The following is a 121,896-nucleotide window of genomic DNA, read 5'->3' as shown; positions in this document are numbered from 1 at the left end:
TCAGAACATAAATATGTTGTGCTCCCTAGTGACATTGTTGGAAAGTGTTTATTACTTGAGTTCAGTGACAAAATGTATATATGTACATTTCCTAATAATCATGAAAAGGACTGATTGTTTCAAAATCCAAAAACCCAGTGTGTGCTCTACTTTGACAGTCTTTAGACCTCACAAGTTTCATATGTTATCGCAGTGTTATCACACTGTCTAGTGTGACTAATGGGAAGGACACATTATTTGATAGAACCGTTTTATTGATATGATTTATTTCAAACAGCAGAGGGCAATATTGTAATACTAATAATTCATACTCCCACAAAGAGTGCAGTCAGTCAGGCATTCATGTTGTGTACTATTCACATATATTTTGTGATGCCTTTGGTGTTTAGTCGTGAGATAAGTCAAGTATAAATGAGACTGCAGTGTGGAAGACTTTTTTGGTTAGTGTGGCAAATCAAGGTGAATAATTTCAATGCTGATTGGTTGTCTTTGCTCCTTCAAAGCAATCATCCACCCAAATATCACACTCATCTTTAAAAAGATAACACCAGAGCCTGTTCCACTTGGAATCCACTGTTTAATGTTCATCCGGTCAGAATAAGGTGCGTGCTTGCTTTTTTGAATTCGAAAAGAGACCCCCAACCCACAAAAAATCCAGTACAAAAAGGAGTTGTGCTATTTCCCCATCTTTGTTTCATCTCCACATCATAACTTAAGTATTCATTTAAATAGAAGGATTTTAATTCTCATGGGCACTTTAGGAGAGATGAAACAAACAAAAACTATTTGGGACTACTAAATGTGTCAGTGGTTTTTGAGGTGGTAATTCTTTACACAAGCTTTGAACAGCTCTCCCAGCGGAACGAGTCATTCCGGAGCACTTTGGCCAATTTCTCATTGAATGGCGTGTAAAAGTCCCTCAGGATCTCCTTGGTGATGGGCAGCATGGGTCCCAGGTTCTTGTCGGCTGGTCTCCTGGTGTTTGACGCTGGGCTTCTGGTGATCTCTGCCTCCTTCTGCTCCGTCAATGGTCCTGTGACATGCATGCCCACACATATGTTAGAGAGAGAAAGAGATAGAGAAAAACAGAGAGACAGCGACAGAAAGAGATGTTAAAAAAAAGTTTGCTCAGGACGGTCCGTACCCATCCTTACCCCACCATCTATTTTTCCTCCTAGATGAGGTCTCCGTAGACACCTTCAATTATCAGGGCTGCTAAGTGGCCTGTTGTGCCAACAGCTTTTGGTACAACAACAGTCAATTACCTCTGCACTTGGAAACTACTCTGCTAGTTCACCACATAGCTTAGCGCAGCATTATACAGACTTAACCCTTGTGTTATCTTCGGGTCATTCTGACCCATCAGTCATTGTGACCCACCATCGTATTGCGACAACTTTACCGCATACAAAAACAAAGTGAAGCATTTTCTTTTAACCATTGGGCTGTCTCAGACCCCCCACATTGCAAATGTTACAAAATAAAAAAATAAAAAATGTTTTTGTATTGGGTAACATTGGGTAAACACAACAATAGTTCGTTATGAACCTTTGGGTCATGTGACCCGAAGGCAGCACAAGGGTTAATACTTTGTGGAGCCAATCACACCATTGCTGGTGCCGGCATCCCTTTTAAGAGTGGAGGCAGAGATTTGGGGCAATTAGAGCTTGGGTTGAGCAGGTGTGACAGGAGGGCCGCAAGCGTGCACACCACATGCACACACCTCCCCAATTAAGAGTGAAACCTTGACTGCTGAGTGTGAGCAGGTCAGGTGATGGAAACCAGGGATTTTGTTCTTCTTGTGGACAGGATAATTGTTAGTCTGTTGCTAGGCAGGTTTGATGCTAGACTAGAACTGACCGCTTCCTGACGGTATACTGTAGAAACATAACAATACACTGTATGCCGTGCATTGTGGGTTGCAAGATTATAGTAACCTTCATAAGGGGGGTACTAACATATACAACATATACTGTGTGTCTCTAGTAGCTTTGTTCCTTAATTGGCATCTTTACACAGACTATTGTTGAACTGAACTTACCCAAGTTGAGAAAATTAAAGACTTTGTGCATTGTGTATTTCCGATTGGAGGCATGGTCTTCCAGGCGCAGGACCAAAATCTGATTTTTGCTGAAGACCGTCAGCCAGTCTAATATGTACACAATGTACAGACCAACCTGCAACCTGACCTGTGGACACACATCAGAGACAGAGTCTGAAAGACTTCTCCCAGTCCAAGCAATTTCCTGTTCAGCATAGAAATACAACTGACAAAGGAACACAGGCGCGTTACAAAGTCTTGGGAGGGTAAGGGAACTGGAGGAGAGAGTGAGGGGCTAGAGGAGATTATTGACATTTGATTGTTTTATAGCTAATCTGGGCCGGATTGAAGCTGAAAAATAAAAGTGTAATTGTCAAAGTAGAATACCAAAAATGGTTTTCATCTTTAAACACATTCTTCTCACATCTTTTCCAGGCTAAATGGCCACTCAAACTGGAGGTTCATCAGACAGCATATGATTCTCCTCGGTTGTTGTTGTTGATTCCTCTTTAAATTCCTTGCTCAGCTGTCTGTTCTCAAGCCTTTATCAAATATGTCACAAGCACAACAGCTCCCCACAATGCAGCTCACATGGTCTAATAACTCAGAGAGATATCAGCCAATGCACAATTAGGCCCGGAGAAGAGAATGTGCCAGCTCCTAAAGGGGAAAATAAAAGCTTCTCAAGCCAGCAGAGAGGGATGGCGGGTTGGGTGGAGGCCAAAAAGGGATGAAGGGGAGAGTTGGAGGGTAGAGATGGAAGGAGGGAGGGAAGAGGCCGTCTAAATATAGGTCTGGCAAGAGACTCAGCAAGTGGACGATAGGGCCTCAATCTGCGGAAAACTGGATGTGTTTTCAACCCCAGGGCTGAACTCTAGTATTGAGCTCCTTCACGTGAGACCACAGGAAGTTGGTGTCACTCGCTCACAAGAGCGGGCTGGACCTAGCTGGGAAGGGCCAGGCGAGGAGAGAAAGAGAATTTCTCCAGGTGTTGCCTCAACCCCCTTGCTAATGGAAAACACTCCACATGATATACAACATGTGCTAATGAAGAGCAATCTCAATCCCTGCCCACCCTGCCTTTAGTGTGAAGCCACATGAGAGAAACAACAAGAGAGACACCTCCACTCACTGGCATTGCATTGTTGAGTGTTGTGTTGTACACACAGGCACGCATCTTGTACTCTGTAAGGCACCCCTCAAAAAGCTGCAGAGACTCTGACACCTTCTCGTGGAAGTCCTCTGCAGACTTATTGGCAATCCCGAAGTAGAGATAGTCTGAGTAAAGCCTGGTACAGAAAATCAGACAGGAATAGACATTAAGTTAATGTTCAAATACATTGTAAATATTGAGAGTTTGACATGTTAAGAATAAAACATATTTGAGAATGATGACAATGAAACTTACTTGAGAACTGACTGCACCAACAGAATTGTTTATGAATTTTCACTTACATTGTATCTGTGTAATATATATGAAAGTACTGTTGGAACTATGCACTTCTCATCCCTAATTTAATTTCATACAATATGTTAGATAAAAAATATAAACTTTTTCTACGTTAACTGTATTAATTACTGTTTGAGAAGTTTAAATTGAAAACAGCTTGCAAAGTGTTTGATACATGATGATTATTGTACAGTAGACTACATATAAACAGTCTACATATAAACAACAATGTAACAGGTGTCAAAGTTGTGCTGAAAAAAACTCCATTGGGCATCCATGTTACCGTGTTATCTGAAAACCTTGTGGTTTTAACTTGGAACTACTGACAATAATGAAACAGACAGCAATAAAAAATAAACTGAAAAGTCTACTGTACTACTGTACGTCTTTACCTCATTCTGTTTTGATGACGTGCATAGCATTGAAATTAAATATATAAAATGCCAACAATAGTCTTTGTGTGTCATTAATTTCCCCAGAAATGTCTTCTTTGGCTGGAGGGCTAGACATGCAAAACCCATTACCGCAATCATGTTAAGACATCCAGTAAACTAATTGCCATGTGTGGGGGAATACATTTCCTCGGTTAAGGAGGACACCCAGCAGCTACAGGCAATCAACTCAAATAAACTCTGTCAAACACATCATATCAAAACCTAGGTGATGCAGACTGAGTTGTGGCTATAAATCCTTAGCAACAACATGTCTGGAATATTTCAAGAAATTCAAACAAGCGAGAGATTAGGTTTTCTTGGTCTGTGCTCTGTGCAGTGTCAACTGTGAGGGGGATTACTGGTCCAGGGCACCGTGTATGGGGGACTGGCTGGATCGTGTCTGGGCCATTCATCTGTTTGATTTACTCTGACCTGGAAGGAGAGATTGAGTGAGAGATGGAGGAGGGAGAGATTCCCACCTCTCTACAGGGTCCCTGAGCATGACAATGAAGCGGGCATCGGGCTGCAGGGCGTGGACAAAATCCTGGATGAGGAAGGGGGGCTCCCCCTCAGTGGTGTTGTCATAGAAATAGACCCAGGCATTGTTGTCCCACATGGTGGATGCGCTGGCTTCTCCTGGGAAATGAACACATGCACATTTACAAGCATGCGCATGCACATGCATTAACACAGACATTGAGACACACACACATACAGGAAGGCACAAACACACACACAAACAAGCAAGCACACACACAAAGAACAGACCCACACAAACACATTTTAAACATTAAACTCTCGAAACACGTTTGTGCTCTCCTTGTTCTAATTGAATATACTGCAGACGCTACAGTACCATAATTGCATATGAAATTTTGATAAACTAATAGTGGTCACAAAGCGCAGCACTGAAAACAATAGCAAGGGAGAAAGACAAAACAAGTTAATTCAACAAAAAAAGAACTCAGAAATGTTCCAACTGTGAGTGATATACTGGAATTAATTACTTTTACTCATCGTTACTTTGTCTTGTCACAAAGTAGTCATGCAAGGTCATTCCTCAAAGTATTCCAGAACAGACCAGAATTTCAGACCAGTGAACAATCTCATCATGGATATATTAGGTTATGTTAACATTCATTATTCTCCCTCCATTTCTCTGTGTGTAACACATTAGAAGGAAGCACTTTTTCTTGCCTGTTTGTTTTCCTAGTTTGGGTATGGTCGTAGCTGCCAGGACCTGTCAATTCTTTTTCACACCGCAGAGCAAGTGAAAAAGATATTTGTTACCGCTTTTACGTCAGTAATGAAACTGCATTCACATATTATTATCATTCGCTTTGAGCTTCCAGTCTTTGGAGTCAAGGGGCCCTGAATAGTTTATTAAAACTGCTAATTTGGTCTAATGAGGAAAGTGGGAGCAGGGCAAACAGGCAGCAGAGCCAAGCATGACAGGTCAGTAGCAGTTTCAATGGCTTAAAGACCAGGTATGGGGGGGAAAAGAGGGTGAGGGAGTTGTTGGGGAGGTTAGGGCCGGATATCCTGGATGATGGCCTGCACCTTGCTGGGCTCTCCCAGTGCATGGTGGGAATACTGAAGAGGCCATTGGCACGCTCCTCCTTAGATGGATTATTTATTGAAAGAGGGAAACAAAAAAGTGCTAAACCACTCTCAATGTTCTGTCTTGCCCAGTCTGAAAAGGCTATTGTTGCTTCTGAAATTTTGAGTTTCTTTCTTATGGGCCACTTCTATGTGAAAAAGGAGAGGAACAGAACAAAGGGAGGGAGAATGGGAGAGGAAGAGGAGACTTGGAAAGGGATGTGGAGATTGAGACTTCTATACACCAAAGCAAATATTTTCTTCCATTATTCCATTTGAGGCACAGCAGACACTGCACTGGCTGGAGTATAGGACCGTAGTGTTCTATCGTGATAGGCACTGGAGAGATAATTATTCTTCATAAAGAACGTTCCCGGCCCCTATCATCATTAATATAATGATAGCCATGAGCATTACAACTCCACCTTCCACAAAGGAAGCTGTTTTATCAACCCCGGAACCTCCTAGATTGAGTGAAGCAGTCCTACCATCTCCCTGGGTGTCAGGTCCCCACCAGTAAATGCCCATTGGCTGCAAGAGAGGGCAGAGCATAATATAATTGCCCGTGATCACAAGACTGACACACAACCTGTATGACTCACATGACAGGTCAGGGAGAGAAGGGGTCACGCTAAAACTGTCCTCTGACAAGTTCACTATTGACATACAGGAAACCGCTTTGAGCGAAAGAACTTGAACTAGATAAGGATGATTACAGTTCTAATTTAATTATCTAGATTCCTTTTGGTGGTATCATGTCTTAGATGTAAATTTGCCTTTATCATATGGAGTTCTGCAATAATTCCACCCGCTGTTCAGACACTATGGGTGCAAAGGCAACATTAGCACTCTCTGTTAGTCATAAACAGCATTTTTTGTGCATGTTGTACTTTGCATTTGAGTTTTTCTTGTAGAACCGTCTTGTAACACTCTTACGTAACACTCTTGTAATATTGTAGTTGACGTTTTATTGCACTGTGTATTGAAAAATACAGACTGAACACTGGCACTAATCACTGTCATGATATTAGAACAGTGTACTTATAGTCCTTAAATATCTGTTGTACTTACAATGTGCACTATGTGTATATCCCTTGTCATAGAATTTTAGGACATAGTTACAAATGTATGTGTTTTATATAGACAGTGAATGTAGGAAACTGAGGCTCTGTAGGATACAAACTCTGGAGGCAGATTTTCTTAAGGTAATTATCATACCTAACTAAGAGCCAGGGGCATGGAGAAGGAGGACGTCAGCTTGGGTTCTCGTGACCTAAGGGTTTAGTCAGTTGACCCAGCTGTTCCTGACCTTTTGGCCTAGGAGATTGTGTCCTGTGTTCTGTTTGTGTTTCATTAAAGGTATCTTTACTATCCTCTTTTAGAGAGGGAGCTGTGACATCAAAGAACTGTGGGACACTTGATGTGGAGTAAAACTGTCACTGAGTAGTGCTGGCCAATCATGGAGACCGCTGTATTGATTGATTAAGACCATCTGTTCTCAGTTCAATATAACTCCTGTTCTCTATCACTCTACCGAACGACCTGTAGTACGTCCTTCGGTCATGATCACAGAGTGCTCTGTTAAACTTAAGTTAAGGAGTCAGGTGGCTGAGCGGTTAAGAAATCGGCTGGTAATCTGAAGGTTGCCAGTTCAATTCCCGGCCGTGCAAAATGACGTTGTGTCCTTGGGCAAGGCACTTCACCCTACTTGCCTCGGGGGAATGTCCCTGTACTTACTGTAAGTCGCTCTGGATAAGAGCGTCTGCTAAATGACTAAATGTAAAAATGTAAGTTTGTACAAACTAAATAAATTGTATTGAAGACCAGGGTGATAACTATTTACTCATTTTACTTTGTGATATGACACACAATTGTGATGTGTAATGTACAATATAAGCTGATATTATTAAGGAAGTACATCTACTTTCGGAAACAGTAGTCTACTATTTCACTGAAGTATTAGCATCATGACATTAGCCTGTGTTGCCCTGGCAACACATACTACAGTGGTCTATGATGTATCTGTTTTCAATCGTTAAAATAAACATTCCTCACATATACATTTTCGTTGTATGATTTATTCTGACATTAGTAAACGATTTGTTGGTGAAATTACCATTACCTGTGGTTTCAAACCAGTGTAGCTCACTGCAACGCTGTAGCCTACCCGAGACACTAGTGTAGAGTAGCTAACAAAAACTCCTCAGCTGTTCAAGTCAAACGGCGACAGAACATGTTCGGCACTCCCCTTACTCAAAAGTCTTTCAATAGTTGAAACAATCTGACTACTAACCTGAACTTCATTGCCACAGCCTAAACTTTGTCAATCTGTTCATGAAAATAATTAATTTCAGCCTAAACCGTACAACGGAACGTTAAATCGAATTCAACCAACGCAATCGCTACCAAGACTAACACAGCAGTAGTTTAGTACTGTACTGTAGTAGTATAATTTACCGGGGCAGCTTCTCCACACAGGGCTATATCGCATTTTGCGTTGTTACTGACAATGATCGCTACCACTGAGCTTTTTATGAATGAGCGATTTTCCACTAAATAAATGTCAAGCTTATTTACGTTTTTGGGGGCATATTTTCAGTTAGCAGATGGTACTGTTTGAATCGCGATTCTATCTTCTGCCGGTAAAGTCGTAGAATAATCTTCAAAGGGGGTTCTTTATTAATGAATGAATGCAATATGAGTAGGCTAAATGCCTGAAAATATCACGAGAATGGACAACTTAAAAGGACGTTTAAGTCATAGAGATTAGGTCCATTTTTACACCGGTCTGCCAAATGTATTCGTTTTGATTCAGCTATGAGGCTGCCTCTTGCAGGGGAAATGAGAAGACATCATATTTCATTCTACACTTCACTCGTATTTTGAGTTGTAAATGAGCAGCAAAAAAAAGATGCTTTTAAATCTATGTAATCTTTATAAATAATAAGTAGGCCCGATGCATTTTTATATAAAATATACAGACCCCTGTGCAACCGACGCAAGCAAGCACACCCTACAATTTCCCCAGAAATTGTATCCTCTCTAGTTGAGTGTGCTTTGCCTTCGGCAAGGGCACAACCTTTGTTCTCTCACATATATATTATTATTATTCTTTTTGCCCCCCTAAAACTCAGTCAATATTTGGCCTACATTGACAACGTAGGTGTCAAAAGTTTCGTCTTGGTAGCGATTGAGTTGCTTCTATTGGAATTTACGTTCCGTTGCATGGTTTGGGCTTAAGTTAAGTTTTTGTGGCGAAAAGTGAAGCTAACGGTGGCTAATATGCTAGCCAGAGTCACTGACGTTACTAACGTCACTGCGTCACTAACGTCACGAAAACACGCCTGACTACCTTTGGCAGAACATTCGTTTCGCATCTGTTAACTTGGGGGATAGCTAGGCTAACTATAGCTTTACTGCAAGGCAGCTGCAGAAACGCCACAAGAAAAGAGGCCAGGGTGATAAATATTTACTCATTTTACTTTGTGATATGACACACAATTGTGATGTGTAATGTACAATATAAGCTGATATTATTAAGGAAGTACATCTACTTTCGGAAACAGTAGTCTACTATTTCACTGAAGTATTAGCATCATGACATTAGCCTGTGTTGCCCGGGCAACACATACTACAGTGGTCTATGATGTATCTGTTTTCAATCGTTAAAATAAACATTCCTCACATATACATTGTTGTATGATTTATTCTGACATTAGTAAATGATTTGTTGGTGAAATTACCATTACCTGTGGTTTCAAACCAGTGTAGCTCACTGCAACGCTGTAGCCTACCCGAGACACTAGTGTGAGTAGCTAACAAAAACTCCTCAGCTGTGTAAGTCAAACGGCGACTGAACATGTTCGGCACTCTCCTTACTCAAAAGTCTTTCAATAGGGAAACTATCTGACTACTAACCTGAACTTCATTGCCACAGCCTAAACTTTGTCAATCTGTTCATGAAAATAATTAATTTAAGCCTAAACCGTACAACGGAACGTTTAATCGAATTCAACCAACGCAATCGCTACCAAGACGAACACAGCAGTAGTCTAGTACTGTACTGTAGTAGTAGAATTTACCGGGGCAGCTTCTCCACACAGGGCTATATCGCATTTTGCGTTGTTACTGACAATGATCGCTACCAGTGAGCTTTTTATGAATGAGCGATTTTCCACTAAATAAATGTCAAGCTTATTTACGTTTTTGGGGGCATATTTTCAGTTAGCAGATGGTACTGTTTGAATCGCGATTCTATCTTCTGCCGGTAACGTCGTAGAATAATCTAAAAAAGGGGGTTCTTTATTAATGAATGAATGCAATATGAGTAGGCTAAATGCCTGAAAATATCACGAGAAGGGAAAACTTAAAAGGACGTTTAAGTCATAGAGATTAGGTCAATTTTTACACCGGTCTGCCAAATGTATTCGTTTTGATTCAGCTATGAGGCTGCCTCTTGCAGGGGAAATGAGAAGACATCATATTTCATTCTACACTTCACTCGTATTTTGAGTTGTAAATGAGCAGCAAAAAAAAGATGCTTTTAAATCTATGTAATATTTATGCATAATAAGTAGGCCCTATGCATTTTTATATAAAATATAAAGGAATATCAGTTGTAAAAATTGCATTAAAATCCCTGTACAACCGACGCAAGCAAGCACACCCTACAATTTCCCCAGAAATTGTACCCTCTCTAGTTGTAAATGTAACAATAAGGAAATACACCTGCATTAAAGAGTTTCCTCTTGAGGAGCTGCCACACACACTAGCGCCAATCAGTCTTACATGACATGCAGGCATACGCTGTATGAGTATATTAGGATTTCCTGTATGGCCACTATAAAATGGGCAGTGAATCATGGGTTGGGGATTGCACAGGAAGGAGAGGAGGTCTTTACTTACAGTATGTTCACTACTTTATGCTACACCACTGCTTCCAAGTACACAATACCAAATATAAAGTTTTGATCTGACAAAGATGGATAGTTGTCCAAACCATTGATACTGTGTATATATCCATATATATCCATATATACACATACATACCTATCAGAGCAACTCCTTTTTACAAAAACTCACCTATGATAATGTTGCGTTGCTTAGGCGCTCCAGAGGAGTTGACCAGTAGGTGGTCTTGGATCTGGTAGGCGGCCAGGTCAAAGAGGTCCAAGTAGTCCTCCACTGGGTAGCGGTCATGGAATCCATCACTCAGACGAATAATACCTGAAGGACCAGAGCAAATAAGTTGACAAAGGCCTAATCCCCAGTCTTTCCATTCTTAAAACAATCTGGAGGGTCAAAGGTCACCGTGCTGGTAACTGTATGACATATTATTCGTTTTAGTGACATTACAGAATAGAAAAAAAAAGCATTATCATTAAAGCATACAAAAAAATCTGAAGCCCTCAAAATAGGATTTCATTCAAGATGAGATTTCCCAAACAAATCTCTCTTTCATGTCAGTCATATCGCAAGAATCACATTCAATTATTTCTCACCAACAGACAGGGTCATTGCTGATTCGCCAGGAAATAAATAAATAAAAGAGAAAATAATACCAGAGAGAAAGAAATAAAGAGAACAAAATCAAGAATGGGTATAAACAAAGAGCACATTCATTGTCCTGAGCCTGAACCAGCATCCTTGGAGAACAGCTGTCTCAATGGTAGTCCACAATAGAAGTATAAACACAGAAAGTCGACTGAATGAAAAATCTCCCCAAAAATCGATACATGAAACACATATGAAATTTGGCTTTTTCTTTAAATTCTTTATAAAATATAGAAAATTATATAAGATGCTACAGCATGTGCTCACCATGTGGAGTTACATCTACATTCAAATGTTAGCTGGCCACTGATGTTATTTTAAAAACAATCACTTGCACTGTGTGTCAACGTCTTAAGAGTTATCTTACATTGTGATTAAGTTATATGAATCTCCATAGAGCAACCTCTAAGTACAAAGCCATTATGTAATTTTCCACTGTAACTTTGTAATCTACGATGACTTTGAACATAGAGCCATCAGCCTCCAGGCAGTTTGTTGCCACATATTTGCCTGGCATCCCATTTGTCCTCCCACACACTCTTCTTTCCACACACATTGGATTTCACACACAAGTCCATTCTCTTCACACATGTGCGCTGCTGCTTGTGCTGTTGAAGAATCTATGTAATTACTGCAGACAGAAATACAAACAAAGGAAGCTCACAGAGGTCAGCCTTTTTCCACTTTTGTGACTTGCCTAACCCAATTTACACTGCCATTCCTTGATATACAAATTTACATATAAGATTAGAAAATAAAATATCACAGATAGCTCAAAGAATTTAGAAAACAGAAACTCACTACCAAAACCCATTTCCTGTTTTTGAGAAGCCGTGGACATGCTGATTTCAGGCAAATTAGGATATTTCTTACTATTCTTACTTTTAATCCCATCTGTGGTAGCCGCTTGCCATGTAACATCACAGATGCACAGTGAGAAAAAAGACATCCAAAACCTACACACAGAGTCCCAGTGGAGATTGAGCATGGGATCCAGCCATCAAAGCCTTGCCGTGTGTAACTCTCTGACGACTACTATCCATTGACACAACTAGTGGACTTTGGAGTCTCTAAGTCTCTTTTGATATTTTTTTTTTTTTTCAACCACAATGACATGTTGGTGTGGTATGTGGTCAGGATTTTATACAGCAGTCTGAAACAGGAGGTGGGGAAACAGTCAAGGAACAGAAGAAAGCACAATGGATCTCAAGCTTTGCCAGCAAAGGCAAAGATGTGCTAAATTAAAATAAATGTTTGGATCTTTAGAAATCTGTTTGGGTCTTTAGCTAGTTGTTTACTATAGCTTTCACCGGAAAAACAGATGCAGCTAAGTAATCACAACAGGAAACCACAGTTAAACGGAGTGCCACATATCCGCACCTTGATAAAATGTGTGCAGAGGCTTCAAAGACAGACTGTGAGATCTGTGTATTTCAAGTGGTCTATGGCCCATCTTCAAAGTAATGTCAGCGACAGTGATAAATAGGGCAGATGCAAAACTCTAATGTCTGTCACAGACCAACATTTTAATGAGCCTAAACACACATGTTGCCACTATGTACTATAGAAGGTTCAGAAGGGGAAACAGGCACTGGTTGATGGTTACTAGGAGAAGATATACAATGTGTAAAACTATACCGTTCATATTGTCATGCAATATAGGGAGCACTTGCAGCCTCTTGCATAATTAATCCAGGTTGAAAATCGTTAAATTTTACTTATTCCCTGGGCACAACACAGTGCATATCCTGCATTCTGTGACTCTCTGCTTATTGTCTTCACAGGTTCCTCTGCCTCACAGCTCTGTATTCTGATCACATCAGTACCCTACCCTCTGTCCGACCCTGGGGCACTTTAATAATTCACCATCCAGCCAACCGGTCTCTGACCTCCCTGTTGGAGTGACCTGTGAGATCATACATTAGAAGCCATTTCCCTGTGACTTTCAATATGGACCTTTAGCCTAACCCCCACCCACTAGACACAAGTTTGTTAGAAAGGCCTTTGACACAGATTCTACTTAAACAGTGTGTCGGCCACTCACCAAACCTCTTCCTTGTCCACCAGTGCGGCTCTTTAAAAGTGGTGAACCTGACATCCGGGTGAAGCCTTAGCCTGTCATACAGGTCCGTTGTGCCGCACTTGGGCTGGCCAATGATGTAGAAGTAAGGCAGACACCGTATTCGGTAGTACTTCCCCACCCGGCGGTACAAGTGTTCCCTGAATGCGTTCGTCAGGTTCTCGAACACAATCCGGAAGCGCCGTGAGTACCGGGCGTACAGGTTGGCCCTGTAGGGGTCCGCAGTGATGTTCCCAGTGTGCACCTCATACCAGCAGGGGTTCTTGACGTCAGGCAGGAACTTGCGGGGGATAACAGAAAACATCTGTGAAAAGGCAAAGGAGAAAAGGGATGACCCAGTGATTCATTCAGAACAAAATGCTGAACACAGAAACAGTACCATGAATTCAAACGGAATAAATTGCCAACGATATATGTTTCCCCATTCATTTACATAGCTCTTCTAGTTAAGTTTGGATGGATATGCCTAGATATTGTGTGTACAGTATAGCTATACACTTGGGCTGTGATATAATGGGTTTTTCTGCCACACACCATCTGTAAGGGATGTAAATGGGTGTGTGTTGGACTTGACACCTGTCGATGGGAGACTGACTTGACTTGACTCTCCTCTCATCTACTTCTCATCTCTTCGTTCCTCTGCCCCTCTACATCTCCTTCGCTCCTCTCATCCCGTGCCTGTCCCTCTTGCCCTTCCCCTCATCTCCACTCCTCCTCTCTTCCCTGCCCCTCGCCCGCCCCTCTCCATTTGGAGGTGTGGGGATGATTCATTCACAGGTCTGGTGTGGAGGGAGCTGACCCCTTGACAGCTGAGCCAGCAATGCTGACAACTCCCATTCTCCCGTCTTCTCCTTTCACCCCTCACATTTCACACACATTTCTCTGCCTGAAATACCGCCAGGCTGTGAATCACACGCTGTCTAGTGTCTGTCTATGTAACACAGTTTAAGGACAATTACTCACGGATTCATGTAGACATGCGGTATTAATTGTGCCAAAGCTTTCTTGTATTAGTGGGTTCAATAAGAATTTAGGTTTGATGCAAATAGCCCCATCACACGCCATTGGCCGGGTTTCCCAGATTCGTTAAGAAGCTCTTAACGAATCGCCATTATCGTTTGGATAAACGATTTAATTGAAATAGGCTTTGAGGTGAGACAGGCAGTTGAGGGAAGTTCTAGGGCCAATCTGGGGGTTGAGCTTTAATTCCCTTGTGGACCACCGAAACCAGACAATTAAGGTTAATTTGCAACTAGCTTAATATAACCCTGAATGTCACAAAGCCGGCTTCAAGTCTGTTTTAATCTGAATGAACGAAACTGAAACATTATTATTAAATGATTATTAAAGGGAATTACGTCAATAGCATTAAACACATGAATACTGATTTCAGTTATCCAGACATCTGGAAATATGTTTCATTAGAGTCTCTGATACCTCTAATTAAAATCTAGATTGATTTCCTCTAGAATCACTGTTGTATGCAAGCGTCATAGAACATAGAAATCCATTCAGAAATGTACAATAGGTTCTCCCATTGAAAATAATGTTCCCAAAAAATATGGCTCCACCACTGACTGCGATTGTCAGCAAAGGCTCTAAGACTAAGATGTAGGTTGTTACTCACATGGGGTTCACTGTGTACCAGTGCTTTCATATCTGGCGGCTGGCGACTGATGAACTCCACTTTGGAGGTGATGGTCTTCACCAACAGCTTGATGTTGGCGTAGTCCTTGGCTGAGGACAGGTTGAAAGGGAATGGTCCTGGGTTGACGAGGCTGGGGAAGTTGTAGGGGGAGGGGGTGAGGAGCAGGTTCTTCTTATCCCCAGTCAGGACATAGGAGGCCATGATGAGGAACATTACTGCCAGGCCGAACAGGAAACTGTACAGTTTTGCTCTCCGGAAGCATCCTAGAGTGCTCCAGTGGTGCCGTGGTTCCCTCTTTACCTGCAGCACAGCAAACAGGCTGACGGGGTTGTCCACTTGAAGGAGCAGGGGCCTCTTCCTGTAGTCGTCATCCGGGGGGCCCAGCAGGCTGTATTTGTAGTCCATCTGTGTCATTGTGGAGGTGGAGGTGCTGGAGTGGCTGGGGCCCAGGAGGTAAGGAATGCCAGGCTCTCAGACGCTGGAAGGAGGGCAGATGAAGCCAGACACCCAGTAGGAGGAGTGTAGTGGTAGGAGGACAGGCCCAGGACTGTCATCCATCCTGGGAGGTAGGACACTCTCATGGACAGCCCACCTCAACCACTGTTGTAGCCCTAGAACAACAGAGAGAAGGATTACAGAAAGGACATATAAGGATGTCAGGAACCGATAATTGTACTCACTAGATCACACGAAGGTAGTCGAATGCAAAACCATTCGACTACCTGAAATGTCTGTTCCTCCAACTGTATCGAATCGATAGTCAGAGAGCCCTCTCAGAGGTATGTAGAGAACATGTGCTGTGTGTGAGGCTGCATTTTTATTGATGCAAGATTCTACCACTGGGCCGGTCGAGCTACGCTTAGGATGTTAGTCACATCCTCTTGAAGTGCTGACTTGCATTTCTGCGCACCAGGTCAAAACCAGGGCAGATTACACTGAAGTCAGTGATTCCATTTAAATGCATTTCAGTGTAAATTTCAGCACAGAAAGAAAGTCATTCTAGCTTAGCTAGCTTTTGTGCAACCCTATCCCTATCCACAAAGGTGTATGAGATTACCCAACACCTGCAAAAAAGAAGACAAATCAGACTTTTCAAACCGGATCCACATAGGACGAAATATTGGAGGGAGAGAGAGACAAGAACTCAGGTATACTGTGCAGACATACAGTATATTTCCTTTAATGAAAAACTTCTGTTGGTTGATGTGAACCTTAGTCAAATCGACACGCTAAACCACCAATAACTGTGCAAATTGTGTGAGTCTTCACACTGATGAGATTAGGCCTAATTTAAACTGCCGTGATAATGAATACACTTCAAATCAAACTAAATGTATATCATTAATGTAATTTCCCTAAGGCGCCTCTGTCTCGGCCTGCGAGTCCAGCCAGTTGGGTTTGACACAGACAGAATAGTGCCATTTTCACAACCATCGGCGAGATTTAGTTCTGTTGCACCTCAATCTCCTGTGGCACATTTATGAAATGTATAAAGAAAACTAAATTTAAGAAGCCTTTTCCAGCTTCATACACAGACAGTTGGAGGGAGACAGGAAAGTGAGAGGGGAAGACTTGCAGGAAATTACTTGAATCAAACCCAGGCCCCTGCGTTAAGGCTTACGACCAAGTGATACATGTTCTACCCAGTGAGCCACTAGATGCCCTGAGATCATGCAAATTCTAAGATTCTCTTTTTATGTTAATAAACGTTTTGGCCAAAGGATCCCTAATTGTCCACTGGTTTATTAGATTTAGATTAGATTATAGAATATTCTTTCTTGATATTGATGACTCGGGACACTGAAAACATTGACTGAATGCATATTGTCTCTGAGAGGACTCGGTACTATGTACAGTATGATGTGATGAGTCTGGTTTTTAATGGATAATCAATGTCTCCTATCAGCCACCCTTCTAGAGCTTTGCTGCAAAAGAAAGGAAGTTGAAAATGTTGTCATATGAAAGAATCATGTGTTGTGCCAGGGTTATAGGATACATGAGTGACATACCTTTGTTTTCAAAACAACCTGAGCATTTAAGCAATAGAAAAAACTTGGAATTTACTCTGATGGATTAGTGCTTTTAAGTAAATGTGCTTCATTGATTGATTGATTGATGATCTTTATTTGAATTTGGAAATAAATTACGCTGTGTAAGAAATCGGTGATGAAGATGCCTTTTTGGAGGAGGAGCAGCATGGCTCTAATGCGCCACTATTCCTTCTGACACTTCCTCCTTACATACCATAACCTTTCATCCCTCCTTCCAACACACCATAACCTGTGATCCCTCCTCCCTACACACCATAACCTGTCATCCCTCCTTCCAACACACCATAACCTGTGATCCCTCCTCCCTACACATCTTAACCTGTGATCCCTCCTTCCAACACACCATAACCTGTCATCCCTCCTTCCAACACACCATAACCTGTGATCCCTCCTTCCAACACACCATAACCTGTGATCTCCTCCCTACACACCATAACCTGTGATCCCTTCTAATAATAATAAGTTAAATTTTTATAGCGCCATTCCATAGCACAAAGACGCTTTACAATGGTAATACAGTACAATAAAACAAAAACATGGACAAACACACAAAATGTCAAAAGCATCAAGCAACAAACACAAAAATGAAACAGAGAAAATACAAAGCAACAGATTAGGACAAATAACATTGAGAAAACAGATATGTTTTTAATTGTGATTTGAATTTAACACATAAACTCAATCTTAGAAATTGAGTTTATGTGTGATTTAAAGGCAGAGCCGGCCCAAGGCATAAGCGAACTAAACGGCTGCTTAGGGCCCCCGTAGCCACCAGAGGGCTCCCAAGAGCACAATTACAGCTTAATTAAAAAATTATATATATTACGTTAATGACAATTGATATTATTCTGCTTAAGGCCCCATAAAGGCTTGTTTACAGTACTTCTCCATGGCAGACTTTGCGCAATCTACGCAAACGCACCTGAGGTGCAGGAAATATATCAAATGCCCGGAGAATGGTGGTAGCCATAAACTGCACAATCCCTCGCTATTTTAACAATATTGCTAAATCGATGTCAAGTTCAGGAGCTGAGCGGTGGGATCCTTGATTATGAGGCTGCACGGTCCGCCCACCTACGCACCCATGCACCGCAGGGCCCCTGTAGATAAAGGTGCAGGGACTCTAAGGGTGCCAGGATTGAGATAATGGAGCCAGAAATATCCCCAGACTGAACTCACACCTGGAGCGCGATAGGCTGCTTGTCCATATCCATCTATGAATTTTCAGATGATGGGCAGAACAGTGATTAATTGTGTGTGAGTGTGTGTGGTGGGGGTGTGGATAGGGGGCAACACAAATACACACAGCTACTTGCGGTCTTGTCATACTGTATAGCCGGCTGGTCCCCCTCACACATGTATTAAGATAAGGACAGCATCCTTACTCTTGATATTGCTACCCTGCCTTGCCTATCTCCCAGTCAGGTGAACGAAAGATAAGGGGATGTGGATGGAGTCAGAGTGCCCACATAATGTAATTCCCCAGCTGGGGCCTGGGCATCCTTACAGACGGCCCCCACTCTCTGTCTCGCCCTTTCTGTTATCTGTCTGCCTGTCTGTCTGTTTCTCCCTCCCCCCCCCCCCCAAAGGTTCTCCCTCACTTCCCCGCAGTGGAAAATGTATACAGGAATATTTGGCCTCCTAAACAACCATACAATTACTTTTCTTCTATTCCAGAACAAACACGGGTGTAAGGGATTTGTAAGTTGAATAAAGAGTTGTTTTTTAAACAACGTGCGCTATTTGTATGAACTACTGACACGAAAGCTAAGTGACATACATTAACTTTTATGTACTAACGCTGTTGTGCCCACTTCCGGCGTATTTGTTTCGCATATGCCTCCTGGTGAAATGGCAGCAGTAATCCGAGCAAGACGAAGACATAGGCCAAGGAGACGAGCTGAAAGGATTTTTGCCACAAGGATCACACTTTCTCAGTTGAGTGAACACAAAATCATTACGCGTTACAGATTAAGCAGCCATGCAATATTACAGTTACTGGAATTTATAATTTCGGTCCAGATGGCATTTTTTTGGTGTCGGTGTGGAATTCCGGTCTTGTATAATATTTAAATTCGCTGTTACCTCATGAACAAGCACATAAATTTCGTTATCACAAAATCTTTGTTTTCGCTGTTTTGACTGGTGGCTGATCCATGATAGAAAGAGAGAAGGCGGCCCATTCAATTGCGCGTTTAAATGCTCGCAATTTACGGTATAGTGGGCGGAGAAAGTCGCTGATTACCCGATGAACTCCAGCTTTGGTAAATACGACGTAAATTAAAAGTATCACAGCATGCACAATCTGCGGGTTGGCCATGGCTACGCTACGTTTGCAAATGTACGTACATGAGGGCCTCAGTGTGAAAGCAAGAAGGGTGGTGATGGGAGTTAAATGTTATAAGCTGCTTAATAGTTTTCTCTGACTAAACCCCAGGACCAACGAATTCTTCACCACTAAATGTAACTGACGAAAAAGTAAGTAAGTAAGTAAGACTTTATTTATATAGCACATTTCATACAAGAATTGTAGCTCAAGGTGCTTTACATAAAATCAATAAAAACAATAATACAAGTGATAAACAATTCAAACAAAAATAAAAATCCCAATAAGATCTCTGTTCAAGAGAGAAAACAACTTTAACCTTTTAAGAATCCTGTTAAATTTGCCTGAAAACGCCTAAACAGCATACCCAAAGTAAATTGGAAGCTGTTCTTGAACCATTTGGAGTACATGCATGTAAATGATCTCTTTTGAAAGCTGACACTCTGAAGTTATGTCCCCTGTTGTCAGGACCCCTGTCAGTCCTATTAGTGTTGAGTAATAGAAGCTTGAACACAAGGAAAGTGAAAATTTCTATTTCCGCCTAGATTTTGTTTTGAAAACAGAGGCCTGAAGAGGCCTAGAGGTGGTAGGTATTAGCTGGAAGACTAAATTGGACCACAGGTTGAAGCCTTACCCAATTCAAATCAAAAGTCAAACATAATACCACAATATATTCATATTTGACACATGTTTTTATAAGAGTACATCCATTCATTTTCTAAAAGGGCCTTTTGGAGACTCCAAAATGACCCTTTGTAACCAAGGTCAAATACTCAGGATAAAAGGTATTATTTTTCATAATTGTTATCTCTAATGAAAGGTGGTACTTAGAACTATCATATATAATAGCTAAATCCCTAATTAGTATTACTGAAACACAAAAATTGAAGCATGAACACATTGGAGTGCTTTATCTGATTCCCAGGATTGGCGCACAAAGAAAACTGATTCTTTCAACCCTATTGCGCAATCGACTTTTATTTTGACGGCTCCACAGACACATACAAATGAGGTATTGGCATTTTCAGCTAGCTTTCAGCTACAAGGCTAACGAGCTCATTTCAGAGCCAGTCGAAGCCAGTTCGAGAAATTTGTTTAGAAAGAGTGGGGGGGGGGGGGGGGGGCGGGGGGGGGGCAGGACGCACAGACCTAATTGGCTTTAGAGGGCTGTCAACGGGGCATGGAAGCTCCTATTGGGTCAAACAAGGTGTCAATCAAAAGGGGAGGGTTCAACGGACATTTTGATTCCTTCATATCGTAAATACTCCGTTGCTAACCGGAGAACAGAACACTTTTATGTGAACAAGTTGTTTCTTCCGTCGGCTAACTTGCATAATGAAACAAAGGATAATGGCTATTCATGAACGTAAAACATTGTATTTGGACGAATTACTTTACATGGTTAGATACTTTGAACCCTTGGGAATGTACGCAGATCAAGTTTTGATGTGTTGTTTGCATACCTGGACGACACAGAACCTTTGAGGGTAAGTAGAGATGTTTGGCTTTGTAAACAACACCAAAGTGGTGACTGGACAAAGACGTTGACTAAACTTGTTGTTGTGACTCGATCTTGAAATGGTTTACATATCTACAAGCACAAGAATCGTAGCTTTCCAATGATGTATAACATGTGTAGCGTCTAAAAAATATATTTGTTAGAATTTAGTGCGTCGTAACTGAGGAAGGGGGGGGCAGCATTTTTGTAACGCGGGCGATACAGGACCACTAAAAGTAGGAAAACTTTTTGAGATAAAATGTTTAGATAAAATTACTTAAATGCTTCGGTAAAAAGGTAGGTTTTAAGCTGTCTTTTAAAAATGTCTAGAGTGTTTGCTTCCCTAATATTTATGGGTAATTTGTTCCATAGTTTTGGGGCGTAATTGACAAAGGCCGAATCACCAATCTTCTTATGACTGCTTCTGGTGACCTCTAATAGGCCTGCATTTGATGATCGCAGTGTTCTAGCTGGTGTGTAGTTTATAAAGGAGTTAGCAATGTAGCTAGGTCCTTGTCCGTGTAGAGCTTTGTATGTGAGGAAAAGGACCTTAAAGTCAATTCTGAAGGTAACAGGGAGCCAGTGTAAAGTAGCTAGGACAGGACTAATGTGTTCTCTCCTTTTAGTTTTGGTTAATAATCTAGCTGCAGAATTTTGAATGAGCTGTAGTCTTTCAGTGGTTTTCTTGGGAAGACCAGTGAAAAGTGCGTTACAGTAGTCCAGCCGGCTGGATATAAAAGCATGAATTAACTTCTCTGCATCATTTTGGTTTATGAATGGTCGTACCTTTGCTATATTCCTCAGGTGAAAGAAAGCTGTTTTGGTCACTTTATTAATGTGAGAGTTGAAATTCAAATCTGAGTCCAGGATTACACTGAGACTCGTCACCTCTGGTTTAAGACAGGGGGTTAAGCCTCCAAGATTCTTAATAAGCATCTCTCTTTTGGATTTGGGGCCACATAGTAGGACTTCGGTTTTGTCTTCATTTAATTTAAGAAAGTTATCATTCATCCATTTGTTTATTGCCAACAGGCAGTTGGTAATGGAATTGATGGCCGTTGCATCGTTGGGTTCAGTGGATATATATAGTTGTGTGTCATCCGCATAGCTATGGAAATCTATGTTATGTTCTCTGATTATGTCGCCGAGTGGTAACATATAAAGAGAAAAAAGTAATGGACCTAAGCAGCTTCCTTGAGCAACCCCGTAGCAGTTTCATGTTTCTTGGACCTATGGTCACCTAAACTAACATAAAACTTCCTTCCTGTGATATATGATTTCAGCCAGTTCAATACACTATCCGTGAACCCAATAAGCTTTTCCAGTCTATTGATTAGGATGTCGTGATCAATTGTATCAAATGCTGCACTGAGATCTAACAGGATAAGGATAGAGACTTTATTTGCATTATAGTTTAGTCTGAGGTCGCTAATTATTTTGGTGAGAGCAGTTTCAGTACTGTGATATTTCCTGAAACCTGACTGCGAGACTTCCAGGATGTTATTTTCTTCAAGAAAAGAATTTAATTGGACTAAAACTATCTTTTCCAGTACTTTACTAATAAATGGAAGGTTTGATATTGGTCTGTAATTTGCAAGTAGACTGTTATCCAATTTGGATTTCTTTAATAGGGGCTTTACAACAGCTGTTTTGAAGGCATCTGGGAAGATGCCAGTTCTAAGGGATGTGTTTATAATCTCTAGCACCGGACCTGAGACACTATCAAACACTCGCTTAAAGAATGTTGTGGGTATAGGATCAATATCTGAGGTTGTGGAGTTAGATTCGCTGACAATTTTGGAAAGTTCACTAAGTGTGATACAGGTAAATGTGCTCATGGTTATGTTGCAGAATCTACTGGAAAAAGGAATTGAATTCCATCAAACGTGATTTAGCACGCTTTATTTGAGAAGTGGGGGACACGTAGACAGTGTAATCAACGCTTTGTTTGTCAGTCTGACATTTTCTGGATTGTACCCTTGTGCTCTGGCCGTTTCTAAAGGGGAGGACAAGAAGGCACTCATCTGTAGTCCTCATACCATCAGTGTCTATTGACTTCTTCAATATGTTCCGTCAAACAGGTTATGTAACCTGGTCTGACAAAGCTGGAGGACACAGGATGATTTTACATCAAGGTAGAGATCTCCAGACTCCAGACTCACTGCATGACAACAAAGTCACACTAATAGACATACGAAGGTTTATATTGGACAGTTAGCAGAGAATGTGTTATGCCTGTTTATCTCAGTGCCTTCAACATGAATCAACACCTCAGACCAGAGTCTGTCAGAGGGAAAGAAATATTGACTTTCCTCAGGATAACTGAATAAATGAGGGCATTTGAGTCAACACGTTCAGAGGCTAAATGGCATCTGATAAAGCCTGGAACACACTGGCTGAGAAGCGTCGCGAAGTGTCTGGAAGCGTCACGATCGGCTACGACTGGTGCAAGGCTATTCACACCAGACGCGCATTTCTCCGCGCCGGTCACCAAGTCTTTCAGCTCTTTCAGTAAACGTGTTATTTCAACAGCCGCCACAACAGCATCCCAGCATTGATCCTTCTTTACGTTGTCCTTGTAAAATTGGTGGTGGGGGTCATACAACAACTCCCTGTGCTTGTCAACTTTGAGAATTAATTTGATGACGTCCATCTACTTGAATTTCTCGCTGATTTTCTAAATCGACTTGGGGGTTCTCTTTCGGTATGTCTGCACACGTGTGTGTTGTGTGCAACAGGTGACAACTCGTTTCTCTCTGCCAATAGACAGACCGTTCAGAAACAACTACGGGCATGCTGGCTCAACAGATCAATCCGTTTATTTAAGGTTCCTCCAGTAGGAGGGAATCTATTGTTTTTGTTAGTATTTCTATTATTATTATTTTTCCTCTTCTCCACCTAAATGGCTCAATAGCTCAAAAAGTCCTTCAGCCGATTTTTTCAAATTTGGCCCAATGATACAACAGGTCACTCACTACTCCCAGACGGCTAGTGGCCCACGTACGCCCATAGGTGGCACTATAAGCCATGCCCAAAGTCTACGTGATTTCCCCAGCGCCCCATTACTTAAAAATGCCTGTAAATTGGTGGACATTCCTTATTTCTCATGGGGAACAAAAAAGCCTCAAGAACCCATAAGGTCCGCCATGATAGATTTTGCTGTACTTTCCAAATTTGGTACAACCTTCAAAACCCTTCTCCTCATGAACCATAGATCCAATCGACTTGAAATTTGTTACATATGTGTAGTACGTCTTTATATAGGGTGACATTGAATAAGAAATGCAATACAAAAGGGCTGAAAGGGATGTATTTATGTAAATGTCCACATTGCCTCAGTATCTTTATGTCAATAAATCAAATATAATTTTGACTGATGGTTTTTCAAACCTAATAGGGTTCAAGATGACATCACTCTGAAGTACCATAAACAATTTCACTTTGGTATGTCAATATATGATTGAATTCAATTTAATTGCTCCACAGCGCGCGCTCCAAATTCTCACAGACTCATCCTGCCCCTTGACACTAGGGTGACCACCTGTCCCGCTTTGCGATGTGTCGCACAGCATTTTCACCCCTTGTCCCGCACGTCTCATATTGAAAATGCTGTGCGATACAGCGCAAAACTGGACAGGTGGTCACCCTACTTCAGTGGTTCTCAAAGTGGGGGTCGCGAGACAGCGAGGGGGGTCGCAAGATGATTTCCAGAAATCAAGGAACATTTGAAAACAATTAGAAATAGCATATTTTAGCCAAAATTTTAACAAGTAAAAAATAGTAGTTAAATTAATGCATGCAAATAAAAAATCCATCAGCCTTTTGATTTTCCATTCACTGTAAGTACGGCAAAGCATCTGACATCCAACCAGGAGGACGCATTAGTTGAACTGTCAAGGGACCGAACGTTAAAGGCAGCGTTCTCAGCCAAGACATTGGCTGAATTTTGGGATTTCAGTGGAGAGGGAATACCCATGGCCGCGGGAACTATGGGTGCTGAGAGTGCTGCAACACCCCCTGACAGCACGAGAATTGAAAATAATATGACTTGAAAATCCACCACCTCGGCACAGCCCCGCAGTAGCGGACTGGCCATCGGGAGCACCGGGAGAAGAATAACAATGGAAAACCAGGCTAAGAAACGTAAGGGTGGGGCTGAAGAGACAAAAATACATCACCTTCACTAGACAAGGTTTTACCAATTGAAAAACGGCTATGTTTATTGTACACAAAGCTCAAAAAATATTTGCGCTCAAATAAAGGCCCAAAAATGTGCCTTGCGCGCTATGCGTGCTTGCATTAACTATGGAACTCCCGAACTAGCATCCCATCAAACTCAGAATGTGCATGCATTAACAGGTTAGCTGTGGTGGCGTGGGCTGGTTCTGGTGGGCCGGTCTGGATCAAAGTCCAGGGCCTATTTTTACTCCCACGTATACGTAAACCACGTCCGTGGATGCGGGGGTCGCGAGTCACTGGCACCATTATTTTACGGGTCGTGGGCTGAAAAGTTTGAGAACCCCTGCCCTACTTGACACACGTGCCAGCTTGGCGAGACGCACTCACATCCTTTCTGGAAATTGTGTGCTGACCAAGCCCCCACCGTTTTTTAGCCCCCGTTTCCTTTAGCTTCCAATCGCAGCTCGCCGGTACGAATATATATTATTTTTTGGCGGCCATTGTTGTTTTCAACTGGAGTCGCCTGACAGCCGAGGCAGCCACGTTCGGTAAGTCAAGTCACCTATTTTTACACATTTTAAGATAGAATCAATGATTGGGTTCATGAAAGTACACTACTCTTGAATTATGGTGACGGTTTGAGCACTTTTAGACCTTTAGATCGTGAGTCTAAAGTGACGGAAAACCGAACTTGAAAAGTAGCTAGCTTTTTCCCTCTGTGTTTATAATTAGTGAATCATTTTGCATCTCAACGAAATCTTCACCAAAAAGGTCGAGGAGGGCAGCCTTTAGGAGATTTGGGAATTGTGCTTTTAGCTAGATGCTCCGAGTATTTTTGTGATTTGTGGAAAACCAGGGGTACATTGTTTTGACGTTAGCCTCAGAGTCAGACTCGAGAGCCCTCGGAGAGCCCCGGAGAGCTCGACGTGCACCTCCTGAATTTCCTAACTATCCGTCGTAATTTCGGATAGTTACAGATACCCCCTTGGCTGTGATTGGTCAGTATTAAGAACCGCTTGCATCAGGGGCGGGGTTGCTGTGATCAACAGACTCATTTGACCGCCATTGCTGTAAGTTTTTACAGCAATCATATTTCTGTTTTTACATTTAGTCATTTAGCAGACGCTCATATCCAGAGCGATTTACAGTAAGTACAGGGACATTCCCCCGAGGCAAGTGGGGTGAAGTGCCTTGCCCAAGGACACAACGTCAGTTGGCATGACCGGGAATCGAACTGGCAACCTTCGGATTACCAGCCCGATTCCCTCACAGCTCAGCCACCTGACTCAGTTTTTCATATTTCAGCTAAACAGTAAATCAGCATCTGAATTAAAATGTGAAATGGGCAGTGTAGTTGCTGAAAATGTGCTTATTTTATTGATGAAACGGCTAATTTGTAAATTTACTCCGACTTTTCGATAACCTAGCAAGCATCGCAGTGCAGCGCCACCTACTCTTCTGGCGGTAAATTGATTTCAGCACCCACAGCCTATGGAGAACCATCAACAAAGTCTATCAGTCTCTATCCCTCTGTATCCGTCCGCCCGCCCATCTGTAAACGGATGGGCGGGCATATTTCGGCCTTAACGTAGCATATTTCGGCCTTAACGCCTGTCTAGATTATCCATTCGAAAGAACTGGAGAAAGGCAGGTGCTAGATACAGGATACGTTAGCATTGCTAATAACTGTTACCGACAAAATCATACTACAGCTTGCGGTTGTGGTGAACATAAGGTCAGAACGCACCTCTTTTCAGCAACAGCTTCATAGCAAATGCCACTTTACATTTTCCCAGGTTTTCAAAATCGTCCTTGGTGAAATGGTTCGCGCAAATGTGTCCAGGGTCGAGCTGCACAGAGATCTTCTACGCTACGGTATAGACAAACATCAGCCATGCCCGTCTATTCAATGTTAACTACTCCAGCTCATCTTCTTTTTATTAACGGTGATTTGCAAGGAATGCAAGAACAGCTAGATAACGAAAACACCTAGACTGTAACGCAAGAGCATAGGTTGAATGTGTGATGATTTAGCCTAGTTTATTGGCAATGGGGCTAACTTTATTTCATGTTCCTGACTGTGTTTCATTCAAATAAATAACCTGCGTTTCAATTCAAACACGGCGCTGCGAAGGGCTGCGAAGGGCTGCGAAGCGCCGCAATTGCTCGCGCTCTGCAGCAATCATTTCGGCAGCTGGTCGATTTTTTTGCGAGACGCTTGGGAAATCGGCTGCAGGATGATAAAACACACCATATTCGTTGATATATTTGTTAAAATAAAAACATGTTATTAAGATTTGACTAACTAATTATGTTTTCTATATTACTTTGGAGGCCTACGCACTTTACCAATATTCACCCTATATAAAACCTAACTACACAATGTTGGTAACGAACGGCCGTTCCATGCGGTATACCCTGATAAAGATGAATGAAAATAATTGGTCTGTTGAGCCAGCATTCCCGTAGTTGTTTTGTTTGTTTGAGAGAAACCAGTTGTCACGCGTTGCACACAACACACACGATGCAGACATAGCCCACCGAGAGAGAACCCCTAAGTCGATTTAGAAAATCAGCGAGAAATTCAAGGAGATGGACGACATCAAATGAATTCTCGAAGTTGAAAAGCACAGGGAGTTGTATGACCCCCAGCACCAATTTTCCAAGGACAACGTAGAGAAGGATTAATGCTGGGATGCTGTTGGGGCGGCTGTTGGAATAACACGTTTTCTAAATATAGCCTATGCCATGTTTATGTACCATCAGCGTAACATCTGAAAAAGGAAAGCTCAGAGTAGCTGAAAGGCTTGGTGACCGGCAATGATAAATGTACATCTGGTGTGAACAGCCTTGAGCCAGTCGTAGCCGATCGTGACGCTTCAGGGCGCTTCGCTGCCAGTGTGTTCCAGGCGACAGAAAGATCCAGTCATGTAAAACCACTCTCTCATTTATCAAACCAATGGATAGTGAATCAGATGGCTTTGTATATTCACTGCCCTCCGCTCAGCCTTCAGCGAAGGGAGCGGTTTCACATAAAAACCAATCACTAGCAGCTAATTGCCAGTCTCTCATAAGCTCCCCATCCCCCACACACTGCCCCCCTTGTCAATTAAATGATCTGCTTAAATCACAAGATGCAGACATCTTGTCCTTTGTGAGCAAAATTGCTTTTGTCTTGTGCTTGTTGTAGATAGGTATTTTTTTCCAAGCGTGCCATCCAATCTATTGTCAGATCCTGACATCTGCCTTGGCAATGCTGGTATAAAAACTGAGTGTGTGTTTAGCTTCAGTCACACATTTCTACGGCCGGGAAAAATCAAATTCAGATATGGGTTTGGCATCATTTGTCTAAATCCAGAAACACTCACTCTGTGACTGTATTTCTGTCAAGAAAGAGGCCCACAGATTGCACAGTGATAATCACAACTGAAATTCTCTGTCATCTCTGAAGTACTTTTTCAACCTAATCTATTCACTTATGCACGTCATAAAAGCAATTTCTCATTATTTTAAACAAATTGCCAATGCTGTAGTACCTGGGTCAATGACAAATAAGGTTTCTAAAAAAGCATTTTTATAAAGTATTTTCAAAATGGATTTAATGCATATTTTTACATCTGGAACAGTGTGTTTAAGGAACTTCCGTTACTTAAATGACATTTCAAAGTGTTTAAATATTTTTTTTACTGTATTTTTTACTTCACCACCAAAAATATCAGGTCAGGTGGCGCAACCAAATATTTGTTAATATATATTTATCTTCCCACTATTTATTTTAAGTGATTTTTTTTTACAAGTATCCCTTAGTGTCTACAGCCCCTAACACATTATTATTTTGAGTTGGTGTTTTGTATTTATAACAATTTAAGATCATTGCATTCTAGTGGGCAGGTATTTAGTATCTTTAGCGTCCGATTTTACATTTAAAGAAAGAAATATAATTCTACAAATGAATGCATTCAATGCAATAGATATTCACATCATATTATCAACCATTTGTTCATTACAACCTATTATTTATTGGTTGAATTTAGTATTTTACATGGTTGCACCACCTGACGATTATCAGTTGTGCCACCTGACAATATTAGTAATGACATCAAATGTGCTGAATAATATATATATATATATATATATTTCAAACACAAAAAAAATGTTTGTATTAAAGTAAAAGTAGTAAATTGATCAGAAGCGGGATACATCACTTGAGATCACATTAAGCTAATAGGCTATAGTCAGGGGAGTCGTTAGACCAGTTTTTTACTGGGGCACCTGCTCCAGTAAAAAACTGCCAGTAAAATCAAATGTTTGAGTTTTAACAATTTACTTTATTAGTAAGTGCATTCATTTAGATTGATAATAACAGAAACAAATAAACGAAGTATCCCAATCAACACTTGTAAAATCAAAGCAGTTTAACCGAAAACACAAACTGATGCCTGCAGAATTCCATGTCAGCGCGCTCTTCTGAGCTTGCCAAATAGCCACAACAGCACGCACACAGAAGTCCACGTGTCGGACTCGGCAAACAAGTCAGAATTGAGGTAGGCTAAGAAAACATTACAAAACTAAAGAAAGTTTCTGCATGATAGGCCTACCGATCATCTTATTTTGACTAAAACATAAAAACAATATAACATGAAGCTCAAAAAACAGTATGATTTTGACAGTTTGATTCACTGGAAAATAAAATCAGCTTCAGTTAATTGAAAGAAAACATTTCAAATAAGCATCATAAAAAGTATTCCTAGATTTTTTTTTTATTAAATTCATGGTAACTGGATAGGAATACTATGTAATAACTACATACTCATTTTTTTTATTGTGATTTGACAACAATGAAGTCATGTTTGACAACTCATAATTATTTTTTTTTTTTTTGTTAGCGCTCTACCATTGTTAAACAATGGTAGAGCGCTAATATCCCATTTCAGGTGTGCTTACAAAAGCAGTCCCAGTCTGCATGAGTTAGCTGTGTGTGCCGTGAATTAACAGGCTCTGGCTGAGAGAACATTTATATTCCAGGTTCCAGGTACATTGGTTGTACCACCTGACATGGAAAGTGTAGGCCTACCAGCCGACCTATGGGGTGAAAGTAGCTATTTTTATCAATATTTGAGAGAGCTCAAAAAACCTTTTCACTAAATGTCATTTGAGGTCCTCTTGATGATGCAATATCCAGTTTACTGTTTTAACTGTTTACTTCTCCATAAAAAATCCCACGTTTACGGGTTGTGCCACCCTGACATTTGAGAACATACAAATGACCGGACAAAAGTTCTTCAGTTATCTCAACGGTTTTAAAACTATTGGTGTTTTTTAAATTTGGTTCATTTAAAAGGTTTCAAACATAACTTAATGCAAACATTTTTTATTATTTGAATGTACTGAAAATGTATTAAAACTGATTACGTTTTATAAAATACATTGATACATGTCATGAATTGATTACATAAAAAAATAGGAAATAATGCACTTGGACACAAAAATATGCATGTCATGTCATTGAACGACATTCATGCAAATGATAACATAGCCTTCATTTGTCTGCTGTTTCTTATGTTATCAATTGCTTATGTTATGTTGATCAAAATGTATTATATTGGCTCTGTTAAATTGTCTTACCACCACAAACATCAAGACATTTAGTTAATAACAGAAGTCATTACATGCACAATGGTTTAGCCAGTTGTCATGATTGTAGGCCTAATTCACCATACAGCGCTTGCATGTACAGTTCTGCCTAAGAGGTGTTTGCTATGTTTACATACATTTGTGTATTTCTTCCTTTGTACTATGCAATGCTGTAAAATTGTCTTAAATTTTCTGTATCCCATTAGCAGGGTAGGCAATGTTTTTGAGAAACACTTTTTGTAATATTTGCCGAAAGTAACTTCATGTCTTGATAGCAACCAATATATCTAAAGGTTTGACGGTAATATAAAATTATTCTGAAATCTGTGGGCGTCGCAATACTGCAATAAACACAACCAATCGTTAAGGGGTACCCTGACTATTGATTGGACGGCCTACCTGTCTACCTACCTATCTGCGCGCACCTCTGCCCCCTCCCCTCAATGCTCGTTACTGTAGTTTTGTGGGAGTTGGGGGATATTAAGGTTTGAATCGTGTAAAAAAGAAGCTAAATTAGCTAGCTTCGCGCAACTTGCCTACCCTGCCTTTAAATAAGACACGACAACTGACCGAGGAGACTAAATTTGTACGGACATTGTTGCTATCCTATGCCCGTTTGTGGATCGCTATATCCATGCCTCAAGAAAAAGACCAAGGAGACTAAAGTGGTAGGAATAGTGCCCCTGTCCATGATACAGCTGGTGATTACAATGTCGTAGCACATTTGCAATGTGCATACAGATTTTGACATCAGTAAACACATTCATTTATGTAACATAATTCACTGATCCATACTGAAAGTATCCACTTAATATTGTTGTTCTGTTAGCTAGCCAGCATTTCATCCATAAAGAAAACCCTTTGAAAACTGCTGATTTATGCCAGCAGTCGGCACGGTTAACCTGGCCGAAAGATTGTCCAGCAAGTGATGACGCCTAAAGGCATCCAGAGCCATTAGTCTACACTGCAACAATTGTAGCTAATAACCCGACAGCTACACCTTCTGAAATAAACCATCCACTTTAAATATAGTATTTTTCCTAGTTATCTAGCCAGTCTTTCAACTGGAGAATAGACGTGGATTTTCTGTATCGCACTGACATAAATAATATTGTTCTTGTCTTATGAACTAACTTAGTTCAGCTCAGTCAACTCAAGATCGCGGAGCCCAGAGCATAGATATCAAGCTAAACTTGCGCAGAATGATTTGCCAAAACAGCAATCGTGACACTGCACTCAGTCGGATTATAACAAGGACATATGCAAATATGAACTTTGCAGAGTGCCCGGTTCTTGAGATGATTGTGGGAAACTAAACCCATTCTATTTTGTACACACACAGAAATTCCTGGCATTATTAGAGATATGTTTTTCAAATGTTCTATAGATATTGCAATATCGTTATTGAGAATTATTTTGCCCACAATAATCGTATAGTGAAAATCTAATATCATGACAGCCCACCCCCACCCCTTCCACCCTTGGTTCCATCTGTCTGGGGCAATGATGGTTACTTTGTAGCCCTATGCCACTTGGTTGACGAAGTTGTCAAGATGTTGCACAGGAGACAAAATGTAATAAATCTTTTATTGTTAAACTACTACCTGAGTCTTGCTGTCTTAACACATTTATACTCATATGCATCTCTCTGAAGTTTCCTGTGTTCAGGATGAAGAGCATACACTGTAAAAAAAAAAGAAGATTAAATTACAGTACTTTTTCTGTAAATTACACGTTTTTTTCTGTATTCCGGAATCACAGGAAATACAGGTGGAAAGACAATGGCAAAATGTAAATGTATATTTACATTAAAATTACAGCAAAATATTGTTACTTAAAAATACACTAACATTTCTGTTTTTTTTACAAATATTAACATTTTCACCAAAATGTTCTGTTAAAACACATAATATCACTTGATCAAAACTAGCTATTTTAACCATTATTTTGCAGATATTTACTTTCATCCCACGGACAAAAAACTTCTTAACTTCTTTGGTTTAGACATAGGAACCTTGAATTGTGAACTGAGCTTGGGTAGTTGACGTCATGCAATCCCAGCATGCACCAGTCAATATCAAAGACTACAAAAGCCTGCAAAAGCCTTTTTGGGGCTATTACGCTTGTGACAATGCCCCCAAATGTTTTTGATACCCCTACCGGAGGTAAAACTAAACCCAACAATGTTTTTCATCACCTCTAAGGTCTCCCATATATGAAATGGATTCTTGGCAAAAAATATTTTACTGCTAAGATTGTTAAATGAACATATGTTGTTATACACCCCAAAACCAAAAAAGGACTAAAATATAGCCTGTGCGTATGGGAGTTAAGGCATATAAACTAATGCAGATCCATCACACAAGCTCTGAGAGCTTTGAAACTTGGCATGTTTGAAGTTAGGAAGTTGCGTTACCTACTAGAAAAGACTGAATGTGAATATCTTGATGTATGGAATAAATAAAGACATATAAACACATGGAATGGTGCGCTGCTGACCTCGACGGGGGACTTCCTGGATCGGTGGAAGGAATACTTTGAAGACCTCCTTAATTCCACCAATTAAGACCATTCTATCTCTGGGGCTGAGTTCGCCGAAGTGGTTAAAAAGCTCCGTGGTGGCAGGGCCCCTGGGGTGGATGAGGTCCGTCCGGAGTTTCCTTAAGGTTCTGGATGTTGTAGGGCTGTCTTGGTTGACACGACTCTGCAACATCGCGTGGACATAGGGGACAGTGCCTCTGGACTGGCAGACCGGGGTGGTGGTTCCCCTCTTTAAAAAGGGGGACCGGAGGGTGTGCTTCAACTTTAGGGGGATCACACTCAGTCTACCTGGGAAAGTCTATTCAGGGGTTCTGGAGAGGAGGGTCCGTTGGATTGTTGAACCTCAGGAGGAGCAATGTGGTTTTTGTCGTAGCCATGGAACTGTGGAACAGCTGTGCACCCTCGGCAGGGTCCTGGAGGGTGCATGGGATTGCGCCCAACCAGTCTACACATGTTTTGTGGATTTGGAAAAGGCATTCAACCGTGTCCCTCAGGGGCTCATGTGGGGGGTGCTCCGGGAGTACAGGGTACCGGATTCCCTGATCGGGGCAGTTCTGTCCCTGTACGACCGAGTTTGGTCCGCATTGCCGGCAGTAAGTCGAACTTGTTCCCGGTGAGGGTTGGACTCCGCCAGGGCTGCCCTTTTGTCACCGATTCTGTTCATAATTTATATGGACAGAATTTCTAGGCGCAGCCAGGGCGTTGAGGGGGTCCGGTTTGGTGACCTCACTGGAGCGGTTCGCAACTGAATGCGAAGCAGCTGGGATGGGAATCAGCACCTCCAAATCTGAGGAAATGGTTATCGACCGGAAAAGGGTGGAGTGCAATCGGGGAGGAGATCTTGACCCAAGCGGAGGAGTTCAAGTATGTCGGGGTCTTGTTCACGAGTGAGGGAAGAATTGAGCGCGAGATCGACAGGCGGATCAGTGCGGCATCCGCAGTGATGCGGGCTCTGCATCGGTCCGTCGTGGTGAAGAAAGAGCTGAGTCGAAAGGCGAAGCTCTCTATTTACCAGTCGATCTACGTTCCTACCCTCACCTATGGTCACAAACTGTGGGTACTGACTGAAAGAACGAGATCGCGAATACAAGCGGCCAAAATGAGTTTTCTCCGCAGCGTGTCCGGGCTCTCCCTTAGAGATAGGGTGAGACGCTCGGTCATCGGGGAGGGGCTCAGAGACTCGGACATCTGATAAGGATGCCTCCTGGACGCCTCCCTGGTGAGGTGTTCTGGGCACGTCCCACTGGGAAGAGGCCCCGGGGAAGACCCAGGACGCTGGAGGGACTATGTCTCTCGGCTGGCCTGGGAACGCCTCGGGGTCCCCCAGGAAGGGCTGGTGGAAGTGGCCGGGAATAGGGAAGTCTGGGCCTCCTTGCTTAGGTTGCTACCCCCGCGACCCGACCCCCGGACAAGCAGCAGATGACGGACGGACGGACATATAAACACATACCTAAAATAGGCGAACATGCCAAAAATCAAGATCTATGCAGAATGTTTTCATTGGGTGTGCTTTGCCTTCGGCAAGGGCACAACCTTTGTTCTCTCACATATATATTTATTAGGGTTCCTCCGGTAGGAGGGAACCTATTGTATTCGTTAGTTTTATTATTATTATTAATCTTCTTCTCCTTGCGCCACAATAACTCAACATGTTATTGGTAACAAATGTTCTAATTTGGCACATTGATACTACATCCAAGTGGGTACCCCCACACCAAATATGGGACACCTTCGACTGTAGGGGGCGCCACAGGCCACGCCCTAAAGTCCGATTTTCAAAGTGATGGCATTTCCACCCCATTGCTCCAATTCTTCTGAAACTTGGTGTGCATGGCTCATTTTTCACGAGGAACAAAAAAGCCTCAAGGACCCATAAGGTCCGCCATGATGGATTTTTCCGTACAGTGATAATTTGGGAAAACCTTCAAAATTCCTCTTCTCTTGAACCAAAGCTCTAATTGACTTGAAATTGTTAAGACAGTTGAATCAAATACGAAATGGCTGAAAGGGGTGTACTTATGTAAATGTCTACATTGCCTCAATATGTTTGTGTCACTAAATCAAATGTCATTTTGAATGATGGTTTTTCAAACCTAATAGGGTTCAAGATGACTCTGAAGTACCATAAACAATTTCACCTTGGTATGTCAAAATATGATTGAATTAGAGCTGTTTCAACCTTGGCTAAATCTAACAACGCTTACCACAGGAGAAACAACTTACTTTTTCATACAGTAACTGATCATGACAATATTCAACACTGAGAATAGCTCAATGGGCTGGGATGGTGACCTGCTAAGTATAAGGTTGTAGGTTCGAATCCAGCCACAGTGGTTGAGCCTGTCTTACATTTGAATATCTGTTTAGTTAAACAGGATGACATCGTTCTGAAGTACCATGCGCAATTTTACCTTGATATGTCAAAAGATCATTGAATTAGAGCTGTTTCAACCTTGGCTGAATCTAACAATGCTTACCACAGGAGAAACAGCTTACTTTTTCATACAGTAACTGAACATGACAACATTCAACCTGAGAATAGCTCAATGGGCTGGGATGGTGACCTGCTAAGTATAAGGTCGTAGGTTAGAATCCTGCCACAGTGGTTGAGCCTGTCTTAAATTTGAATATCTGTTTAGTTAAACAGGATGACATCGTTCTGAAGTACCATGCGCAATTTCACCTTGATATGTCAGAAGATCATTGAATTACAGCTGTTTAAACTTTGGCCGAATCGACCAATCCGTGCTACAGGAGAAACAGCTTTTTTTTTTGTACAGTAACTGACCAAGTATTCTCATCCTTGAGGGTAGCTCAATGGGTTGAAACAGTGTCCTACAAAGTGCAAGTCACAGGTTTGAATCCAGGCACAGTCTTTTGGCCTGTCATAATTTGTATTACTTGTTTAGTTAAACAGGCAGACATCATTCTGAAATACCATGCGCAATTTCACCTTGATATGTCAACCGTTTCTTAACCTTTGTCCCAAAGCTGACCAAAAACTAATACTCATATCACGCAGTCGGAGCACAGCTAGATAATCAGCGTCAGCACCCTTGGGTACCCAGCATGCAGTGCGGCATGTCAAAAAACGCAAAGACTTGTGGAAAATAGTTTGGTTACAACAGCCGTGCGAGGGATTTCAGTTGTTGTGTTCGTTCAGTTAGATGTTTGTAATGTTATTGTTTGTTAGTTAATATAATCTTGTTGGTCACCCTGATTGTGCATGTTGTGTAGTTTAATGGGACCAGAGAGTCGGCTGCTGTACTGTCACAGGCTATTCTCGCAAGGAGGTGAATATGAGTGCTGCCCTAGCCCTGTTGCCCACATGACTATTGTTAGTTGTGCATTGACTCAGAGTCTGGAAAGAGATCAACTCAAGAAGAGTTTCAGTATCCTGTAAAAAGTTAATACTCAGCCCTTACTAATCATAAAATCTCAGCAGTTGGTGTGTGGCAGAGAGGCTAGAGAGACTGACTAGTAACCTTATGCCCATGAGTTCAAATCCCCGTTCAGCCTATTGTTGTTGGCCAAACATGAAGTAGTTTTGCTCTCTTGTTGTCCAAGTCTCGATCTTCTACAGTGTACATGTTTATAATATTTTGCCATTTTGCGGAGGAATCCGCATCGCTGCTTGCAGCTATATTTATTGTTTATTTTCGCCCCCCTAAGGATCAGTCAATATTTGGACTACATAGACAACGCCTGTGTCAAAATGTTTGTCTTGGTCTCGATTGCGTTGCTTGTATTTTTATTTACGTTCCGTTTCACGGTTTAGGAGGTTACAACGTTTTTGTGGCAATAAAGTGCCTTTAGTCGACGAAGGGCACTCAGTGCTATCTACGTCACCACGTCAGCACGTTAGCAACGACGCATGGATTGATGTGCTGTTGCACAGCGAGTATCGTATCCAGGGTTCTAAATTAACACCCGCCAACCCGCCAAATGCGGGTTAAAATTCATTTTGGCGGGTTATAATAAAAACTCACTAGCCAGTTTGGTCGGTGATACATAAGGCATTACATGAATGATACATAAGGTTCTGTTCTCGGCATGGTTCTCGGTCATTTATCCCCCTGGCAGTACTTCCTAAGTTTCCCATGAACACTGTGCCGTAATGCTACGTGATAACGTTTTATACGCCCATTGGCTGCACCCAGTTGAAATTAAACCAGCGCGAGAAACCGTGGAAACGAACAGAGCATCCACCAGAAAACACAAGGAAGAAGTAAAACGAAGCATAGCGGATCATAGGAGGTAATAAGAGCTAGCTAGAGTAGTAAGTCAAGTAAAAAGTTAACTTAATGCGGCGGTGGTTAGGACAAACTTCTGGGGGTGAGAAGAGGAATGAGGCAGGGGATGAGGATATTGATAGCACTAGAGAAACGAAGAAAAGAAAATGTAATGCCAAATGGCTGGCGGGTCGGGAATGGCTTGTGTTTGACAATGAAAATGTTGTCATGTTTTGTAAGGATTGCCGCATGTAGTCTACGCATAAGAAAAATTATGTTGCTTACTGACACAAGTCTTCTGTAATGTGAATACACTGTTCTTAATAAAGAGTATATTAGTTCAGTTTATTAATGCCTGTGTAACCCACATAGAATATGCTGTCACTAAAGGGTTAATTAGCCAAGTGTCAAATTACATGATACCAGTAGAGGGCGCGCTAGCGCGGTTCTTATTGTTTTTTGATGAGGGATTCTCCGTTGTAGCAAGTTGCATTAGAACGAAGCTCGAGTTCATGTGGCGAAAATAAATTAGAAAACAGTGTAATATCTAGTAAATTCTAATCAAGAATTGTGTGGATAAGATAACCTATTAGTAATCTGAGGACTGCATTGTGGGAGACACGTTTGTGTTGTTTCATTGCCGCGTTTCTTTGCCGAAACCTCCGGCGAGTTTCAGTTGTTTCAACGTGCTCATTAGCTTACCATATTGCTAGCTAACACGATGTAATGCTACCTATGGACAATAGTAGATTTTAAGAACTCATGATATTTTAATAAAACCAATCTGAGTTCCATGAGAGTATAGTAAGATGGTTATAACCATATATATATGGTTCATAATGTGTGAGTTTTGTGTTTTGCTGAACTGAGCATTCAGCTAAATACTGTTTTTCTAAATGTGTTACGGAAGGAAAATTACTATGGGAGAAAGAGTAGTTATTTACATTTAGTCATTTAGCAGACGCTCTTATCCAGAGTGACTTACAGTAAGTACAGGGACATTCCCCCGAGGCAAGTAGGGTGAAGTGCCTTGCCCAAGGACACAACGTCAGTTTGCACGGCCGGGAATCGAACTGGCAACCTTTGGATTACTAGCCCGATTCCCTCACCGCTCAGCCACCTGACTCCCCTTATTTCATGTTGTTTAATAGTTAAATAGCATACAGTTAATTAAGTTATGATAGGAAAATGCATTAATCCTGTAAGGAATATCATTTATTTAGGATAAGAAATGTGGAAATGTTATTGTTTAATTTTGTACCATGCTTTGGCTTTGCCAATGCAAACTATGGTCGCCAATGCAAACTATGGTCTCTGGTCAAACAGACCTGGCGCATAGTTGTAGGGTGAGCTGAACCGTTCTTGTATAACCATAGAAAATGGTTTTAAATGTGTAACTGTTTATTGACAAAATAAAATAAACATATATGGAAAAGGAAATAGAAATTATTGTAATTATTTTATTCATTCTGTACTACTACGTACAGATTGGTTTTTATTTGATCCTGGATTTAGGTTGGTTCCAAACCATAACGACTTAGATGGCGAGCCTGTCCCAGTGAACGACATTCTACAGGAGGAACGTTTGGACACAGTGTGGCCAGCTGTGTCGGATCCTTTCCAATAGTGACTGAACAGATTTGTATCCTGATCTCGGGTACCGAATTCTGGATTCCAGATAAGGAACACTTGAATGTGATTTTGGTTTACTACCTGGGTAGAGTGATTTTCCATTTGCCCAAGGACAATCTATTTTGTTTTCATACATTTTTCTAATCAAAGAGCTCTATTTTATTTTGGGGGATTTTCTAATGCAAGATAAAGCACTTCGTTGAATAGTGTGTTGCTTGATGATTGTGGAATAAACCTGCCAGCTGTTTGCAAAAAAAAAGGTAAAGTCTCCTTGTGAGTCTTGTCAATTACTGCTCAGAGCCTAGGTAATAGATATATAGCTATCATTCTAATACAGTTTAGAGGTGCTACACCTGCTTAGGACAAAACGTTACTGTAAATGCATGGGCAGGAGTCAATCTCATGACGCGAATGGACGTTTTAGCCATTTACAATAAATCGTGTCCTTACTTAGTCACGTGTTGGTGATTTCACATTCCCTTGCATCATACTTCTGTGCTTCATTTTACTTCATTTTCTGTGTTTTCCATGCCAACAATGTTAATAAAATGATCAAATGCATTCAGTGAAACTCATAATTGTTCTTATTTTCACCGGAAAGAATTTGGCTAGTGGAAATTCTGATTGGCTGGTAACATTGGCTGGTGATCAAAAAAGTTAATTTAGAACCCTGATCGTATCGTGCCGTGGTGTACGACTACCAAATAACTTATATTGACTCGTTGCTACTACTAGCAGCATCATACATGTACATTTAAGCAAAGCACTTACTGTACATGCAAGACTTGCATGTACAGTAAGTAATGTCACATTAAAGAATGAACTTAGAGGAGTTTAAACTCAAGCTTGTGTGGTGCGTCGCTGGCTTCAGTGCCACAGCCTAAACTTTATGTCAAACAAACATTCTAATTTCCGGCGCTTTCAAACAATCCCCTCACTCAGTGAAGTTTGGCTAGCCACCGCAACTAGCTTGCTCGTAGCAAACTTCTTTTGAATTAGCCATTTCTCCCTAAATAGATGTGAAGCTTATTAACGTTGTTGGGGGCATATTTTCAGTTTGCAGATGGTACTGTTTGAATCGCGATTCCATCTGAAATACTGACGGTGACAACGTTGTTACAGTAGCTTGTTTCAAAGGGGGTTCGTTTGTTTCAAAGGGGGTTCTTGAGTAGGCTAAATGCTTGAAAATATCACTAGATGGGAAAAAACTTGGGGACAGACCCACCTGCAACCGACGCAAGCGAGCACACCCTACAATTTCGACAGAAATTGTACCCTCTCTAGTTTACTTTGTGGTTACTTTGTCAGGGATTATCATAGAAACACATATGATGGCCTGTTGGAAAGGTGGGGTTGTGGTGCATCCAGAAATACCAAATATGTAAATATAGCATCCAAAATCAGGGTGTTCTGTCACTCAATGTAGGAGGTGTCCAAAATGAAAGAAAACGGAAAACAAACATCATTTAGTCGTAAGCCCATTATCAGTGGTGAGAAGAATGTTTAGAAATTCAAATATGGCACCTTGAAGCTGAAGACAGATCTGGTATGGAAGCTGTCCCGAAATGTAATTGAGAATCAGCAGCATGTCCCTGCTTGGTCTGCATTTAATGCCTTCGCTGACACTGCTTGTTCAGTAGCCAGTGTACTCTACCTGCCCTTCAGAAGAGAATCACCCTCAGAATTGTCCACTATCTATACATCTATGATACGACTTGTACAGCTTGCTGCAGAACTGGGACAGCACCAAATTCTTGTGACAGCAGATCTTGCTATTTTTATAGTGAAGCACAACAGATCTTGTGGAGAAAACCATCACCCTTACAAGGAAAGATCACAATGAGACTGGGAGGTATGCATATCACAATGGCTTACCTAACAAACATCGGAAAGCTCTATGGCGATGGTGGACTCTTTGACATACTAACTGAGTCAGATGTGTATGCAGAGGGAACAGCTCGACAGTTGCTTCAAGGGAAACAGCTGGCAAGAGGAGTAAGAAGCATAAAGCTAGCCTCTGAGGCTCTGTTCAGGCTCTTCTGGCAAGCCATGCAATCGTGGCTTGAAAAACAAGGCCAATGTGCAATGACTGAAGCACAAGAACAAATCCTACGAGATGTACAGCATGCATTTCATGGTAATGACAGGGCCACTGCTCAGCAGCTCATCGGTGAGGTGGAGACTGAACTTCCTGAGATCCAGAAGAGAATCCAGATGTTCACAAATGAGGGAGTTAAGCAATCAGCAATCTTTGGATACTGGTTAATGTTCCTCAATGGTGCTGATCTATTGCTAAAGATTCTTCGTTCGGAGCGTGAAGCTAATTTTCAACTTCACCTGAATTGCATGTGTCAAGTTATGCCGTGGTTCAGAGCTGTTGGAAGGACCAATTCATGAAAACACTTGAACAAGAACAACCAGAAGCATACACATTCATGCAGCAAGGTTGGTTTGTTGTTCGCCGGTCTGAGCATCGAAGCTTCAACTGTGTGGCTACTGATCAGGCACTGGAGCAAACCATTAATCGAGAAGGCAAGAGTGAGGGTGGAGTTGCTGGCTTCACATTACGAAAAGGAGCTCTCACAAGATGGTTGATCACAAGACATGTGACCACAGCATATGTGAATGCCATGAAAGAGCTTTGTGACACTGATGATCAGAGCCCAAAAGCACACAAGGAGCATCCAGAAAGGACCGAGTCGTTGAAGAGACACAGCAGCTGCCAAATGTTGAAGAACCATCAGCATATATCATCGATGGCATGGCTCTTCTACAGAGTCTCAATGATTCAGCCTTTCAAACGTTCAATGAACTGGGAGTGTGTGTCTGGAAAAAGATTGCAACTTTAATGATAGATAGATATATAATTTATTAATCCTGTGGGGAAATTCAGGTGTCTCTCACAGCTCCCATATTAACAATAATTACAGTTACAGACAACATGTACAGACAACACGATACAATACAAACAGACAATACAACACAATAAGCCCATGCACAGGACCTCCCAAGACGCTGACCAATCCGAGAACGTGTTGAGCCGCACGCTACGGAGGCTGCTGGACTGTCCTGCCAGGACATGGCGGAGGGGATGACCGACAGCGCCCATGATGACCAAGAGCCTGCCCCACTTCCTTATCTCCACCACAGTCACCGCCCTCCTGACCAGCTTGTCCAGTCTGTATCTCATCCTCCGTGTTGCCAGCCTAGCCCTCCGCTTAGCTCCGGCTCTGCACCCGCGGAACGGCTCTCGAAGCTCCGTTGGGATAGGGCGCGTTATTGCCAGTTTAGCAGTCCCTCGTAGCGCCACAAGGGCTGCCGACATAGAGCTGCTAAAACAGACTGCCACTCGCCGCGCTATGGCAACCAACTCAGCCATCCAAACAAACCAAATCAAATAATGCCGGCGGTGTCCGCCGCTCTGGCTGGCCTCAAAAAACAGGTCCAACTGGCCAGCGAGACCACGAAAAAACCATTCACCTGTAGGTAGATCAGCACACTATCCAACACAAACAAACTCATCACAACAGAACAAAAACAAAGTCAAGAAAAAGTTGAGAAAACAGCAGAAAAACGAAGAGCTGTTAAGACAGCTGCCACTCAGAGTGGCACTTACGTCACAATGGGAAAGGAAGGCAACAGCTGTGTCGTTACTGTGTTTGATAGATATGACCAGCAACACAAAAATCTTGAAAGACAAAGAAGAGGTACTATTCAAACCAGCAGATGAACAACACACGCTGATGAAACACGTAATGTGCTTTCTCGTAATACTCACTCACGCTCTCAGCGAAGGCAGTCGCATTTTCTTTCCCTCTCCTCCCCCTGACCTTCCCTGCTTGCTTCCCTGCTTGGCTTCTATCATATTGTCTAGCTATTCACGGAGAAATGCTCTGAAAGTTTCAATCATTTGGATAGTTTTTGAAGATATTATTCAAAATCAAATACTTCGGACAGGGGCAAAGTGGATCGACTACAACCACAAAAGGAACAACCTGAGAGGACTGAAGTCCAAGGAGAACAGAAGTATTTTGGGCTGCCCTCCAAGACTGACCACAGGCAAGCAAGCTAAAGCTTGTTCCCTGTAGAACTATGGCTTGTAATGACTGCAAACAACTTACTCGGATTATAGACCGAAGTAGACCGAAGACTTTATAGATTCCATGCTACCTAGCCCGGAGGCTAAGCTACCTGCCAATGAGCCACCCTTGGAACCAGCTTTCTCTCCACCGGCCGTTGGACCGGATGAGTCATGGCCTGCTCTCTGCGCTAAACCAAAGAGGCCTAGCGCCGCTTCTACCTTCATCGGAGATAGGACTGTCACCAAGGATAAACAGCAAAAAAAGCGAGGCAGAAACTCTTCCCGCATCACCTCTCCTCCTGTCACACTCAGAAACAGTTTCGAACCACTGGGAACTTTCTCCCCCTTGTGTGTGGAATCCAAGGCGAAGAGGCACAGGAGTGCTAGCCACGCAGCTAAAAAACATGAAGGGCCCAGATCGCCGACACACCATGATGGTAGCTACTACACACATGCAAATCCAACACATCATCGTCTGCTGCGACCGGGAGTCACACTCAACAGATATCAAGATGTATTCATCAGTGGACCAATTGCATGCTTTCGCAGAGGAAAAGAAGCCTTCAATCTACAACTATCTTTCAACACATGGTTGGCATCTGTCTGTCTGACACACAAACTGAGATTTATCGATAACTTCAATGTGTTCTGGAACTGTGCAGACCGTTTTCAAGCTGACGGACTCCACCCAAACAGTAGAGGATCTCGACTACTAACAGCAAACATCAATCACGTGCTCCTGACCACAAATCAAGTTTCTCTCCCTATCCCTGTTGTGTCTAAGCTGACTGACGCATCCCAAACAGCCTCCCATGGAACAGAACAGAACATTCAAACAGCCTCCTGCAAGGACATGGGCCCTGCACAGGTCTGCACCCCCCGGATGAATTCCCTTGTGATGGAACAGCTCAGTGACATAAACTTTCCCAAAGAAAAGCTTCGCTAGGACAGCCACCATGCTATTTCATTGGACATACCGGTCATCTTCACAAACAGACAATGGCATGGTAAAATGCAAGGTTACAAACCTGAAACTAGTGTTAGAAGTCACAGAACTATCCATATTCTTCCAACAGATTTATCTACCCCTGTTTTATCTGTTAATACCCCACAGATGAAACTGGCCCTTCTAAATGTTAGATCACTAAATAACAAAACATTTCTAGTTAATGATCTGGTCAAAGAAAACAACTTAGACTGCATCTGTCTAACAGAAACCTGGCTAAACAATGACACGGCAACAGCAACTTTGATAGAAGCGTGCCCGCTCGATTACAGCTTTCACCAAGTTTCTAGGAAATCAAAAAAAGGTGGAGGAGTCGCAGCTATTTTCTCCTCTAAACTGTTCACTGAGCTAGGTGAATTCACATCATATGAATATCTTGCTATAGAGCTCAAAACCGAATCAATACTTTTTGTTATTATATATCGGCCACCCAAGCACTCGCCAATATTCATACAAGAATTCTCTGAATTATTATCACTATGTGTCACTAGATATGACAAAGTAGTTTTAAACAGAGACTTAAATTTCCAAGTAAATAGCAAAAAGCAGACCCAAGAACTGTTGAGCTCTTAAATTTCCTTGACAGTTTCAATCTAACTCAACACATAACAGACCCAACACACCGGCACGGAAACACACTAGATCTAGTGATAACAACTGGACTAAATATCAATAATATTTCAATAACTGATCTACCCCTCTCAGACCATCATTATATACTTTTTAATGTGGAAATTATCCTAACAAAAAACAAAAAATAATTCTTAGTCCATAGAAGATATTTAGACGATACAGCTATGATGACATTTTCTGAACAATTTGCTCTATATGAGCCGACTAACCATAATTGCTCTCTGAATGAAATGGTAGAGAACCTCAATGAAGCACTATTATCTGTGTTAGACTCTGTTGCACCACTGAAAACCAAAAAGAAGTGCACAAGCAGAACCTCCCCATGGCTGAGAAATAAAAATGTTAGTAACACTAACTAAGAAAATGCTGTGCAGCAGAGAGAAAATGGAGGAAAACAAAGATACACTATCCACCTATAACAAAACCATCCGTCTAGCAAGGAGAGAATATTTCTCCAACATTATTACAGAAAATGCCAGAAATTCCAGAGTTCTTTTCTCCACCATTGACCAGCTGCTAAACACTGTCCCTGCTCCACCTCCATCCTCAGCAGTTAAATGTGAAGAGCTTGCTTTGTTCTTCAAGAACAAAATAACTTTGATCAGAGCTAGTATTATTAATAGTGGGGTCAAAACTGACATCAGTAGATTCTGCAACATAACCATGAGCACATTTACCTGTATCACACTTAGTGAACTTTCCAAAATTGTCAGCGAATCTAACTCCACAACCTCAGATATTGATCCTATACCCACAACATTCTTTAAGCGAGTGTTTGATAGTGTCTCAGGTCCGGTGCTAGAGATTATAAACACATCCCTTAGAACTGGCGTCTTCCCAGATGCCTTCAAAACAGCTGTTGTAAAGCCCCTATTAAAGAAACCCAAATTGGAGTCAGGTGGCTGAGCGGTGAGGGAGTCGGGCTAGTAATCTGAAGGTTGCCAGTTCGATTACAGGCCGAGTCAAATGACGTTGTGTCCTTGGGCAAGGCACTTCACCCTACTTGCCTCGGGGGGTATGTCCCTGTACTTACTGTAAGTCGCTCTGGATAAGAGCGTCTGCTAAATGACTACATGTAAATGTAAATAACAGTCTACTTGCAAATTACAGACCAATATCAAACCTTCCATTTATTAGTAAAGTACTGGAAAAGATAGTTTTAGTCCAATTAAATTCTTTTCTTGAAGAAAATAACATCCTGGAAGTCTCGCAGTCAGGTTTCAGGAAATATCACAGTACTGAAACTGCTCTCACCAAAATAATTAGCGACCTCAGACTAAACTCTGATGCAAATAAAGTCTCTATCCTTATCCTGTTAGATCTCAATGCAGCATTTGATACCATTGATCACGACATCCTAATCAATAGACTGGAAAAGCTTATTGGGTTCACGGATAGTGCATTGAACTGGATGAAATCATATATCACAGGAAGGAAGTTTTATGTTAGTTTAGGAGACCATAGGTCCAAGAAACATGAGAACTGCTACGGGGTTGCTCAAGGAAGCTGCTTAGGTCCATTACTTTTTTGTCTTTATATGTTACCACTCGGCGACATAATCAGAGAACATAACATAGATTTCCATAGCTATGCGGATGACACACAACTATATATATCCACTGAACCCAACGATGCAACGGCCATCAATTCCATTACCAACTGCCTGTTGGCAATAAACAAATGGATGAATGATAACTTTCTTAAATTAAATGAAGACAAAACCGAAGTCCTACTATGTGGCCCCAAATCCAAAAGAGAGATGCTTATTAAGAATCTAGGGGGCTTAACCCCCTGTCTTAAACCAGAGGTGACGAGTCTCGGTGTAATCCTGGACTCAGATTTGAATTTCAACTCTCACATTAATAAAGTGACCAAAACAGGTTTCTTTCACCTGAGGAATATAGCAAAAGTACGACCATTCATAAACCAAAATGATGCAGAGAAGTTAATTCATGCTTTTATATCCAGCCGGCTGGACTACTGTAACGCACTTTTTACTGGTCTTCCCAAGAAAACCACTGAAAGACTACAGCTCATTCAAAATTCTGCAGCTAGATTATTAACCAAAACTAAAAGGAGAGAACACATTAGTCCTGTTCTAGCTACTTTACACTGGCTCCCCGTTACCTTCAGAATTGACTTTAAGGTCCTTTTCCTCACATACAAAGCTCTACACGGACAAGGACCTAGCTACATTGCTAACTCCCTTATAAACTACACACCAGCTAGAACACTGCGATCATCAAATGCAGGCCTATTAGAGGTCACCAGAAGCAGTCATAAGAAGATTGGTGATTCGGCCTTTGTCAATTACGCCCCAAAACTATGGAACAAATTACCCATAAATATTAGGGAAGCAAATACGCTAGACATTTTTAAAAGACAGCTTAAAACCTACCTTTTTACCAAAGCATTTAAGTAATTTTATCTCAGAAGGGTTTTACTACTTTTATTAGTTATATTATTGTTTTTATAATTTGCTATTTGAATTATTACTTTTATCACTTGTATTATTGTTTTTATTGATTTTATGTAAAGCACCTTGAGCTACAATTCTTGTATGAAATGTGCTATATAAATAAAGTCTTACTTACTTACTTACATATCATTAGGGATGAGTATTGATAAGATTTTAACAATTCCGATTCCTTATCGATTCGATTCCTTATCGATTCTCTTATCGATTCTTATTGGGCAAGGGGGGGGAGAGCACAAACGGGTTTATTTACATACATTTTCTTTTATATAATTTTCTATAATGCTGCGTACCATATACAGTATGTATACATACACATTTAAATGTTTCCGTTGCTCTTCTTCTACACTTCTATTTGACCATATAATATGACAGTCAAACATCGGCCATTCTGTTAAACAATTAAAATGCTACGTTTAATAATGGATTAAAAATCGATATGCTGAGTTTAATAATGGGTTAACACGACAACACAAACTTTTGCTGATAACACATGCCCTCCGATAACGTGAAGTGATCAATAATGGGAGACGAATGCCGGAGCTAAAATGTATGCTTCAAACGACGGGACAGAATATAACTTGATCAACTACACAAAATAAAGGCAAATTGCTTCACACAGTAACAAGTGGTTGTGATCACTTTTGAGCAGTTTAGCTCTCCCTTGAATAGTTAGAGATGAAGCGCAAACGTTGCATCGAACACATGACATTCCGGTAACTTCATTCAATGCTGTGTGTTCAAATGCTTCTTCATATTTGTTGTATTTCCTCTCTTCGACGAAATACACTTTTTACACGCGTTACAAGTGGCGTTGTTGTCATTTTGTGGTGTGATATACAACCAAACTTTAGAATGCTTCTGCCTAGTTTGCTGCAGTCTGAATACACTATAAAAGTTCGCGCATGCGCAACGGCACAGAGAACCGTTAAAGAATTTGGCTAACGATTCCAATGAATCGGTTCACTGGGAACCGGTTCTAAACAAGAACTGATACCCATTCCTACATATCATCACAGGATAAACAAGTGTTCCAAACTACAGAAAATACCTCAGGATCAGTGGAAACAAGGCTGCTCTAAGTAGCTTTGTCATCACCTACATCGCCAGTACTGGGCCAACAAGAATTTCTTCAGGGAAGACATCTTCCCTGAAGATGTCTTCTTCACGTCATCTTAGCAGGTGGCTTTGAAAATGGTCAGGAGGTTAAGAGGGTTAGCAAGTCAGGCATTGACTGCTTGACAGATCTTTACAGCGATCAGGAGGAGGCTGACACAAGGCTGGTGTTACATGCAATACACCTTGCACAGTCACATTCTCGTCTAATTGGGTGTGCTCAAGCCTTCGGCGAGAGCACAACCTTTGTTCTCTCACATATATATTATTATTATTATTATTATTATTATTTATTTTTTTTGCCCCCCTAAAACTCAGTAAATACTTGGCCTACATAGACAACGTAGGTGTCAAAAGTTTCGTCTTGGTAGCGATTGAGTTGCTTCTATTGGAATTTACGTTCCGTTGCATGGTTTGGGCGTAGGTTAAGTTTTTGTGGCGAAAAGTGAAGCTAACGGTGGCTAATTTGCTAGCCACAGTCACTGACGTTACTAACGTCACTACGTCACTAACGTCACGAAAACACGCGTGACTACCTTTGCCAGAACATTCGTTTCGCATCTGTTAACTTGGGGGATAGCTAGGCTAACTATAGCTTTACTGCAAGGCAGCTGCAGAAACGCCACAAGCAAAGAGGCCAGGGTGATAAATATTTACTCATTTTACTTTGTGATATGACACACAATTGTGATGTGTAATGTACAATATAAGCTGATATTATTAAGGAAGTACATCTACTTTCGGAAACAGTAGTCTACTATTTCACTGAAGTATTAGCATCATGACATTAGCCTGTGTTGCCCGGGCAACACATACTACAGTGGTCTATGATGTATCTGTTTTCAATCGTTAAAATAAACATTCCTCACATATACATTTTCGTTGTAGGATTTATTCTGACATTAGTAAACGATTTGTTGGTGAAATTACCATTACCTGTGGTTTCAAACCAGTGTAGCTGACTGCAACGCTGTAGCTTACGCGAGACACACTACAAAAACATCTAGCTACAGTACACAGCTGTTTAGGAAGTCAAACGGCGACAGAAAATGTTCGGCACTCCCCTTACTTAAATCAAAAGTCTATCTAACTACTAACCTGAACTTCATTGCCACAGCCTAAACGTTGTCAATCTGTTCATGAAAATAATTAATTTCAGCCTAAACCGTACAACGGAACGTTAAATCCAATTCAACCAACGCAATCGCTACCAAGACGAACACAGCAGTAGTCTAGTACTGTACCGTAGTAGTACAATTTACCGGGGCAGCTTCTCCACACAGGGCTATATCGCATTTTGCGTTGTTACTGACAATGATCGCTACCAGTGAGCTTTTTATGAATGAGCAATTTTCCACTAAATAAATGTCAAGCTTATTTACGTTTTGGGGGGCATATTTTCAGTTAGCAGATGGTACCGTTTGAATCGCGATTCCATCTTCTACTGCCGGGTAACGTCGTAGAATAATATTCAAAGGGGTTGTTTATTCATGAATGAATGCAATATGAGTAGGCTAAATGCCTGAAAATATCACGAGAAGGGAAAAACTTAAAATGACGTTTAAATCATAGAGATTAGGTCAATTTTTACACTGGTCTGCACTAATGTCACGAAAACACGCGTGACTACCTTTGGCAGAACATTCGTTTCGCATCTGTTAACTTGGGGGATAGCTAGGCTAACTATAGCTTTACTGCAAGGCAGCTGCAGAAACGCCACAAGAAAAGAGGCCAGGGTGATAACTATTTACTCATTTTACTTTGAGATATGACACACAATTGTGATGTGTAATGTACAATATAAGCTGATATTATTAAGGAAGTACATCTACTTTCGGAAACAGTAGTCTACTATTTCACTGAAGTATTAGCATCATGACATTAGCCTGTGTTGCCCGGGCAACACATACTACAGTGGTCTATGATGTATCTGTTTTCAATCGTTAAAATAAACATTCCTCACATATACATTTTCGTTGTAGGATTTATTATGACATTAGATTACAAGTAAACGACTTGTGGGTGAAATTATCATTACCTGTGGTTTCAATCCAGTGTATCACTGCAACGCTGTAGCCTACGCGAGACACTACAAAAACATCTACACAGCTGTAGGAAGTCAAACGGCGACAGAACATGTTCGGCACTCCCCTTATATCGCATTTTGCGTTGTTACTGACAATGATCGCTACCAGTGAGCTTTTTATGAATGAGCGATTTTCCACTAAATAAATGTCAAGCTTATTTACGTTTTGGGGGGCATATTTTCAGTTAGCAGATGGTACTGTTTGAATCGCGATTCTATCTTCTGCCGGTAACGTCGTAGAATAATCTTCAAAGGGGGTTCTTTATTAATGAATGAATGCAATATGAGTAGGCTAAATTCCTGAAAATATCACGAGAAGGGAAAACTTAAAAGGACGTTTAAGTCATAGAGATTAGGTCCATTTTTACACCGGTCTGCCAAATGTATTCGTTTTGATTCAGCCTGTCAGCTGCCTCTTGCAGGGGAAATGAGAAGACATCATATTTCATTCTACACTTCACTCGTATTTTGAGTTGTAAATGAGCAGCAAAAAAAAGATGCTTTTAAATCTATGTAATCTTTATAAATAATAAGTAGGCCCGATGCATTTTTATATAAAATATACAGACCCCTGTGCAACCGACGCAAGCAAGCACACCCTACAATTTCCCCAGAAATTGTATCCTCTCTAGTTGTCAAATGTGATGACACAGATGTAATAGTTTTGCTTCTGAACTATTCAAGCGAAGGGATGTTTATATCCTCAGCAGTGCTTATGCACTCTGGAAAGATTAGGAAGGAAAGATTTGTCCCTATCGGTTTGATCGCTCAGAAGCTTGGAGCAGTGCTTTGTGAGTGTTTACCTGCATGCCATGCCCTCACATGTTGTGACACCACAAGCAGTTTGTACCGAATTGGGAAGGCCACTGCCCTCACAAGACTGAAGACCAATCTTTGTGAGTTATAGGAAATTACCAAATTTGGACTGGTAGCCTGGAAGAGGCTTTGCCTGTGGCTAGAAGGTATGCCCTCCTCCTGTATGGCCAAAAGAAAAAGGTGGATGGGCTTCCTTGCACCAACCTGGATGAGCTGAAGTACACACTAGCATCTAGACAGATTCGACAGCAGCAAATCTACCCTAAACAGAAGATGCCTTCCAGCAACATGTGCTGACAGCCTTGTACCAAACTGCGGTGTGGCGTCACAGCCACCTGGTCAAACCTCTTCTCTGGAACCCAGTTGGTAGAGGATGGAGGCTCAGAAAAGATGGGTGCATTGAAACTGTGATGTTCCAGAAGGCACCAGCACTTAAAGAAGTTAGAGACATCACCCACCTCTACTATAAAGACGGGAACTGCAACAATGCCACCAAATGCCATTGTCTTTCAGTGGGCTTGACCTGCACAGAATTTGCTCTTGCCCTTTCCCAGACTGTCCAAATATGACAATTTTTGTCACTGATGACAATGTGGATGAGTAACAGTGGTCTGTTGCAGTTGTAACATCATTGGGGGCTGACCTCCCCAAAGTGGCCACTGGAGACGGCCTAACCCCCAGAATGGCTACCAAAAGCAGTTCATGTTCAAAATGGTTGCTGCTATAAATAACTGCCTCAAAAGAGCTGGGGCCTCATGTATAAACGTTGCGTACGCACGAAAAGCTTGCGTACGCTGGTTTTCACGTGAGAATTTGCAGGCCGTCACAGAAACTTTTGAGCAGACGTGAGAATGTGCGGACCGTCCGCAAAGTCTTGTCTGGCTCTGTACAGTGGCGAATTCGAACTGAAAAGTGCCGAAACTCACCAAACATTACAAAATAAAGTTTCTACGACAGTTACTGTCATACGTCTATGACGTTTACTATTCAAAAAACATAAAATAAAAGTTTGATCATTAATGTAGATGATCACATCAAACATCCAAAACCCAAACCGCAAATGCTATATACTGTTTAATCCGCCACCACTTAATAACTTCTGTTAAACTTGAGGGTGTCAAACGAACGACAAAATCACTCAGGAAATGCATGTCACGCTAACTCTATAGCTGCCATGCTGTTACGATGCTCCACCACTCGTTTCTTAATTTTGAGTTTTACATCGGACCATTTCTTCTTAATTTCTACCATGGTCCGGTTCTCCGAAACCACAGCATTTACGGTCCTATAATAATAGTACTAATTGTATTTGTAATGCACTTTATAATTAACTAAATCTCAAAGTGCTACAGGTTAAAAACAAGAAAGGGCGCAAATAGTGACAGTTTTCCACTCTGCCGACTTTCTTTTGTTGCTAATACCTGATGACAGGCCGCCAACAGGACACATTTTCTCACCTTCAACTCTGTTGTTAGAACCTCGATCTCAGTCTGTGATTTTTTTCTTTTTTGCGTGTTTAGCTATTTTAATTTAGACAAAGAAATGACCTCAGGACTGCATTTATAGGCCATCTGCATATTCATTTATGGGAGGAGGCAAGGCTCAGTGGCTTGTTCACGTGCGGTCAATCTCACGTTGATTGTGATTTATAAAGGAAAGGTGCGCAGGACCTGGCGTACAACCGGTTTTATACATGTGAATATTTCTGTGCGTTGTTTTTTTTTCAAGTTTTGGCCATACGCCATCTTCCGGTATGAAAACTACGCAATCTTTTATACATGAGGCCCCTGGAGATTCAGTGAGGAGAGGGCTCATTCCCCCTCAGAGTGTTTGTTTTGATTTAAGTGGAAGTCAGGTGGCTGAGCGGTGAGGGAATAGGGTGGAATGAGGGAATGTCCCTGTACTTACTGTAAGTCGCTCTAGATAAGAGCGTCTGCTAAAATGACTAAATGTAAAGTCATAGTTTTATTAAAAGGCTCATTAAGGTCAAACTGCAATCCTGACTCATAGTCTCCTGTTTGTGCTATGGTAAGGTGTTATCTTTCAATTTCAATCTTTGTTTCCATATGAACTGTGTAGTACAAAGTGCCATATGAAATGTTTCATTATTAAATGTATCTTATATTTGAATTTCTAAACATTATTCTCACCACTGATAATGGGCTTTGGACAGAATTATGTTAGTTTTCCGTTTTCTTTCATTTTGGACACCTCATACATTGAGTGACAGAACACCCTGATTTGTGATGCTATATTTACATATTTGGTATTGCTGGATTCACCACAACCCCACCTTTCCAATAGGCCGTATGTGTTTCTATGATAATCCCTGGCAAAGTAACCACAAATTAAATGAAAACATTCAGCATAGATCTTGATTTTTGGCATGTTCGCCTATTTTAGGTATGTGTTTATATGTCTATTTATTCCATACATTAAGATATTCACATCTAGTATTTTATAGTAGGTGAAGCAACTTCTTAACTACAAACATGCCAAGTTTCAAAGCTCTCAGAGCTTGTGTGATTGATCTGCATTAGTTTATATGCCTAAACTCCCATACGGACAGGCTATATTTTAGTCCTTTTTTGGTTTTGGGGTGTATAACAATATCTGTTAATTTAACAATCTTAGCAGTAAAATATTTTAACATTTTACATTACATTTACATTTAGTCATTTAGCAGACGCTCTTATACAGAGCGACTTACAGTAAGTACAGGGACATTCCCCCCGAAGCAAGTAGGGGTAAGTGCCTTGCCCAAGGACACAACATCATTTGGCACGGCTGGGAATCGAACTGGTAACCTTCATTACTAGCCTGACTCCCTCACCACTCAGCCATCTGACTCCCTGATTTTTAGCCAAGAATCCATTTCATATATGGGAAACCTTATAGATGACGAAAAGCAATGTTGGGTTTAGTTCAACCTCCGGTAGGGGTATCTCAAAAACTAAAGCCCTTTTAGATCATTTGTCACTAGCCTATATCTTGTTTATGATCATTGACCAATGCACTTTTAGTAAAACTCTTTCTTGGAAGTCGCTTTGGATAAAAGCGTTTGCTAAATGAATAAATGTAAAGACTCCAGAGTAGGATGAAGGAACGTTGATTAGATAGTTGTGTAGCGGCAACGCTCCTGTTACCCAGAATGCCCCGCGGCAAGATGAAAAGCTACAGAGTTAAAGGGTTGAGCTTAGTTAGATAGCTTAGTTGAGCTTAGTTTTGTTCGTTCTGTTTTGATATGTGTAATGTGATGGTCTGTAGTTTGAATAAATTAAGTGTTCACCCTGAGTGTAAATGTTATCTCTTATCCAGAGCGACTTACAGTAAGTACAGGGATATTTCCCCTGAGGCAAGTAGGGTGAAGTACCTTGCCCAAGGACACAATGTATTTGGCACGGCCGGGAATCGAACTGGCAACCTTCAGATTACTAGCCCGATTCCCTAACCGCTCAGCCACCTGACACTTAGATGGCGATCTAACATGTATTATAAGAAAAACGTGCGGCAAGCAATCTTCTTCTCCAATTCGTACAGCTAGCCGACTCTACAGTTGTAAATATCTGGATACTGATTACAGCATCTGGATGCTGTACGTTGTGCACACGACTTGTTTTGATTGAACATGTTAAATCATGATATCTTGTTTTGGCTTTATTGAATAATTGTATTTATTGAAAATGCTGTATTTTTACATTGAAGCAAAAAGAAACGTGTCATTACATGGGTTTATAATGTGAACGTACACAACGTACATATGTTTGTACAATTACAAATCCTTTTTCCCCCCGCAAATCTGGTTTATTCATGATAATGGTACACAATTAAAATTAGAAATGCATTTTTTTTACAGAGAAGTTCAATTAATAAAAGTCAGATCTACCGGCAAAGAACAGCCTGTGATGTAATAACACAGTTATATCCTGTAAATTTGGTACAGGAAAATGACAATTATTATACGATTAATGTTAATAAAAAATTTTTTTTTTTACTGTAATTTAATCGGTTTAATCTGGCATCCCAGCTGCCAGATTGTTCCTGTTTTCTTACAATGTTTTTTTTTTTACAGTGTGTCAACGCATCAAACGCATGATTAAAGCATTTGATCACACATGAGATTAATTTAAGACTGGACAACTGCAATGTCTTTCATAACACTTCTTCATCAATCACCAGTGCTGCTAGGTCGTCTTCTGGCAATAATGAAATAACAGGTAAGGTTCACACTAAAACTTAGCTAGCTAGCAGGTTAACTTTATGTGCCAACTTTTGTTTTTGATACCAAGCCTGATTTGTCAGTTAGTAACCTTCCCGCTTTATTAGCATACCTCATAGCTTTACTAGTACCAGTAGCAGCTGGGTAGGCGCCTAGATGAAGTGGGAGGAGGCTGTTAAAGATTTTCATTAATTTGAGCTTGAAAAATACATTTCCAACAAACTTGTTATGTTAACCAGTTATTTTTTATTTACGTTGTTTGGGGCATACCTTCACTTAAAAATTAGGCCTTATAGTAAACTGGCATATTAGCTTATGCATAAGATAATATATTGCAGTAGTGTAGTTACAACTGAGAAGGGACAAGTTCAAGTTACTGCAGTGCCATTGGTTACTAAAAAAACAATCACAAGTTGCCAGTCATCACATTGATTCTCGTTGTTGACATTGTATCCTTTCAATATCAAGGTGCTAGACATGGGCGGCGCTAGGGAGGGGCTATCAGGTGCTTCAGCACCCCCAAGAAAGACCAAAGCAGCCCGATAGCACCCCCAAAAATAATTTCTGGAAAATCGGATCCGAGAATCGGATGTTAATTGTACTGAGTCTGACACGGAGCAGTCTGCTGATAAGTTTGCCGCGGATGCAGAGACGGCAGCTATCACTACTGCAGTTCCATTCAAATTAGCATCACGGGTGGCCAAATTTTGCTCATTTATAAATAGTATATATATATAATATATATATATATAATTGCGCAGCTCCCCCTGTCAATGATCTAGCACCCCCTCAGCACCTGTTCCTGCCCCTGGTGCTAGAGTACAGTAAGAAAATAACATCTGTCCAATGAATTATGGTGCTCAATGTACATAACCATTTATCGAAAAATAGCCTGCTGAAAATCCTGATAGATTTTCACAATATAAAGTATCGAACAAGTATTGTGAAGGTATTGTATCGAATTGAAAGGTATCGGTTTGGTATCGGTATCGAATATTTTCAAACGATACCGAAGCCTAATCAGGGAGATTGAAGATTGTTTCAGAGACTGGATATGTTGAAATTAAATTGATTGTTTATGAGCTGAGGAATCTTTTTTACAAGCAACAAATAAAAAAGGAATTAATCCTCACACACACTTCGCTCGCCATATAAATTGTGTTATTGAGTTCATCAGAATCATCCTGCTGGGGCAGGGTGAAGATCAAGACATCAACTGATGGAGGGAAACATGGCTCCAGAACTGTACTTAAGCTAAAGACGCAGGGCTAACAGCTCAGCCTTTGTTTGGGCGTGATTACATGGGTTCTGTTAAACACAAAACTATGCCATTATGATTACATTCTTGCCGGATGTGACGCTTAGCCCTCTCTAGAATGTATAGGGGAATTTAAATCGCCGCTTCACTGTGCGGGTCTGTGTGCTAACCTATAGTCTTGAAATTGCGACAATTTTAGACAAATTGTATTTGTGCAACCTCAAAATATATTTGGGAGCATTTGTGCGAGTGCAAATGATCGTAATGGTGCGACCTGTTTTAATATCTTTACAAAACGTTTGCTACTGCGCAGCCTACTGTGAGCTGATACAGTGACCTGTCTACCGTTCTATCCAACCTGATATAACCAGTTAAACTTAATCTTAACGTTCTTAATTTTAATGCAGATTATCGATTATAGATTCAAATTTGCCGTCAATCATTCCTTGTCACTGTGCTCCGTTGTCACAGGACAGGGAGCTAACTCGTGCTGCAAATTTAAAGAGCTGAAAAGACAACATGTACATTTTCGGTGGGTGCTCCTACATTTTTGCTGGTGCTACCAGAATGATAAAATACACCATATTAGTTGATATATTTGAATAAAAAACCACGTTAAGATTTTACTAGCTACATTAATTGTAGACTACGGTGAACATTTGTAAAGTTGTAGACTTTATAATAATTTTTTTTATATTACTTATGAGGCCTACGTAGTACTTTACCAATATTCACCCTATATTAAACCTAACTACACAATGTTGGTAACGAACGGCCTTTCCATGTGGTTACCCTGATGAAAACAAATGAAAATAAACGGATTGACCTGTTGAGCTAGCATGCCCGTAGTTGTTTTATTTGTTTGAGAGAAACGAGTTGTCACGTGTTGCACGCAACACACACGCATGCAGATATAGCCTACCGAGAGAGAACCCCCAAGTCGATTTCTAAAATCAGCGAGAAATTCAAGGACATGGACAATATCAAATTAATTCTTGAAGTTGAAAAGCACAGGGAGCTGTATGACCCCCAGCACCAATTTGACAAGGACAACGTAGATAAGGATCAATGCTGGGATATAGCCAATGCCATGTTTATGTACCATGTCAGCGTAAAGGAAAGGCTTGGTGACTGGCGCGGAGAAATGCGCGTCTGGTGTGAACAGCTTTGAGACAGTCGTAGCCGATCGTAGACGATTGTGGCGCTGCGCGGTGCTTCCAGGCGCTTCGCAGCCAGTGTGTCCCAGGCATAAGGAGTGAAGCAACATCGCAGACAATCTGGGTTCACTTGTCTAATTGAGACAAAAGAATATGGAACAAATCACAATGAGATGGATTGAAATACTGTTCTGGTATTGATCGGTATTGGAAGTAGATAAGTCTGTCCTGTCCATGTAGAGAGAGAGACATAGAGACTGTTCCTGAGTGAACATTGAAGAGGACTTGTAATCTTGCTCTCTGCAGCAGGCAGAATCAACCCCAAACATTGTGCTGCCTTACAAACGCTTTATCAAAGAAAACAAGCATGCCTCTTCCAATGCATGATGAGGCCAAATCCTCTTAAGGACCACTTATAGAACGCTCCACCCTGCCCCCACCACCACCACCCACCCAACGAAACAAACAAGCTAAAAAAGCAGAAAGAGGAAGCAACTAATGAAGCCTCTCAAACTGCAAGCGGAAAATCACTTCCGTCTTGATTTTAGTCATGATTTGCTTTATCTGACTGAACAAATGAGTGTCTGCAACCACAGTCTGCACAATGACCTCTGAGCTGCACTCCTTCACACAAACACATAAGTTATCCAGGCCCTGAAATGGAGTGTTGGTCACATTGACCCAAAGCGCAGAGAGCAGGCCTTGTCTGGAGTGTGATAGAAGCACAAAGTGCACAAAGGGCTGAGTGTGGTTGTGACTGTCAGGCCCAGACAGAATGTCTTTCTGCAGAACACTCTTGGTAATTAAAGATCTGTGTGAGGTCACTGCAAAGAGGGCACGCTGGAGTTGGAGCATATTCCCCTGCTGCCACTGAGTGCTCCCATAGTCCAGGCAAGAAGATTAATGGCTGCTGAAACTCTGGCACTTCTCTAGTGCCACTATCTCCCCTCACATTTGGATGGTCATAAAGATTCTTCCACCACATAGCCAACAGACATTAAGCTGCCTAATTAGAATTAAGAGAGTATTATAGAGCAAAATGTGCTGGTGTAAATACAACTTAGAGGGATGAGATTCAGTCAAGCATGACATTGACAAACCCTTATGACTTGACAACAGTGCCACTTCCTCCTCCTGGCTAATGCCTGGTCCAAACCAATGGGGCTGTGGTTTCAGCATCTCATTCAACATAAACTACTGGTTGAATCATCTACCATTTTGGTTGTACTGGTCAAGCTACTCTGACCAGAGCTGACTGGAGATCAGAGAAAAGTTATGACCCTTCCCCCGGGGGGAATACCCCTCCATCCAGTGTGAATGCCCCACTCCCCCCACCTTTTTAGTCTCAGTCAGTTATTAAGAGAACCCTGGCCTCTGCCATGGACATGTAACATGCCTGGTGCCAGTCCTATGTTTTATTGGGTGTGCTTTGCCTTCGGCAAGGGCACAACCTTTGTTCTCTCACATATATATTATTAGTGTTTGCTGCAAGCTAAAAGACTATTGTTATTCTGCTACTTATTGTGAGAATGCTCTTAATAATTCAAACGTAACTACTTCAGCATACTTTCAGCTAGAGACACCATTCAACCTTTAAAATGTTCACAAGACATTCAGCTATTCCCAAATGATTCAGCTTTTTCAAATATTCAGCCAATTTTGAATTATGACAGTTTGAAATACATTAAAATGTTTGCTCCTTCTTGATTTTTATGAATGAGCAGCAAGCCGAGTGGCACACTGCCTGCTCTTTTTCTGATATTCAACTAAATTGTCAAACAAATTCCTCTAACTTTCATATAGTTTAACTTACAGAAACAAGTTATACCTTAAAATGTAGGAAAAATTGTCCTCTTTCAGCCAATGTAACTACTAAAGAGCTCACATTTACAGATTTTCAGCTATGATCCTTGAAGCGAGAGCAGTCTTTCAAATTCTCTCACTAACTTCAATGGAGAGGTGGGTAAAATTCGTCAGAGAAGGAAGAAGATTTTGAAACTGCCGGTAGAGTCGTATTTCTGACCGCACAGACATATAAAGGACATCTCTGGTTTCAGCAGAGTCTTGGGTCTCGGAAAATATCCTCATTTTTTTGATTAGACGTATAGTTTTGCGTCTAGGTTAACTTGTTTGAGGTGTGGATGCTAGGTACATTTCTGTTATTCTCTGCCCTCAGCAGAGAATAGCTTTACTTAGCACCATCACCGTGGCAACGACAGACACGCACCACTCAGTCTCTCACCCAGGTGATTGGTATTAGCTGATTAGTGGAGTCACAAGACGGAGTTTGATAGTATTTCAACCTAATACAATTTACAAGAGGTGACTCTGCAAAGTGCTGCTAATATCTCTTTTACTACTATTGCTAATGGAACTGTTTTATTCTATTATTTACGCCACTGAGTGCGTTTACTTGACCATGAGAAACCCGATTACTAGCAATTGTCGGTTTATGCCAATAATACGATTACTCCATTTACATGACTCCCGGTCCATCAGCACCGGATCACCTCAGGGCTGCGTCCTTTCTCCTCTGCTCTTCTCCCTGTACACCAACAGTTGCACCTCCAGTCATCCGCCCGTCAAACTCCTGAAGTTTGCGGACGACACCACCCTTATTGGGCTCATCTCTGGTGGAGACGAGTCTGATTATAGGTGGGAAGCGGCCAACCTGGTGACCTGGTGCAGCCAGAACAACTTAGAGCTCAATGCTCTTAAGACAGTGGAGATGGTTGTGGACTTCAGGAGGAACACAGCCCCACTCACCCCCATCACCCTGTGTGACTCCCCAGTCAACACTGTGGAGTCCTTCCGCTTCCTGGGCACTATCCTCTCCCAGGACCTCAAGTGGGAACTGAACATCAGCTCCCTCATCAAGAAAGCACAACAGAGGATGTACTTCCTTCGGCAGCTGAAGAAGTTCAACCTGCCAAAGACAATGATGGTGCACTTCTACTCAGCCATCATTGAGTCCATCCTCACCTCCTCCATCACCGTCTGGTACGCTGCTGCCACTGCCAAGGACAAGAGCAGACTGCAGCGTATCATCCGTACTGCTGAGAAGGTGATTGGCTGCAATCTGCCTACCCTCGAGGACCTGCACACCTCGAGGACCCTGAGGCGAGCGAGGAAGATTGTGGCCGACTCCTCCCACCCTGGACACTCCCTGTTTCAGTCACTCCCCTCCGGCAGAAGGCTGCGGTCTATCAGGACCAATACCTCACGCCACAAAAACAGTTTCTTCCCTTCCGCTGTTGGCCTCTTCAACAAGGCCAAGGGACCACACTGACTCAAATGACTTATTGCCTAAAACACTCTGCTTTTGCACTGCACCATAACATGGTATCTTGTACATTTGTTTTTTTTGTAATATTTGTATTTTTGTATTTTTATATTGTAATTTACGGCAACTTATATTTATCCCACTTAGTACTGCTAGTTTATGTACCCTTAGTATAGTTAGTCCACATATTTAAATTTTAGGTATATGTTTATTGTATGCACCTTCCTGCCAAAGCAAATTCCTTGTCTGTGCAAACTTTCATGGCGAATAAATCCCTTTCTGATTCTGATTCTACATGTGTAATTAGTTATGCGATTACTCAATAAACGCGTCTACATGATTATGTTTATTAATCGTTGTATGCTCCACGGACAAAACTTGCACCATCATCCTTCTGCAACAAAGTGTCGCCGTGTCTTCCTGTATCGGCCCTACTGCTGTATGTTTCATTCAATCAACACATTGAATCCTACTGAGAAAGCCGAGTAAACGCACTCAATGATAGGCTACATCTGCTACTGCTATTACTATCCCAACTATAATTTCAGCTGTTAAGACTATAATATTCTTTTTTTGACTAGCTAGCCTAGGCCTACTTCTTCTTCTGTTCAACAGTTCAGCTTTAAGCTTCTCCCGCATTGTAGGCTATTTAAGCTCTTAGCGTTGTTAGATGATGCAGTTCAGCTTCCACACTGCCTCTTTTGTGTGACTCACACATTTTTGAAATTCATTTCAGCTTTCAGCTTGCGGGTACTTTCTCATTTCTCACTTTTATACTTTTTAAAATATTAAGGTTTTTGTGCAAATTATTCTCCCTTTAAAAGTAATGGTAAATCCTTTCAAATCATTGTTGGAATGCTGCTCCAGCCCCTTTCAAAAATACCTTTCGGTTGCTTTGAAGCTTCAGCTTATAACTTTCTACTAAATTGTCACTATTTTCAGCTTTTTTAGCATGGTCAGCTATCCCCAATCAGGTTTTCAGCATTCTCACTGCTGTTTCACAGCAACAGCCGTTTCTAGTTATTATTTATTTTTGCCCCCCTAAATCTCAGTCAATATTTGGCCTACATAGACAACCTAGGTGTCAAAAGTTTCGTCTTGGTAGCGATTGAGTTGCTTGTATTTTTATTTATGTTCTGTTGCATGGTTTAGGCTCAAGATAAGTGTTTGTGGCGAAAAGTGAAGCTAACGGTGGCTAATTTGCTAGCCACAGTCACTGACGTTCCTAACGTCACGAAAACACGCGTGACTACCTGTAGCAGAACATTCGTTTCGCATCTGTTAACTTGGGGGATAGCTAGGCTAACTATAGCTTTACTGCAAGGCAGTAAAGCTATAGCAACGCCACAAGCAAAGAGGCGAGGGTGATAACTATTTACTCATTTTACTTTGTGATGTGAAACACAATTGTGAAATGTAATGTACAATATTAGCTGATATTATTAAGGAAGTAGGCCCACATCTACTTTCGGAAACAGTAGTCTATTTCTATTTCACTGAAGCATTAGCATCATAGACATGTATATATATGTCTATGATTAGCATGACATTAGCCTCTGATGCCCGGGCAACACATACTACAGTGGTCTATGATGCATCTGTTTTCAATCGTTAAAATAAACATTCCTCACAAATACATTTTCGTTGTAGGATTTATTATGACATTACAAGTAAAAGATTTGTTGGTGAGATTATCATTACCTGTGGTTTCAAACCAGTGTTGCTCACTGCAACGCTCTAGCCTACGCGAGACACAAAAACATCTACACAGCTGTTTAGGAAGTCAAACGGCGACAGAACATGTTCGGCACTCCCCTTACTTAAATCAAAAGTCTTTCAATAGGTGAAACTAACTGACTACTAACCTGAACTTCATTGCTACAGCCTAAACTGTGTCAATCTGTTCATGAAAATAATTAATTTCAGCCTAAACCGTACAACGGAATGTTAAATCGAATACAACCAACGCAATCGCTACCAAGACGAACACAGCAGTAGTCTAGTACTGTACTGTAGTAGTACAATTTACCGGGGCAGTTTCTCCACACAGGGCTATATCGCATTTTGCGTTGTTACTGACAATGATCGCTACCAGTGAGCTTTTTATGAATGAGCGATTTTCCACTAAATAAATGTCAAGCTTATTTACGTTTTGGGGGGCATGTTAGCAGATGGTACTGTTTGAATCGCAATTCCATCTTCTACTGCCGGTAACGTCGTAGAATAATCTTCAAAGGGGGTTCTTTATTAACGAATGAATGCAATATGAGTAGGCTAAATGCCTGAAAATATCACGAGAAGGGAAAACTTAAAAGGACGTTTAAGTCATAGAGATTAGGTCAATTTTTACACCGGTCTGCCAAATGTATTCGTTTTGATTCAGCTATGAGGCTGCCTCTTGCAGGGGAAATGAGAAGACATCATATTTCATTCTACACTTCACTCGTATTTTGAGTTGTAAATGAGCAGCAAAAAAAAGATGGTTTAAAATCTATGTAATCGTTATAAATAATAAGTAGGCCCTATGTATTTTTATATAAAATCTACAGAAATATCAGTTGTAAAAATGTCATAAAAAAACGGACCCCTGTGCAACCGACGCAAGCAAGCACACCCTACAATTTCCCCAGGAATTGTACCCTCTCTAGTTCATTATTATAATTAGCTTGTCCAGTAATGCTAGAATCTCACTGTAGTTGCATTCTGTAATTGCCTATGATGGTGTCATAAAAAGTGGAGAATAACAATGCTTTCAGTTCTGCATTATTGATTGTTGAAATGGATGTGTAGAGAACCGCATGGAGCGTCTTAGGCCAAACAAGGTGCAATCATGTGACTGCTGAGTCTGAAGAGGACATTCTAAGAGATGGTGGGCTGCATCATTGTCAGGAGATATTGTTAGATGATATTCAGGGTTCCACAAATCAAAAGAAAGATGCAATCCAAACTTTTATTTGTGACATTATTGGGTGTGCTTTGGGCACAACCTTTGTTCTCTCACATATATATTATTATTGGGTGTGCTTTGCCTTCGGCAAGGGCACAACCTTTGTTCTCTCACATATATATTATTATTATTATTATTATTTTTATTCTTTTTGCCCCCCTAAAACTCAGTCAATATTTGGCCTACATAGACAACGTAGGTGTCAACAGTTTCGTCTTGGTAGCGATTGAGTTGCTTTTATTGGAATTTACGTTCCGTTGCATGGTTTGGGCTTAAGTTAAGTTTTTGTGGCGAAAAGTGAAGCTAACGGTGGCTAATTTGCTAGCCACAGTCACTGACGTTACTAACGTCACTAACGTCACGAAAACACGCGTGACTACCTTTGGCAGAACATTCGTTTCGCATCTGTTAACTTGGGGGATAGCTAGGCTAACTATAGCTTTACTGCAAGGCAGCTGCAGAAACGCCAAAAGCAAAGAGGCCAGGGTGATAACTATTTACTCATTTTACTTTGTGATATGACACACAATTGTGATATGTAATGTACAATATAAGCTGATATTATTAAGGAAGTACATCTACTTTCGGAAACAGTAGTCTACTATCTCACTGAACTATTAGCATCATGACATTAGCCTGTGTTGCCCGGGCAACACATACTACAGTGGTCTATGATGTAGCGTTATCTGTTTTCAATCGTTAAAATAAACATTCCTCACATATACATTTTCGTTGTAGGATTTATTCTGACATTAGTAAACGATTTGTTGGTGAAATTACCATTACCTGTGGTTTCAAACCAGTGTAGCTCACTGCAACGCTGTAGCTTACGCGAGACACACTACAAAAACATCTACAGTACACAGCTGTTTAGGAAGTCAAACGGGGACAGAACATGTTCGGCACTCCACTTACTTAAATCAAAAGTCTATCTAACTACTAACCTGAACTTCATTGCCACAGCCTAAATGTTGTCAATCTGTTCATGAAAATAATTAATTTCTGCCTAAACCGTACAACGGAACGTTAAATCCAATTCAACCAACGCAATCGCTACCAAGACGAACACAGCAGTAGTCTACTAGTACTGCACCGTAGTAGTACAATTTACCGGGGCAGCTTCTCCACACAGGGCTATATCGCATTTTGCGTTGTTACTGACAATGATCGCTAACCGCGAGCTTTTTATGAATGAGCGATTTTCCACTAAATAAATGTCAAGCTTATTTACGTTTTGGGGGGCATATTTTCAGTTAGCAGATGGTACTGTTTGAATCGCGATTCCATCTTCTACTGCCGGGTAACGTAGAATAATCTTCAAAGGGGGTTCTTTATTAATGAATGAATGCAATGAGTAGGCTACATGCCTGAAAATATCACGAGAAGGGAAAAACTTAAAATGACGTTTAAGTCATAGAGATTAGGTCAATTTTTACACCGGTCTGACGAAATTTATTCGTTTTGATTCAACGATGAGGCTGCCTCTTGCAGGGGAAATGAGAAGACATCTATTTCATTCTACACTTCACTCGTATTTTCAGTTGTAAATGAGCAGCAAAAAAAAATGCTTTTATATCTATTTAATCTTTACAAATAATAAGTATGCATTTTCATATAAAATATACAGAAATCAGTTGTAAAAATGTCATTCAAAAACGGACCCCTGTGCAACCGACGCAAGCAAGCACACCCTACAATTTCTCCAGAAATTGTATCCTCTCTAGTTATTATTATTTTTGCCCCCCTAAAACTCAGTCAATATTTGGCCTACATAGACAACCTAGGTGTCAAAAGTTTCGTCTTGGTAGTGATTGAGTTGCTTCTATTGGGATTTACGTTCCGTTGCATGGTTTAGGCTCAAGTTAAGTTTTTGTGGCGAAAAGTGAAGCTAACGGTGGCTAATTTGCTAGCCACCGTCACTGACGTTACTAACGTCACGAAAACACGCGTGACTACCTGTAGCAGAACATTCGTTTTGCATCTGTTAACTTGGGGGATAGCTAGGCTAACTATAGCTTTACTGCAAGGCAGCTGCAGAAACGCCACAAGCAAAGAGACCAGGGTGACTATTTACTCATTTTACTTTGTGATGTGAAATGTAATGTACAATATTAGCTGATATTATTAAGGAAGTAGGCTCATCTACTTTTGGAAACGGTAGTCTACTATTTCACTGAAGCATTAGCATGACATTAGCCTCTGTTGCCCGGGCAACACATACTACAGTGGTCTATGGATGCATCTGTTTTCAATCATTAAAATTGACATTCCTCACAAATACATTTTCAGGATTTATTATGACATTACATTACAAGTAAACGATTTGTTGGTGAAATTATAATTCCCTGTGGTTTCAAACCAGTGTTGCTCACTGCAACGCTGTAGCCTACGCGACATACTACAAAAACATCTACACAGCTGTTTAGGAAGTCAAACGGCGACAGAACATGTTCGGCACTCCCCTTACTTAAATCAAAAGTCTTTCAATAGGTGAAACTATCTGACTACTAATCTGAACTTCATTGCCACAGCCTAAACTTTGTCAATCTGTTCATGAAAATAATTAATTTCAGCCTAAACCGTACAAAGGAACGTTATATCGAATTCAACCAACGCAATCGCTACCAAGACGAACACAGCAGTAGTCTAGTAGGCTCCACACGGCTATATCGCATTTTGCGTTGTTACTGACAATGATCGCTACCAGTGAGCTTTTTATGAATGAGCGATTTTCCACTAAATAAATGTCAAGCTTATTTACGTTTTTGGGGGCATATTTTCAGTTAGCAGATGGTACGGTTTGAATCGCGATTCCATCTTCTACTGCCGAAATACTGCAGAAATATCAGTTGTAAAAATGTCATTCAAATGGACCCCTGTGCAACCGACGCAAGCAAGCACACCCTACAATTTCCCCAGAAATTGTACCCTCTCTAGTTCTATTTGGTACAACCTTCAAAACCCTTCTCCTCATGAACCATAGATCCAATCGACTTGACATTTGTTACAGATTTGTAGAATACATGTCTTTCTATAGTGTCAAATTGAATAAAGGATGCACTACAGAATGGCTGAAAGAAGTGTATTTATGTAAATGTACACATTGCCACAATATCTTTGTGTTAATAAATCAAATATAATTTTGACGGTTTTCAAACGTTAGTGCCTTCAAGTTGACATCATTCTGAAGTACCATACGCAATTTCACCTTGATATGTTAATATATGATTGAATTATTCAATTGAATGGCTCCACAGCGTACGCGCACACTCATCCTGCCCCTTGACACACGAGCGATCTTGGCGAGACACACACACAGGCTTTCTGGAAATTGTGTGCTGACCAAGACCCCACCCTCGGTTTTTAGCTCCTGTTTCATTTTGCTTGCAATCGCAGCTCGCCTTTCCGAATTTAATTCCTTTTCGGCGGCCATTGTTGTTTTCAACTGGAGTCGCCTGATAGCCGTGTTGGAGGCAGCCACGTTCGGTAAGTCCTATTTTTACACATTTTAAGATAGAATCAATGATTGGGTTTGTGAAAGTACACTACTCTTGAATTATGGTGAAGGTTTGAGCACTTTTAAACCTTTAGATCGTGAGTTTGAAGTGACGGAAAACCGAACTTGAAAAGTAGCTAGCTTTTCCCCTTTGTGTTTATAATTAGTGAATCATTTTGCATCTTACATTTACATTTAGTCATTTAGCAGACGCTCTTATCCAGAGCGACTGACAGTAAGTACAGGGACATTCCCCCTGAGGCAAGTAGGGTGAAGTGCCTTGCCCAAGGACACAACGTCAATTGACATGGCCGGGAATCGAACTGGCAACCTTCAGATTACTAGCCCGATTCCCTAACCGCTCAGCCACCTGACTCCCATCTTGGCGCATTCTTCACCCAAAAGGTTGAGGAGGGCAGCCTTTCGGAGAGAAAGCTATTCCCCACAGACCTGTAGGCTCAGAATTTTGATTTGGGTCGTGAAAGTCTTTGTAATTGGAGTGAGTTCGGACGCCAGGGAGACCGCTTAGTACGGTGCAAATTAGGAACACACATGCAAATAGACAAAACAAAAGCAAATTAAGAAAACATCTTCATTAATTTGACAACACGTGCAGGATTCAGCAAACGCGCTGCAAATAAACACAACACAACCAAATACATAAACGTGCTGCAAATACATAAACGCGTTGCAAAAACGAAAGCACGCAAACCAAAAACGCTGCATCCAGTTTTCACAACGGAAGTTTTATAGGGGGAGCGCTTAGTGGAACAGCTTGATTTTTGGCCCCACGGAGCGAGAGAGAGAGCATATGAGAAGTTTGGACCAGCATCGAAGTAAAGAGGAGACATAAAAAGGTTAGTATTCATTTTTACTAGTGCTGTCAAACGATTAAAATATTTAATCGCGATTAATTGCATTAATGTCATAGTTATCTCGCGATTAATCGCACATTTGTAACTATTCTAAATGTCCCTTGATTTCTTTTTGTCCCATAATTTTTTCTAATTTTAATGCTCTTATCAACATTGAAAAGTGGATCGGATTGCTTGGTGCAAATGTTTTTTTTTAATTGAAAACAACATTGCAATTGCCTGGCTTTCACAAGGGGGCGGAGAATAAGGCATCAGCTGTGTGCTTGGCCATCAAGTGGTATTTCAGACTGGACGTGCTGCGATGATAGCTCAGTTCACAACGACAAAACACACAGATCACTTTGGTCTTGTCAATGGAACCATTTGGCAACTTTTTAAAAGTAAACTTTCCATTCACAATCTTATTGGCATCCATTTCGGCGTCTCGCGCTCACCATCCACTCAAAACGTAACGTTAGTCTACTACCAGAGAATGTCTAATATGTCTAAACAGGCTCTGCTACTACTCTTTAGCCGGCTCGCAAGCCCAAACAAGTGTGTGCAGCGTGCTTGTTGTTTTGTTTCCGGTCTAGCTAGGTCCGGTGTGGTGTTGTAGTTTTTCTAACGTCAGTACTTGTTGCAATCGTTACAACAGCATGTGAAAAAAACGTTTTTTAGGCCAAAAAGAACATTAATCTCGTGATAAAGAAATTGACACCGTTAAAATGGGTTTGCGTTAACGCCGTTAATAACGCGTTAAACTGACAGCACAATTTTTTACATGTGGCCTTCCTCTTTTAAAGTTTTTCAAAAGAGCAACTTCGATTTTGGTCCCATTTCCAAAACAAACTTCTCATATGTTCTCTCTCTCTCTCTCTCTCGCTCCGTGGGGCCATTTAGCGCTCCCCCCAGAGGCCTGGAGAACTTCCGTTGTGAAAACTGGATGCAGCGTTTTTGGCTTGCGTGCTTTCGTTTTTGCAACGCGTTTATGTACTGCAGCGTTTTTGGTTTGCGTGCTTTCGTTTTTGCAACGCGTTTGTTTTTGAAGCGCATTTTATGTATTTGGTTGTGTTGTGTGTATTTGCAGTGCGTTTGCTGAATGCCGCGCATATGTTGTAAAATTAATGAAGATGTTTTCTTAATTTGCTTGTGTTTTGTTTATTTGCATGTGTTTTCTTAATTTCCAGCGTGTTTGCACATGTCGGCCACCGTAGCTTAGGCTTAGGCGGCAGCCATGTTTTGGTTGCATCATGTTCACCATTTTATTTACAGTTTGGTAAATTCTACCCCCGAAAATGGCAGGGAAGCCTCGAGAGATGTGGGAATTGTGCTTTTAGCCAGATGGTCCTATTATTTTTGTAGTCAGTAGCCATGTAGCGTAATTGGCTATTTATTCTTGCATTGTGTGGTGGCGCACCGTATCCTATACGATTCCGGTTCCAAGTTAATATGGCATCTTATATGGCAGCTGATTCAGGACTACTAACCATCCTCATCTTCCTCGACCTGAGTGCAGCCTTTGATGCCATCTGTCTAGGGCTGTCCCCACTCAGTCGACTAGTCGATTTTCTGGTCGATATGCTCTTGGTCGACTAAGATTTTTTAGTCGAGCTGCTGTATGGCAGTGTGAGATCTGATTCCCGCTTGTGTCATCATTGCTGAATTAACTAAATGTTCTACAGAAATTGTAGATTATATTATTTAAGACAAATAAAGCAACTCTAAAAATATATAATTTAAAAGAAAAGGTGTTACTGTTTTCCCTTTCGTTAATCTGCGCTTTGTTTTGTTTTGGTATTTTGCACACGGCACAAGCACAATTGGCTGCCGAACTATAAACTCTGCCATAGCCTACTTTGTCGGTGTTATTAGTCAAAATGGCAAAGAAATCTGTGGTATGGCAGCATTTCATTAAAGTACATATACAAAGTACCGGGTGACTCGAAAAACGTTGAATGCAAACTACGGTTTATTTTTCATAGTTCGACGTCGAACATGATGTAGCCTACCACCTGAAAAACGTAAGTTGGCCTAGCCCTACTTTGCTCATGCTAACGCGCTGGGTTGAAAAATGAATATGCCTATTATAAGAATCACATCCAAATTGAATGACATTATCTTCTCCGGCCAAGACAACAAAATCTTTCTCTGTTGCACCGTTCCGCACTCAGCTTCTACGTAAGTTAGCATGCTGCAAGTTTTCAGGCAGTGATAAGCGCGCTCTGATGATTTGCATGTTGAACAAACAATATTTTTAATTTGTAGTACATTGTAAGAGATACATTCGGTTACAACAGGACTGGTGATACGAGTCTTATTATTAGTAGGCTATTAGCGGCTGAATCTGGAATGTTCAGCAGCCATTGAGTCAGATCGGGAAAATGTTTGTACGTTTTTTTTAAGCGTTTCAAATTTCGATTAGTCGCTTTTCAGACGTTTTAGTCGAGTCTTGGTCGACCAAAGAAAATCTTAGTCGGGGACAGCCCTACATCTGTCACACCACCCTCCTCCTCCACAGGCTATCTTCCATCGGCATCACCCACACTCTCACTTCTCTATGCAAGAAAAACCCTGAAGACTCAGCGTTTTCAAGTTCATTGTCTTTTTGTCAAGTCAATAAATTGATCTTTCATTTGTTTACTTTATTTAACCCTTATTTAATCTAATAGCTTGACAGTCACAATTATTGCCAGAATGTGTGGTGGTTCATGTGTTTACTGTATGCTTTGTGTCATGTCAGGCTAATTACATAACGTAACCGCATTAATAAAAATAGATTATCTGGATATTCAAAAATCTTTTCGGATACTACTCGAATAGTGAAATCATTTCAAATCCCCATCCCTACCTCAGGTTCACCTTTGGAATGTCAGACATGTTACTGACCCCTCATTTGAACCTCATGTTACGGACGTACAAAACTCTTCATGTTACATATGAGTTAGTTTAGGCCCAAAGTGGTTTGATGATGTGAGTTCTCGTCTATATGTGTCTGTGAAAGTGATGTGCTCATAATGGACCTCCCACTCTCTAAAACCACTATGAGGGAAGACATCCAGGGTAGTAGGAGTATGGTCTAATGTTCTCAGAAATGTATCGCATTCAGCACACTCAACCTTCAGACTAGTCTGGCAGGTGCTACCCAGAGACAAAGTGGCCCTCCTGTAGGTGTCAGTAAAAAGGTTATCATGGTTAATATGATGGACCTCACTTATTTTATCAAAGATTTAGAGACGCTGTTCTCAAGAAACCTGTTCATTCCACAGCTCATGTCTCAGACAGCCTATACTGAGTAACTGAGCTTCTAGTAAAAAATCTAGCTTTTGGTGTGTTTGCTCAGACCGTCAAAGTGCCTACTCCCCTGCCAGACTGACTGGGCTGAGCACACAAATTTGTGTGTGTGGATAAACAAAATGTATTGCCCATGCCATGAACCAGTAGATTATCATCTTTAAAATGGAACTTCAAAAAACAGCTGATTCAAGGCCACGGTTAATTTATTAGAGTCTGATTTCTTGTCCGTTCCAGTTAACCCAGTGGGAAATTGATTGCGGGTGCCATTCTGGTGTATAACCACTGGGCCCCTCACAGACTTGTGAGGGGCCCTTTTTAAAGGGAGGATATATTACCATGGCATTTGTATTTGGCATATCAATTAAGGTTTCCAATATTTTCCAGCTCTCTTGTGGAAGGATCACTTACATTGTCATTTGCGTACATTGCAGAGCATAAATTACAATAGCGCATCAATCAATTTGGTTTGCTCTGGAGGTATACTGTAGCAAAGAGCAATTGAATCGCTTGGCCAAGTTTTTACGATACAAGAGGTGGGGGAACAAGAAGTTTTGACTGGAGCTGCACATCTTTCCCAGTGTAGAATCTAGAAGTGCATGCCCTTTACTGGTTTGCTAATGTTCAGACTGGCACAAGCTGCGTTGATCTCAAACTGCCTGAAACACATGATCTTAGTGGAGCTAATCCCATAAAATTATTAGTTTGATCAAAGAGAAAAAACACAGTCATACACAACCCTGTCACATTATGTTATCCTGAAACTCTACACCCAGCAGAGCGTAAACATTCCCACGGGAAGTGTGACACTCTGACTGGACATTCTGAGCCTGTCTGGTAAACAGGACTGAATGCTAACCTCTGACCCATTGCAGACATGAGGCTGGTTGGCAAGTGCCCGTCATTGCTTTGTTTACCGGACGATAAAAAGATACACAGAAACTCGTCCTTTTACAGCCACTCCTTGTGCCACGATTCACACAACCAACAACAAAAAGGTCAAGGAGCATGGAGAAGATAGAGAAAAATACTGATTCCAAAGCTCTCATGGAGATTCTCCATAGATAATATGAAAAAGTGGGTCAGCTGTGTAGAAGGGTCAAGAACAATCTCAACAGTTTGTAGATCGTCTGGGAACTCGGGTGAGAGAAAAATGACAGCAGTGTTGAAGGTAATTGGAAAATGGAAATGTGCATCATGAAAGAAATGCACATCTCTTTCATGATGCACATTCCAATTCCAGGACCCCACATATCCTGTGCTGCTAAGGGCTATGTGACACTGCTAAGACAGAAAAAGCAGCCAGAGAAACACATGCCACCCCTAAACTAGAGTTTAGTGGTTTTCATAATGGGTGTCATTACACTGTTAGAAGCATTCCTGACATGCCACAGCAAATATACAGACAACTAAAATATCAATGTTTATTATCAACTCTGTGCTGTATTTGGGTAAATTAACAATAGAGCCACTCCCCTTCTTGTCAAACTACATTAGACACATGGTTCAATGGGACCTTGTTAATACAAATGTATATTAGCAAGGAACAAAATGACCGATTTTTAAGCAGGTTTTATCAATTCAAGTAATAACACATAACTTGGCAGTGCTATGTGGGAACGGAAGGTTGCCAAAACCACCATCTTACTCAAATCTTTTCATCTAAAACCTTTTTCTATAAACATACACAGGGGATTTTATAATGAAGCTAAAAGTATGTAAAAAGGTCACAAAAAAGGAAATTTTCCTTGTTCTGCTCTCTGTTCCTTGATTGAAGGGTAAGATACCATTATGAAACATGAGGATGAGGATGCTATCACGCTTTGTCTTGTGTATGCACCACATTACATTGAATTAAAGACTCCCTCTCAGATCATTCAAGAGATGAAGCATATTAACGTGAAACAGCCTTTTAACTTAATCACTGGAAGTTCATCAATCAAGTAGACAAATGACCTTGAATTGTGGCATTAGGCAGAAACTTAAACCACTTTCTGAAGAGGGCCCCCGCATGTCTACATAAACTAAGGCCTGTAGTGATCTACGACTCTCATCAGAAAAACAACACCACGTCGTTAGAAGACCTATCAATCACAAACCTCTTTCATGCACAATTATTTTCTGGCAGTCACAGTCCCCGTCTGACTGTACATCACTGCATCACTGTCAAATGTTGTTTCTGCCACAGAGCACTTCCTCTGAATACACTGCCTGCTGCACGGAGACAGACGTGCACAGCAGATATGTGCAATGGAAAACATTTTTTACTTTTTTCACAATAAGTCAAGAACTAAAGGCAGCTCCTTTTAAGGCTTGTCATGTTTTGAAAGAAACTACCAAGTTCTCCTCGTTGTATTTATGGTAATAGGAAACCAGCTGTATTGATCTGAAAAAGTGGCATCGCTGTCCAACCAGGGTGTACTTTCTTGTACTTGTGGAACCATGATTGCTATCTCACCTCTGCACAAACAGAACTGTATGTTCTCATGGAAGATTACTCAAAAAGAGTAGCCTAGTCCTAAAGATAAGCAAACACCCCTTTTCTAAAACCAAGCTGGTTGTCTGGAAAACAAGCATGTCCAACATAGTTTAGTGTGGTCAAGCACAAATTATAAATACATTTCTTTGTCCGCTGTAATTGTCACAAACTCTAGACATGATGACAGGTTGAGAGTGAGTTTTTGTCTGTTTTGAAAGATAGCTAGAAAAGCACAGTTTGGGGAATTTCATGTGTTAGACAGAGCGGTTATGGTTGTAGTGAAAATCCGTAATCTATTGGTATACTACCATCTGTACAAATTGCTTGACTTTATTTTAATATCTATCATGTCCTCTCACTCCTTGAGGCTAATGGTCCGTGTGCTGCGTGCCTTTGGCCAAATCTGTAAAGCTGTGTTCATTGATCACTGATGCACATTTTGGGGTTTGTGTGTGTGTGTGGGGGGGGGGGACTTCCCAAGGCTAGGTCTAGAGCCTAGAAAAAACAAGGGCAAATGCATCATTTAGAAATCACACAGGACTGATTCTTGGACTAAAAAAGGGAACATGCATCAGGAGGCGAAGAAAGACAAAGCCTGCTCTTGGGGTTAGGGGTTGTGAGAGGAGGATGTGTGTGGGATTCAGGATATCCAGGACCTTTTACTGCCTAAGCCAACATTCCAAACATTCCATATGCTGTTGAAATATGATATTCATATTAATATGCAAATTTTATGAATTTTCATATTAAATCATACACCTTAACTGTTGACACCATATTGAAGAACAGAACTAGGGGATTTTTATGATGTGAATAAATATATGATTACTTAAGGCAAATCATATTTTATCAAGGTGATTTCAGGCAGCCATTTTTTACAAAAACTTCTCCATCCACCATACCTCATCAGACAACTTCATTTTTAACCACTTTAATTACAAGATGGAGGAAAACTTTGAGCAGGTGGAATATCCACACATCTGTGGGCAATGTGGAACAGAAGACAGATTAGAAATATCATATTTTGATTAAAAGTTATGACCATTCTAGTGACTACATGGAAACACGTGGAAACATGGGGGAAACCTACATTTCTCTGCCCCAAAAGTAGCTAGCGCTATGGCTGGATACTCCTCTCGATAACTAAAAAACGTTGGAGTTTCTTCCACAATCGACCGAATTGGCCAAACAAGGCATGTACATTTAGCTTACAGTGTATATAATCTAGCTAGTTAATGTTGTTTTTCTAAGTTTTTTAGAAATCTGCTCAAATCGAGGCTAAACAGTGCTACTAACGTCATTACTGCCTGTCCTGCCGGACACGGCAGAACGCGAGTTTTTTCCAGAAAAAAACTCGCATCACTCCCACAAACAAATTCTTCGTATGTAAAAAGTTTAGACTTTTAATTGACAATATTGACAACACATATTAATAAACTTGTCTTTACTCAGAATATCGTCTCAGATTTCAATTCGAAGCTGTAAATCTAACACTGTAGGCAATCTCCCATGGTCTCCGCTCTGGCTCCGCCTCGAAAAACAATGGCTGCCGTTGCAGACGATACATTTATTTTCCCCTCCCAGTAACCCCTTAACCAATGATATGTACTTTGAGCTTAACTTGTCATGAGTATCTGGCAGTTTTCAGAAATAAAATCGGTGATTGGACGGCAAAGATATTAAGGCGGGTCTTATGGGTCTTTTTCGACCCATATTTGAATGGGCCGGCTAGATAGGGTTAAAGATCTATTCAGATATGTTGATTCCTTCTGCAGAGTTTAGGTGTCAAAGCTTGGATGCAGCTGGGAGAGGCCACTGGCAAACAACTCCACCCTTCCCATCCCCTGCCTGATTCCAAAGTGTTTCTGACCGGCCTGTGTTCAACTGCAAAGTCAGATTGGGAGACATCGCAGGATGGCTTTTGGCACTCAAGATCCAAGATAATGGTAATAGAAACACAATGACTATTAGTGGATTTGAATTCCAACCAATGTGGATGGGCCACTATACAAATATGCTCAGATCCTGGGGGAGTGTAATCCATTCTCAAATAATCCTGATTTCTTCAGGGTTATAGACAGGAACAATAGCAGTGTTTTCCTTTTATATCCAAAGCTTTTGTCTGGAATATACTGACCCCTTTCATTTCATTCAAAGACCCCAAAAATTGCACATTATTTGTTTTTCAGTTATGCTACAGCAATGTGAGGCCAAAAGGGACAATACAGAATCATTCATATGAAATACTTTATTTGTACCCAAAGTCTCTTGAGGAATCAAGTACAGTCCAGCCTAGTGTCAATAACAAGAAGACATACAGTTCCCTTAACACAGTGACGTTGAAATTACACAAAGCTATATTATCCCAGATGATCTAGACATTTTATGCATTACTCCTTTCTTGGAAACACTGCATGCTCCTCATTGCAATATAGTAATGCCTTTATCCACTTCAAAACAATCACATTGGCTGAGGCGTATCAGGCTGCTCGATGTGTTTGGTGGCAAGCTTTAATGCTTTCATGACCAGTGGTCATGAGCATAGACATATATATGTCTATGGTCATGAGGGCAGAAGGGCCAGCTGTTCATTGCATGTACTAAGCGGCCACCTTTCTTTACGCTTTTCATTAAGAGAGGGCATAAAAAAAAAAACTGGAAATGGAAATCACTATGTCTGTACAGTGAATTCCCCAGCAGAAATTTCAATAACAACATTACCTTGTTCACATATCTGTGCACGTAGGCTAATTAGAAGTGCTGGATTTCACCCATAGCTGAAAGGGACTTTATCACAAGCATCTCTGCAATGTCTCAGTCAGTGAACATCACACAACTCTCTGGTCATAGTGATGACATCATATGAAATACAACTGCAGCTGAAAAACAGAGACATTGTTTTCTTTCATAATTCATGAGGTGACATCACTTATACATGTTATGGACTAATTTATGGATCAGTCCTCTGTGAATATTTAAGTGTCTCCCTGCTGCAGATAATTAGGCCTACAAAATACTGCTTAATAGGTAGATGTTTGATGATGTGCTATCACATTTGATGTTGTGAAATGCGCAATCAGCTTGGTTCATTGTTTATTGCTCTCTTGTTGGAGCTTTTGATTGGTGGTGTATTTCCGCACACCGAATGATGCTTTATGTAAACACGGTGAAGTACAACAGCTTACAATAATAGTTTCACTTTCAATTCAGATAAAAAATTATTCCCGACACATTAAAGAAGAGCCTTTACTTTGAAAGAGTTGCTAGGATAATAGGAAAGATGTAATAAAAGTACCCCAGAAGAGGATACAGAGAGCCTGTAAGAAGTCAAGAACAGATGCTGGCATAAAAATCATCATAATCAGCAAACCCACTCACTAGCATATATTCCACAGAGCATAGAATCCTCAGTATAATTATCACTCCCACGCCCCCCCCCCCCCCCCCCCAATATATCCACTGTGGAATGTTGTGGACAAAATGGGCATACCTAACTATTGCACATAAACATGAGGTCTAGCCTACATGAGGTCCAGTGATGCCGGTAACGCGTTACTATTTCCAAACCAGTAATCAGATTAAAGTTACTTGTCCAAGTCACTGTGCATTACTATTTTGTCATTAATAGTAAATATATATTTGATTTCTTCTTGCGTCTCTGGGAGTTAAGTCATGTAGCCTATGCGACAATTAAGTCCCGTTTTCAGCATGAGGTTCACGTGTATAGACCTACCACGCAGCGACACAAACAATGGAGGAGGAGAGAGAAAGATGCACATTTTCGAGTTGGAAATACAATCACTATTTTGAGTATTTGTCAGCTAAAGATGGAAATATCAAGGTTCGTTGTACACTCCGTGCTGGTGGCGACAAAGTGCTATCAAACTACAAAAACATGACGTCAAATTTGAAGAAACATGAATAAAGTGTGTGTTGGCAAAACCGGTTGTCATTTTTATGTTGAGGCGGCGGGGGTGTTGTTGGCAGCTGCTGAATGTAACTAATAAAGTAACTTGTAATCTAACTTAGTTACTTTTAAAATCAAGTAATCTGTTAAGTAACTAAGTTACTTTTTAAAGGACTAATCAGTAATCAGATTACTTTTTCAAAGTAACTGTGACAACACTGATGAGGTCTAGAAGGAAAAATGTGCCTGAAGACATCGCTCCCTTTGCAAGAACAAGTCCGCTACAGTGTGCGTACCCACAAGCTCTCCAGTACTGCATTCTGAGCATGCTTCCCCTGCTTGACCTGCATCACTTAAGAAACCAAGGTCCCTGTGTGTTGTCAGATCACTTTGTGTCCCTTCGCAATTGTTCTTAAGCAGTCGGCACCTACGCCTAACATCTTGCATTGTTCCTTAATAACGAGCCAATCACATGCAATGGAAACACAATGATACCCGATGTGTTTGGTTAGGGTTAAGTACACCTCAGCATCATTACCTAAATCTTCCATGACAACATCCATATTTCTCTCCCCCAAAAAAATCATCCTCGCAACGGAGGAAAGAAATTCAACTCTTGTGAGAGGGCATCAGAGAGGACTGTTGTTCTGAGGCAAGACCTGGAGGTTAACAGACTACAATATTGCCAACAAGTGACCACAAGAGTCCATCTACATGAGCCCTATATCCTAAAAAGACCTTAAAATTGGGCTGGTTCAGATTGTTATCCCTGTATCAGGGGACTGCTAACAATATTTTCAGGGATTCATATTAAATGCCAAAACAGCAAATGCTTAGTCCTACATACTTTTCTAAATTTAAAATACTTCCTCAACTGACCAAATGGTAATTATATTGACCCTAACCTTGCATGAAAAAATGAAAGGCAATTTTTCCTAAAAACTTAACAGAAGTCAGACAGAAGACCAAGGTAAATTAAATAAGAACAATGGGGAAAGACATTGACTCAAATCACATGTAATAGGCGCTCTATACCAGCAGTCCTAAAAATAAATACATTGCTTTGCTATTTTTGGTAGTATTTTTGGTTTCACTGATATGTGAATGTGTGCGTGTTTGTTCTGCCTATGGCTCAAGGTTAAGGACAAAGAGATGCGCCCCTCGTCTGTTTGGCTCTTGTGTGGTTTCTATTGGTACGCGTTTATTGAGAAGAAAAACCTTTTATTATTTTAGAGTTGATCCAACAAGCCTGGTGTGTGCTGGCTATCACTAGACTATGCTCTTGTTACGTTAAGTATCGCCTTTGTTAAAACAAACTGAGCCAGAATGACTACGATTAAAGGTTGTCTTAAAAATATTTAACATAACGCGAGGCGTTTCATTTCGCACTTAAAGAATGGGGAAAGCCCACGTGTCGTTACTTCAGAACATTTCAGAAGCAATCTAGCAGTTGATTAGAAGAGAACTAGCCAAAGCCAACTCTGGAGTTTCAGAACACGTAACTCATTCATCCCAAACGAGCAGCGGGTACCCCTGTGAAAGGAGCCCGTTCTGCTGGCTTGTCTGTTAGTCAGCGGCGATAACAACGTCTAACGTTTCTGTACGAAACGGTATCTGCGCTGCGCTACCAGGGAAAAGTGGTAATTACCGACATCTCAAACAACGGATATGTAGGCCGACATAAAACAACCACACTGAGGAAGGTAGCATTCCAACCACCCCCGCTTTCGCTCATTTTGACAAAATAAATAGCTCAACAATTATACAAGTAAAAAACGATGGATTGAACCTAAAATAAACATAGCCTACCATGAGTTTTCTCCTGTAGTCGACCCCTCTCAAATCAACCTTAGTCAAGTTTTAAAATGTTCGGCACAAATACTTCCATACCAGTCGGTTTACAGTCACTATAAAATAAAGATCTGGCATGTACGAGGAATATGGTTAATTTTCCTGTTAACGGTCCACGAGCAGAAGAACAGATTCCTGATACATGTGCGTCTTTCTTCAGTGACAGCTCGTGCACTGTCCTCTATCTCACGCTCTGTGTGTGAAATTCTGAATCAGTGAGAGGCTCTTTCTGTAGCTCGGTGATTTTCCAAGTTGAAGCCTAGACCGGCTAGATTGAAAGGGGGGGGGGGGGGGGGGCGGGGTTGTGGGCAACTAAAATGGACAGCTGCTCACAGCTTGTATGAGAAATGTTAAACTATACATTGGTATAATGTGAATAAAAAAAATATCATACCAAAACGTATTTGCAAGTCAGTTAGGATAATCATTTTTTAGAACTAGCCTATTTGTGTTGACGTCTCTCAAGGTAGCCTAATAGTAAGCACAACCTTAACAATGATCAAAACGGAGATGGAACAATATTTTTTTTGGTTAAATAATTCAAACCATCTTCAAATTTTACTTAGGCCTACTGTGACAACTGACAAGTAATGTAAGGTTTTGTTACAGAAGTAGCCAAATCATCGATGATCTGTCAGGGCCAGTTGTCACACCTGTCATTTTCTGTGTAGGGGGCCCACATCTCTTTTTAGAAAGTCCAGAGTGGTAGGCAAGCTCGCCTTTTATATCACAGCTCCCTGGTCTAGCTGGCACACAAACAATCAACTTGTCTGGGGAGCAACAGCAAATCTTGTTTGATGATTTATCTCCACACAGACATGGGGGAGTTAAAACAATTTAAACACTCATTTATTTTTGTCATTAAGGCTTTCAGGCACATGCATTTAGGCAATGGCCAGGGGCGCCGCCAGGAATTTTGGGCCCAATCACAAAAAAATCTAATTGGGCCCCCTCTGCGCAGCTGTTGTCACCACAAATCTAGGACCTAACTGTCCCATCAAAAGCTTTACATGACTCTAATTAAAGGCTTGCAACTGTTTTGCTTCTTGTAGTTCAATACTAGTACTAGCACAATATTTACTGCTGGTGATTTGTAAATGCAAGTCTGCATGTGTACGTACATCATCATCATCTCTGCAGGCCCTCACAAAAGCCTCCCTGTCCCTGTCAGTCAAACCTGCTGGCCACAAACCTGGGTCAACATCCTTTTTATGACTTCTGTCTTCTTCCACCATGCATCTCTCACCCTCATCATCACTGTAACTTTTTTTCCCTTCTTCCCGTGCTTCCACACTTCTTCCTCCTTGTAGCTCTACCTGAGAGGGCCCTGGCTCTATAGGATCTACACAATGCATGTGATATATGCATATATACAGTATATATAAAAATATGCCATATACCAATAAATGACACTGACACTCCAGAACATTGACCCAAATTACGTACAGTTCTGTATCACCACCACTTGATTACATACATTAGATCCAATAGTTTTTTGGTGTGTGTGTGCAAGCTTCTCAAATGAATTGCCCTTCATGATGGGAATAATCTGTATCTATAGATGTCTTTTAACAGCCATAATTCAATCTAAATGAACGTATCAAACTGGATTATTTTAAATGTCTGTAACTTACATGCAGGCTGAAGTAAACTACTCACTGTTTCCAACTCTCCATCATCCAGTACAGAGTTCATTTTTTTCATAATGATCATTATGTGAGAAAATAATTAGTTTGAATTTCTGTCATTAATAAATATGTGTTTGTCTTTTTTGTTATGGTAAAAAGAGCAAGAGAGACAGAGAAATCCACACAGACTCCCTGGAATGATGCTAACTGGCATGTCGTTAACACAATGTTGCTCACCTTTTTAACTGGGACAGGGAGGAGTACAGTTATGGGGAGACGGGACAATGATTTAATAGGAATATCTTGCTAATATAAAGTTCTACTACTAACCTACAAATCTCTGCATGGATTGGCACCACTGTACCTCTCCGGTCTCCTTGCACCCTATTGCCCCGCAAGGACACTTAGATCTCAAGATGCCGGCTATCTGGTGGTTCCCAAAATAAAGAAACAAACAGCTGGAGGTAGGGCGTTCTCATATAGAGCACCTCTTCTCTGGAACAAATTACCTGTCTCAATTAAGGAGGCTGATACTGTTTTGACATTCAAAATTAGGTTAAAAACGTTATTGTTTAGTCAATTCTATGATTGTTAAAGGTAAGTATGTGTGTATTTACTTCTATGTAAATCTGGGGTGTGTGTTTGCCTATGTGTGTATCACATGTAACTTTTAAATTGTAATTATAGCTTATATGTTCACATTGCCCCATCTGGATGTTACATCTAGATGTTACAAATAAAGTAAATCTGTTACTGTATATTGTCACTGTTATAGTTTCCGTTGCTGTATATTGTTACTATTATTGTTTCTGTTACTAGTTGGAGGCAACGGGGGACGGGTTGTTTTCATCCTTATTCTATAAGTATAACTTATTTTAGAGTTCTTTCCCCTGGAACAGATTTCATGTTCCAACCGAGGGGGGCTGTCGCTGTCTTGGTGTGTGGGGCTGCATCAAATACCCCTTTTTTGCTCTGTTAAATTGCTGCACCAGTCCACACTTGACCGGTGGGGATCTCATTCTATTATGACTGTAACTGTTAGCTGCTCCTGGCATTCTCTAATCCCTGCTCTCCTCTCTCTGTCCCCACCCCCCCCACACACATCCCTTGTGGTGTGGGGGGTTTGAGCTGTCAGCACCTGCCTGGTCGTCGGTCGGCCAACGCTGGACCTGGTCGCGAGTCTCCCGGTCCTGTCCTACATCTATAAAGTTGAACAATGGATTTTGGTGTTTCAAAACCCATTGACACTGTATGACTATGTTTAGCCTGTGTTCTGCTCCTCTCTGTCACCAACCGTCTCTGGAGGAGGGGATCCCTCACTGGCTACCCACCTTTTTGGGTGAAAAACTGGGTTACAGATTGAAAACCTCTCCTTTGTCTTTTCCTATCTCTCTGACCTTTGAAAACCTAATTTATGTTTACTAGGCGACATTGTGATCACTATTTCTGGCGACTAGCGTGTCTACCATAGTCTTCTGACTGCAACTAAACACCTTCAGTGATAAGTGCGCTAAGGCAGGAACAAACCATTTCATGCCCATACAGGGGGTTGGTCGGTCAATATGGATGTTTACTTTTTGGTCAATGGGGATATTTAACTTTTATTGCCAAACACAAGCAAAAACAAAGACATAATTAATTGTATTATTGTATATGAAATATATATATACTCAATGATGATGGTTTATATGGTATATAATATAATGTAATTTCATATTAGTTTTTACCTATTTTTTGGGGCCCCTGTCAGTCAGGGGCCCTTAGAATCGTCTTAACTTTTCCCCCCTATACGGCGCCCCTGGTTACAACTATGCACTTCTGATCCATGTTCTTCTGTTGCGTTTTCTATATGCACAATTTGTATCTCGCTTTGGATAAAAACTAAATGAAAAATTCAAAATGTAATGTAATTATGGCATTGATGTGTTGATTCACTCTAAGGCCTCAGAAAATGCATTATTCCCCATACTGTACACCTTCTAGCTATAGGTTTTTGCTTAGTTCAAATTCCAGACTCTTCTATGACAATCATTATTTAGCCAAGATTCAGTGGAAGAAAATATATTCATGACATAGAGCAAGGTTATAATAGTTTTGCATTTTCCATTAGTTTTTATCTGTATTTTGTTTTTACATTTGTTGTTTTATTCAGTTTAATTTTATTAGTTTTCAAAGAGGTTTGGCCAGTTTAGTTTTTGTTAAAAATGATCAGTTTTAGTTTTGTTTTTCTTAGTTTCAGTCTTAGTGTCAGTCTTTTTTTGTAATATGAGGTATTTGTCAGGGGCAAGATTAAAAAAAGCTCAGAAAATGTATTAAAACCCAACAGAACACCCGATTTAAACACATTTATCCCATGGTCTGGGTGAATACTCGATTTTGATTGGCTGCAGGGTTGTCCATTATTTATTGATAATGTACACCTAGGGGAGAGTGGGGTAATGTGAGGCATTTTTTACATTTGCTCCCCTCTAGGCGAGCTAAAATTATATATCAGTAAAATTTACACATTTCCCATTAATTAAGGATGTTTCCTAGCAATGGAAATGATCAGAATGTCTTCAGGACAAAGGGCAGTGAAAATATGATTGTTTTTAAAAAAGTGGTCTTGTGTCTCACTTTACCCCAGCTTAGGGGTAAAGTGACAGACCAGATAAATCATGGGGGTAAACTGATCCACTTACTTTTTCCACTTTAAAACTACCATAACAACACGTTGTAATAATTAAAATCCTGACAGCTAGATTGACAACCACACATTCCAAAACTAATATCGGACTAGTAACAGAATCATGGGGATTGGTCAATTAAGAACATTTAAACACTTGAAAGTAACTCAGAACAAAATCATATACAACATAATATAATTCAAAATGTTTTAATTAACATTCAAATGAAAGATAGAACCAGTTAGATTAGAACACAGTCATGGGACCATAATCAGAACCAGCTAGAACAGTCTGGGACTCAGAACACAGGACTAGACCTGTAGCTCTTCCCAGTGATGTTGCCTCTGGAGTTTGGACAGAGAGATGGCGACGTGCTAGGAAGCTGCCAAACCACTCTACTCCTAAAGAGTAGAGTATTCATTATTATAAGATTTAGCTTTGTGGCAAGATCAGTTGGCCTAAGTTAACCTACAGAATCATGTGATCTATTGCATACACTAGCCTACCTGCACATTGTTCCTCTGTCCAATTGGCAGGGACAAGGATATTGTTTTTCTCTGCGTATTCAAATGCCAGTTCACGGCACTTAACTGGAGCAAGGCCATGGAACTGGTCAGCTAGTTGTTTCAAGTGTTTGGCAAGCTCCTCCTCCATCTCATCTGTGAATAATTATCTTTACATTTAGTCATTTAGCAGACACTCTTATCCAGAGCGACTTACAATAAGTACAGGGACATTGCCCCCCGAGGCAAGTAGGGTGAAGTGACTTGCCCAAGGACACAACGTCAGTTGGCATGACCGGGAATCGAACAGGCAACCTTCGGATTACTAGCCCGACTCCCTCACCACTCAGCCACCTGACTCCTTTGCCTCAGCTACTGCACCCCAGGCTACTGATTTTACTTGCCCTTTCTCTTTTTTCTTTATGAAATCTTTTTAGGGTTGTCTTGTCAATATTTCTATCCCTTCCAACTTAAGGACTTGTTTCCTTGCATGACCTCAGCGGCTGCACTCTCCATCTCTGCAAGGGGTGTTTGGCCCCAGGTTGTCTTCCTGGTGTAGTTTCTTGCCAAGATGGCTTGACATTAAAAATAAAACATATGTAATGTAATATTACACTAAAATATGATTAAGACAAAATGTAACTTGTGCTTTGTGGTGTCTCACTTTACCACCTTTACAACATCTCTTAGCAATTCAGGCTAATCTTCAGCTAGCATCAATCACATGTTTTTATATGTTGGAAGTTCATCGACATGTATGATATAAGTTTTTCTACCTGAATCAATTTGTTTTGACACAACAGTTGATTAAGTTCACAGCAAGAAAATGTACTTTTACATACAAAAACACATACTTACCACAGCACCAGCACCAACTTCACCTTCATGGCAAGGGGGAATGGGAGGGGCTTGAAAACATAATGGTCACATGACCACAAATGTGTTCCGTTGCCTAGATACATGGGGTGTCTCACATTACCCAATGTCTCACATTAACCCGCTCTCCCCTACTAAGTAGTTCCAGTAAAACTGTCTTTTCACCGTTCTAAATTAATGCGCTGGCTACATAGTGTGAGTCTGTGTCTAAAACCATAGCAACAGGGACACAGTCAAAGCCTCTGTTTACAATTTATTGAAACACTTTAGACTAACAAGCTAACATCTACTTCCAACATTGAGTGACTTCATTTCTTTTAACCTATTTGTGGAATATACATTTTCTGAACTGTAAATATAAAATACAGTATGTTTAACAACAAGGCTAGCTATATTTGTTGTTAAAACATACTGTTGTTAAACATACAGTACATTTTATATTTAATGTTGGGACAAATTTGACAGATGACAAATTTGAAGCATTCATCTCACATCCCATATGCTATTCAACTCGCTACTTTAGGTTGCGGCCCATTGTACACAAATGCATGGCCGGTAATTTATTTGTGAAAATCTTAATATTGATTTGGGGACAGTGACATTGCTGGTTAGCTAGCTAGTGTTTTTGTTAAACATGCTGTCAAATTATATTTACTGTTTGTCAACTATATACAATGTTATTGCCTTTGAATCTTCCTCTTACCTTTTCTGTAACCTGAAAGTATCCACTTTATAAGCGCAGCTAATTCAGGCAGGGCAATCGGGCAGCGCGCATCATCCGCTAATTACCACACCTGTGTTAGCCAGGAAAAGCCCATTGGGCCACGTCCGATAAGACGGCATTAAAAGGCCGCAAGGATACGCACACACACACTCAGCCCTTTTGTTGTATGATCATGTTGCTGCCGATGTTGTGCGTGTTCCTGCGTTGTCGGTTGTTGCTTCGAGTGTGGGTCCACAAGTATAGGCTACCATCACGGATGTGTGATTTCGGACCTGAATGTTTCAAAAGACAAAACAGACTATTCCAGCTATATGCGCTACGAGTGTTATGCTAGGTACTTGCCCGGAAGGGACTAAAGCTAGCTAGCTAGCTACGGTTACGGATAACTCATGCTGTGGGAGCGTGGGGCTATTTGGACTCACGCATCTAAGTTATGCCGAGTGTGGCAATGCAAATCGTTGCGAGTGTAATTGACGTGTAATGGGCCGTCAGAGTGCCCCTACGTTGTTGGCTAGTAGTGGGTCGATGCTAACGTGTGGGTACTGTTGAATCACCGCATGAAGGGACGTCTGCCTGCTTTACATGCTTGAACTCGTTCAATATTATCAGTGTTATGATGACTGCGTATACATTCAGTCATTTAGCAGACGCTTCATTCAAGTAATATTTCGATTCGCAGCGAGTAGCCTACAATAGTCAATCAGTTACGACTAACCAACGAGTGCAACAGTCTCTCTTGGTGTCATCTTGTTCTGGAGGAAACGGACTAAACTCTAGCATTCACATCTCAAGCAGACAGCTATTTCTCAGCCTGCATGCAGGTCAACGACCCCTGGTCCGTGCTTTCTGCTGTATGCCTCTCTGTGGCACCTAATCGGTGTCGGTGGGGCGGCAGCTGTGGCTTACTCTCGGTGGAGCTGGTGTTCGGCTGCAGCAGCGGCCCACGCACATCGACACGCTGTCGGTGGCTCCGTGTTGGATCCTGGTAATGAGCACCAGTCGGCATCGTGCACCTGCTGGACGATTTGGTAGTGGATGTCCGCCCGCACTGCATCCCGGTGTTTGGACCCGTTCGATCGCATGGACATTTCGCTGTCCTATGAGTAGACCGTAGGCCCGTTCACCTGAGTTTCTCGGCTTTTGCTGATAGCGTTTCATGCGGGCGTCGTGAGAGCCGCTTCGGGCGCCGCTTCTATGGCTGTGCATGACCTGCTGTCGTTGCGGGGCCCGGGGGCACCTACTTCCGCTATGCATCATGCCCCAGGGTTCGTGTCTTGTCTGTTGGAATTCTTGACGCGTGGCTAATCTTCGGGATAGTGTAGATGACGGTTGCGGTCGGATCTGCGTTTCTGAGTAGGCTGTGCGGCCGTTGGAACGGCATCTTCTATCACGATTCCGCTCCCTCCGTGGGTTTGGGGGTTATCGCGGTCTCCGGATATAGCCCACGGAGTGAACTTCCTGGCACTTGAGAAGGTTACTGTGTTGTGACATCGAAGCAAGGTCCACATCATCATAAGGAGGTTCTGTGCTTATCAATCTAGTCAGACTGCCGACGTGGACAAACGTGCCAGAATCTCACATTGATCACCTCATTCATTCAGGCTATAGAGACTGTGGCGCACTGTCTTGTTTCAATTTCAAGAGTTCCGGTAGGCAAGCATGCCGTCATTTTTCAGACGGTGCTAGACCTTAGGCCCGGGTGCGTGCACGGTGCACATGTAGGCCTATGTTGTCTGCCAGCGAATACAGGAGGAAGGTATTTTCAATCCACACTGGTGGATGAAAGAATCAGAAATCAGAAAGGGAATTTATTCGCCATGAAAGTTTGCACAGACAAGGAATTTGCTTTGGCAGGAAGGTGCATACAATAAACATATACCTAAAATTTAAATATGTGGACTAACTATACTAAGGGTACATAAGCTAGCAGTACTAAGTGGGATTAGAATAGAATTAAATATACAATAAAATATAAATTGCCGTAAATTACAATATAAAAATACAAATATTACAAAAAATACAAATGTACAAGATACCATGTTGTGGTGCAGTGCAAAAGCAGTGTTTTAAGCAAGAAGTCATTTGAGTCAGTGTGGTCCCTTGGCCTTGTTGAAGAGGCCAACAGCGGAAGGGAAGAAACTGTTTTTGTGGCGTGAGGTATTGGTCCTGATAGACCGCAGCCTTCTGCCGGAGGGGAGTGACTGAAACAGGGAGTGTCCAGGGTGGGAGGAGTCGGCCACAATCTTCCTCGCTCGCCTCAGGGTCTTCGAGGTGTGCAGGTCCTCGAGGGTAGGCAGATTGCAGCCAATCACCTTCTCAGCAGTACGGATGATACGCTGCAGTCTGCTCTTGTCCTTGGCAGTGGCAGCAGCGTACCAGACGGTGATGGAGGAGGTGAGGATGGACTCAATGATGGCTGAGTAGAAGTGCACCATCATTGTCTTTGGCAGGTTGAACTTCTTCAGCTGCCGAAGGAAGTACATCCTCTGTTGTGCTTTCTTGATGAGGGAGCTGATGTTCAGTTCCCACTTGAGGTCCTGGGAGAGGATAATGCCCAGGAAGCGGAAGGACTCCACAGTGTTGACTGGGGAGTCACACAGGGTGATGGGGGTGAGTGGGGCTGTGCAGTTTGCAATTTTGTGGTGAAGCAGGGGCGAAGGAGTGCACAGCGCAGACATGTTAGCGCCTGTGGAGAGAATCGAGTTGTATGTTAACCCTCGTGCTGCCTTCGGGTCACATGACCCAAAGGTTCATAACGAACCATCGTTGTGTTTACCCAATTCTACCCAATACAAAAACAAATAAAAATAATTTTCTTTTAACCATTCCAATGTGGGGGGTCTGAGACAGCCCGACAGTTAAAAGAAAATGCTTCACTTTGTTTTTGTATGAGGTAAATTTGTCGCAATACAACGGTGGGTCACAATGACTGATGGGTCAGAATGACCCGAAGATAACACAAGGGTTAAACACTGTATCGGGTATTCAATTTAATGTAGGTGTTCGGAGCCCTCAGCAAGCTGCTGATGAACAGGCCAAGAGAGCAGCATTCAGAATCAAGATTGCATCTACTATCACTACCCATCTTGCACATATGCCTACTGAGGGTTTAGGTTGGTTGAGGGGCAGTTCTGTGGGCGTACGTGAGCCCTCTGACATTGCTATCAGCAATATTTCCCTTTTCTTAGGTTAGTATAGGTTATAAGGTTGTGTATTATGCGTATTTAGGTTTAGTATACGGTATTGAATATGGTATATTATTGTATATTGGGAGGTTTACTATATTTTTGCTTATCATAGATGTAATCTATGTTCTGTGTACTTTTATGTTATGCCAGGTGCTTGTCTTGTCTTAAGAATTTCAGTGCCCAGTCTGACCCTGTGTTGTCTGTGCATCTTACATTTAAATATTTAAGACTTGTTATAGGGCAATACCCTCGAATTACTGGTGTACAACTGAACAAGGGTACTTCGGGCCCTACGGCGATAATACTGTGTTTTCACAACCTTTTAATGTTTTACGGTGTGGGGAATTCACCTCTTATTGGGCAGTGAATGTTTACTGTGTCCTGAACATTCCAAATCTGATACTATGCAAAGGTACCTCTATTGTGATTGCTCAAACTAACTGCGTTTTGTCGACTCTCCTCTATGTCGCGGTACCTGCTATGTGTGATGGACGCCTAACAACGGCCTACACAGGGACTTAAACATCCTTATTTCCTTTATGTGCATGTTAACATTCAGCAACACCATACAACTGTCTTCACATAAATAACACACGTCACATAGCTTTTGGTTCCTTAGTTCTAATGTCATCTTTATTGCCTTTGGTTTAACAAATCTTTGTTAGTTTAGGTTCAGGGTTTTTGTTACCTCTTTGTTTCATCTTCATGTGGGCAGCATGGCTGCCGTGTCCCAGTAAAGGGTTTCTGAAAACAGGAGGTCTAAATGGGGTACCAGAGTAGGTGGGAAGCTTCCATCCCTGTCTGGACTGTAGGGGTGTTTGCTCCAATTTTGCTCAAATGATCAAGTGGGAGGAGGTATTGTGTCCCCTCCCTATATTTATTGTGGCAGCCCACTCTTATATACAGTTAGGTCCATAAGTATTTGGACATTGACACAATTTTCATCATTTTGGCTCTGTATACCACCACAATGGATTTGAAATGAAACAATCAAGATGTGCTTTAAGTGCAGACTTTCAGCTTTAATTTCAGGGTATTTACATCCAAATCAGGTGAACGGTGTAGGAATTACAACACGTTTTATATGTGCCCCCCCCCCCTTTTTAAGGGACCAAAAATAATTGGACAAACTAACATAATCATAAATCTAATTGTCACTTTTAATACTTGGTTGCAAATCCTTTGCAGTCAATGACAGCCTGAAGTCTGGAACCCATAGACATCACCAGACGCTGGGTTTCGTCCCTGGTGATCCTCTGCCAGGCCTCTACTGCAACTGTCTTCAGTTCCTGCTTGTTCTTGGGGCATTTTCCCTTCAGTTTTGTCTTTAGCAAGTGAAATGCATGCTCAATTGTATTTAGGTCAGGTGATTGACTTGGCCATTGCAGAACATTCCACTTCTTTGCCTTAAAAAACTCTTTGGTTGCATTCGCAGTATGCTTCGGGTCATTGTCCATCTGCACTGTGAAGCGCCGTCCTATGAGTTCTGAAGCATTTGGCTGAATCTGAGCAGATAATATTGCCCGAAACACTTCAGAATTCATCCTACTGCTTTTGTCAGCAGTCACATCATCGATAAATACAAGGGAACTAGTTCCATTGGCAGCCATACATGCCCACGCCATAACACTACCTCCACCATGCTTCACTGATGAGGTGGTATGCTTTGGATCATGAGCAGTTCCTTCCCTTCTCCATACTCTTCTCTTCCCATCATTCTGGTACAAGTTGATCTTGGTCTCATCTATCCATAGGATGTTGTTCCAGAACTGTACAGGCTCTTTTAGATGTTTTTTGGCAAACTCTAATCTGGTCTTCCTGTTTTTGAGACTCACCAATGGTTTACATCTTGTGGTGAACCCTCTGTATTTACTCTGGTGAAGTCTTCTCTTAATTGTTGACTTTGACACAGATACGCCTACCTCCTGGAGAGTGTTCTTGATATGGCCAACTGTTGTGAAGGGGTTTTTCTTCACCAGGGAAATAATTCTTCTGTCATCCACCAAGTTGTTTTCCGTGGTCTTCCGGGTCTTTTGGTGTTGCTGAGCTCACCAGTGCGTTCTTTCTTTTTAAGAATGTACCAAACAGTTGATTTGGACACACCTAATGTTTTTGCTATCTCTCTGATAGGTTTGTTTTGATTTTTCAGCCTAACAATGGCTTGCTTCACTGATGGTGACAGCTCTTTGGACTTCATATTGAGAGTTGACAGCAACAGATTCCAAACACAAATACCATACTTGAAATGAACTCTAGACCTTTTATCTGCTCCTTGTCAATGAAATAACGAACTCCCTTTATGAGGGAATAACATACACCTGGCCATGGAACAGCTGAGCAGCCAATGTCCAATTACTTTTGGTCCCTTAAAAAGGGGGGGGCCACATATAAAATGTATTGTAATTCCTACACCGTTCACCTGATTTGGATGTAAATACCCTGAAATTAAAGCTGAAAGTCTGCACTTAAAGCACATCTTGATTGTTTCATTTCAAATCCATTGTGGTGGTATACAGAGCCAAAATGATGAAAATTGTGTCAATGTCCAAATACTTATGGACCTAACTGTAAGTGCCAAGTGGAGCAAGGAGAGGAGGGGACGGAAAACCAACCTAGCAGGAAGACCTCTGAGCATATGAGGCATTGGTTGGTTTATCATGTATCATTTTATCCTTACAAACCTGGATTTATTTACTTTGTTAATGTGTTCAACCCGTTAATGTAAGTAATAAACCCTTAAATATTTTGCACCCTACTCAGTTCTCTTGAGCCTTCTTGGTCACGCCTTCCGAATCTGTTTGACATCGATGCCGGCAAGGCCATGACAAAATCCTGGTTCGTGCAACGATTCGCTGTGGGCTGTCCCTGGAGCTGTTTACATCGCACTGCTTCTGGATTGGGGCTGCCACCTGGGCATCTTCAAGTGCATAGCCATGCTGAGATGACGGGGACTGGTCGTCCTCGGCTTACGAGCGCTATGTACGCCCCAATGCCCTGGACATTGTAGGAGTCCAGAGATCTATGAGCTTGATGTGAACGCGCTTTCCGGCCACGTGGTCAAATTACTAATCGCAGTGTGTCAATACACGAGCCTGCATTACAGATGGTGGCTGGGTCGGCTTGTTAACCCTTAACAGTAGAATATCTCTTTAGATCTCGGTTTAGGCGTGGTGATCCGCAGACGTGCTCTGATCTGGTAGCTATCAATCAGAATCCATAGTGTCTGAATCGAGATATCTTTAGAGATGCCCTGGACTCCAGGGAACGGCGGGTGCTCTGCCGACACATTTGTTTATTCATTATCACATAGTGACATTGATGGTAGGACATGCACAGGCGCCTCGCGTACATCATTGGGGTTGCCGACGGGCGCTAGAGGAATGGGTCTCTAGAGACAGCGTAACTCTGCCCTGTATGGATGAGCGGATACCGGATCACAATCATGGTAGAACCAGTGGCGGCTGGGAAGCCCCCGCGAGGCGGGGGGCCCCCACGCCCTAAGGGCCCCGCCCTGCATATAAAACAGACTAGGCCTATATAAAAAAATAAAACACAAGGAAAACACTTTGAGGGCGCTCATTGAGAGCCCCAAGTTTCAACTGCCAGGTAAAGGAATTCCGTAATGTAGGCAACGTAACAGATCTAAATAGGCTTAATAGTCTAAAAATCCCTGAATCTGGCAACAATGGGTTTTGCGTATTTTACGTGCCTTTTGTGCCATTACGCCCATTGAACGCGCACATTTCAAAAATGCTAATCATTACGTTCTGCTAGATGACGGTAGAGACATGAGTAAAAGAAAATATGCACGCGGTGCTCAAAAGCGCAGCAATAAACTGTTGTCTGAACAAGCTCAAGCAAAACACCCGAAGATTACACACTTATTTAGACCAGCCAGAGAGGAATATTATCAACATCTCAACAGACGAAACACTACCGCAGCTGCAGGTATCTAGCAGCAGCACGCAGGCCCGTAACGGAAACACATGAGGCCCCCCCCCCCGCAGAATAAGCCTGAGAGCCCCCCCCCCCCCCCCCCCCACCACATATGTAACGGATAATGTAATACAAATACCGACGGGACGAACAGGACCCCGACGCGATCAACTGAACTTTTTGGAACATTCTGAAGAGCCGTGTAATAAATGCAAGATATCAAAACTCAAGCTTGTCTTGTGAGGGAAATTTATTCAATAAGAAAAAAACGCTCAAACGGTTTGCAGGTGAATAGCCTACACATGTATGGCGTGAAATTAGTGCCAGGAGAGCGAGCTCTGTAAAAACGATTTGTAACTTGCAAAAAAGATTTGTGTCTCTGTAGAAAATGATTCGTGTACTTGCAAAAAAAGTTTTGTGTCTCCGTAGAAGAAGGCAAGATTTGTGTACTTGCAAAAAAGATTTGTAACTTGCAAAAAAGATTCGTGTACTTGTAAAAAAAAGTTGTGTCTCCGTAGAAGAAAAAGATTTGTGTACTTGTAAAAAAAAGTTTTGTGTCTCCGTAGAAGAAAATGATTCGTGTACTTGTAAAAAAAAGTTTTGTGTCTCCGTAGAAGAAAAAGATTTGTGTACTTGTAAAAAAGGTTTTGTGTCTCCGTAGAAGAAAAAGATTCGTGTACTTGTAAAAAAAGTTTTGTGTCTCCGTAGAAGAAGGCGGGAACAATGCTCCCAAAACCATCTAAGCCAATCATATATAGCCATTTCTGTGTCTAGTATCATTGGAGATTTTCGTCTGTCTATCACACAAAGAACGTCAGCGAATAAGAACAAAACTAGAATGCTGATGATTTCAATGGCGAGTCATTTGGTAAGTAGTTCAAAATATCCATTTACATTTAGCAGACGCTCTTATCCAGAACGCAGTACTAAATGGGATTAGAATAGAAAATATTTAATTCTATTCTAATCCCACTTAGTACTGCTAGTTTATGTACCCTTAGTATAGATAGTCCACATATTTAAATTTTAGGTATATGTTTATTGTATGCACCTTCCTGCCAAAGCTAATTCCTTGTCTGTGCAAACTTTCATGGCGAATAAATTCCATTCTGATTCTTACAGTAAGTACAGGGACATTCCCCCAAGCAAGTAGGGTGAAGTGTCTTGCTCAAGGACACAACGTCAGTTGGCATGACCGGGAATCGAACTGGCAACCTTCGGATTACCAGCCCGATTATCCTCACCGCTCAGCCACCTGACTCCCGGGCATGCATCCATGGGCATGTATCTTCAATGCAAAATTTAAAGATTATTCGGTTAGCACTCTCTTAACAGTATAAATTAATGGATAAGAGTCGTAGTAAGTTGAATAGTGTTTTAATGTATATATGTATTCGGATATTTAATTAGACGACCAGTCATTAAACCTAGCCTTAGTTGGACAATGTGCAGCTAAATGGCAGGGAACTGCCGCGAAATCACTCAATATAGTTAGTGGTTTTCATTCGAAATGAAAGCTGGCAGTAAATAATACACTCTAGAGTGAAAGATCCATATCTTTTTAATTTATGCGATAAAATTTCCCAGCCAACATTTGAGATCTATCCAGTGTGTCCAGCTCATGTTTAGTTTAGCATGGCGAATACACCAACATTAAAAAACATGTAAAGTTGTGAACGCTTGGTATGATGCTTACCGGCTGCAATTTAGCTGCACATTGTCCAACTAATGCTAGGTGTAATGACTGGTCGTCTAATTAAATATCCGTATACATATTTACATTAAAAAACTATTCAACTTACTACGACTCTTATCCATTAATTTATACTGTTAAGAGTGTGCTAACCGAATAATCTTTAAATGTTGCATTAAAGGTACATGCCCATGGATATTTTGAACTACTTACCAAATGACTCGTCATTGAAATCATCAGCACTCTAGTGTTGTTCTTATTCGCTGACGTTCTTTGTGTGATAGACAGACGAAAATGTCCAATGATACTAGACACAGAAATGGCTATATTTGATTGGCTTAGATGGTTTTGGGAGCATTGTTCCCGCCTTCTTCTACGGAGACACAAAACTTTTTTTTACAAGTACACGAATCTTTTTCTTCTACGGAGACACAAAACTTTTTTTTACAAGTACACGAATCTTTTTCTTCTACGGAGACACAAAACTTTTTTTTACAAGTACACGAATCTTTTTCTTCTACGGAGACACAAAACTTTTTTTTACAAGTACACGAATCTTTTTCTTCTACGGAGACACGAAACTTTTTTTTACAAGTACACGAATCTTTTTTGCAAGTTATAAATCTTTTATGCAAGTACACAAATCTTGCCTTCTTCTACGGAGACACAAAACTTTTTTTTTGCAAGTACACGAATCATTTTCTACAGAGACAAATCTTTTTTGCAAGTTACAAATCGTTTTTACAGAGCTCGCTCTCCTGGCACTAATTTCACGCCATACACATGTGCACGTCTTTTAGCAAATCTGTGTGCTAAGTCTTTTACCACACTCTTTACATCTAAACTACGCGCACATTCATTTTCTATGCTAAGGATGGCCAGACCTGACAGCCTCTCTTGTGACATGGAGCTTCTGAGATATGTTTTGATCAGTTTCAGCTTGGAAAATGACCTTTCAGCGCTTGCGACAGTCACGGGTATTGTCAGAAATAATTTGATGGCCGTGGCTACATCAGGCACACTTGATAGTATGGAGTTGTGTTTTATTATTAGCGTGTTCGCTAAATCATAAATGGAGACATTTTTTGTCGTGTGAATCTTGTAGAAAGAGGGGCGGATCTACCGGGGTGGAATGGAGTGGCAAATGCCACCCTAAAAATAGCCTTGCCACCCCAGCTGCCACCCCAGTTGGCAGCTTTGAAAACAAAGAAAAGTTGTGGCTCATCGGACATTTGCGAGAGCGAATTTCTAATATCCGAATGCAAGTAAATGCAGCACGAAAACGACTCCATCCACCCTCCCCACATCGCCACCGAAGTTGCTTTCATTTGAACACAAGGAAGGCGCAAACTGACCATAGAAGGCTTCATTAACATTAACTCGTGAATTCTTTGGGCAACAAAGGTACAACAAAGATGACTGTGGTGTTAGTTTGAAGTTTGATATTCAACAGATATTCGGACGCCCAGTATTGTGTTATTTTAACCGGTATTTAGCACTGCTACGACCGGCCGCTTAGCCAATAGATTTTGGCTGCCTAAACAACGCGTACGTTTAGGGACCGTCAACAAATTACACATTTCAAAAGTCAATAGCTTTTCAACAACATGAACTAGGAGCGTCAAAATAATGTTAAACTGTTGAAGATGTATGCATTCATGCTGCAAAGCCTTTATTTTGTTAATTTTCATCTCAGGTTATTAAAAAATATTTTATTCAAAATAAATCTTAAAACTTCAATAGCTTTTTGGTCATGTGACCTATAATCCTCAAATTCATTTCAGTGTTCACTGACTATGCATACATGTTGCACAGCCTTTAGTTTTTTCATTTTGATCTCACACACATTTGCCACGGGATGCCACCCCTCAAAATCTCCTGCCACCCTCTTGCCACCCCATGAATATTTTTCTAGATCCGCCCCTGTGTAGAAAGCAATGACTGTACGTTTTACACGATCATAATATGTATATAACTGAAATACAATGACTTATTGTAACTTTGATTATGTTTTTTGTATGTTTAAATAGTCAAACGCAATCGCTGCAACTGCACGATACTACTGTCGCATACGTTATGTTTGCTAATAATGTCAGTTATGTAATATATTTTATAATTAAGCACTTTTTCTACTTTTTCTTTTTTTTGTAGTTTCACTCCATTTCAATGTTGTCAGCTTGATAGGAAGTCAATAAAGGAACAAGGCTAATTTTCCTGGCTCTTGGAAAGGAGGCACTGTTAACGCTAGGAAGCACAACACAGACAGAGCAGTACAGCTGTCAAAGTATAGGCTAACGTTACCTACGTGGTACAGTAATGTTAGCTATAGCAAACAGTACAATACCTGTCTCTTCTGGCAGATGAGTGCATCCTTCACCGGCTGGTCAAAAAAGAAATTTGTCATTTTGGGAAGTTTGGCATTTAATTCAGAAATTTTCAGTTTGAATGCCGCTTTTGGCCACCGCTTTTAAATGTGCGTTTCATTTTTCCTACGCTACAGTTAGCTACCTATTTGCAGCGGGCTCGCTGGTCTGTGTGACCATCTGACCTACTTCGTCATGTCACTTACCTAGCTAACAAAGAAAGCACAATTAAATATACTTTCCTTTACTTTTACATTTTTACATTTACATTTTAGTCATTTAGCAGACGCTCTTCTCCAGAGCGACTTACAGTAAGTACAGGGACATTTCCCCGAGGCAAGTAGGGTGAAGTGCCTTGCCCAAGGACACAACGTCAGTTTGCATGACCGGGAATCGAACTGGCAACCTTCGGATTACTAGCCCGATTCCCTCACCGCTCAGCCACCTGACTCCCACCTGACTTTTATATCAACTCTGGAAACACAGACAAGACAATAAGACATCCCATGTAATTCAAATTGGATAAAAAAAATTAAAAAAAACGGGGGGCCTGCCACGCGAGGCCCCCCATCCCTGCGAGGCCCCCCCGCGGTGCGGGGGCTGCGGGTGTAATCTTTACGGGCCTGCACGTCTTCACCAGTAGCCAACAATAAATATACTTGCTTAAGCTTACTTATTGGCAAGAATGAATGTTTTCCTTTCCTCCATTGATTGTGTGTTATTTCGGCAATGCTATCCTTGGTGCTGAACTATCAGAAAGCTAGTGCTGTCTTTGGTTTTGAACAATGACAAATATGTGGCGGCCTGCGGAAACCCTTCACATTGTGAACATTTTGGTATTATACATATTTGGAAACTACAAACTATCCTGAATACAAATCGGTTTAAATCACTCAGATATCTTTATCACAACTGAAGTTACATAATTTAAAAGTTGACCTGTGTCAAAAAGTGATAAGCGCTAAAATTTAATTCCACTCCGTTTCATTCTAATTCTGTGGCGAATATGGAAAGGATATCCTTTTGTTCGTAATCACATTGTGAATGTAAATGTCAGTTTAAGTATAGGCTACATTAATAACTTCTCAGGAAGTTATTTTTAAGTTTAACAGCCTGACTTCATTGATCAGTTGTTTGGGGCTGCTGCAGCACTCAAAGAGCAGGCATCTGAGCATTTGATTTGAAATGGCATGGAAATCTTGCTTTTTTGTTTTTCAGAAGCAATCAGTGGCGATTTCATTAAAACTGTCCCGCCCTGGACGCTCAGCGTCTCTGGGGGTGAATGGAGGAGTGGGCTGGCCTGGACGCTGGGCTTCCGCGTGATGATTGGAGGGTCTGTGTTTCCCCTAACATTTCAAAATATTAATGGTCAAATATTTACGATTGTGTTAACATTTTAAATGCGTTAGAACGCGTTCATATCGAAGACGAGTTTGTTCAGAATCAGCTACATATATTAGCAGGTCGACTGACTGATTTCCTTCTCATACATTCCCGTAGCGTCACAGTGCATTTCCCTGTTGAAGCTCAGCTTCCATGGACTTCAATGGGGCTGCGTTGAACAGTTTTTTTCAGTGCTTCGAAACTATACGGTCATTGGATAAATGCTGCGATTATGTCCCACCCTGGACGCTCAGCGTCTCTGGGGGTGAATGGAGGAGTGGGCTGGCCTGGACGCTGGGCTTCCGCGTGATGATTGGAGGGTCTGTCGAAAGACTGCATCTCCTTTTGATTGACAGCAATTTTGTACTGTAAAAACTCGCCGAAGCTATTCAAGCTCAGTCCCATCACGGATTTTGCAACTGTAGTTGAAAGACAAACGGCTGCAACCTATTTCTTGGTATTTGCTTGGCGAAATTGCTAGCCAATTTTCATCATTACATTTACATTTAGTCATTTAGCAGACGCTCTTATCCAGAGCGACTTACAGTAAGTACAGGGACATTCCCCCCGAGGCAAGCAGGGTGAAGTGCCTTGCCCACGGACACAACGTCAATTTGCACGGCCGGGGAATCGAACCGGCAACCTTTAGATTACTAGCCCGATTCCCTAACCGCTCAGCCACCTGACTCCCTTACTCTCATCATACATTTCATACAATTATGCATCACATTCCTTGTTTCAGTTTTAAATATTTTTTGGTTAGATCGTTCGTTCATTCATTCATACAGTAGGCTAGGCTAGTGTCGTAGGGGTGAACTTGCCAGTGAACTGAAAATGTATATGATGTAGGCCGAAAATGAGCTTCCCCTGTTTGAAAGACCAGCAGCCGCCACTGGAAGCAATTATATACTTTTTTTACATTACAATGAAGTTTAGGGTGTTAACTATAGAAAACATCAAAAATCTAAATTTTGACAGAAAACAATTTTCGATCTCTTATGGCTTATAGCCAACAATGAGCGGCCGCGACATCCGACAGGTTTCCGCAGGACGCCACACAAATAGGCTGCTGTTGTGCTTTTGTTATATTTAAACTTTTTTATTTCTCTCTCACATTGGTGAATATAGGCTATATTTAAAGGTAGACAGCAATGTATAAGATAGGATGGAGATACATTTTGAGTGGATTTAGGGGAGGGGCCTCAAGCTCCAACTTTGCGGGGGGGCCTCTGCAAAGTCGCGGCTGCCACTGGGTAGAACGTCTCCGTAGATCTTGGCTCAGCACAGGTGATCCGCAGACGTGCTCCGTTTCGGTAGCAATCGATCAGAATCCAGCGTCCGAGTCAAGATATCTGCGGAGATACCCTGGATACCGGCCAGGGAACGGCGGGTGCTCTGCCGACACATTTGTTTATTCATTCTCACATAGTGAAATTGATGGTACATGCACGCCTCGCATACATCTTTGGGGTTGCCGATGGGCGGTAGAGGAATGGGTCTCTAGAGACAGCTGTAACTCTGCCCTGTATGGATGAGAGGATACCGGATCACAATCATGGTAGAATGTCTCCGTAGATCTTGGCTCAGCACTGGAGATCCGCAGACGTGCTCTGATTCGGTAGCAATCGATCAGAATCCAGCGTCCGAGTCAAGATATCTGCGGAGACACCCTGGATACTGGCCAGTATCCAGGGTGCTGACACTAGTCATTCTCACTAGATAAAATATCTTTGTGTTCCAGCATACGTGCTGCCTTTGTGTACATCCTGATGAGTTCGTTGACGGGCGCAAGAGGGGCAGCTCTCTAGACGTAGCTATCTGCCCGTTGTCGGATGAAAAGGTTACCTGGTAGATGGACGGTGTATTTGGCTTAGTCGCGGATTCACCTTCCGTCCAGCACCGGGTCTGGACGGGATGTGCGCGTGGGACGGCTCGGAAAACCGCACATCAGATGGTATGTAACACGACGGATATGCACACAGTCTTAAGGCCGAATTATACTACTCCGACTCCGTTACAGACAGACAGACGGACGGAATCGGACGGATTCGTTGAATTTATAGTACTCCAAAGGCTGTGGGTGCTGAAAACAATTCACCGCCAGAAGAGTAGGTGGCGCTGCACTGCGATGCTAGCTAGGTTATCGAAAAGTCTGAGCAAATTTGCAAATTAGCCGTTTCATCAATAAAGCACATTTTCAGCAACTACACTGCCCATTTCTCGTCACATTTTAATTCAGATGCTGATTTACATGTACTGTTTAGCTGATATATGAATTGTAAAAACTTAGAGCAATGGCGGTCAAAGGATTATGTTCGTCTTGTTGGTCACTGCAACCCCGCCCCTGACGCAAGCGGTTCTTAATACGGACCAATCACAGCCAAGGGTTATCCGTAAAATTACGGACGGACGGTCAGGAAAATCAGGAGGTGCTCCGAGGGGCTCGGAGAGGGCATTCCACGTCAGAGAGGGCGTTACCTGTGTCCGTGAAAACGGAGTAGTTTAAATTGGCCTTTAGTCATCGTTAATGCTAACATGACCCGCGCATCCAGAAAACGCTTGTTTTTCACCACTACTACGTACGTAGTGGGATGTCAGGGGGTACTCCTGTGGCTCAGGAGCAGCGGCGCTCCGTTCTACACAGTCTGGTGGTGGCGTGTTGGGGGATTATATCTCTATTGCTCCCTGCCTCATATGTCATGTGTGTATGTGTTGCATCGAGGAGGCAAGGAGTGCTTCCCTTAGATCATCCACTCCGCCAAAGTTAAACCTACATGTCTCCATGTCATGTAACAATAAATTCTCAAATCTAATACGTGATTGTCTTGACTGAAATAAGCGCAGCTAGTTTAGGCAGGGCAATCGGGCAGCGCGCATCATCCGCTCATTACCACACCTGTGTTAGCCAGCACAAGCCCATTGGGCCACGTCCGATAAGACGGCATTAAAAGGCCACGCGGATACGCACACACACGCACACACTCAGCCCTTTTGTTGTATGATCATGTTGCTGCCGCCCTCCACAATCCCCTTCTCCCCCATGCTGTCTGTATGTTCTATCCATCAGGGGGATTATATCTCTATTGCACTCCGCCAAAGTTAAACCTACATTTCCATGTCATGTAACAATAAATGCTCAAATCTAATACGTGATTGTCTTGACTGAAATATTGTCATTCTGTTAGCTACAGCATTTCATCCATAAAGGGTACTCTTTGAAAGCAGCACTGCAAACTAATTGTAGCTAATAACCTTACAGCTATACCTACTGAAATAAACTATTCACTTTAAATATTGTCTTTTTGTTAGTTAGCTAGCCAGTATTTCCTCAGTAAAATTTTCTTGGATTTTCTGTTTCGCACTGACATAAATAATATTATTTCTGTCGGATTCTCGTTTCCGGCTCGCTACCCATATGGTTCCAGCGTGTGAGAGCCAGCTTTGTGCAGCTCAGTCAACAAGAGTACAAAACCGGCAGCAATGGAAATTCTCGGAAATTGAAACTGTTCAACGGTCTAACTCCACATTTCAGTGCGACAAAGTTTTTGCGCTTTGCACATGCTTTCAGGAACTAATTTCACACGTATATAATGTACTTAGAAGCAAATCATGGAATTTGCTTTACAGGATCTTTAAAGCCAATTTCCCAAACACATCAGTGGTGAGTTTTTTTTAAATCCAAGAAATTGAAATAATCAAGTAATGCACAAGATTTGTACCTTTCACGGCATAAGTAATTGACAACACCATGATGTTGAGATTAGTCATGCGACCATAAAAAAATTACAGTTTAAATGGAGGTGAGCCAAGTGGGTTGTCACTGTAAGACACCGGAAGTATTCAGAAAGTTGTCGTCTGTTATTGCATAGGGATCACAGTGACCGTTTAATATGGTGTCACTCATTTACAGTAAATTAATTATGTGCTGTAAACGTACTCTATTCTAAATAAAATCACTTTGTTGTTAGTCTATTTTCATTTCAGTGAACACCAAAGTCAAGTTGAACTAGGGTGATAATTGGGGAATATATAATGGAATCTAAAAGTTTAAGATATACATTATGCGGAATACATCCATTTGAAATTAAACATAGGTGTTTGTAAATTTACGTTTTAGATAGAGTGAGTACCAGATCAGATGTTATGAAGTCTGTGTGGCAGGGTAATTGATCATAACCCAGGAAAGCCTAAATCTTAACATAATTTAGTGCTCAAATGAAAAACTTTTAACTAGAGGCAGGGATGTAGTGGGGCTAAACGCACGTAAACGCCGTTTACGTACCTCCCGAAATTGGGAAATAGCGTTTATCCACCTCTAAATTGCGGAAATTGTGTTTATCCACCTCTAAATAGCGTTTATGTGCGTTTACGAACATCTAAATTCCCTGTGCCTCGTATTTTGCAATTGGAATAATCCGAAATAAATTTGGTGTAATTTTACACCAAAACACAAAAAACTTCATATTTCATATTGTTGAACATACGCTGAATCATTTCATCTGCGCTGTATATGGTCTGTGACCCTCCAATCAATGCGTTGCGGCTGCGGCGGCGACACCAATCAGGATCCACGAAGTATGTAAACACATAACGTTACACGTTGTGGATTAGCCTACCGGTTTGTAATGGATATATTAGCCATGGATATCAGGCGATTTTTGAAGAGACCATCGAGTGCTCCCACCCCCACAGATGCCTGCAAAAGGCCTCAAGTACAGAGTAAGATCAATTCACGTTTGTAAACGTTGTTTTGGTTCGCACAACATAGCATTAAGACAGGGACAAACGCTAGCGGCTAGCCTAATAACGTGCTTTCAAATACGATGACGCAGGTACAAGCCAACCTCAGCCTTCCCAAGTCTCCCGGAAGGTCCGTAAGTCTCCCGCAAATTTCAATAGCGGCTCCCTGACGCCTGCAAATCATAGAGTTAATATAACTAGAGGAAGCAACTTTTGTCTTCCAAGATGGCGTCCCCATTCATTTCAATGAAAAGTGCTCAGTAGCGCAGTGAGGCAAGCGAGAGAGCGAAACTGGACCGCGCCATCTTTCCACTTCCGACTCTTCCGGTCTAGCTTTAAACAGTGGCTCTTTTTTTCCCTAGCTCCGAGACCTCGTGCACGCTTGCAACTAGCTGTACACGTAATACTTTCGACAGCCAGTCGCGAGCATAGATTTATATGGTTGCGAGCGTGTGAGCTAAGGCATTGCAGTGGCAGAATGGGGTACAAGTCCAATAAGAATCAGAGACATGATGCAAACTTTACGTAAATGTATGCTGTCATTGTATAGTATTCCTTTCACTTGGTTGTTAGAAATAGGCTATAGGGCTAAATATAGGGCTATTCTAGATGGAACTCATCACATATGTTGCTTTTTTTCTTGTGATTTGAGTATGATTTCCAACGCATTGTATCGGATTAAATAAACTGTTAACATGAACCACTAGCTCCGTCGTTGTTCTCGCCAGGCAAAGAAAGCTCAATAGTTATTTTGGTAACAGAAATCTTCCATAATGCAGATCTACCATAGCTTACTGTCAACTGTATTTTCAAACGAAATGCCACGAAATTCACACTGCCTTCAATTTACATATCAGTGTAGAAATGTGGCCTGTGTTTTATATGTTCTACAAAACCAAACGCCTATTAATGGATATAACGTGATCTAACAAGACTTGGAAATAATGTAATAAATAAAAGCTTGAGAAGTGTGTCTAAAATATACTTCATTTAACATTTGCCTTTGAAAGGGGCATATTAACAGAACTAGGCCTATATACAAGACGTTTCCATCAGATATAAGTGGGGGTGAAACAGTCACTGAGGACCTTCATTGTCCCACAAAAGCAGTCTGGCTTGATGACACGATTAAAAAAAAGAATAATGGATGTGTTTAACAAAAGCTTCTGAAGGCAAGACTAATCATATTTATATCATTTCTTATTGTGGTTATCAGTTAAAGTATTAATCTTCGTCTTTGCTCCAGATAGACATGTCAACAATCTATGCTCACACTTAACATAATGTAATATTTGCCATCATGTCATGAACGAAAAAACGTTCTTGACAGAAAAATCAAATCTGTTTTAAATAACGGGAATAAACTATATTAACAACATTTCATGTATGTGTGACAACCATTTGCTAAACTTGCTACAACAGGGCAGGCAACTCAAGCCATTTCTCCCTGTGCTCATTCAATATGGCTCATTCAGCTCCAGGTAAATCGGCTATCGGCCAATGTGAACTTTTGTGCTCGTGCCCTGTTAGTATCCGCGAGCACATTTGCAGGCAACCTTTATTGACGTAAGCAAATAAATGGGGTGCTAGTTTACCCATTTCGGATTGGTTTCAAATTTAGCAAAAATCAGGAAAAATGATTTTATGAAAAAGCTAGTAGTATGAGCCAGGTTCGAGAATCGAACAAAAATTATTGAGGGAGATAGTTTTGTAAATGTTGACTGGAGTTAATAGAATAAAAACGACCGGAAGAGCCGGAAGTCTAACAAGAAATGCAATACCACCTACATCCACCGGGGCCGTTGCTTCAAGCCGAGGGGCGAGGGCTTGCCGCAAATGCTGTACAATCTCCTGGAAATCGGGGATATTGTATTTCGAGCGAGCGAGAGACTGTCTAATGGTCATTTCTGGTAGAGATAGGTGCATATCGCGCGTCTTGATTGCGTCGGGGGGGGGTGGTTATGATGATGGGGTTCTGATGTCTGCAACCTTACTGGTTCCATCTAAATAGGCCTAATGAAACGTAACAGGAGAGGGTACAATTTCTTTGTAGGGTAATTGTAGGGTGTGCTTGCTTGCGTCGGTTGCACAGGGGTCCGTTTTTAATGCCATTTTTACAACTGATATTGCTGTATATTTTATATAAAAATGCATACTTATTATGGGAGTCAGGTGGCTGAGCGGTGAGGGAATCGGGCTAGTATTCCGAAGGTTGCCAGTTCGATTCCCGGTCATGCCAACTGACGTTGTGTCCTTGGGCAAGGCACTTCACCCTACTTGCCTCAGGGGATTGTCCCTATAATGTAAGTCGCTCTGGATAAGAGCGTCTGCTAAATGACTAAATGTAAATTGATAAAGATTAGATTTAAAAGCATCTTTTTTTTGCTGCTCATTTACAACTCAAAATACGAGTGAAGTGTAGAATGAAATAGATGTCTTCTCATTTCCCCTGCAAGAGGCAGCCTCATAGCTGAATCAAAACGAATACATTTGGCAGACCGGTGTAAAAATTGACCTAATCTCTATGACTTAAACGTCCTTTTAAGTTTTTCCCTTCTCGTGATATTTTCAGGCATTTAGCCTACTCATATTGAATTCATTCATTAATAAAGAACCCCCTTTGAAGATTATTCTACGACGTTACCGGCAGTAGAAGATGGAATCACGATTCAAACAGTACCATCTGCTAACTGAAAATATGCCCCCAAAAACGTAAATAAGCTTGACATTTACTTAGTGGAAAATCGCTCATTCATAAAAAGTTCACTGGTAGCGATCATTGTCAGTAACAACGCAAAATGCGATATAGCCCTGTGTGGAGAAGCTGCCCCGGTAAATTGTACTACTACATATGGCGTGAAATTAGTGCCAGGAGAGCGAGCTCTGTAACTTGTAAAAAAAAGTTTTGTGTCTCCGTAGAAGAAAAAGATTTGTGTACTTGTAAAAAAAAGTTTGGACATTTTCGTCTGTCTATCACACAAAGAACGTCAGCGAATAAGAACAAAACTAGAATGCTGATGATTTCAATTTATGATGAGTGATTGTCATAGTGTTTTCAATAATTAATACAGCATGTTTGAAATGTCCTTTATTATTATTATTTAAAAACCACAAACTATATTGAGTGATTTTGCGGCAGTTCCCTGCCATTTCGCTGCACATTGTCCAACTAATGCTAGGTTTAATGACTGGTCGTCTAATTAAATATCCGTATACATATTTACATTAAAAAACTATTCAACTTACTACGACTCTTATCCATTAATTTATACTGTTAAGAGTGTGCTAACCGAATAATCTTTAAATGTTGCATTAAAGATACATGCCCATGGATATTTTGAACTACTTACCAAATGACTCGCCATTGAAATCATCAGCATTCTAGTTTTGTTCTTATTCGCTGACGTTCTTTGTGTGATAGACAGACGAAAATGTCCAATGATACTAGACACAGAAATGGCTATATTTGATTGGCTTAGATGGTTTTGGGAGCAGTGTTCCCGCCTTCTTCTACGGAGACACAAAACTTTTTTTTACAAGTACACAAATCTTTTTTGCAAGTTACAAATCTTTTTTGCAAGTACACAAATCTTGCCTTCTTCTACAGACACGAAACTTTTTTTTGCACGTACACAAATCATTTTCTACAGAGACACAAATCTTTTTTTGCAAGTTACAAATTGTTTTTACAGAGCTCGCTCTCATGGCACTAATTTCACGCCATAACTACAGTACAGTACTAGACTACTGCTGTGTTCGTCTTGGTAGCGATTGCGTTGGTTGAATTGGATTTAACGTTCCGTTGTACGGTTTAGGCTGAAATTAATTATTTTCATCAACACATTGACAAAGTTTAGGCGGTGGCAATGAAGTTCAGGTTAGTAGTCAGATAGTTTCACCTATTGAGAGACTTTTGATTTAAGGGGAGTGCCGAACATGTTGTCGCCGTTTGACTTCCTAAACAGCTGTGTAGATTTTTTTGTAGTGTGTCTCGCGTAGGCTACAGCATTGCAGTGAGCAACACTGGTTTGAAACCACAGGTAATGATAATTTCACCAACAAATCGTTTACTTGTAATGTAATGTCATAATAAATCTTACAACGAAAATGTATTTGTGAGAAATGTTTATTATAACGATTGAAAACAGATGCATCATAGACCACTGTAGTATGTGTTGCCCGGGCCACAGAAGCTAATATCATGATGCTAATGCTTCAGTGAAATAGTAGACTACCTTTTCCGAAAGTAGATGTGGGCCTACTTCCTTAATAATATTGTACATTACATTTCACAATTGTGTTTCACATCACAAAGTAAAATGAGTAAATAGTTATCACCCTGGCCTCTTTGCTTGTGGCGTTTCTGCAGCTGCCTTGCAGTAAAGCTATAGTTAGCCTAGCTATTCCCCAAGTTAACAGATGCGAAACGAATGTTCTGCTACAGGTAGTCACGCGTGTTTTCGTGACGTTAGTGACGTTGTGACGTTATGAAGGATTCTAAATCTTTGTGTCTATTCCAATATGTAATGATGGTATTCTATGACACAAATCTGTGTTCTAGAAAGAGTGGTCTGGAGTCGCAGAGGTCCGATAATATCAGCTTTAATGCAGCAGTTGGAAATCAACAAGTACAGAGCTCTGGGGTTGTCTACGTTTCCCTACCCGCAACAGAGTTTGGGCTGGTTCACGAAGTCCAACTGGCTATCTTTCCCTGCCCCAGCATATAATATACAGTGCAATTAAAATAAAAGATGAAAAGAGGGTTGAGCTTGTTCTCTCGTGCATCAGGGAGTTGTTCTTGCCTCCGCGTCCCACCTGCTCGGGTGCCATCTCCACCCAGATCCAAGGTTGTTTCTGAAACTGAAAAGATAGAGACACAAAGAACAGCCTGCTTCCCACACTCAGTGTGAGACCCAATGTTTAAGCCTGGGCACACTTCTAAGTTCATAACTTTAATAAGCACAATGCATAACTTTAATAAGAACAATATATTCTTTAAGACATGCCTCCTTCATAAATCCTGTTGTTATATTCACTCGTGCACAGTGCCCGTGATGCATTCAGTGATTAAAATGCCACACATATTAATAACTGGGATCATAGTTAGTGTCGTGCCTGATATGCAGCTGGTGATTACAGTTCTAAAATATGTGTTGTAATGTATTATACATTCTTTAATCCCTCTTTTGATCTCTGAAAACACCAGAGATCAATCAACATAGCCCGGACCAACCACCGCCTCCTCGTCCTGGTCTGCCAGCCCCAGCAACGGCATTTGGAACCCCTTCGTCGGGTTCTCCACAGCCGAGACAATGATCCTGTTACACAGGGACCTGATACATGGGATACAGCAACAGTCATGTTGATATTGATATAGCACACTCTTAAGTAAAATAGCGGAAACCTTCTTAGTCCAGTACAATTCTAGTGTGGTCAAGCAGTATCACTCTTGGCCTAGTCGTAACCCTCTTTTCCGGACTCTCACATTCGTAGCAATAGCAAAAGGTTCACTGGCCCTTCTCCACCAACTCCTGCAACGTACAACTGGATTCTGGAGCAGCACAACACATGCTCCACTGGTACCACGTACTTCCTTTCCCCAGCACCCTTAGGGCGTGCAAGGTTCTCTCGATGACCTTGAATGGTCCTGTCCATAAATGTACAACAGGCTTCTCCGAACATCGGATGATGTATTGGGGCAAGTGGGGCAGGGTCTTCAAGGGGAAGGGGGGGGGCAGACCACTCATAGGTCTGATGAGGCATAGGGGCAGATGGGGCAGGGTCTCCAGGGGAATGGGGCCTTAGAACAGGGGTTAGGTAGTCAGACCCGCCGGTCTGACTCGTCCTGAAGCAGAAAAGAGTTACAGTCCCAGCATCACCTTATCTCCCATGATCAAGCAGTAACTGAGTCAAATGAGATGCGAACAGTCGAACACCAATGATTAAACACAGATATTGAAATCAAGAACCCATTTAAGGATTTAAAGTGGATATTTTTAAAGTTCAAATAAATCCCTCCTTTCACACCCTTTTAGGGTGTGACAACAAACACAAATAAAAAAATATCCCATTACTGATTACACAATGTTGGCATACAAATCAACAATAATGATGAGACTATGCAGCGTTATGGCCAAGTGGTGAGGACACACTGGACACAGTGGGAAAACCCTAATGATGTTATAGGGGAAAACCCACCGTCACTCCACAGAGTGGACATTCGACATCCATGTATCCACGGCAGACCTGGACATGCTCACAGGCCCCCTTCACCACATACATACAACTTCAGCCAAGCTTTTAGAATTGTAATAAAATAAAATAAATTCGAAACAAATAGAAAAACCAGAAATTAGACAGGATATTTTAAAGATTTCATAAGATCCCTCCTTTCATTGATAACTTTAATCAATACCCAATCTCCTCGTTTGACTCCTCCACTCTTTGGTTTACTGCTTCACCTGGAACAGAATTTAGCAGAAGACATCTCTTTTCTAGTTAGCATTTTTTATAAAATTGGTTAACCATTTGATTCGCCTCTTCATCATGCTATGTGAAAAGTTTAAGTTGTGGTATTACATATGATCTCCAATAAATCAATTCAAATGGTGTTATGCATCTGGTATAGGACTGGGAAAGACTTCAATTCACATAGTAAACATACTGTATCTATAATTACCAGGCAGTATTGACCCTTCAGTTTTCTTATTGTTGAGCAAACACATGTAACAGCATCTAATAAGACCATACATCATCATTTGATATTCAACTCCTATTATTCATGCCTAGAAATTACAATCTGTTTCTTTGTTCCCTTCTTTAGAAAATCAACTGTTAGTCTAATTTCTTTCACTCCAAAAAACCTTTTCTGTCTTTTAAAACAGTTAAGTTTAAGACCAATATTGTTTTAGATTCTCTATTTTACCAAATCACAGCTCTTTTTATCAAAGATATGATCAAAGCAATTTTCATTATGCCAAACCAGAATCCGTATGCTTCTTAAATGAAATATAAACCAAATAATGTGCTTAATGTAGCTATTAACCAAACATTTTTCCCAACTATATTTTCTATAAAGGTCAGATAGGTAGAACTTCATAACTCGTTTTGCTGCAGTTCAAAACGAGCCAATTAGCTCAAATCATCATAACCACAATTTATCAGACTTGATGAGTCTTCCCAAATTATTTCAGAACTGAATGTTATAATAACCCTCTTCATAATACAACATTATCACAGCCTAACTGTTTATCCCAAACAGTATGCCAGGCTCTGATAAAACTCTCAAATAAAACTTAAAACCAAATTATAATTAAACTCCAAATAAAAGTACATTTATTTATTTTCTCTTTCTCATTTTTAACCAAATTACATCTAATACCTTTATCAAAACTCTTAAAAACCCTAGATTTTACTATTTTGACTTAAAATGTTATCCCATATACCTTCAAAGTATATTCGTAGTTTCCTCTTCAAAACATCAGTGTTTAAACCAATCATCTCTTCACATCCACAAAACGTTCTTGTTTTATTTCATAACCTTCCATGATCCTCTCTAAACCAATCCTTTATGTAACTTTCCAATTGCTTCCTCATAATTTTTCACATACATTTCCTCAAACCATTCTTTGACCAACACAGCTGTTTAGCGTTTACCGTCTATTCACTTAATTTTGCTCTAGTATAACTCTTCCAATTGTATTAGAACCTATTTATAAACCAGGGGTATACCCTCTGGGATAACCTTTGTAAGATCTCGACGTAACTGACTCTTTTAGCCCCCACCTTTCTCCAACTCTCCTCGGGATTTCTTTAACTTCTTGGTCAAAGGAAAAAACACACCACACTCCTCTCTATTTTTATTAAACTCAATCTGACTCCACACAAATAGACAGTGTTCAGGGATTCTAACCCTTGGAGAGGACTCTAACCTCCCTCTGGACAAAGACAACGAGTTTAGGGACTCTAACCCCTGGAGAGGACTCTAACCTCCCCTTGGACAAGACAACGAGTTTAGGGACTCTAACCCCTGGAGAGGACTCTAACCTCCCCTTGGACAAGACAACGAATTTAGGGACTCTAACCCCTGGAGAGGACTCTAACCTCCCCTTGGACAAGACAACGAGTTTAGGGACTCTAACCCCTGGAGAGGACTCTAACCTCCCCTTGGACAAGACAACGAGTTTAGGGACTCTAACCCCTGGAGAGGACTCTAACCTCCCCTTGGACAATACAACAAGTTTAGGGACTCTAACCCCTGGAGAGGACTCTAACCTCCCCTTGGACAAGACAACGAATTTAGGGACTCTAACCCCTGGAGAGGACTCTAACCTCCCCTCGGACAAGACAACGAATTTAGGGACTCTAACCCCTGGAGAGGACTCTAACCTCCCCTTGGACAAGGACAACGAATTTAGGGACTCTAACCCCTGGAGAGGACTCTAACCTCCCCTTGGACAAGACAACGAATTTAGGGACTCTAACCCCTGGAGAGGACTCTAACCTCCCCTTGGACAAGACAACGAATTTAGGGACTCTAACCCCTGGAGAGGACTCTAACCTCCCCTTGGACAAGGACAACGAATTTAGGGACTCTAACCCCTGGAGAGGACTCTAACCTCCCCTTGGACAAGGACAACGAGTTTAGGGACTCTAACCCCTGGAGAGGACTCTAACCTCCCCTTGGACAAGGACAACGAATTTAGGGACTCTAACCCCTGGAGAGGACTCTAACCTCCCCTTGGACAAGACAACGAGTTTAGGGACTCTAACCCCTGGAGAGGACTCTAACCTCCCCTTGGACAAGGACAACGAATTTAGGGACTCTAACCCCTGGAGAGGACTCTAACCTCCCCTTGGACAAGACAAAACACAAAAACGGTTGATTTCCCACCACTGTTGGTTTGACTAGGTACGATGAAACATAGTAATCGTCTAAATTTGGTTCTCAGTTCCGAATAGCAGTACTTTGAATTAACAGGTGTCTGCTTACCTTTTTTTTTTATGTTGAGGCCTCTGACGATTACGTCTGTCTCCTCGCACCGGTGTATGGGTCTCTCCCCCGATCCGTCGGTCGGGCCGGAACCCTCTGGACTCCCTCTTTTCAGCGTCGGGTCACCAGTTGAAGGATTCTAAATCTTTGTGTCTATTCCAATATGTAATGATGGTATTCTATGACACAAATCTGTGTTCTAGAAAGAGTGGTCTGGAGTCGCAGAGGTCCGATAATATCAGCTTTAATGCAGCAGTTGGAAATCAACAAGTACAGAGCTCTGGGGTTGTCTACGTTTCCCTACCCGCAACAGAGTTTGGGCTGGTTCACGAAGTCCAACTGGCTATCTTTCCCTGCCCCAGCATATAATATACAGTGCAATTAAAATAAAAGATGAAAAGAGGGTTGAGCTTGTTCTCTCGTGCATCAGGGAGTTGTTCTTGCCTCCGCGTCCCACCTGCTCGGGTGCCATCTCCACCCAGATCCAAGGTTGTTTCTGAAACTGAAAAGATAGAGACACAAAGAACAGCCTGCTTCCCACACTCAGTGTGAGACCCAATGTTTAAGCCTGGGCACACTTCTAAGTTCATAACTTTAATAAGCACAATGCATAACTTTAATAAGAACAATATATTCTTTAAGACATGCCTCCTTCATAAATCCTGTTGTTATATTCACTCGTGCACAGTGCCCGTGATGCATTCAGTGATTAAAATGCCACACATATTAATAACTGGGATCATAGTTAGTGTCGTGCCTGATATGCAGCTGGTGATTACAGTTCTAAAATATGTGTTGTAATGTATTATACATTCTTTAGTTAGTAACGGAAAATTGTGAAAATTTAGTAGAAAGTTATAAGCTGAAGCGCCTGAAAGGTATTTTTGAAAGGGGCTGGAGCTGGACGAAGGTATAAAACTACAGAAAAGAGAAGAAAAATGCAAAAAGAGAACTAATTCTGAAGAATTTGAAAATTTAGCAGAAAATTATTTGCTGGAGTTTCAAAAGGCCTGAAATGTATGTTAGAAAGGACCTGCAGCAAGATGAAGGCAGAAAAGTACAGAAAAGAGAAGAAAAATGCAAAAGTACTGGCAGTTGGAAGGTACTCCTGTGAAAGGTATTTTTGAAAGGACCTGGAGCAAGATGAAGGCAGAAAAGAGAAGAAAAGAAGAAAAATGCAAAACAATAAGGGCAAAAATTCAGAAAGATGAGCTGCAGGAAAATGTGAAAATTTAGCAGAAAACCAGTTGCTGAAGTCTGGGTTGAACGAATTTGAAGGTAAAAGGACAACACTGGAATGACTTGAACTTGCTGGAAAAACGTAGCAACCGTTGGTCATTGGCAACAGACTGGCAACATTTCTAACCTAGAATCTAGGTTTCAGGTTCAAGACGGAGGAGAAACTAATCATGTGTGCCTGCACATCCAGTCCTGTTCAGACACTTAATTTAAGATTACATCAAAATAATAATTCCTAGTGCAGGGTTGCCAAGGTTGTCGTTGTCCCTGGTGAGTTTTTTATACTTAAATAATAAGATCATGCTACATCTAACCAGCAGATCATCTTGCAAGTGTGTCAAAGTGGTATTTTTACAGACTGTATTAACACCGTAGGCGTGAATAATGCATGCATAGTGATTGTCGTCCATCTGTAGCCGAAGCTAAGCCAGAGAGAGGATGCAATGGGAGACTTTCGACAGTAAGCCATATCTACTGCTTCAAATTGAAAACGGATACCATCTTTTGATTAAAGACAAGTTCCTTAATAGACTGTGGGCCAAGTCCGTTTTGCTCCTTTAGTTTTCGATTTGATAGATCTCCTTCAGGGAACTGGTAAAATTTTTTAAACTGTCTAAATAAATTGTTGTTGAGCACATAACCACTTGTTTCCAACGTCAATTGTTGCACATTAAAAAGATAACGCAGATATAATATCGCAAGTTAACAACAAAATGTTAGCCGGAGTAAGAACCAATCAAAGCTCGTGTTGTTACCTTGTCAACCTGAGTTGACCAATCACGTCATTGTTTGAATCGGTGCCCGAAGACCCGGATGTGGCTAGTATAGGAGTCGGAAATCGCTTTGGCTCTAAACTCAGCTCTTCTGCCAGACTTCTCCGTCTCCGAAAGGATGTAACTTCTCCGTTGTTCTGGCTACAGTGTATGGCTGCACCACACGTCGTGGAAGCGGTAGGTAATGTTCTCAAAATAGCTAACCGCTATCAGTATTTGTACAACTAATCTAAGCAAAGTACCTTGATGGAGCTTTTTACAAGCGATGGAGTGGAGCCTACATCGGGAGGGCAGAAGGTAGACGCTCTTGGAACACCTCACTTGAATTGGTGAATTAGGCAAAGTATTAACCGTATCTCCATGAAGCTATTTAGTGAATTAACAACATCAGACAAAATGAACTTGAACCAGATTACGTTTATCAGTGCAATATCTGCATGCTCACAATGTCGTGTTGCGCACTTAGACACAATTGGAGCAGTTAACACATTGACACATGTCTGTGCATGGTAGCTGGTGCTTTCTGCACGTGCAGTGTCCCCCCACACATTGTAGTGTTTTGCACTTGCAGTGTACAAGCTCCATGACACTTGCTGGTGCTGGTGGAAGTGTCATCCAATTAACTGCAAAGCATCCCCCCTCGATCCTCCATCCATGCTGGATTGGTGGAGGTATGTCTGGCATGTTTTCTAAACTTCTCCTGTAGAACAAAGGAATAGATAGTATTTTGGTATATATTCCAGTATAATTATTATATTATTATTTTATTTTTTATTTGATGGGCCTTATAAAAAAGGGCTATGTTATTGTGTATCAAAATAGGTGGTCTGATGATGAGGATGATGGCTGTGTAGCTTTATCATGGATTACTTCATCAGCAGTTAAATCATCAACATACACTAAATAATTTATTGAACATTTCAGAAATCTCAAAAATGGATGAGACTTTTGAAGTCTGGCTTTTAAGGAAAAGGCTTTGTAAGTTGAAATGTCAACACCTTCTTTTTCCTTAACTATTTTCTTAAAAGGCCATTTAGCCAGGACAGCCTTAACACCTCACGGTTTCTCAGCAACCTCTTTTCCACCACTGACTTGCAGAAATGGGTGTAGCCTGCCTGATATGGATTGCTTTCTGGATTTCCCTCTTGAGGAATTTTGGCCAGATGTCTGGTATAATGTCTGTAGCAGCTCAAATGATTACATGGCCTCTGAAGCTACAAGATCCCTCCCACGTATGTGCATTAGTACACTTTCATCCCTCCGTTCCTCTGCAGCAACAAGTAGCTTACCGGCAGTTAGTGTTTCACACTGAGCAAGTTTTTCTTTTGACCTTTTTCTGCTGTGACTGTTAGTAATGTATTGGTTCTTTCTGCATATTAGGCATCCAACAGGCAAGAGATGGGAAGCTCTTTTTGGGAGGCTTGGGCCATCTGATGCAGAACGCAAAACCCGGACTTTGGATGCAGTGTCATCACTGACTTCCTCTGGCAGTAGTTGGGCTTTATCTACATATGTAGGGGACAGAACAAAGGGGACAAAGCATGTTTATCAAAGGTGGTTACTTTTAATCTAGTAATCTCAATGTTTAGAATGGGAAGAAAACCATTTAATGTCTTTTTATTTTAACTTTCCTAAAAAACAACAATGACTTTAGTGTTCAATTCATTGTCAACCTGTAATCTAATATTGAATCGATGCTTTTTGCCCTTGTTAAATGTCCAGCTTTTTAATAAAAAATGTAAGATACAAAGTGTTAAAAAATATACATTTATTAAAAATCACATTGTGTAATTAAGATTCACTGGTAGTGTGAGGTTTATTTTTTTTTTTTTTTTTAAACCAACTACAATACACGTATAACAGTTACATGAAGCACCAATACAAAATTATCTTAATAGAGAATTGGTAGAATTTATATTTTTTTTATACATACCTTCAGTATCTTTGGCTGCCTTTTCTCTCCTACATGCTCTTGCAAAGTGCCCTTTATTAGTGAAGAGCATGTAGCACTCCCTATGGAAGCCCACATTAACTGGCACATCTTGGTCTCGCCACGTCTCCGTCAAATTAAATTTCGCTATTGCTTTTTCAGCAATCCAACTCTCAGCTGTGTTGAGATTAACCCATTTCTGGGCACACTGAACAAATGATGCCCAACTTGCTTTTGAGAATAGGGATATTTGGCTTTTTGTCTTCGAGGCAGCATGTATACAGCACTTCATTGTCAAATAAGTTGCCGGCTGTCATCGCGTCTCGCTTTGATGTTTTGCTGTCTATGTAACATTAGATAACCCACAGGTGATCAACGGAGGTCTGACGGTAAGTGCTCAATGTATATTATAGCTCATGTCATGTAACGTTAGACAAAAAGTATTTAAAAAAACTATTTTTAATAGCAGGCTTTCGTTCTAATCAGGGCGACGTGACAGGTTGTCAAGGAGACGGGGGATTTGTTTACGTTTTCTGAGGCAACGTTTTAGTAGTCCTACAAATTTGCCCTTTTAAAAATGTGCACATATCCACGTTGGAAACAATCAGTAAACTACTTATACGAATTTTTCCATGCCATCTGTAAACAAATTACTTAGTTCCCTGACAGGGATCAATGAAATTCACAATTTCGGGGTCCGGCCCACGGCCTATAACCTCTGTTGTCAATATCGCCAATAAAAAGTAAATACTCTTCAGTTACGAAGCATTTGTTTGTAGCTAGGTAACGAATATTATGTCTGTAAAAACGTAGCTAGCTATGTGACCTGGTTTCGCCGTATAATGACAGTCGTAGTGTCACTAGAATGGCCATAACAAAAGATCATATTTCAAATCTGTCTGCTGTTCTACATAGCCCACACAATTCAAATCTAACATGGCCTGTATCTTGTATCGAAAGTGCTCGAAAATTAGCTCGTCTAATGTATGGTGGAGAACATATTTGTTAGTCAAAGCAGAGCGAGCAGATGTCGTGGGAGAATTCCTACTGTGTTAGATTTACTGCTTCAAATTGAAAACGGAGAAGATATTTAGAGTAAAGACTATTTACTTGAAGCAGCATTCCAACAAATATGAAGAAGTTGAATAAAGATTCAAAGAACAATACTTGGAATGCTGAAGCAGCATTCCAACAATAAAGATTCAAAGAATAATACTTGGAATGCTGAAGCAGCATTCCAACAATAATAAGTTGAATAAAGATTCAAAGAACAATACTTGGAATGCTGAAGCAGCATTCCAACAATAATAAGTTGAATAAAGATTCAAAGAACAATACTTGGAATGCTGCTTCAGCATTCCAACAATAAAGATTCGAAAAACAATACTTGGAATGCTGAAGCAGCATTCCAACAAATATATATGTGAGAGAACAAAGGTTGTGCCCTTGCCGAAGGCAAAGCACACCCAATAATATGTATGTGAGAGAACAATGGTTGTGCTCGCCGAAGGCGTGAGCACACCCAATAATAATAATAATACCACCAATAACAATAAGTTTCCTCCTACCGGAGGAACCCTAATAATACTACCAATTAAAATAGGATTAATTACAATCGCAGCTTCGCTGCTTGGCCCTTAAATATTGGGCTATAACAATGGTCCTAACCTCTATTACTGAAACGTCACCTTAAGTTTTTACCTTCTAGTGATATTTTCAAACATTTAGCCAACTCGTATTGCATTCATTCATTATGAACCCCCTTTGAAACATGCTATTCTAACAATGTTGTCACCAGCAGTATTTCAGATGGAAGCGCGATTCAAACAGTACCATCTCCTAACTGAAAATATGCCCCCAAAACGTAAATAAGCTTGACATTTATTTAGGGGGAAATGGCTCATTCAAAAGACGTTTGCTGGAAGCGATCATTGTCAGTAACAATGCCAAATGCGACCATTTGGTAAATTCAGCTACGAGCAAGCTAGCTGCTGCTGTTGCTAGCCAAACTTCACTGAGGGGATTGTTTGAATGTGCTGGAAATGAAAAACATTTATTTTGACATAAAGTTTAACCTGTGGCATTGAAGACAGCGACGCACCACACAAACTTGAGTTTAAATACATTATTTAATGTGACATTACTTACTGTACATGCAAGTCTTGAATTGCTTACATGTATGATGCTGCTTGTACACCACGGCACGATACGATAGTACTCACTGTGCAAAAGTCTAGCCAGTCTAGCACATCCATGCACGTCGTATCTATGTGTCGTTGCTAACGTGTGTTGACGTTGTGACGTAGGCTAGCACTGAGTTCCCTTTGTGCACACAAGGCACTTTTTGCCACAGAAACATTGTAAGCTCCTAAACCGTGCAACGGAACGTTGCGGAAAAAATACAAGCAATGCAATAGACACCGGCGTTGTCTATGTAGTCCAAATATTGACGGATCCTTCGTGGTGGGAAAAGAAATAATAATAAATATATATGAGAGAGAACAATGGTTGTGCTCGCCAAAGGCTTGCGCACACCCAATTACTGACACCACAATAGTACATTCAAAGCGACTGGGTTTAGCAACTTTACGTAACGTACAGCTATGCTATTCATGCAACTAGGTTCTGTAACTCTAGCTTTTGACCAAGCCCTTGGCATCACATTTAGATGGTGTAAGAGAAAGACCTTTGTTGAAGGAAATATTCCTTAAAAAATACTTTCATTTTCAGACATGAGCCTAAATGTCAGCCAAGATCAACCTCTGTTTAATAGATTAGTTGATTTGATCTACTCAATAAAATATGTCCTTTCCGTTTAAATTCATGAGGTGCTCCAGTGTAAGTCACAGAGCCTCGTACATATAGAATCAATCGATCAAATTAGAGGACATTTTATTTGCTCTTTCTGTACCGCAATAGTCTGTTCAGTTGAAGGAAATGTTTTCTAAATGAATGTATAGGCCTATGTAACATGAGATCTGGCACTATGACTATGAGCAGAGGACTATAATTAGTGTCTTCCAGCATTGCAATCTGCCAGTCGCAAACGGGCAGGCAGCTGCTCCTTCCAGGTGCCATCCTGTGTTCTTCTGGCAAGGAACTGACTTCATCTCCTCCAACAACACAAGGCCTCTTTGATAGAGCACAAACTAATGGAAAGTGTGGAACGGGAGGATCAGACAAAGGTTAAATAAATAGGGTAAGGAAACGTTGAAAAGTCAGGCGGCCTGGGAGTATTCATGCAGTAGACTCTATGATGGGCCCATTTTTACTAACTGGTAGGTGGTTAGCACTAAAGGTGGAAAATAGTTACCACAGTATGAAATAAACATCATACTGTTGTATGTTTAGTATGTGAGGTTGACCACTTATGCTGGCAGACAGGAGAGCAACAGAATGTAATTTCCTTTCTTTTTCCTAATACCAGGAGGTGAAGCAGTATGGGTTTATGATTATCCAGAGATACTGACCTTACTGGATGTCCCAAGCTGATGTACCAAACCATTTTGGTAATTTTTTATATTACACATTTTGTGATAAACATTAAATGATAGGTAATAAGGCCCCTATAAGAAGCATATTAACATTAATACATTTAATAACAAGTTTCTTAGAATTGTTTATAACTAGTGCACATTGCCCGTGATGCAGTCTGGGATTAAGATGTCGGAGAGACACACACAGATTCCTGGAATGATAGCACAGTGCCCATGATGCAGTCGAGAGTAAGATGTCAGTGACACACAGATTTCTGTAATTTTTGATAAATAATGCAGTGCCCGTGATGGTGATGCCAGTTCTTCTCAGTGGCTTTGGTACTGAAATTTCTCTCAGGTCACAATTGAAATGCTCAAAAATGCTTGTTCATCCTCTACATCCTCTAGTTACTGCACATCATTAAACAAATTGCCAATGCTCTGGTACATTCATGCAAATGATTAAATAGCCAAAAATTGTCTGCGATTTCCTACATTATCAATTGTTTATGTCATGGTGATCAAATTGTATTAATATTGGTTCTGTGTTAAATTGTTTGACCCCAACAAACATCTAGATATTTATTTCTTCACATAAGTCATAACATGCACAAGGGTTTATCCATACAGTTCAGCCTAAGGGGTGTTTGCTATGTTTACATTAACATTTGTATATTTATCCTTTGTGCTATGCAGTGCTGTAAGATGATGATTTTCTGTATCGCATTCACATATACTGTAACCCCCTATTCACATCGGACGCGGCTGTGACGCAGGTGTCAAAACTGATCGCGGCTGATTGCGGTCAAAATAAAAAGTGTGTGCATTCAAATACTGTGTGCATTAAGACACTGTGTGCAGACTCCCGACTGTATTTCACTTCACTACTTTGCTGGCAAAGGGCCAGGGGTCTCATTTATAAACGTACACGCAAAACGGGGCTGAAAATTTGCGTACGCCACTTCCCACGCATAGGTTGTGATTTATAAAAAACAAAATTGACGGGAGAATGTGAGGTCCTCCACGCAAACTCTGACCCATGCGTAGGCCTTCGCACATTTTGGAGACAGTGGGAATTGGCGACGCAGATGACCGTACTGTAGTCAGATTGCAGAAAGTAAATGTGGGAAGAACGATTACTCGTAATATTTATATATTTTGTTTTCCTCACACACGTTTTTTTCCACTCCATTTCATCATAAAGATTAAATCCAGCAGTGTTATTTGCGCTTGTAGGCCTACTGAGAGACCGAAAGAACGAGATCGCGAATACAAGCGGACAAAATGAGTTTTCTCCGCAGGGTGTCCGGGCTCTCCCTTAGAGATAGGGTGAGAATCTCGGTCATCCGGGAGGGGCTCAGAGTAGAACCGCTGCTCCTCCGCGTCGAGAGGGGCCAGTTGAGGTGGCTCGGGCATCTGATAAGGATGCCTCCTGGACGCCTCCCTGGTGAGGTGTTCTGGGCACGTCCCACTGGGAAGAGGCCCCGGGGAAGACCCAGGACACGCTGGCGGGACTATGTCTCTCGGCTGGCCTGGGAACGCCTCGGGGTCCCCCAGGAAGAGCTGGTGGAAGTGGTCGGGGAGAGGGAAGTCTGGGCCTCCCTGCTTAGGTTGCTGCCCCCGCGACCCGACCCCCGAATAAGCGGAAGATGATGGGATGGGCCTACTGAGTGATAATTGTTCCATAAACACCTACAGATTTCTGGAATTATAGATAGATAGTGCAGTGCCTGTGATGCAACTGGTGATTACATTTATTCTCAGTGGTTTTGGTACCTGTATTTCTAAGATCACAATTGAAATTCTCTGTCAATCTCTGAAGTACTTGTTCAACCTCCACATCTATTCTAGTCAAATTGCCAATTGTCTGCTGTTTCCTATGATATAAATTGCTTATGTTATGTTGATCAACATAATATTGACTTAATTGGT

The 121,896-nt window shown here is 41.2% G+C and overlaps 1 protein-coding gene across 1 annotated transcript; it reads right to left on the bottom strand.

Moving 5' to 3' along the window:
* Positions 1-287: 287 nt before the first annotated feature.
* On the bottom strand, positions 288-80,018 carry LOC136950426 (carbohydrate sulfotransferase 15-like). Its single transcript, XM_067244768.1, has 8 exons — positions 79,813-80,018; positions 14,785-15,416; positions 13,122-13,461; positions 10,607-10,750; positions 4,405-4,561; positions 3,174-3,330; positions 2,042-2,189; positions 288-1,033 (listed from the first exon to the last, which is right to left on the bottom strand). Exons 2-8 carry the CDS (start codon positions 15,217-15,219, stop codon positions 831-833), a joined length of 1,584 nt encoding a protein of 527 aa, XP_067100869.1. The 5' UTR covers positions 15,220-15,416; positions 79,813-80,018; the 3' UTR covers positions 288-830.
* Between the last annotated feature and the right edge of the window lie 41,878 nt (positions 80,019-121,896).

The sequence above is a fragment of the Osmerus mordax genome, chromosome 10, assembly GCF_038355195.1.
Source record: "Osmerus mordax isolate fOsmMor3 chromosome 10, fOsmMor3.pri, whole genome shotgun sequence".
NCBI classification, from domain to species: domain Eukaryota; kingdom Metazoa; phylum Chordata; class Actinopteri; order Osmeriformes; family Osmeridae; genus Osmerus; species Osmerus mordax.
Note: the sequence above shows the minus strand (reverse complement) of the source record. Positions and strands in the feature narration are given on the sequence as shown.

Coding starts and splice junctions, on each gene's coding strand:
- LOC136950426 (XM_067244768.1), bottom strand. CDS start 15,219: ATGACACAGATGGACTACAAATACAGCCTGCTGGGCCCCCCGGATGAC. Junction 4,562..10,606: donor GCAACGCAACATTATCATAG/GTGAGTTTTTGT, acceptor TTCATTTCCCAG/GAGAAGCCAGCGCATCCACC. Junction 2,190..3,173: donor CACTCAACAATGCAATGCCA/GTGAGTGGAGGT, acceptor GTGTGTCCACAG/GTCAGGTTGCAGGTTGGTCT.